The sequence below is a fragment of the Mizuhopecten yessoensis genome, unplaced genomic scaffold, assembly GCF_002113885.1.
Source record: "Mizuhopecten yessoensis strain PY_sf001 unplaced genomic scaffold, ASM211388v2 scaffold9299, whole genome shotgun sequence".
NCBI classification, from domain to species: domain Eukaryota; kingdom Metazoa; phylum Mollusca; class Bivalvia; order Pectinida; family Pectinidae; genus Mizuhopecten; species Mizuhopecten yessoensis.
This window is the reverse complement of record NW_018407978.1, coordinates 303396-415249: the sequence shown is the minus strand read 5'-3', so window position 1 is coordinate 415249 and position 111854 is coordinate 303396. Positions and strand designations below refer to the sequence as shown.

The 111854-nt window shown below is 34.9% G+C and overlaps 4 protein-coding genes across 4 annotated transcripts; 1 reads left to right on the top strand and 3 right to left on the bottom strand.

Moving 5' to 3' along the window:
- The first annotated feature begins 18151 nt into the window (after positions 1–18151).
- Positions 18152–50375, top strand: LOC110457701 (uncharacterized protein DDB_G0271670-like). Its single transcript, XM_021509067.1, has 3 exons — positions 18152–18515; positions 26503–26644; positions 49176–50375. Exon 3 carries the CDS (start codon positions 49178–49180, stop codon positions 50339–50341), a length of 1164 nt encoding a protein of 387 aa, XP_021364742.1. The 5' UTR covers positions 18152–18515; positions 26503–26644; positions 49176–49177; the 3' UTR covers positions 50342–50375.
- A 12977-nt stretch (positions 50376–63352) lies between these two features.
- Positions 63353–70772, bottom strand: LOC110457704. Its single transcript, XM_021509072.1, has 13 exons — positions 70724–70772; positions 70307–70373; positions 68695–68802; positions 68146–68235; positions 67503–67592; positions 67037–67186; positions 66549–66626; positions 66159–66221; positions 65648–65743; positions 65347–65427; positions 64746–65000; positions 64160–64382; positions 63353–63873 (listed from the first exon to the last, which is right to left on the bottom strand). Exons 2-13 carry the CDS (start codon positions 70362–70364, stop codon positions 63717–63719), a joined length of 1449 nt encoding a protein of 482 aa, XP_021364747.1. The 5' UTR covers positions 70365–70373; positions 70724–70772; the 3' UTR covers positions 63353–63716.
- Positions 70773–83521: 12749 nt separating this feature from the next.
- On the bottom strand, positions 83522–92683 carry LOC110457680. Its single transcript, XM_021509040.1, has 13 exons — positions 92641–92683; positions 92223–92289; positions 91136–91243; positions 90570–90659; positions 89915–90004; positions 89452–89601; positions 88978–89055; positions 88588–88650; positions 88092–88187; positions 87792–87872; positions 87193–87441; positions 86620–86842; positions 83522–86336 (listed from the first exon to the last, which is right to left on the bottom strand). Exons 2-13 carry the CDS (start codon positions 92278–92280, stop codon positions 86180–86182), a joined length of 1443 nt encoding a protein of 480 aa, XP_021364715.1. The 5' UTR covers positions 92281–92289; positions 92641–92683; the 3' UTR covers positions 83522–86179.
- Positions 92684–100710: 8027 nt separating this feature from the next.
- Positions 100711–109748, bottom strand: LOC110457679. The gene is made up of 13 exons (XM_021509039.1): positions 109720–109748; positions 109289–109355; positions 108075–108182; positions 107520–107609; positions 106853–106942; positions 106387–106536; positions 105884–105961; positions 105492–105554; positions 104989–105084; positions 104688–104768; positions 104087–104335; positions 103501–103723; positions 100711–103215 (listed from the first exon to the last, which is right to left on the bottom strand). Exons 2-13 carry the CDS (start codon positions 109344–109346, stop codon positions 103059–103061), a joined length of 1443 nt encoding a protein of 480 aa, XP_021364714.1. The 5' UTR covers positions 109347–109355; positions 109720–109748; the 3' UTR covers positions 100711–103058.
- Between the last annotated feature and the right edge of the window lie 2106 nt (positions 109749–111854).

Here is a 111854-nt window from a genome sequence, read left to right as displayed (position 1 = left end):
TCTTGGTCACAGGGTTAAATTCCTTACGGGCTCGGCCAAGTTCGATGACCATTTACAGCGGTCCCTATTTAGCAGAGTTATGGCCCCTTGAATAACTTACAAACTTAGTAACAATGTTCAATGCATTAAGGGCCTGGCCAAGTTTGACAACCACTTTAATGGAACTCCATTTGGCAGAGTAATGGCCCCTTGATTAACGAAAAACGTCATTATTTGCAGTTTCCGCTTTATAACTCTAGTAAATATTAGCCAAATTCCTTCAAACTTGATAACAATGTTTGTGATCCTCTGTCGTTCCACCCATCTCGGGCACTCTTTGGTTTTCGTGTTATAAATGCTGTAGATATTGTTCAGATGTTTCAACCAAATTCCGTATGCACTTTCGACTCATGCCAACCGATGTGATTTGTGCATATTTACGGATAATCAATGAGGTATAGGACTTTTTTTCAAGCTTTACATTATGTTTCAACAGCACGATACTCACATGTTTAAACCTTACCTCAATAATGTTAACCTACAATATGTCCTGCAAGCGGGGGAAATAACTTCCACGAATTTGCTTGTTCTTTTTATTTTATGCCACGGTCACACATTCACGGATCGGATCGCCGGATCCACTACGGATGGCAACTTACGGATGACCCCGGACTGGTCTATCTCCGTGGTCCGCTATGGATGCACTACGGTTTGACCACGGATAGGAGCTAGTTAATAACGGGGAGTGATATGGATTGCTACAGAATGACACGTGTCACGGCGTAGGCATTGTGGATTATCGACGGTTCCCTACGATTTAAGTACGAGTTAGCACGAATTAGAACGGTCTGGCACGGATAAGTACGAACTCGTACGGAGCGCCACGGACCTGCCACGGTACGCAATTCGTATACAAACTCCCGTGCTCGCGTGTTCATTCCACAGCTTAATTTTAATTTAAGCACGGTTTAGTACAAGTTTGTAGTTCACCGTATCTAACTGCACCGATCCTTGAGGCCGTTGATGTACTATAAACAATTACGGATTCTTACGGTTTTTTACGGACTACACCGGATTAGTACGTTGTCACTGATATACAAGTACTACTACGAATGTGTGACCGGGCATTACATGTACTTTTTAAACAATTATGAAACAAAATTGTATCAACCTAAAATTATGAATTACTCCTGTTGGAACCGTGCACGGGGTCATACTGTGGGAACGAATCTGGAGTGTCCGTTGATAACTAACTTGGTCCGGTAGGCCTCGCTTGCACGAAACTACTTAATTCCTAGTTCTCAGTTTTCAATTTTTATACGAAGAAAGTGATAAGCTGAGTTTTTTTAAACGATTTCCTTTCTAAAACACGATCTCTAATATTGTCCAATTTTTAGCCTGAAATCTAACAATTGCGAATTGCGAATTTTATAGAAAGCCAAAAGTTAAGCATATGCTAAAATTTAAGAATAAACTCAAAGTAAAGCATTGGAAACGGAGTTAAGCAGGTACCTTAGTTTTCTTTCGCATCAACGTTAAGTATTGATTACATGTTTACACTGTAGTATATTAGAATTGACAGTATAGATTAAAATTCATATTTAGACAAAATCGTCATTTATATCAAAATATTAAATCGTTCATCCGATTGATCAAAGATATTGTTATCTGGAAGGTTTTGGAATGATTTGTTTGCCATTTTGTAGTTTTTGTAGCGGTTGTCTCCCTTGTATAACCATCAATCGTGAGGACCTGTAAAGCTAATAGGTGACGTGACGTGGTTAGTTTCCACTTTTTGCTCCGAGATTTTGTTTGCTATTTTATTGCTTTTATCTGGTGATAGGCACATGAATCAGGAAACAGATTCTTTGATTACAAAACAATTCACATCAGCTATGGACCACACACACACGTTCTATCAAACTGTTACTTTGGTCATTATATAAAAAATGCACAATTTCAGTAATATGTTGGAAAATGTTTTGTTTTCTGAACCTAAGCTTATATTTTTTCACTACATCTCTTCAGGATGTATTTATCTTTATGTCTGTATAAGATGAAGTATGTTTTCTTAAAGTCGATTTTTTTTCTCTCAAAATTTGAAAGTATAAATGATCGCACATCATAGTTACGAGTATGTATAGATACAGCGCATATGTACTGGCGGGGATGTCCTCGTAAGTCTTGATCATCGTCATTGTCGTGATCTATGAGGAAACAACACCCCAGACTGACGGTTTAGATCCCCTAACATTACCTGGAACATTACCTTCAGTTTAATGTACCACCGGGATATATTGCTCCCCTGGAACATATTTATTTGATGTTATGCAACACACGTTGAACTAACTGGAACTGAAACATTGGTTTCCAAGTGTATTGAAAACATACAAGTAAACATATTAAACACAGTGCGTGTTGTCAAGGACGTATCCATACCCGCCCACAATCAGTTGGAAATTATAAATTATTTAAAACAACTTTTAAACATATTGCTTAACAGTAAATCTGCTTCCAGATACTCATTAACAAATGAAATGTGTATTAACATCCACGACGTGGTAGAACTACTAATAACTGGTGTCCTATCTTCAACACAAGATATCAAAGTATAAGTTCCTGCGTGAAATAAATTGCTCAACCCTTATTATTGCAGCAACCCACCCATGTTCATACTTAAAGTTCGTGTTTTTTTGTCTTGGAAATGATATATGTGTTTGACTTGAACTTGACTACTGTATACCAAAGTATCACGTGTCTGTACTTACATGTACACATTTGCTGTTCCTGCAGCGAAAATTCTACAATTGTGCTACGATACGCTAGTCAAGTGCTACATGTGCTATGCAAATGATACATTCAATTTGGCACATTATACTTATATGGCTCTGTATTGTCTGCCACTTAACAAGGGTATTGTCTTCATTTTATTGATAGCTCGTTATATAAGATGTTCGCCCAGTACCCATATATCCCGCCATCCCGTTTGGAGAGGACACGACGTTATATAGATGTATACATTTTAATCCGCACAAAACACGTGTCTATTGTATTTCTAAATGTTGCAGCGACAGTGTTACAGCGGCAGACAACATGATGTAAAAAGATTCATAATGGACGCCCTAGACAATATCTGACAAAATAGAGTGATATATAGCGCGATGCTTTCAAATTATAGGTTATTAAAACCCTGCATTCAACCGACTACCTTGTGGTAGCAATTGTGTTGGATGACTGGCGTAGACAAAACTGTTGACGTGAGATTTCCAGACTTCCCAGCCCAGAATGCCCAGCCTTTCCGTCTATCATGTCGACCCTCGCCCCTGTCTAGCCGTTGTTTATTCTTTACCGGAAGCCATGCTAACGGTTATCGTTTTAAAAGTGTAGTGAGTTTTCTTTTTCGAATGTTTCGCAATGTATTTTATAGAGGGTCGAGGTGCATGCCGCTCATATGTTGCACGCAATAACTAATTAGAGATTGCTATTAAAAGTGCAGTTTTGGGATCATTATTCATGCAATGCGCTAAGTAAGTGCTAACAATATTGCTTGGTGGCGCAGAGGACCTTTGAGATAACACGCCACAGAACATAGAGATTCAAAAATGATACTTGTTTTCCTGCCTCAATTTCATGAACATAATCTTGATCTTCTTCTAAAACATAAAATATCTAAAAAAAAATCCCATTTAGGGACATTATGTTAGGTTTAATTGAAAATTTACATAATCATCATAATACAAAATAATTCATTGTTTTGCGAGATTGGATACTATTTAAATGCAAGCATACTTTATTTGCAAACTGACTTTTCTGTGCCTATTCGCGAAGAATTTAGGGCTCTATGTCCCACTGCAAGCAAGGCACTAGGAAATTTAAGCTACCTGGTAGTGTTTTGTACATACAATTATCTCCCCTTCATTTCTCGTTTTTTAGTGGCGCCACTGGTCAATGTAGTCAAGTAGGAACATCAGTATAGTAATTTGAGGTTCATGGTTCGAATCCTGGTCTGGCTCAATTGCATTTTTCACATTCAGATCGCTTTTTTCTTTTCATAAATTATGTATCAGGGTTATAGTTATGTCGGCAAAAGTTCTGCTTTGTTTGATCACAGTTTTTGGCAGTGGTATATGCAGGGAGACTCCTAATATCGCGCTAGAATCACCATCTTCGCTAGCCAAGAGTTACGATCTGGTACGATCCGGTCTTCTATGAAGAGTAGGTAGAACATATACCGGATCGTAAGCCTTGGCTAGTGAAGATGTAGAATCACATGGGTATGAGATATTGTGGCTGAAGAGCTTAGACACACGTCTTCTATAAAAAAAAAAGCATCGGAATTCAAAACGAAGGAAATAGCATGGTGTTTTGTATTCATCTTATTCTATTTCAATCCCTTAAAGGGGTGATTCAAATGCGAGTCCTAAGTGCTTGAGAAAATGGAGTGTACAACGGCGGGACCCTGTATAACAATAAAACGGAGAAAGACCACGAAACTATAATTGTACATTTATAACTGCAGTAGGAAGTTAAGATACTGACGACAGTAAGGTATATGGGTAATGGAGACGGACTGGTCAGTGATATTGAATCCTTTTGACGAAGGTATAGGAACAATAAATAGCTGGCAATTTTAAAACCCTGATCAGGGGTTAATAACACCAAGAAAGCATTAAGTTATCGTATTTAAACATCAGAAGTTAGGCTCTTACTAATAGCGCAGGACCTGACCGAGTAGAATGTGTTCGTCATTATCAGACAGGTGAAATGTCACGAACACACCTTTGCTGGTAAAGGTAAATCTTAGGTCTTTTCGCCATCTAGACCGATCTCTATTCTCCTATGTTGTCTCAGCGATGGATCAGATGGAATTCTGTGTCTGTTTTCAAGCGAATTATTGCAGGATATACAGAAATTATAATACGGTACATATATTTAAGCCAATGTACATTTGTGTATATATGGTTAGTAGTAAAACAGTGATTTACAGCGACAGGAGTATTAACGTGCCAGCATCTAGCATGGACGAAATGCATCCTACGAATGGTATTTGCAACAATCAATCAAGTTGTAGGACAGTGGTATTGAACTACACGGAGAATGATTGCTCCCGCTGACTTGTATTGTAAAATTACCGACGTTAATGTATAGGATAGCCATATATGCCTCCGTATTCATGTCTTCGTTTAAATCCCATTGATATTTTGTTTCATTTGAACAGTAAATCATATGTCTACCTGTCTTAGTTGATATGGTTATCAAAAGCTTAATATGAATATCTGAATTTCCGTGATAAATATCAACTGTTCATAGACAAACCTACAACACGAGGTCCTGAGAGATGCAGGTTAATGAGCACTACGAGCCAATTTCATGGACGCCATCCTGATCTCGTTAAGACATGTCCTATTGCTTCGTGTGATATGATGGTCGATGGTTTTTATTATGCTTATTAGCTCGCCTTGTTGTTTTGTTGCACTACTTTGGTTCTAGTGAGCTTGGTTATGACCTAGATTTAAATGGCAGATGTCGTCGGTGAAGCAGAGGACACTCACTTTTCGGAACAAAATGGCCTAATTCTTCGTACTTTCAAAATATCACACACCTATTTATTTTTGTTTTTTTAAATATTTGTTCCTAGTTTTATCGTTTTGTAATTGTAATACGATTTTGCTGATATTTGAGTTTTGTAAATGGTTATATATATAAAATGTATAATTTTTGATATTGCAGAATTGGGTTCGGCAACTCAAGCTATGAAAATTAAAAAAACAACATGTAGTCAAGCTATAGCCAATACAAAAAAGTCCTACATGGAAAAACGGTAGCACAAATGGTCAAAAGAAAAGACAATAGGGTCATACAGGAATACACGGAATCGTTAATGACCCATCAGCACAGAAATGTCGCTCAATCTACAAGACCACACGTTGAAAAATGGCGGAAAGGTAGATACAAGAGAGCTAAAAATAGTAATAAAGCGGATAGAAAAGGTATAAAAACGAAAAAGGTCTAGATTGCCATGGGTTAGAAGAAACGAGAAACCACTGATTCAGTAAAGAACTCATAAACACGCTTCTAGGAAAATTAACAGTCAGATAAAACAAACGCCAAACCTATGAGAACATATTATTTTTGATACTAGTAGGGCATCTTTTGCTTATTACACCTCATTGCACCATATGCGATGATTTATATTGCAATTTTCTTTCGTTCATGCTGTAATCTTTGCAACGTCATTGAGCACGTTTCCGATAGGTCACGCTGTTATCGTACAAAGCCAAGCGTAGCCATCTTATTCGGATCGATTAGGATTCATACGCTTTGGCCCGTTCCGTCAACGATGTCATGAACAAATGTTTGACATAATCTACCAGTTACAGAATGTAATGGCTGCAATCACGCCTTCGTCTTACCTTTATCTTTCAAATTAAAAAGTGATAGACTCTGCTGGTGGATACCTTAGTCCCCTAGGGTTTGATATAACCTCTGCTGATGGATACCTTAGTCCCCTAGGGTTTGATATAACCTCTGCTGGTGGATACCTTAGTCCCCTAGGGTTTGATATAACCTCTGCTGGTGGATACCTTAGCCCCCTAGGGTTTGATATAACCTTAATAGCCAGAGTAATCTCTTTTGCAGTAGTGGCACTGTTCATCATAAACACACTAATCGTTATTAATTCTGCTTTCCTCTTTTTTTTTTTGAAAATTCATATTGACTTGAGGCACCTATATATATGTTTTAACAGTAGTTTATTCCAATTATTAGATTTCCATCCTTTGGGCCCCGGCATCTATGATGAGTTCTGAAAGGACGAAACAGTGCAATCCTTTTTGTATCAAATACCTCTTTTTTATAAGTGTAATTACGTGTGCGTCTTGCATGTACGTTCATGTTACAAAGAATATTTGGCCTGTAAGCCTTTAACGTGTAAGAATGGATCATATTTGACTTATGAATATGTTCTTTGATATTGCCTGTTTGATATATTACATATTTGCTACAGATACGGTCATATATTCAATGATATTTCATTTTACATGCTCGACAGTCACAATGAATAGGGATTTGTTTCTGTCTGACATATATTTGACCTTCTGAAAAATGCTCGGGGAAAAACGCAGAATTGTTCAGAATAAAGGTAATGGGAATTTAATACAAACATTGCCCTTGTTGTAGGGTTATGAGTAAAAGAAAAACATCATTTCGACCCAAACATAATAGTTATCATCCACAATCTGCATTTTTTTTTATTAAGATATCAATATGGCGTCAGATAAGAGTTGGTAATGATACCATATGAGGGGGCGTTAAGTACACTCGATACAACGCCTAACCCTAATCCTAGCATATTTTCATATAATACAGCTAACTATTTTGTCTCTAAAAATGCCACCTTCGAAACCGTTTCCGAATGTGCTTTAAGTCATTAGGAATGTGTCTTTCTTAAATACTTGCCAAACTAGTTCTGATAGCAGTATCCACAACTAAACATCAAACCAGATTGATTTGTTACTTCTAATCAATTAGGCATTTCAATTTTGCAGAAGCGTCATAATATACAACGTTGGAAAATATCGGCTTGTTTATTATATCAGTCGAAAACTAAGATTTCGTTGTTTTCGCAGCAAAAGTACGATCGCTATAAATAGTTCTTTCCTGTCAATCTTCTTATTGATATAAAGAGTGTTTCGTTATGAACCCGGAGAAACCATTTCGTACCGATACAATATTTTTTTTTATACATAAACCGATTTAAATGCATTGTTAATTTACAGCTTTAGACTGTAGTTGTCTTGGATTCCCAATACACGTAAAACCCGATTACGGAGTCAGCCGGTATATAAATGGTGTCTCTTAAGTGCGCGGAGGGTGATTAATGACGCCGGAAATAAGTCACGAAGAAGACGGTTGTTAGAATATCAGCAAAGGAATGATGCTGCAAAGCACGTAACAGAAAACGTCATTTACGTTTGCAAATAACTTTTTTGACTAATTATAGAATGATCACTGCTTTTACAGGAGTTCCAAGACAATTAGTTAGCTCCAGCTGAATCATATTATAAAGGGAAGTGAGTGTCGTATGCTGTTTTGACTCTCTGACTACTTCCCGTACGTCAAGGAACATGAGTATCTGCAATATAGTCTATTTACAGCTCTCTAAACTTCTGTTATGTCAATAATGAACAATAACTTGCTTGGGTAATATACAGGTCTTTAGTCTAACCTGGCTATTTTATTATTATTTATTTAACACTAATTAAGACAAAAGGGATATACGTGTACGGCACAACTTCTTACGAATCCGCATTTCCATTTATATTGTGATGCGTTGAGTGGTCTAGTGATTAATCTGGTTAGATTTGTTAAAGTCTAAGAATATATATGTACACGTGTGGCGCCGACAAATATCCGAAGAGCCATCCCAGAAGCCATATCCCTGACAAACTTAAACGCGAATAATGAGCTAGTTCTAGTCATCGATTCACTGGCAGATCTAACGTTAGAATCCGCGTCAGCATTGCATAACGTGATAAGTCAAAGCAGTTCCAGTTGGTCATGATATGTACATTTCTTTACCTTACACCCTAGTGCTTAAACCAGCCTCGGTTTAGTATATCGTTCGGAGAGACCCGTCATCGTTTTTCTAGTTGTATATTGCAGTGTAATCCATTTTTGGCACAATGTATCAACTACCAAATGTTATAAATACAACGTTATGCGTGTTTCTTACGTTCATTTCTCATGGCACGGTTCATAATATAGGGATTTTGTTCATAATTAATTTGAAATTTATCAGAACTCCTTTGTATTTTGAAATTCATATGATGCAGGGGTTTTAAGGCACCTTCCTTTTAATTAGAACTATATGGCTTTCCAACGTTTTGGCCCTGTGACGAAACAGTGGTATGATGCAGTGTTATTCATACTTGGCATACTGTATCTATAGCCAGGTCGTATAGCTGCAATCATATCGTTCTTATAAATCTGTTAAGACTGTCTCACCTTATGTGACAGGAGGGGGAATATAAAATGACACTATTCAAATTGCGTGTATTGTGTAAAACCTTTCCTTTATTTTATCTAGATGATCACGTTACATAAACGGTATACTTATATTTCTAGTGTTATAACCAACATGTTATACATATAATACACATCCTATCTATATGTTTTATTCTTTAATATTCTTTCATGAACAGTATTTAAGAACACTTGTTGTTATCCATAGAGAATAATACATGCCTTTTTTCATATCACACCCACTATGAACCCGAGACTACCATATCAGCCTGAGGGCCGAAGGCCAGAGGGCTGATATTGGTCAAGGGTTGATACTAGATGTGATATGGAAAAAAAGCATGTTTTATTCTGTGTATTGCATACTTTTTTTTATAAGATACGGATAGATCTTCTATCTTGTGATCTATTTTTGTTCTGAAATTTAAAAAAAAGGAAACATTTCATAAGGGTTCCGAATGACGTTGTTGATGGTAGATGGGGAAAATTTGAAGTGTTCCAAAAGGGGTGTGATATGTGTTTTGCGGGCTGATACGGAGAGGGCTGATACGGGTTTAAGGGTGTGATACGGCGAGGGCTGATATGGGTTAAAGCAATTGTGTAGTATCGCATATAAAAAACACGTATTTTTTAGTAAGTATGCAATAAATTCCTTTACTAGACCCACATTTAAGTTAAACTGGAAAAAAATGAATAATTCAGTATACCGTTAAAAGCGTGTATGGTATCGTATCATCAACGTTGTGTAAAAACTGCTTCAATATATAGAATAACTCTAATACATTTCTACCTCTCTAACAGGGTGTTAAAATCGTGCTGTACATCAATGTGTCATGACGTCTGTTCAATATCACTTTGTCTAGATACACTGTTGATGAACCTGTGCCATATCAGTGTTATTATGGTGTTGTGATACCGGACCTTTATGTTCCTATAAAAGGTTAAACAGATCGATTGGACATGTTGGGACGTGCCGTAAACAAAGACGAATTGTTTTAATGTCGAATTCCTACATGTAGCAATCTCTATCTACCCGAATGCTATTGTTCTACTGTCAAATGTTTAAATGTGACATTCATTTATATGATATCTAAACACTATTCAGCACGGTTGAATTCCTCAAAATACAGACATAAATATTCATCTTTATCCACAGACACGTTTGCAGACTATTTAACTGGCATTTAAATAATGTAGTCGACTTGTTCCAGACATTGTATCCAAGGCAAAATTATACTCATGTTTCAACCACATCAAGTCCGACGCTCGTTATAAATATTATTCTATTATTCTATCAAATTGTCCCATATTTTCATATTTTATCACCCGATGCTCCAATGCATATCTCATGAGTCAGCGACATTTACTGTAATGTTAGAAATCGCGATAATTCAGGCGTGACCTCTGATTTATGTTTTAGGTTTTAAGTGTTGTTGTTCTTTTCGTAGTTCCATGCCATGCGTTCTTGGAAACATCAATATGTATGTTTCATGATATGCTTTCCTGAAACCACACAAACTTATCCTCGTAGATGTATGGTATGTACGCTTTCAACCATAACATAGCACTACAGTCATAGTTTCGTGGTATGCGTTCTTGAAATCAAACTCATGCATGCTCGTAGTGTTGTGACATATATTCTTGGCAACACATTAAATATGTGTAATATGTACTTTCTTTGTTAACATATATTTATATTTACATTTGCTCTGCATTCTTCTATTGCAATGCATTGAGAATGCATATGTTGTTATGAGACTATAACAACATTTGCTATTGCAACGTCATCAATTTCATTTTTGTCAAGACTTAATTTTCTGTTCAAAGAACTGTTCGAAATAACTAAATGAAGCGTAACTACTCTATCAAAATGTAAATATGAATAATGAAAATTTTGGTAAATATTGTTATGGTCCTATAACACACATTTCTATTCCTTACAAACTTACATAAACCCCAGTCGGACTTTATTAAGTTTGTCAGCAATAGCATTGTGTGCTATATGAGCATTCGTTGCTTATTGAAAACACCACATGTTTACTTGTAGTTTCATAGTATACTAACGGAAAAAAGAAACTGTGCATGCGAATAATTGTTATAGAACATGTATTACCAACTGTATATACATGAAAATTCACACACATGACCGAGTATGACACATACACATTATCCGTGTGTCATTGACAGTTTTTCCCGTGCAGTTTGTTCTTAATTGGCGTTGACCAGTTTGCACGTTTTTCTCGTCCAGCCATCCAATTCGAAAATGACAGTTTATTTTTCAACTGTTGGGTCACTCTGTTGAGACCAGTGAACAGTAAAAACACCATTATAACGTTTTAATTTGTGATTAATGCTATGCTGAGGCTCAATGAAAATGACCGCCTCCGGATTATTGGTATGCTTCAAGCTGGTATGGGCCAAACCGTTGTCTCTACACGTTTCTATTTCCATCAAAACACAATCTCGGATTTGTGGGGACGACATCAACAGATTGTCCACGTCGTCGATCGACCACGTACGGGACGTCGACGTGTGACATAACGTCAACAGGACAACCATAATCGGCTTTTCATTTGAGAAATCGCTTCCCAACGGCAAGTTTGACTGCACGGACAATCTCTGGGTTACTACCAATAAGACCGATAACTGTACGAAACCGATTGCGTGAACAAGCTATCCGTCCGCGACGTCCTGCAATCCGTCCAGTTCTTCTGTCACGTCATCGTGTAGTACGCCTGGACTGGTGAAGAAGGCATCTGCGATTTACTCGACGGGATTTGGTAGACATTTGTTTACGGAGGAGTCGCGAGTACACCTGGATAGTAGTGACGGCCGTTCCATAGTGTATCGTCGCGTTGGAGAACGTTTCCGTGACGCGTGTGTGGCACAGCGACGTTCTTTCGGCGGAGGCAGCGTTATGATTTGGGGTGGCTTCACAGCCAACAGGAGAAGGCCTCTGGTTGTCAGGCTTGCATTCAGGCAAACGGTTGACATACGAGGTGTTGACTTTGTGAACTCAGTATTGACCCCTGCTTTGTTTACGTCACTCCTGAGCGGAACTTATTGTTTCCATAACGTGGAAAATGGAACGCAACTGTTAATAGATAACAAATAAATTGTCCATGAAAACCTTGTTGTTCTACGTCATACACATTTATTTGTATAACACATTTTAGGCATGCACAGTTTCTTTTTTCCGCTAGTTTATATTGTCCTTATTAAAACACACATATTAACATGGTAATATAATACGGTATAATACTGTACCTGTAAATATCAAACGTACTACACAAACAGCAATGTGGAATTCAAATAACACTCAAATAAATTTATCTATTGACGTTTGAAGGGGTAAGATGCATTTCTTGACAAGCGATTCTTTAATATAGATTTAACTGAAACTTACTTCCAAATCATTTATCTATCGAATGCTCAGATGCTCTCTTCAGATGCTTTATAGCTTGATATTGACTTACACCGTGCCAATTATGGTAACATTAAAATACACACAAATATATATCATCTCGTCAACATTCTAGTCATTCCTTATAGCCAAGCAAGCGACTGTCATTTTCTATAAAAAATAATCTAGCGACCCTTGGTCTAAGTAGATAACTAAGCGACCATCGCTCTCATTACGAAATCCAGTCACTATCGTTCTCGGTAGAAAATGTTGTCTCAGGAGATAACCCAGCTACCTTCGATTTCATTCACTAAGCTAGTTTATCTTCGTTCTTAATACATCATCCAGTTAATTTTGTCTAAGTAAATAATTAAGCTTCATTTGATCTCAGTAGATAATCTAGCAACCTTAGTTTTCTTTAGAGAAATTATTCACATTTGTTATTAGCAAGGGTGAGTGTACTGTGTAGAGAAACGTGACTATGTTTTATGAAAACATGACTGGATAGCTAGACATCCAGATTAGTGAGAGCTGGATTAACGTGGCTAGATAGAAGGACATCCGCATTAATGATGGCTGGATAAACACGACGAGCCTATACACAAATGAGACAGATTCTTGTATCTGCTTTTGTCAGTTTTAGGGTCATTGTCCCGCTGCTTTGTGGTTCTTCGTTCGTACAGTAAGTTCCGTTTCATTTCGTTATAGATATAAATGGAGCACATTTGGGCCGGGACATTTTGAGCGACAGTATAACAAGTTTAGGTACAGGGTTCGAATCCTGATCTAGCCATGCTAAATGTAAACACTCGTTGACTATTCATTTGTTTATTTCATCTGTGTTCTTTTTATGTTTTATTCTTTAGAATAAATTTATTAAGGCTATAGTCGTACCGGAAAAATAAGTTATGAATACTGACATGTACTTATGGTTTTTGGCAGTGGTACTGGGATCCTAATACACATTAATCCATTTAAAGACCAATATTTGCGGGAAGCAGTTTAACAGTATGTCGTCTTAACGTGCGTAGGTTTCTCAAAACAATAAAAGGTGGTTTTGAACAAGTCGGTGGTCCATAATAATCTGACGTTTATAAGAATATTATGAAGTTTAGCGATTCAATACAAATGTAAATCTGCTTCAGAGTCGATATTTGAAACCAATATATTTTAATATTGCTTTATGATTAGTCAACATGTTATCTCTGAATTATCTTCCTTTCCTTTCAATCAACTGTTTTCCAAACATGAGCAATTCATACCAAGAAATGTTTACTTTACGTCAAAGTCTATGTCCGAACGCTAGCTCTGATTTCAATTCCAATAGTTAAGAATCAACGCAAATTTATGGCAAATGAACGTAACACACACAGGTGATTAAACCTTTAACATTTCGTAATAGATACAGCTTGCCGAAAATGAATTACATTGCGTCACACAGCTGTTTCGTCATTCTAGGACTCCTTGGTGATGCTAGCTATAACGGTCAAAACTTTCGAAATCCAAATTGTCTAAGCTACTGTTGAAACAGAGGGGCGGATGGGTAAAGCCACGTAACTGATTAATTTAAACGTGTTGAGGAGTACTGGTCAACTAAAGAATCTGTTATATGTGTATGTTATGAACTGTGCCACTATAATCAATAGAGACAACTGGAACCAGCAAGGCTACAGCAGACTTTGGGGACTAAACTATCCATGAACAGAGTCTACCACTAAGTATCTTGAAAGATAAACGTAACACACTCACAGGTGATAGAACCTTTAAAACTCGGTTATTGACAAATAAGCCTAAAATGAATTACAGTTGTTTCGTCCTTCTATGACTCATCGGTGATTTAAGGGCCAAAAGGTTGGAAATCCAAATTGTCTAACATACTGATAAAATAGAAGGGCATGTGGATAATCTATTTAATTTAGTTATTTAAGAAGTTAGAGGAATACTGGTTAAATTTTCTGTAAATTGTTTACATGTATTTCATTAAACGAACTTGGTCCGTTAGTGTATTCCTATACTTGAACTATAGTGACGCGTGTCGCATGTTGTAAGAAAACATTTTGACTGCCGATTTGTTGTGTTGGTTTGCTCTGTCATATAGCAATGATGTTTCCTTGTTCTCATTGCTATCTTATTGTTTAGACTTTTGAGCTTGTTTGTCGACGCTATTCAGTCGACGCTATTGTTTACTATTGTTTACTATTTGCTATTTTCTAAGTCTATTTATTTGGGTTCATAAAGCCCCTTCTTTAAATGCACAGCCTTTTTTTCACGATGTGCATACAGGGCATTATAAAATTGTATAACAAAAGTAAAATCAATCTGCCAAGCTCGATATGTAAGCTGTACTGTTTGCCGTGACACTGTATAGTCCCTCTCCCCTGAGTCCACTTGATGTACATTGCTATCGCACTTGGGTGCTGCTATTGATTCAAGCTTTTCATTATTTGTAATAGATTGAAAGGAAGTCGTGTAAATGCCCTGTGGCACGCTAAAGTGACAAGTGTCAAGTGGAAATATTGACGGTATTTGTTTGATAAAGCTAGTTACTAATTACATTGACGGGTGTTGTATGATAACGCTAGGCACTAGTTACACTGTCCAGTGAAAAAAAAAACATTGACGGTATTTGTTTGATAAAGCTAGGTACTAATTACATTGTCTAGTGAAAGGAAATATTGAAGGATGTTGTATGATAAAGCTAGGCACTAGTTACACTGTCCAGTGAAAAGAAACATTGACGGTATTTGTTTGATAAAGCTAGGTACTAATTACATTGTCTAGTAAAAGGAAATATTTACGGGTGTTGTATGATAAAGCTAGTCACTAGTTACACTGTCCAGTAAAAAGAAACATTGACTGTATTTGTTTGATAAAGCTAGGTACTAACTACATTGTCTAGTGAAAGGAAATATTGACGGGTGTTGTATGATAAAGCTAAGCACTAGTTACACTGTCCAGTGAAAAGAAACATTGACGGTATTTGTTTGATAAAGCTAGTTACTAATTACATTGTCTAGTGGAAGGAAATATTGACGAATGTTGTATGATTAAGCTAGGCACTAGTTACACTGTCCAGTGAAAAGATACATTGACGGTATTTGTTTGATAAAGCTAGGTACTAATCACATTATCTAGTGAAAGGAAATATTGACGGGTGTTGTTGTATGATAAAGCTAAGCACTAGTTACACTGTCCAGTGAAAAGAAACATTGACGGTATTTGTTTGATAAAGCTAGGTACTAATTACATTGACTAGGGAAAGGAAATATTGACGGGTGTTGTATGATTAAGTTAGGCACTACTTACTAGTGGAAGTATCCACGGGTTTTGAGTAAAACTATTTAGTGACTTGTTTTATGTATGGTTACCGGAACTTTGGCTGAGCGCTAGTTTTATAAAGCTTGGACTAGTTATTCTGTGTAGTGAGACAGAAAATCGCTGAGTGCTAGTCTTATAAAGATAGCGACTAGTTATTCTGTGTAGTGAGACAGAAAATCGCTGAGTGCTAGTCTTATAAAGCTAGCGACTAGTTATTCTGTGTAGTGAGAGGAACAACCATTGCAGGATAGTTTTTTCCAAATCCCCAAGTGGCGCCAGGGTTTGATCTGTAAACAATTTGTGCACTTCCGGTGCTTCCCCATGCGTGAAAGCCTTCTAGGAAATTGAGGCCGCATACTGTCTACAAAAATATGATGGTAAACCCTACGGTATCGGTATTTATTACAGTCTGCTAGTGAAATCTCATGAATTTTCTATTTGATAAAAACATATCTTTAATCCATTGAAGATGAACAAAACATTAAATCTTCACAAGTAAAAACGTCACTCTTAGTATTGTCTAATCTGAATGGTACATTATATTCTCTGCGTAGATTTTCAGTTTCAAGTTTAGATGAAGTGGCGGCAGACTAAGTGGTTGTGTTGTCTACCTTTGTAGCATACATTATTGTTTTTACATAACGACACAATTGATATCATTTTTGTCTGGACATCTTACCCGATAATACTAGCAAACGGCAAAATTGAAGTGAAAACCCTTTCAAAATGGCGCTCCGTATTGTTGTCAAGCGTGACGTCATTGGAACGTGGCGTCAACAACTACGCTGCACATTCCCACTTTCTGATGCAGCAATATTTGCGCCACGTGACGTGAACAAATGTAAGAAATAGAAAACTTCATGGGTTTTTTTTTTGTAAAAAAACAAATCTGAGTGGAACACTGCTGAGTTTTGTTTTATCAATTTCGTTTCGTAACAGGATTTATGTTCTGGTTTTAATTATATTGTTGCTTTTTAAGGCTTGAGACTGGTTTTATGGTCCATGTTTTGTTTTATAAGAATTTGGATCAGTTAGTCTGTCTTGTGGGTTGAAACATCGTCGAGTGATGTTTTATAATGTTAGCGGCTACATACATTGTTGAGTGAGTCATTTGGGGATTTTAATCCCTCGGGCCTGATACTCACGCGACATGACTCGTTTCTGACGGCGATAAATAACCTCTGTGTGAAATATTGCTATCAAACAAGGATACATGTACTCCTAACGTCCTTGTTTAATCCAAAATGATTGCTTTCTTAGAGTAAACAGATAGTATGCATGCAAGCATGGTTCAAGCTGACATTTTCACAGATCTGATATTGGTGTGTGTATAACACTGACCTGCATCCACAGGGCGAAATGCATTAAAACAAGCCATTCTTCAGCTTCCTATTTTATGCTATAATAAAATTGATAATTGATTTTTGTAGTTTCCAACAAATAATGTCCGATTGCTTGTGTAAAGGTCAACAGTTTGTTATCCGGTATAATTCACCTTTAGTAATTGGTGAAACTATCGGGGTTTTTCCGATTAAATGTATTGCATGTTCGAAAAAAAATCTACGTTTGCCAAGTTAATAAGCCTGGCTGTGTGAGCCTTACCTAGACCTTATGTATACCTCACAGTAAACGATGGACCCCTCAAGACGAAACACGAGATCGATACGGGCGAATATCGATCTTACACGGTGCGAGGGAAGGTGTCTTCTGCCAAATTGGGGAATGATTATGGGTTTGGTTTTTGTTCGGTAACACAGATGTATTTCGCTGACTGTTAGTGTAACACGTCTGACGCAGTTAGGGCGGATGTATACCGAAGACGCGTATCTTGCACATTTACGTCCCGGCCACGCATCACAAGGTCAACGATTGGAAGTAAATTGTCTTATATTATTTGTGTACTGGTAGTATAATACAAGCACATCAATGTCAGTATCAGATGCGTTGTATTTAATATATGACAGATAAATAATATTATTGCTGAACCGGGACGCTGGTTAACACCGCTAGCATGTGAATTTCTTATTGATTATAAGAGGTCGTTAAATAAGTCTTAACACACCTTAACATGAAAAGACTGTAAGCTGGAATACTACGTGTAACCATATACATTACACGAATATAGATACATCGATTGCATATTTCTGTTACAGCGCCTGGATTAATAAGCAATAACACAGAATTGGTACAACATGTGAATCTATCATAGTGACCCCACTGTGATTCTTCCATTACCTTTTATTGGATCGGATATTTGTAGGCCATTGACGACTGAATACTATATATCACCAGGGAAATCATTTACAGACGTAGACATGTGCGTGGAACTGTAAAATCTTCTTACAGTATGATTCAACCTTGTTATTTATATAATGGAGTGGGAATGCACGTACGTGAAAGTGCGCGGGACACCAACGGGTTTTATAGATATAGATAGAGCATTGGGCTGCAGCACATATTTTGAAGGAAGGATTTCATTCGATAAGAATCTGGAATAGAACACCTTCGATAAGTGGAGGGTGGCCCGTGACACAAAGAGATATGATGTAGCCCACCATGTGAACTACGATCGAATACTGCTTTGATTGTTTAGTGTTGTCAATGGAGACGATTAATGAGGCCATTTCGATAAATACGGCTGGCAACTAAACACTGGAACGTGTATGGTGCACGTATCCGTATTCACGTATATGTATCTCTAGAATATATCCTGTGACCACCGTTGATGTCATTTCTGGTGCTAGAACATGTTTATCTACAACGTAAATATACCTCTGGCTGGACAGCACAACTGGTAAGTTTATTAACTATGTTACATTAACCTCGTCTCTTCAGAAGGTGAGTGTACGATATCTATACCTACAGTGTAGGCCGATCTGTTTTGTTACCAGTAAAAATCCAGATGGTTTTGAACGAACAATGTCTTCATATAAGTCATCGTGATGAGTAGAAAATAATAAACTGATGGATGCAAAAATTCCATACTAAAGTGCACACGCACCACCTCTTCATTCATGATCATTCGTTTATTACCACACACAATCACTTTCGAAACTGTTGCTGAATGGCATTGTGCTGGTTTATTTTCCTCTCGTAATCATTTAAGTGTCTACTCTATGTTTCGAAACAATTTTGTTTTGGTGGTATAGCTTCATTACACGATTGTAAATTTCAAAATTTAATATGCTTATACCCTGAATCAACTATACTCCTTTTTACAAGCCTTCATATAGCCAAAACATTTATACAATCAATGACATTGATAACTTATCTATTTATATGTTAAAACAATATCCAAATAGTGTATACCAGACAGTGAGTGTAAGTGGTTACCACTTCCAATTTCTCAGTCACTATCCACTCTGACTAAAGGCATCTCCTCTATGCCTGAGATTAATGGTGATCATCATAATTTCCTTAATTTGTCCTGGACGCATCAGAGGGAACCACTTGTTGCTCAGGAAACGATTGTCATCCCGTATCAACTGGTTCCACCCGGGGGATATTTTCTAGTGGGTGTTGTTTTTCTTCAGTTACTTTTGTTTCTTCTTTGGTTCCTGTCATGGCAGTTTTGTATCAATGTTTAATTCGGATGTTGCGCTATTAGTATTATTACCAAAATATATTTCATTTTAATTATTCATTTCATTTATTATTATTATTATTTTTAATTTTTTTTTCAATCTATATAACTGTAATTCCCGGTACTTTAATATTCAAAGACAACATATCAGCTTTAGCTATACAGTGCAATTACTATATTTCCAATGCACAAAACACATTAATGATGGAATTACAAATGACCAGCCGTCATGTAAAGGCAATTATAGCTTCACACAGTAATATTTCCCTTAAACATAACACATCAATATTACAAATACAAAAACTCATTTTAACATACTTTACATGACGCTGATAAATATTTATATATGTATAACGATAGTGTTACAGACCTCCACGACAACATTTATACAATATATGCCTGTAAACTAATAAAACTGTTACAGAATGATCGTAATTTAAATGAAATTTGGGGCAATATTTATGAAACTGTTCTCATGTTCAAACTCATATTCTGTGCTCAGGCCCAATTTCTTGTTTGAGAAAAGTTTATAAGAATCACATTTTGTCTAAAGTTTTGAAGAATTTTAGAGAGACTTCAAGTCATATTCCATTTTCAATACAAACACTTTGCTTTTTAGTCACATGATTCAAGTGAGTGAAAAGAGAGTTGGCTACCATACTTGAGCATGAGAACGGTTTCATGAATATGGATCTAGGTGTTTCAAGTTGCCACGTTATACATATGCAAAGTTTGGCATTTTTTCTTTGTTTTTTGTTTTTGGTTGCTCGTCGATGAATGAGCCAATACATTGACAGTGACAGGTATTTATACATCTGAGTTACTGGAGCTGTATGATGCTTTAATGATACAGCTATTAGCCACTCTCGCTAACAGGACTTTTCCATTTGTTCGAACAATATTTTTCAAATAGAATAGATCGGCTAATAAGGGCACTGAAAGGGGTTTCTACCTGATGTAAGCGTGTCTTGCTGCATGCATAAACATCAATGTGTAAGTATGATAAATCACTGTTAATCTATTCTAAAATGAATCAGCAAATGTGACAATATAACATGGTAAATAATGAGTTTCGATCAACGCTACTTTACTATTGATTTCTTTAATTGCCCGAATTTGACAAGTCCGTATAAATATTTTATTTGTAGCAATCGCAAGGCATGTAGTTGCCAATATTCTGAATATAACTGTACTTTTAGAGGACTCTATGTACTCTTTTGGTGTTCAGGATATCCAATGATCGATGTGTTTTAGTCACGGCAGCTTGCCTAATCTGTTCATTTTGATTTCACTGGAGAAATTATTTGTGCTCTTCCTGTTTGCAAAATCTAATATCATGTTTGATAATTTTGAAACATTCTGACTCCTGGTGATATTAATAGATTTGTAAACTTCATGCATGCTCTCTTCCTGCTGCTGCTGTTACCATCATCGTAAATACTAATATTTTAACTTCCTCATGACAGGTGCTTGAATTATAATGTATTCTGTTGTTTAGGTATGGGTTATTTCTTTTATAATAAAACAAAACTGTGTAGTAATATCATATATTTACCCTCCCTATTCTGTTCTTAAACATGTGTGATGGAAATATGATTGGGGTCAAGTGAAGTAGCGTTAAAGAACGCTTAGTCATATATTTTAACATATATCTAAATACCAAAAAAAAACATAACTGAGTGTGAAATATACAGGGCTTTCGCAGCCTAGACATCCACTTAACTGGAGAACTTGTTTTAGTCTTCGTGATGTGAATCGTCTCAGAATATACGTCACGCTCCTAGAAAGACATCAGTCTTCAGGCGGATAACCTGGTGTAGTTGTCTCGACTGGTACGATGAAAGGGTTACTCGTCCAACTTGTATTAAGATATATAAAACAAAAACAAATAAAAAAAAAACACCGGGGATAACTACCGACATGGTCATTCCAGTCTATGCTATTCAGTTTAGTAGAGCTAACGCACTGCCAACAGCAAAATGTTACATCACCGTATCAGGCGCTGCACTCATCTTGATTTACTCAGTTTATATTAGCAAAACAATATTATATCGTCAAATAAAGTCTATTTGCAATGCAATTTAGAATCTTGAGATTATTCTCAATCTGTATTGCGTTTTAAAGAAGCTCTAGTGATTCACATAAAAGTCGAATGGAGTATTAACGATTGGAGGTTGTTTTTTCCTGAGTTTCTCCGGAGAATGCATATTTGTTTTTTAATTTTCGCCAGTAAACTAAATAAATAACTCTCTTATTTTGCCTTCATTATCGATTGTCTTTTTGGCGAAACGCAATTGCTCAGAGCGATTTATTACCGATGTGAATCATCTAAAATTGACATAATGGTGTTATTAAGCTTTGTATTTAAGGATTGAATCTTGCTTTGGTCGATTTTATGGGTTAATGAATTGAGTTGGTCTTGAACGAAATTTAATGAACTGCAGTTCATGTTGAGTTTGTTTCAAGACCAAATCAGTTCATTACCTCATGACATCGACCAAAGCAAGATTCAATGCTTATATTTCAAACGATGTGTTTGTTTCCAATAAGTGGAACCTGTGAAGTCCAATCTGATAGTTTGTCCCAGGTTCTGGAGCTGGTGCAAATCTACTTATTGAAAAAACATAGTCCGTCATTGAAGGACCATCATATAACAGGATGGTGCACGTTGATAGTTCAATACGGCCAAATTATGTAGAAACAAATTGCAAAACCATATTTTAAATGTCAGATTTAATATTTGTTGATGAATTCATAAGATATCAATTTTTTTAACGCGTCATCGCGGAAGAATAATTTCTGGACGCGGTGCGCAGACTCAGCTGCGGGTGTATGGCAGCCATAGTTTTACTAGCTCGAAGGTTTCGAGGTTCTACATCTTCTGAAATGTGAAGCTGCAGTAATTGAATGTCGAATGTAAATGTTGATATAGCAGTTGTTTGTTCGACTGAATTTCATATAAAACCACTACCCATGCGACTACGTTGTTTTCGATTTGTACCGGGGGTTGAAAAATAATATTTTGCTGATTATTTGTTTTTGGTTGTTTGAATAATTTCGTGTGTAGCTTCAATACATCTTCTTTGTTTAAACATGTCAATAGTTATCTCCCTTCGCAAAATCATACGCACAGGCAATGCTAATCTAGTCAAATTCATCGGCAAATGACACCGGTTACATTTGATAGTTGCACTGAGTCGAACTTGAGTAGGAATTGAAATATTATGAAATTCACAAATACGTATCAGCCATACATAAAATATTTACAATGCATTGCGGGTAATGTCTCACATTACCTTATCTGTTGTGCATTACCATATCTACAGTTAGATAGACGTTATCATGAGCATGTCCATATTCTACACCGTGTCAACCTGACTGAGATGCCCAGGGGCTGCTATGAAACAGGGTTGATACGGGGAAGGATATGGAAATGGGCTTATGATAACATATGTTTATCATAAACGACACACTAACTAATTTAATACGCAGTAAAATTATCATTGAATAACAGAAGTCGAGAGTAATTGAGCATATTTTTTTTTTAAATGTGTAGAACTGGACGAAAAATTGATATTGCTAATGCAGAACAGGTATGGGGCGTGCTGGAATATGGCCTTTGCAAAGTTGGCAGTATCACATAGGCAAAACAACTTACATCTGGAACAAGTATATGCTAATTAATTTCCCTGTAATACACTGCCATACAAAACATACAATTACCATATCTGTCAAACACTGCGTATTTAACACATCAAGGGTAATATTTAGCCTTACCCTATTTGTGGTAAAAACTTTTTTCAGGGAAAAAAATAATGTAATCTCAGTTGTCATCTTATTCATATTTATTGCAAAGCAGAATAGAAAACCACTATTTCCAGATAAGTATGGAGGCCAGGATGTTCTTCGGTTTGTCAAGGAAATCGATAGCAAACGGGGACGTATTACTTTTGCATCTCTATTCGAAATTCCCTTGTCATTTGTAAACGCATTTTCCAGCCCTGAAGTTTTCACGGGAGAGAGTATATCAGCGTCAGTGAGGTACAGCACACTTGACATTTAAAGACTATTGAGCTTTTTAATAGGCAAAGTGTTCAAATACGTAGAAATGATTCATTCTTGGAGATGTATTTTAATATAATATTGTGTAGAAATATATTGATTTTAGCTTTGCCTGGTTTGGCACAAATGCGACTAGATGTGTTTGTTAATTTATTCTTTTTTTTCTTAAGCCCATTCCGTTTATAGAAGATGAAAAATAAAAATTCTGTGAAGAAAAAAAATATTTAAAAAATTATATCGATTATAGCATCATAATCTCATTTGTGATAGATTGTGTTCGCCACATTTAGCAGTGCTTTAGGAATGGCTAACTTCAGAACCCCTGTTCCACTACACTGCGATCGTCGTATTAATAGTTATCTTCTCTTAATTTTGTTTTGATATAACCGTAGCACAGTAGGGTCAGGACACTTCTATTGCCTAGATATCTCAATCAGTTATTTGGATATTGTAACAAAATGAAGCCCATGGTTAGAATCCTGGTGTAGCTCGGCTAATTATTCTACACTGAGAACATTTACTATTGCTGATTGTATTTTGATGAATTTCATCTTAATGACCTGGTATTTTTCGTAAAAGTTCTACAATGTTTGGTTTTCTTTTTATAAATGATTTATCAAAGCAATAGTCATGCCGAAAAAAAAACAATTTCCAATGCGCATTTACAGTGTGTTGGCAGTGGTAAGGGGGTCCTTATATGTTTATGTTTTACCAAACTAAATGGGAACCGAAAATTATTTGATAAATTTAACGTTAAAAGTACCTTAATATAAAAAATAATTTAATCTTGATAATATGTTTTCATGTTAATGGTTCATATTGAATCATTCTGTGATTGAAGAGAGTCATATTACCATAAAATGGCTAAGCAATGAAAAGCGTTGTTCTGCATACAGTTGTTGACATGAAAACAATTCCAAATAGTGAGCCACACTAGAGAAGTTCGAACAAAAGCTATATTTAATATGGACACGTATGCCAACCTTGAGGCAATGCAAGTGAAATGTTGGATGAATGTGAACGCCAGAAAAAAGCAAAAACTGAAAAACTATAACTAGAATCTGCGGGAACTGCCACAAGTTTGCCCATAAATAACGAAGCATGGTTAAATGTTTAATCCAACAATTTTCTCAGTAATAAACTACGATTTCCTATGGTAATTTGATGGAATAATGAAGGGATTAAGGTGAAACGTAGCACTTGTATAATATAGTACCCGCCTTGGCTTCCGTATTAAACGATTGTATCAGCAATACACACTAGACGTTATAGTATTTCAACGATCATTAACTATAATTAAGTATTTTAAGATTAATGAATGTGGATAATTTAACTAGGTTGTTTTACAGTTTCCTATTACCTGATGGTAACGATTCCAAGGGGAAACGGGTGTGAGTCGCGAACCTAGTGTTGTGTAATGTGTTTTGTTGATCTTTTCTTACATTTATCAGAACTAAGAAGAACTGCACAACGTAAAGGTGCCTACGTTTGACATTATTCTGTTTCAATTTGTTGTGTTAATACACATCCTAATTAAAAGTATAAAAAAATCATTCTTTAAGTGGAAGTTTATTAATTATCAAAATAAAGTGATTTCGAGTAGTGCAGTGTTTGTCGACTTATACTGTGGTGTATATTTTAAAACAAATCATATAATAGCGAATTACGATTAAAGTCTACATTTCAACAACAAAGAGTCAACAAAGAGTCTCTATTTCAAGTGTACAGTTACGTTCCCGTCGAGTTTGAACAAGCAAGGTAATCGACCGTTATAATAGTAACAGCCACAAGGACACCTGAGACATAATGGGACCATACATACTTTATATCTCAAGATCCCAGGAGGCATGATTTATAAATAATCAATAAGCTACCGAATGATTGTGGAATTGATCCGGATTTTCACACCGACGTGAAAGAGAAATGCAAATACTCCAGTGGTTTACCTCCAGTGGCGAGTTGAAACAACACAGTTGAATCGCGTGCACACATAATCGCCATAACAGTTATCTTATATTATTCAAATAGATTATTGAACGGAATTAAAACAGTCATATACAGGTAACGTAAATAAAAAGGAATATGTTCACAGTAGAACGGTGGCTGATTTATACTATTCAATATTTCGTCCATTCACTTCAAAATGACGTGTTTAACACTTCTTCATTTATTTTCTCACCCCCGTTTTGCCCCGAATGGATGAGGAATTGAAATTCTATTTATTTATTCATGCATGCATACATGCAAAAGGACGCGAACATGGTAGTTAATAAACTTCTAAGTTTTCCGTTCTTCATCGTTTGACGAGTTTTGCCTTCCACAATGTTTGCCCCTAGCATCACTTACGAGTCTTAGTATGACAAAACTGTTGTATTGTGTAATACCATTCAAGTTTGGCATACTCTATATATTACCAAGTTTCATAAATGCAATAGATGAATAGATATGACGGATGCCTTTTGCATGGTATTTCATTAAGATAGCACTATAAAGTCGGCTATCGCAAGGAGGCAACTACTCCAATATACCTTGCCCTGGTACACATGCATACATGCATAAGGTACGTCCTTAAATGACCTAAGCTGTTTATAGTACGTTAAACCTGATAAACCAAACCCTACTTTCACGTGACATGTGTCGTCTGGTATTGCTTTCTGGTTAGGGAATTGAAAAGACGAAAATGAAGTAGATACTTAATGCCGTCGTTTTGTGCAAGGAAACGAAAAAAAAGGATTAGATATTGATTACTTAAGGCGAAGGGACAAAGAAGAGAAGTTAAGAAATGTTAAATTTCGTCACTTATCAGTCATTGTAGAGAATAATTATAATACATGTGGAGACAGTATTTGATACATGTACATTCAGGTTTATATCCCCTAAATGAACTCGATGTATATCATATGCGCTATTGGTTTAATCCCGTTAATTCTAATAGCAAATTAGAACTGTGTATTTATATATATTTGACCATCTTTGCACTTAAAGAGTAGAATGTATCGACCTCGCGTGGTAGCCTGCTATTTCCGATTTCCTTTGTTTACATCGGTGATAGCTTCTATGTGGTATATGGTATGGGCAAATTTCAAATGCCTATGTGGTTGTTGACATTATGTTAAAAGGAACACTTTATTTCCAGGTGTGTGTCCTTTTGAAGACAACAAACCAGCAATGATGCATGAATGCAATTCTGGACATTAGCAAGGTCAAACAATGACGCCTCCATCCAATCTGCACCTGGAGGCCCGCAGCTGGTTCGTCAGACACAATAGCTTATCTAGGTACGATTTGCACCTGTGTGAGAGAGTTTAAGGTGGCACGGGTAAACATCATGTGATGTGTTGCATCGATTCACTAAATATTTGATTATGTGTAGGTATAAACTCTTACCACAAAAACCAAGCGTGATTAAAAAGTGTATGCCAAAGGATACTTATTTGAAAGTGCACATATTCCGTCTTTGCGTATTGCAGAGTTATCTTCTCTTGGGAGCAGGTATTGATTGGTACGTCATTGGTTTGTGTGAGAAAATTACGTGTTTTTTTCTCAAAAATTGTTGACGTTACTCTCACAAACAAGTGACGTAACAATCAATACCTGCTCCCAAGAGAAGATAACTCTGCAATACGCAAAGACGGAATATATTTGAGACAATGTACGTGTGCTCATTGTATTAATGCAAACCATCCATTCATTTAATCAATGTCTCTGAAAAGCTTACATATAACGACAAGCGCGTGCATCACAAAACATCAGCATCTGTGTGACAAGTACACACTGCAACATATAAACATCACTATTTGAAAGACCTTATAATGCACAATGCATTTCATTACCCAATCTCTTAAATATATCTTATTTCAGTATGTATACATGTCGTGTTATATATCTTATTATGATGCAAAATATCTTTTAAACTGAATCATGTCGTTTATAGATTTTCAATATGCTACATACATATATCTTAAATAAGACGCATTTTTTTTGTTATATATTATCTTGTTGATATCAAAAATCTCCTCTATACTCTGTTATATCTTCTTGTATAGGTTAAGAATGATTTTAGATGCACAAATTGTCCATGATATTGCTTTTCATCAGAGAAACTATTTATACGATATAGTTGTATATCAATATAAGATAGGGAAGACAACATAGTTAAATTACCATCGTTAACACAGATTTCCTAAAAGGTCTCATTCAGGTAAAATTAACTTTCCCCTTAAAATAGCGTTTTATAATATCCGTAGTATACCATGCACTTTACATACAATGTATAATAATAGTTCTGCGCGTCAACAACCTGCTCAATCAATTATTTATAAATATGTTGCTGAGTCAACTGCCAAGAGGCTACTTTGTTCATCAATGCAAGTTTATTATCTGTAAACAATGTCGTCATGTAAATATAATTATCCGTAGTTGACTAAGTGTTAAGTAGGGTGCTGGGCAGGAAGTGTAGCCGGCCTGTTTTCAATGATTGTTTGAATGGGCTATCTTACAGCAAATACAGCTTATTATCTGGAAATGACTTTATTCTATTAACAAACAAATAGGTGATGATATTGAAGTGTATGTCACACAAAAAACACAATCACTAGAAATAAGAAGAACGAAAGTATCTTTAAAGGGTATAAATCACGTCTATGCAAATATATAAGTCGACGAGCTAACACTTGTACTGCACCATATTACATTTCGTCCTGTTTTAAATCATTAGTGGTAAAATGCTCCGAAAAGTGATGCAATACATCATGGTCGCCTTGTAACACCGTTTAATGTTCATATAGAGCTTATTCATATGGTGTACACTTTTCATGTGAAACATCAACCCTTTTAATCACATCGATCACTTCTTATGGGAGGTAGAAACTTAAGATATAAAGTTTTTATTTTGAATGCTTAAATACATAGGATTTATCATCAGCATATTTTTTAAGCTAAACACAAGGTCGAAGTGAATAGCATTTTTCATGCAAACTTTAAAACTACTGTAAAATCATAAATATTCGTGGGACATTAAATTTCGTTTATGTAGTGGTTAACAAAAATCCACGAAAATAAATCCCCACGAAAACATAAATTTGGTATGCTATAGATAGGGGAAAATAAGAAATTAGCGAAATATTTTGTCCTGGAAACAGGCTAGTATATGAAAACAACGAAATGTTTAACCCCCGAAAATAAATGATTCTACAGAATGTTCTAAGACAAACAGCTAATTCATATTTCATAGCTGCACACAATTTACCATAAAGATAGTACTACTCATCAAAACGTGTTAGCTCGATATTGTCTTGATCTATGAGTCTGAAACCATATAAGACATGGTAAATCAAGTAGTTTTGCTACAGCCTCTGGTTGTTCGTTATTTCCAATAACTTATCTTGCATTATTGACTTTTGTTGAATCTGGTGAATTAAATGCAGACACTAATACATTTGCATTGTCAAAATCTAAATGAACTGGTAAGGTATCCCTTAAAAAAATGTTTTCAACTCATTCTAGCCGTACTAATAGGTGCAGAATCATTTCTAAGGTTAACTTTGCAAAATGATGCGGATTACAAGACGAACCGTTCTGGTCTGCTCTAGGAGGGTTACTTGCTACTTGCTAAGTAATATTGTATGTTAAGCTAGCAGAACTAAGTGGAGCCATCTCGTCTACAAGGCTAGCTGTGCTAATTGGTGAGCTGTAAAAGACTTGCTGTGTAATGTGCTAAGTGGTGCGGTCTACAAAACTAGTCGTACTAAATGGCCCTGGCTACAAGACTGCATATAGCTGTGCTACGTGTTGTTATTAACAAAACTATACTTGCTAAGTGAGGGGAGCTTCAACGCTAGCCGTGCTAAGTGGTCTACAAATGATGCTGACTACAAGACTTCATGAAGCTGTGTTAAGCGTTGCGGTCTACAAAACCATGATATAGGGACTACCACGTCAATTGGTGCGGTCTACAAGGCTAGCCGTGCTATGTTATGCGGTCTGCATGGTTACTCTAGCCCTCGAACACGTACTGATCCCAAGCTTACAAACTAACATGTTTAACAGAAGTAATCTGAGAATTGACAGAAATAAAATGGTTTCAACACTTGACGATATATTTTTAGAAATATTAGGAAGTGCTTACTTGAAACCTGCATCATTCAATCCTGGCGTAACTACATGGGGGTATCCAAACTCTTCACGCACGTGTGAATATTTCAGCCAGTAGTAATGTTCTAGATATGGTTACCCGCACCAAGTTTCATTTAATCACTTCACACATTGTCGATAAGACTCACGTCCATGGTTAAGCTACTGTAAAAATGTAACGATTATATTTCTTTTCAGCCGATAATGGCGCTTTACACAGTAATTTTTCTTGCTATATTTGGTACAAATGACCTTTGAACTTTGTTGTTGTGGTTCAACTCTTGGCTTTTACTTTTGCTGTCGGCTTAGATGAGTACTTGTATAGTCCCCATAGTGCTAATAAATGTGTATTGTGCTCTGATAGTAGTGTTACTAATACAATGTATACCAGTAGAGGTATGTTGACACGGGAATGACGACATAGCATTCATTTTTCAGTGAATTCAAAAAAAAATCGTTTGAATTATGCACTAATTTGAATATACACATCTCTTCTTTTGGAATATTCAGTGAATTTAGCGTTAGCCACAATCACTTTGGCGAGAAACGACAAGAATGAAAAGGTGGTGCCCATTTGTATTATCCGAATTCAGTAACGAGAATACCACCGTTATAATTAGTTACTGCTTGAACTATGCAGTACATAGAGTTTATTGCACAGTTTATTTGCGAAAAGGGGTTATTCATTTACTTTTCACAAATGTCTGTCGCAGAGCGGTTAGAACCTTTGGTAGATGTATTATACATACATGTAAATTGGAATTGGTAATATATTAGTAATGCGCATGTATATATGAACTTATTATAATTCTAAAACTTTGAACAAGATGAAAATTCAAATAATTACATCCTTTATAGTACCTCTTCTCATTCAGTAAGCATGAACATGTTTTTGTGGATTACAAGGACAGTATTGATATTGAAATTGACAGACAGAAATTACAAAACCGAATTTTAATATTTTATAATAACAATGAAATAATTTAACAATAAGTATTTAATTTTGAACATGTATTTAATAAGTCAGCCACATTTATTTCTATTGGGAGGATTTTTATTTCATGCATATCTTTGTTTAAGAGGTGTAAAAGACTTTAAATGATTGAAGCGCATGTTTTAACATATATGCATGTACTTTGATACAGAATAGCTCAACTTGGGGGATAAGTTTGAACGGCAATGTGCTGCCTTACATGATAAACGTTTAAAAAAGATGCGTTTCTATCCTTTGACTTCCAATCGACGAAGATAATTATATTTTTCTGGGTGGCATATTTTAATTAATTTAACCAGTTTTTCGGGGGAACGATGTTGTATTTTCTTAGGTTACAGATTTCGTAGGGCGACGGCTGTCAGTCTGGTTCAATATGGAAATGTTTGTCATATTTGACGTCACACTATAATTTGTTTGATTCCGCGTAAGAATAATTCCTCTATGAAGTTTGGTATTTAATAGCAACCTACAGTACATTTCGTATAAGCTAACGTCAGCTGGTATAGGTCAAACGTTTCGTAGAATGTAAATAATGCATTAAGCAAGCGAAGTTACCGTACCAACCACCTGTCCTTAACTACACGCGCGTCACTTCCTGTTGTTATACTCGCTTTACCCTACTACAATAGCATGTAATTACAAACCAGTTGCAATAATCATGCCTTGGACTATTTCTGACCAAACAGAAATTCGGATCAAGAATGTCGACCTTAACGCACAATAATGACGATATGATATAAAATGGTGTATCAACTAGTCTCTCTAGATTCAGAAATGAGTTAATTAATATTCGATAGGTCTGTTTTTCATGACAACCGTTATCAGGTTATGAATCTAAAAATAAAAGAGGTGTTCATTTAACAAAACTGTCCATGTTTAAATAGCAGAGGTGTTGGTTTAACAAAACTTTCCATCTATAAATAGTAGAGGTGTTGGGTAAACAAAACTTTTTAATCTAAAAAAAACAGAGGTGTTAGCTAAATAAAACTTTCTATTTAAAAATAGTAGAAGCGTTGGGGAAACAAAACTGTCTATCAATAAATAGTAGAGGTGTTGGTTAAACAAAACTTTCCATCTAAAAAAAGAAGAGGTGTTTGTTATAACAAAACTGTCTATCAATAAATAGTAGAGTTGTTGGTTAACCAAAACTTTCCATCTAAAAAAAGGAGAGTTTGTTATAACAAAACTGTCTATCAAAGAAAAGTAGAGCTATTGGTTACACAAAACTTTCCATCTATACATAGTAGAGGTGTTGGTTAAACAAAACCGTCCATCAATAAATAGTAAAGTTATTGTTTAAACAAAATCTTTCATCTATAAATAGTAGAGGTGTTGGTTAAACAAAACTTTCCATCTATAAATAGTAGTGGTTTTGATTAATCAAAACGTTCCTTCTAAAAAAAGGAGAGATGTTGGTTACTCAAAACGTTCCATCTATAAATGGTAGAGGTGTTGGTTAAACAAAACCGCCCATCAATAAATAGTAGAGGTGTTGATTAAACAAAACCTTCCATCTATAAATAGTAGAGTTGTTGGTTAAAGAAAACCGTCCATCAATAAATAGTAGAGGTGTTGGTTAAAGAAAACCGTCCATCAATAAATAGTAGAGGTGTTGGTTAAACAAAACGTTCCATCTATAAATAGTAGAGGTGTTGGTTAAACAAAACCGTCCATCAATAAATAGTACAGTTATTTTTTAAACAAAATCTTTCATCTATAAATAGTAAAGGTGTTGGTTAAACAAAACTTTCCATTTATAAATACTAGAGGTGTTGGTTAAACAAAACCGTCCATCAATAAATAGTAGAGTTGTTGGTTAAACAAAACTGTCCATTTATAAATAATAAAGGTGTTGATTAAACTAAATTTTCCATCTCAAAAGACTTCTTATTCTTTGGTCAAAATACTGACCTATGATCCCGCACTCCAGCGTTTCTCCGTATGACTTAAGCTGTTGCTTAGAAGTTAAACATTCAACAAACCAAAACAATAATTATTTCCCCTAATGTTGGGCTCAAGGCTGTCCTTTTAGTGACGCAGAATTAGGCATTCGTGGTTAATGTCTGCGATACAATGAGGCCCTCTAATATTTCTCAAAAATAACAAATATTTTCACTGCAACTATTTATCATGAAAATATATCGACCGCAAAACATAAAAGAAAAAAAGGATTACTGTAGTAATTCACTTACCATCCTGAACGCCATTTACTGCACCAATGGTGTCATAGTACATAACAGTACTGGTGTGGTATTTGTTTAGCGTGAAGTGTACAGTTTTATATTAAGGATCAATGTCCGAACGCACTGCGATTTTTCTTGTACACAGTAACACTGAGAATCACTTAAGAGCGAAAAAATCAATTCTACGACTTAATCTACCTTATTATACCAGTAAACTTCAATTAGCATTGAATTTTACAAAACACAATCTAAATCATAAATTCATGACCGAACTTAATGACGTACCAGCTAAATAATCTATGCATGGCTAACTTAATGATGTACAATCTAAATCATATTTGCATGGCCCAAATTACGGAAACACTCTCCAAATTAGCGGAGCACCATTTAAATTTAAAAACCATATCCAAGTTGTCGGGACATGGACCAGTTTTCAGGAACAACAACCAATTTTCAGGGACAACAACCAATTTTCAGGAACATAACAATTCAATAAGATTGTGCCTTTGTTCCCGAAAACTGGTCGTTGGCCCCCGAAAATTAAGTCGTTGTCCCGCTCACTCGCACAGCGGTATTCCCTTTGATGTAGCCGCGCTCCGGCGAAGCCCGTACAGGTGAGGCAGTCTATAGTCCCTGCCTTGCTGGCCGTGTTGTCGGTATAGCTATGCAACGACGGTTGCTCTAATTCCGTAATCAAAACGATATAATAACACAGGTCGATAGTACACTTATATTTACTTCGAATGAAATAAATAAAGACCAAGGAAATAATGCTTATTTTGTACTACGGCCAGGGTTAGGATCGAAATGAACGACCATTTGAGAATAATGCATAACTTTTACCGTATTGCTGAACTGGTGCTTTGATACATCACTCCAGGGACACATGAAGCCAGTATATACGTCTCTGATCACTCATATAATAATCAAAGACACAATATGAACTCTCAATATTAACGATATTTAATGACGAATGATAAGTACGTCCCGATGTCGTATACAACTTATATTACGTAAACTATATCCCCCGGCTCCGTTCGGTCCGAGGTAAATGTTCATAAACGAACCACTGTATATATATATATATGTTAAGACAGTTTACGTTCCTATTTTGCTTCATATACCTTTCAATCGTTTTTTATGTTGTTAATAGTTTTGTGATTTATATAATCCTCTTAGTAAGGAGATTCCCGATCACCTGTCCTCTCAGCTTTTAATTTCTATTGTATTTAACATAAATGTATTTTATTCATATTTTGGTGTTTTTTTAATCATTACTGATATAATTTCAATTAAATGGAACTTTATCTTTCCTGTACTGTCGTAAGAATATCCCTTCTGATTTAATGTTTCATGTTATAATATTTAAGGTTGAACTTTCTATTTAGTTTAGGTTATCGGGTGATAAAGAAAAAATAATTTACCCGGGTTCCATTGTAGTTATCACCCGATAACCTAAATTGAATAGAAAGTTAATCCTTATATTTATAGCCTTTTTCTTTACATAAAACGCGTCCATTTATGTCATCAAAGTAAACGTATGTAAATGAACACACAATCCAGCCGTCCTGTCAGTCAACAACGTGACGTCATCGGAATGTATGAATTTCAACAATGTATATTTACATTTCAACAATGTATCTTTTGCATGAATACACTAATGAGTTACACATCTGGTATCCGAGGTACTCCTGTTAACTTCCTAAAACAGCAATGTAAGCTCCCGGGTTGTTGAAACTTCGAGTGATAATGACAATGATCTCCACAAAGGCTTTCATTAGAAAAAATACCATTTAAGTTACGTACACTTATGTGTTTAAAGTGAACGAAATTTTCGAAATATCTTGTTTCTTTATTCATTTAAAGCGAACTTAACCATTTCAGAAAGATAATGTGCATCCGTATGTCAGTTATCAAAACTGTATAAAGTAAAGAGAGAAAAAAAATAGAGCATTATTCTTAACCAGAGACGTTATATTACAATATATACGACTTTGGTGTATAGTCTAAACAGTTGCTCTCGTCTAACGAACCTGTGATTACTAAAATTTAGAACCTATGAAACTTCTTATATAAAAGGCTAAGCGTGATCCGGTTGTTAAATATATGAATTATCAGAATTAATATTGAATATTGTATTACCTGTCTTCAGACAGAGACATATAAAGCCGTAAGTAGTATATACGTTTCCGCTTCAGGTCAACCATGACAATCAGAATAATATATAAACTAAAGGTATTTTGTTTTGGTTTCCTTTATATCATAACCAGAGACCTTCTCTGTATTAACGTAATATGTTAGGTATCAGTACATTTTACTCATAGTTCCAGTAGTATTAGTAATCATTATCATATACATATATAGATAAAATATATTGCCGTGTGAATGATGTAATTGATATACAGTAGGTGTTAAGATAAGTTCTGTGCACTGATCTTACACGAAAATGGCACCGTTTCATTGGTTGATATACCTGTCAATCACGCGCGGTAGAGAGGTGGGCCCTCGCGATGATTGGTTGATGTTCTTGTCGATGCTCCGCTGTTGTTTGATTGACAAGAATATCACGGGCCGTAATTCTCGTCACACTCTGGTGCATGCTGTGTACACAACCGCCAGTCATGTCGTCGTTGAACAGCACTACTACGTGATCTGTTTCTGTGCCGGATTATATATATTGCAAAGTTACTGTACCGCTACGGTCCAAATATACGGAAATGTATCAGTAAAAATATTTACAAAATAACTTCAACGTTGGTGTCTTCTGTGTTTGAATGTCAATAAAACGTATAGCATATTTTCGGTATTACCGTTTAATGACAAATCGACGACACTGTGTCGTCCTTATGTTAGGTCGAAAATTCAAATAAACAACAAAATACCGACAGTTACACATTTGATATTATTCAATACAGTACTTATTGATGTGTAATGCCACGGACTTAGATATAATTAAACATCTTTGTTCAATAATGAAAAGCATCTCGATCCACTCCTTGAGCCGGCTTAGGTGTGAAATTTGCGACAGGTACAAAATACTAAACACACCTGTGTCCAGTGCTTGATTGATAGGTTTTGCGTCCGCTTCACTACCGAGTAGTTCGGTCAATCACTGGTAAGATGTACAGGTGTGAAAACCACGTGATTATGTGGATATCCAATGCAATAACCTGAATTGAATTAATAATGTTTAATAAGATACAATGTATCATAAACAAAATTATAGCGGATACGTACGTATATACTGGTTTTATTCGTCTTTGATTAGAATTATGATAACGGAATATTTTCAGTATATAGGTTGTTTCTATAATTTTGTAGAGGTAGGGGTGCTGCCATGATATAAATGTAAATTAGAAATGTTTTATAATACTTTGGCAGTGCGATCACATTACATTATTACCATGCTGATATGATATTTAAACATTATTAGCTGTATACATGGATAATTACAATGGCACATGTAGTCACAGGTAAAGCATAGTTTCAGGTAGATTCAAGCATATCACACCTGCCGGTTGAAATAACAGACCTGTGCTCTAAGGGGGTTAGAGGTGTGATCAAACACCACACAAGTTCTGTATTACCACTGTCATAATTATGCTGTAATGAGTTAATTGGAGATTCCCAGGTAAGACCCACAGGTAAGAAAACTGTACCTGGTAATCCAATTCAATTCAGTTTATTGCTTTGAAAAGCCACATAATCACGTGGTTTCACACCTGTATATTTTACCTGTGATTATCCAAACTACTCGGTAGTGAAGCGGACGCAAAACCTATCAATCAAGCACTGGACACGGTGTGTTTAGTGTGATGTACCTGTACCCAAATTTTAAAACTAAGCCGGCTAAAGGAGTGGATCGAGTTGCTTTACATTATTGAACCAAGATGTTAAATTATAACTTGTGTATATTACATGTATATGGAGAGAAAAAGTTTAACCTTCATAATTCAATTATATTTTCGAGATAAATATAATCACGGACTCAGATTATCTAAGTCCTCGATATAACTTAGCATCGCATCAATAAGTACTGTATTGTATAATGATATTCAATGTGTAACTGTCGGTATTTTGTTGTTTATTTGAATTGTCGACCTAACATAAGGACGACACAGTGTAGTCAATTTGTCATTAAACGGTAATACCGAAAATATGCTATACGTTTTTTTGACACTCAAACACAGAAGACACCAACGTTGAAGTTATTTGTTAACATTTTTCACTGATACATTTCCGTATATTTGGACTGTAACGGTACAGTAACTTTGCAATATATATAATCCTGCACAGAAACTGGTCACGTAGTAGTGCTGTTCAACGACGACATGATTGGCGTTTGTGTACACAGCATGACAAAAGGTGATTACGTGTTGTCATCCAATTATAGGCTAATGTCGATTGGATGTCTTGTGATATATATTAACCCTTATAATAATAATTTATTTTATTAAAGAGTCACATATCCATTCACAATTTAAAGTTTCTAGTTGAAACAAAATTGATAGAATTAATTATCCGGCCAAGTTGACCTATGAGACACTATTTCAACGTTAAATACAGATTACTGTAAAAGCATAATATTTCGTTGGGGATTTAATTTCGTTTATTTCGTGGTTTAAAGAAAACCATGAAATATAATCCCAACGAAATTTTAATCGCACGAAATAGAAATTAGCGAAAATATGAAATAAACTATTACTTTAATTACAAACCATGCTGTATTTACATTTAGACACAGGTCATGATAAACGGTGTACTTATCGTCACAGACACAGAGTTAAACACTTATAACTATAGCGCGTCAATCAAGCGTTTGTTACATCGCTCTTTGTATGTAAATTATAGAGCATGACGGATTTGACCGATACCCATAGTGTGAGTTTATCTCGCCGGGTCTTACCTGAACCTCGCAAGCAGTACGGTGACCATCGGGCGATGGTCGATCTATTGTTTTCCACTGACTGGGGTGAAGCGAGGTGTGAAAATTTCACCTGGAGTGGATGGGTGATCACCTCGGGCGATGTACGGTAAGTCTTATTGTCCAGGTGTCAAACATAAAATAACTGGGTTTGAAAATATTGATTTCACGAAATATTTTCCCCACGAACTTGTCCCAAATCCAAAACAACGAAATTTAACCACCAACGTAAATATATGCTTTTACAGTATACTATGATTTAAAAATTAAAGTACAAATCAACTTCTCCACGGTCGGTTGCTGGTTACTTAATCAGATAATGAAATAACAAGATTTTTCCTTTGTTAAAGAAATAATTAACTGGGCCAACCTACCTGCAAACATATAAACATGCACACGTATGTACAATCAATCATATCAACATGTTTTTTTCATAACAACCACTTACCTATACATTCAACAACATTTTGCACATACTTGTACAATTATACCCTCTTGTCAAATACAGCTTTTTATACATTACATACCAAGTCAACCCACTTTTTCACTAACATTTTATGCGAGGACCAGGCTGCCTGCGCTAAGTAAAACGAATTCAGTACAAATGTCACTTTAGTATTTGAACATTGTGTTAGCAGGAAAAAAGTATTTCAGTATTAGCAATAGCAAAACAGTCCTATAAATAAATATTTGCTTTTGTCTATTATATTTTAACATGAACACCGATAATTCTCATAATACATTGTCACAGTTCCTTAGTTTAATGATTTTTCCTTGACGCTTACACATAGTGATTACATTTAATTATCCTTCAATGCTTAGTTAGAAAGTTCATACAGACCAACAGCTATATTTATACACCTACAATTTCAACATACATGTCCAATACAATGTACATCCACATGTAAGGTTTCTGTGCACGATTATACATTACAAACAAAGTAAACCTACTTTCTCATAATAAAATTGTATGCATGGGATGCTTGCACCAATTAAAAAAGAATTCAGAACGGAATTCAGAACGAATGTCACTTTCAAGTTTAAATATATTGTACAACAGGAAACAGAAAAAGAAATACCAAATGTCACTGCGACTACATGCACCAGAATGTGACGAGAATTACGGCCCGTGATATTCTTGTCAATGAAACAACAGCGGAGCATCGACAAGAACATCAACCAATCACCGCGAGGGCCCACCTCTCTACCGCGCGTGATTGACAGGTATATCAACCAATGAAACGGTGCCATTTTCGTGTAAGATCAGTGCACAGAACTTATCTTAACACATATTGTATATCAATTACATCATTCACACGGCAATATATTTTATCTTTATATGTATTTGATAATGATTACTAATACTACTGGAACTATGAGTGAAATGTACTGATACCTAATATATTACGTTAATACAGAGAAGGTATCTTGTTATGATAGAAAGGAAACCAAAACAAAATACCTTTAGTTTATATATTATTCTGATTGTCATGGTTGACCTGAAGCGGAAACGTATATACTACTTACGGCTTTATATGTCTCTGTCTGAAGACAGGTAATACAATATTCAATATTAATTCTGATAATTCATATATTTAACAACCGGATCACGCTTTACCTTTTAGATAAGAAGTTTCATAGGTTCTAAATTTTAGTAATCACAGGTTCGTTAGACGAGAGCACCTGTTTAGACTATACACAAAGTCGTATATATTGTAATATAACGTCTCTGGTTAAGAATAACGCTCTATTTTTTTTCTCATTTTATTTTATACAGTTTTGATAACTGACATACGGATGCACATTATCTTTCTGAAATGGTTAAGTTCGCTTTAAATGAATAAAGAAACAAGATATTTCGAAATTTCGTTCACTTTAAACACATAAACGTAACTTAAATGGTATTTTTTCTAATGAAAGCCTTTGTGGAGATCATTGTCATTATCACTCGAAGTTTCAACAACCCGGGAGTTTACATTGCTGTTTTAGGAAGTTAACAAGAGTACCTCGGATACCTAACTCATTAGTGTATTCATGCAAAAAATACATTGTTGAAATGTAAACATACATTGTTGAAATTCATACATTCCGATGACGTCACGTTGTTGACTGACAGGACGGCTGGATTGTGTGTTCATTTATATACGTTTACTTTGATGACATAAATGGACGCGTTTTATGTTAAGAAAAAGGCTATATAAGGATTAACTTTCTATTCAGTTTAGGTTATCGGGTGATAACTACAATGGAACCCGGGTAAATTATTTCTTCTTTATCGGCTTCGCCGATTATTTATCACCCGATAACCTAAACTAAATAGAAAGTTAAACCTTAAATATTATAACATGAAACATGTACTCAGAAGGGATATTCTTACGACAGTACAGGGAAGATAAAGTTCCATTTAATTACAATTATATAAGTTATGATTAAAAAAACCAAATATGAATAAAATACATTTTTGTTAAATACAATAGAAATTAAAAGCTGAGAGGACAGGTGATCGGGAATCTCCTTACTAAGAGGATTATATAAACCACAAAACTATTAACAACATTAAAAACGATTGAAAGGTATATAAAGCAAAATAGGAACGTAAACTGTCTTAACATATATATATATATACAGTGGTTCGTTTATGAACATTTACACAATCGGTTCATCATTTGCACGAGTTTATCAATAAATACTGGACAACTAGTACCTCGGACCGAACGGAGCCGGGGGATATAGTTTACGTAATATAAGTTGTATACGACATCGGGACGTACTTATCGTTCGTCATTAAATATCGTTAATATTGAGAGTTCATATTGTGTCTTTGATTATTATATGAGTGATCAGAGACGTATATACTGGCTTCATGTGTCCCTGGAGTGATGTATCAAAGCACCAGTTCAGCAATACGGTAAAAGTTATGCATTATTCTCAAATGGTCGTTCATTTCGATCCTAACCCTGGCCGTAGTACAAAATAAGCATTATTTCCTTGGTCTTTATTTATTTCATTCGAAGTAAATATAAGTGTACTATCGACCTGTGTTATTATATCGTTTTGATTACGGAATTAGAGCGACCGTCTTTGCATAGCTATACCGACAACACGGCCAGCAAGGCAGGGACTATAGACTGCCTCACCTGTACGGGCTTCGCCGGAGCGCGGCTACATCAAAGGGAATACCGCTGTGCGAGTGAGCGGGACAACGACTTAATTTTCGGGGGCCAACGACCAGTTTTCGGGAACAAAGGCACAATCTTATTGAATTGTTATGTTCCTGAAAATTGGTTGTTGTCCCTGAAAATTGGTTGTTGTTCCTGAAAACTGGTCCATGTCCCGATAACTTGGATATGGTTTTTAAATTTAAATGGTGCTTCGCTAATTTGGAGAGTGTTTCCGTAATTTGGGCAATGCAAATATGATTTAGATTGTACATCATTAAGTTAGCCATTCATAGATTATTTAGCTGGTACGTCATTAAGTTCGGTCATGAATTTATGATTTAGATTGTGTTTTGTAAAATTCAATGCTAATTGAAGTTTACTGGTATAATAAGGTAGATTAAGTCGTAGAATTGATTTTTTCGCTCTTAAGTGATTCTCAGTGTAACCTCCCGTTTATTTCGCTTTTGGCATAACTATATAGCATGTAGAATCAGAATATTTCAATTGACTATGTAGCGCAGTCGGCTATTCCGTCTTTGCAGAGTTATCTTCTCTTGTGAGCAGGTTTTGATTGTTACGTCATTGGTTTGTGTGAGAAAATTACGTCGTTTTCTCAAAATTGATGACGTTACTCTCACAAACAAATGACATAACAATCAATACCTGCTCACAAGTGCAGATAACTCTGCAATACGAAAAGACGAAATAGAGATAATGTAACAATCTGACGTCTAGGGTTTGAATCATTGTCTAGCCCTGCTGGTTATTTTTACCCAGAACACTCTTTTGATTACTTTTCGGTTTTTTCCAAAGGAGTCCCTTAAGGTATGGTTTTCATAAAGAATGTATTAAGGCTATAGTCATGCCGGGAAAAACAAACATTTTTGAGAGTTATTTTTTGTTGTTGAGTTGTACGGGAATTCTTAAATAGTTATGATAATAAACGTATAACCTCCGGATACAAGCATTGTCAATTTTGGTTACTAGCATTGTCAGTTCTGGTTAATATCAATGTCAGTTCTGGTTACTAGCATTGTCACTTCCGGATACTAGCATTGTCAGTTCCGGTAACTACAATGTAGCATTGCCAGTTCCGGCTACAAGCATTGTCACTTCCGGATACTAGCATTGCCAGTTCCGATTACTAGCATTGTCAGTTCCTAATACTACATATGTAGCATTGTCAGTTCCGGTTACTAGCATTGTCAGTTCTGGTTAATATCATTATCAGTTCTGATTACTAGCATTGTCACTTCCGGATACTAGCATATACACTTCCGGTAACTACAATGTAGCATTGCCAGTTCCGGCTACTAGCATTGTCAGTTCCGGCTACTAGCATTGTCAGTTTCGGTTACTAGCATTGTCAGTTCCGAATACTACATATGTAGCATTGTCAGTTCCGGCTACTAACATTGTCAGTTTCGGTTACTAGCATTGTCAGTTCTGGATACTAGCATTGTCACTTCCGGTTACTAGCATTGTCAGTTCTGGAGACTGGCATTGTCAGGTCCGGAAACTAGCATTGTCAATTCTGGCTACTTGCATTGTCAGTTCCGGTGACAGGCATTGTCAGTTCCGAATACTACATATGTAGCATTGACAATTCCGGTGACTGGCATTGTCAGTTCCGGATACTAGCATTGTCAGTTCCGGTTACTAGCATCAGGTCCTATAACTAGCATTGCCAGTTCCGGTTACTGGCATTGTCAGTTCCGGATATTAGCATTGTCAGTTCCGGTTACTAGCATTGTCAGTTCCCGATACTAGCATTGTCAATTTCGGTTACTAGCATTGTCAGTTCCGGTGACTAGCATTGTCAGTTCCGAATACTAGTAATTTAAGTTTCGGTTACTAGCATTGTCAGGTCTGGTAACTGGCAAATTCAGATCTTGATACAAGCATTGTCAGTTCCGGATACTAGCATTGTCAGTTCCGGTTACTAGCATTGTCAGTTCCGGTGACTCGCATTGCCAGTTCCGCATACTAGCATTGTCAGTTCCGATAACTAGTAATTTAAGTTTCGGTTACTAGCATTGTCAGTTCCGGTAACTGGCGAATTCAGTTCCGGAGACTGGCATTGTCAGTTCCGGAAACTAGCATTGTCAATTCCGGCTACTTGCATTGTCAGTTCCGGTGACAGGCATTGTCAGTTCCGAAAACTACATATGTAACATTGTCAGTTCCGGTGACTGGCATTGTCAGTTCCGGATACTAGCATTGTCAGTTACAGTTACAATCATTGTCAGGTCCGGTAACTAGCATTGCCAGTTCCGGTTACTGGCATTGTCAGTTCCGGATATTAGCATTGTTAGTTCCGGTGACTAACATTGCCAGTTCCAGATACTAGCATTGTCAGTTCCGGATACTAACATTGTCAGTTCCGAATACTAGTAATTTAAGTTTCGGTTACTAGCATTGTCAGTTCCGGATAATAGCAATGTCAGTTCCGGTAACTGGCAAATTCAGATCCGGGTGCTAGCATTGTCAGTTCCGGCTATACTACTAGCATTGTCAGTTCCGGGTACTAGTATTGTCAGTTCCGGATACTAGCATTGTCAGTTCTGGGTACTAGGATTATCAGTTCCGGATACTAGCATTGTCAGTTCAGGATGTTAGCATTATCAGTTCCGGTTACTAGCATTGTCAGTTCCGGATACTAGCATTGTCAGTTCCGGCTGCTTGCATTGTCAGTTCCGGTATTTCGGTTTCTAGCATTGTCAGTTCCGGATAATTGCATTGTCAGTTCTGGTAACTGACAAATTCAGATCTTGGTACTAGCATTGTCAGTTCCGGATACTAGCATTGTCAGTTCCGGTTACTAGCATTGTCAGTTCCGGTGACTAGCATTGCCAGTTCCGGATACTAGCTTTGTCAGTTCCGAATACTAGTAATTTAAGTTTCGGTTACTAGCATTGTCAGTTCCGGATACTAGCAATGTCAGTTCCGGTACTGGCGAATTCAGATCCAGGTACTAGCATTGTCAGTTCCGCCTACTAGCATTGTCAGTTCCGGGTATTAGCATTGTCAGTTCCGAATACTAGTAATGTAAGTTTCGGTAACTATCATTGTCAGTTCCGGATACTAGCATTGTCAGTTCCGGTAACTGGCGAATTCAGATCCGGGTACTAGCAATGTCAGTTCCGTATACTAGCATTGTCAGTTCCGGGTACTAGTATTATCATTATGGTATTTAAAACTAAAAATCGGTTTAAAGGATTCAAATAAATCGGCAAGAAGCGTAGAACATCATACTGATACCAAACATATGCATTATACGGTGTTAATGTAACAATCTGAAGTCTAGGGTCTGAATCATTGTCTAGACCTGCTGGGTTTTTTTTTGATACAGAACACTCTTTCTGATTACTTTACGTTTTTTTTCCAAAGTGTTCCCGTAAGGTATGGTTTTAACAGAGACTGTATTAAGGCTATGGTCATACTGGAAAAAAAAAAAACATTTTTGAGAGTTAATTTGTTTTTTTGAGTGGTACGGGAATCCTTAAGTTGTTATGATAATATACGTATAACTTTCGTATACTAGCATTGCCAGTTCTGGTTACTAGCATTGTCAGTTCCGGATACTAGCATTGTCAGTTCCGGTTACTAGCATTGTCAGTTCCGGATACTAGCATTGTCAGTTCCGGTAACTAGCATTGTCAGTTCCGATTACTAGCATTGCCAGTTCCGGATACTAACATTGTCAGTTCCGTATACTAGCATTGTCAGTTCCGGTTACTAGCATTGTCAGTTCCGGATACTAGCATTGTCAGTTCCGGATACTAGTAATTTAAGTTTCGGTTACTACCATTGTCATTTCTGGATACTAGCAATGTCAGTTCCGGATACTAGCATTGTCTGTTCCGGATACTAGCATTGTCAGTTACGGTTACTAGCATTTCAGTTCCGGTGACTAGCATTTCCATTTCCGGATACTAGCATTTTCAGTTCCGAATACTAGTAATTTAAGTTTCGGTTACTAGCATTGTCATTTCTGGATACTAGCAATGTCAGTTCCGGTAACTGGCAAGTTCAGATCCGGTTATTAGCATTGTCAGTTCCGGCTACTAGCATTGTCAGTTCCGGATACTAGCATTGTCAGTTCCGAATACTAGTAATTTAAGTTTCGGTTACTAGCATTGTCAGTTCCGGATAATAGCAATGTCAGTTCCGGTAACTGGCAAATTCAGATCCGGGTATTAGCATTGTCAGTTCCGGCTATACTACTAGCATTGTCAGTTCCGGGTACTAGTATTGTCAGTTCCGGATACTAGCATTGTCAGTTCCGGATACTAGCATTGTCAGTTCCGGATACTAGCATTGTCAGTTCCAGATGCTAGCATTGTCAGTTCCTGGTACTAGTATTATCATTATTGTATTTAAAACTAAAAATTGGTTTAAATGATTCAAATAAATCGGCAAGAAGCGTTGAACATCATACTGATACCAAACATATACATTATATTGTGTTAAGGGATGCTTCAAATGCGTACATACGCAGAACTAGTGGGAATTCAGTATTCTGCAGTAATTAAGTTGTGTGTGTTTTTCTCTTTTGAGATAATTGACCACACATTAATCATTCATTACTGATACGATCAAAAAGATTGTCCGAACGGAAACTGTTAGCATTATCTCGTGCATAGAAAGGGCATAGTCGGGATTTATGTGTTATTTGCGTCTATATAGTGTGAGAGCCTTTTATATATTAAACACTCATTAAGTGCATCCCCGACGAAGTATACGCAGGGTTAAGTATTTTCACGTTCTCGCAAGCTCCAAGTTTCTTAGGAAGATTGGTGCTTAGAGAGACACCACCGGAAGGAAAGAGAAAAGAAGCAAGAAAAGAAAATAATTAGATCCCACGTGTTTCAAAATGAAGTTAGTAAATCAATTTTGGTCTTTTCTATGTTCCTATAAGCAGGAGACAGAAAATATTACCCCCGGTTCCACAGGGATGTGAGGGAGCTTATTAGTTGCCTCTTACGATGGTTTGAAGTAGAATCCTGCAGGCCCTTTTTTCCGAATCCTGCAGGGGTAACCGTAGATAATGTATATGCGATATATACGTTTGTGGTAGCTCGGGAAAGAAAACATCTATTGCAAATTCAACCATGTAGAAAACCATAATTTGAACATAACGACAAACTAGTACACGTTGTGTGAAACGCAAATTAATCTCCCCTCAAAAAGGTGCCGGTACTTAAATCATAAATTATTCATTACCTATAACATAGGCAAACACGTGTTAGTCTGTGACCCGGTAATAAACTGTTCACTCGGTCACTGTGACCTCAGTGCGATTTTCCTGTTGTACCTTTATCTTTGTCAGGTGATGCAGCTCATGCCGACGTTCAGTACAATGCATACAAGTGTACCAGGAATAAAACGGAAACAATATAGATACATTTATCAAAGTTCTAAAATTGAAACGGAATTCAGTTCGCTTGAATTATATCTACACGTATTACGTAACCTATTGTAATATCACTTTCAGACTTTAGATCTATGCCAGTATATAAAGTTGGAAACCAGTCGGATTATTTTTTTACTTCAATCAGAAACTATTCCGGAATTTCTGTCAACGTATGATTTTGACGTAACAACATAACTTACCATATATTTCAAACAACATGACGGTGGAAACCGGGCAGTTTTTGTTAAGAAGAAGCGTTAAATATTCTTCTTTTACAAATAAAACCAATCTCTGCCCTGTCATATTCAAAGCAAAAGGATTGGCGTCCTACTAGAAAATGACGTCACAAAGCATTGTTACATACATGTAACGTCACAATCAGAACATTGACCAATGAATACCGTCCAGGGCATTTCCAACTAGTGGAGAACCATACTATATTTACCAACTCCTAGCAGGTACTGATACACAATGTACCATTCTCTCCGGACATTTATTGATATTCTGCCATACTGGTGATTCAGGGAAAACAATTACCTGCAGAAGAATGAAGCATGAAAATGGAAACTATTTTTCAGTAAAAAAGAAAACGAAACTGTATGAAATTGGAAGGATATTTTAAAACGGTTCAGATGCAGATACAAATAATTGTATATGTCCTTGCGTTTGTTTTGTACCTAACTTATCGCCCTGACTTTCAAGCTCTTCGAAAAATCAATTTCATTTTCCCAATTACAGCACGTTTCAAACATTTTAGAATATCAATTGTATTTTAGTGAAAACTGCTGTTTATAATCTCAATTCAATATAACGGCAATGTCTATAATACTGACTTCATTGCATGCTGATATGACAGCGCGTGGTAGGTTAGGAGACGTCAAGTGTGAAACATTTCAGCTAAATCTATATTAGACTACATTGGTGTCTAAAAGCATATCACATCAGGTGCATTCCGTACTTTAATAATTTAAAACAATTCCATCAAAAAAAAAATCGTGTCGAAATGAAATAACAGAGATGCAATATCCATGTAAAAAACGTGCAAATGTATATAGCTCCCGTCCAATTGTTCAATGTAGTACATAGCATTTTTAGTAGAGGGACATACACACCATGCTAGACACTAGGTATGGTCTATTATCATTCTTCAGCTATATCGAGCATTTCTCTAGAGATTAAGTAATGTATTAGTCATTCCCAGCCTAGACTTTATATCCAAATTTACAATAATAGTGTGTTTTAATGTAATGGTTGCCACTACAGTCCCATCGTGCATTCATGAGATTTAGAATAAAGCAGGAGGCAAATTCGAATGAACATTCGAGGCAGTAAACAAGCACTGAAATAACAGTTCATTTTTTTTTTTAAACAAAATGTGGATATGTGGTTTCCGTAAAGCCCTCCATCCCGTTCTTTTTATTGTTTCTGTGCATATTGATTTTAATATAAAAAAAACACATCATCTATCGCATTGTGGAAGGCAGAGAATATTCCATATAGAACACGTTTTTACTTCCGATTGATTTCTAGTTCCGCTTCCGTTTTAGTTTTTCTGTTCTGCCTCTGTCGTCTGTGCAGTCAAGTTAAATGTAAAAAAGGTCACAAGTTTAAACACAATCACGCTACGCTACTACACAGCCATACTTCTGATATGTTGAATATTAGTATTACTGCACAGTACATCCTTCTGATATGTTGAACATTATTATTACTGCACAGCCATCCTTCTGATATGTTAAATATTATTATTACTGCACAGCCATCCTTCTGATATGTTGAACATTATTATTACTGCACAGCCATTTTTCTGATATGTTGAACATTAATATTACTGCACAGTACATCCTTCTGATATGTTGAACATTAATATTACTGCACAGTACATTCTTCTGATATGTTGAACATTATTATTACTGCACAGCCATCCTTCTGATAAGTTAAATATTATTATTACTGCACAGCCATCCTTCTGATATGTTAAATATTATTATTACTACACAGCCATCCTTCTGATATGTTGAACATTAATATTACTGCACAGTACATCCTTCTGATATGTCATATTTGCAAGCATTCTCGAATACTCCAACATTTTGTAGTTGGGCTTGAAGCTCATTCAGAGTAGTTAATTTGTCTGTAAAGCATTATGTATCATAAAAAGTCTTTGCTTTGTAACTGAATGTTAAACAGTATCAGAGGTATGCTCATCGCTCAAAAAGTAAACTGTAAAAGTTTAAGCGTAGTATCTCACAGAAAATGTTAGAAAAAATTGTAAAATGCTAGAACAGATTTTTTTTTAAATTCTTGATATTTAAAATGTTTCCATAACAGTCAATGCTCAATTAACTTATAGTGTTAGCATTTATGAAGCTGCTCTATTGTAACGTGCAGTCGGGTACCAATCCAGCTACTGACCACACTCGACGTTGCTGAACTATTGAGCGAGCCCCAATTCATACTGCAGCAAAGCAGTATTTTTCCTCATATGCCTTGGCTGTTGCAGTACAAACCTAGCAACAGTAAATGTTGTTTGAAACCAGAAACAACATGAACTAATACAAATTAATATTCGGAGACAGTTTGGGTATTTCCGTCATACTACAAGAGAAAATCGGAATCAATAAATAAAATTCAAACTATGACGGAAAAACCCGAATAGATTCCGATTGACGTTCGTTGCTTGTCGGGATTGGTAATCATAGAAACCACAACCTTGGTCCATTAAATAGGACTGTTCGTTTTCTTTAATAAAACAGTTTGTTTACAATACATCTATAACAGAAAGAAAGTACTCCAAAAGATGAGTTTTTTTTCAACGTAAATAGCAGTATTAAAGCACACGTTGTTAATATTTATCATAAGTTTACCATTCGAATATATTTTCTTAATTTGCGCTACCGTCATGAACTAGGTTTTAATATAACTTTGTAGCAAACCATCATACTGTTTAAAAAATATATTTCAATCCTTGTAATTTCAACGTGTTTTGTATCTTACAGACATGCTTGACAAGTGGATTCAGGTAACACTTATCACTGGTTTCACGGCCGTTGTTGTCACCGTGTGGATCACTGTTGACTTCTGTCTGTATCGGAGGAAGAAGGCCGTTATTAGGGCAGCGAAAGCTGACACATTCTCCCGGAAGCCAGTCGGAGGGAGATGCGCAGAGCCCTACCAACAGAAAAAATCAAAAGACAAAAAAGTACTTCCGACTAAAAAACCAGCTAAGAGAACATTAAGTGTAAGAAAGTTTGTGAATTTTGTCACTGGTAAAAAGGCTAACAAGGGTGCAGATGACAAGGAATCTGTCATCGAAAAGGAAAACGATCCAAATGAATCTGGAACAAACGAAAAAAGATCAATTCCAGGATCTGAATTAGAGGCTGGCGGGAGTAGCAAATTGTCTTCACGAAATCCAGATGATAAGGAAAACAAGGCAAACGGAGTATCAAAGAAGACCAATTGTATTGAAGAGGAAAATATCAAAATTGATAGTAACAATCGCTCGTTACCAAAGGGATCAGTATTGGGCAAGATCCAATCCGCACCCAACATTACTGGAAAGTGGATAAATGATGTTGGTGCGTCGGAAATTCCTACTGGGAAAAAAGCACTCCCCCCTCTGAAAGGTAAAACGTCATCTAAACCAAGTCTGGAAGGAAAATCTTCTTTTTCAGAGGAGCGAATAAAAGAGCAAAGCAACAATGATGTCACACCGTCTAATACAAATATAGAGCTTAATGAAATTAAGGAGGACAAATTGAAATCAAAACCTCCATTTAAGCAAAAAAGGTCGAAAATGAAAATGAAAATGGGAAGTGACGTTTTCTTTACGGCAAGTGAACAAAGTGAGCAAAAAGCAAATTCCAACGAAGTTGCTAAGAGACCGCCGTTAATGAAGCGACTTTCTAGAAACCGTGTGGACTCTTTAAACGACGGTAGCACTTCAAGTGCAGACACGAAAGAAACGTTCGTGGAAGACAGGTCGTCATCAACTTCATCGTCGTGGACGTGTGACGAAAGCAGCAGAAAGCGAACCTGCAGTTTATCAGATTCGACTACGTCATCCGGAAGTATCGAATTAGAGAAAAGAAAATTCCGAATAAAACCTTTGAAACGAAACCAGTCGAACATGAGTGTGACGGACACGACACCACTCACGTAGTTTATAGTAATTGGATTCGTTTCTTTCCAATCCTACCCCAGTCAAAATTGTACTTTAACTGTGATATATTGTGACGTACTTCCAGTCTGTGATTAATGTTCTTGTTTTCTCTGACATAATCATTATCATGTTATTCGCATGTTTGAAATTACATGCAAACATATGCAAAAGTTTTACTTTTGAGTAAATAGTAGAAATTTCTTATTTCGTTTAAAAAATTCTTGATGGTAGTCTCATCAGCATACTCCTGTAGATTATTCAAATGTACACGTATTTCCGTCTTTTCGTATTGCAGAGTTATCTGCTCTTGTGAGCAGGTGTTGATTGTTACATCATTAGTTTGTGTGAGAAAATTGCGTCGTTTTCTCAAAACAATTATGACGTTACTCTCACAAACAAATGACGTAACAATCAATACCTGCTAACAAGAGCAGATAACTCTGCCATAAGAAAATACCGAATAGGGGCTTGCGAAGCATTCCCTCTGTTGCATTATGCAAGACACTTGCGTCAGGCAAAGGGTAAAATTGAAAACATTCACTTAGATTCATTCAAAATGATATCCTCATTTAATAGTAGACCTACCGAAGGTACATCGACTGCTCCTTGAACAGCTTGAAATGCCATTTTGACTAATAATGTTGTGAGTAATTTTGCACCCTTGTCTCAGAAATCGGTTAACAGTTATACAACAAGTGAGCCAAACCTTATAACTGTTGCTAGTGTAGATCGATAGTGACTATGTGAGAGAGAGAGAATTCCTCACACCTTTACCTAGGGCTAACACGGAGAGGGGCAGTGTTGTTTGAGTCAATGAATTATTCACGGAACTTCTCTGGCAGACTTCCCTTGAGATTGCCTTGTTAGAAACTTGCCTTCCGTAGGTTATATGATAGATTTATTTGTTATTTAGATAGCCTTAACGCCAAACATCACGAGATATAAACATCTCTTTAAACTTCATCCCATTCATCACGAAACTGATACAATACATTTCAATGCAAGTAAACGAGTTTCAAAATGTATGTTTTAAATATGAATTGAATAACTTTATATTTTTTTCAAAGTTTTTGAACCTTTAAAAAATTCTAATTTAAGTTGCATATATATTTACAAAACTATGTTATTGAATAGTGAATACAAGCCAGCTACATACCAATAACTGACCTTTCCAAACAACCTTTATTTAAGTCGTGCACCTGGATTAGGAATTCACAATATTTTGTCGTGGGCCTGATCTAGTTCTATAAAATACATTGGATTTTTAAGTGGAGGGATACATGTAAATGGGCGATTAATATTATTATAGCGTTTTTTATAACAAGTATAATAAGTTGAATTTCCTGGGCTGTTTCTTTGTATATAAATAATTCTGTATACGAAATATTTTGTCAATACGGTTGACATGGCTTCAACGAAGGCAGTGATAAAGAAATCCAGCTTAAACAATATAAAAGTCTCGGGGAAATATTCAACATTACCGCAGTTGTTTCCGTGAAATACCCCATTGATTTTAATTTCACATTGTAAATATACGTAGACGTATAAACAATCATTCAATTATTGTTGTATATATACAATCATTAGTTATACTGTAGTATACAATTCATATTTGGGCAAATATATCATTGAGTAATTTCAGCATTTTATCCATGAAATAATATAATACACTATTTCACACATTTTTCAATAGAGCATGTTTTAGATAATAAATGAAAAGGTAAACTGTTGGAATTATTTCACACACGTTTCAAACGACTCAGGAGTAGTATTCGTTTGAATATAAAAGAATATAAACAGACGATGTATAAAAGTACATGACATAGACTCACGATACAGAAAGCTAAGCTTTAATTTTAACTATTCGAAGCCAATCATGACTAAAAACAAATAAATACACCATGTGACTAATATATAAATATAATACCTTTACAACAATTATAAAATAGGTTATCACAACTTATATTAATCACCTTTTTTGGCCCGGATGTTAGTGGGGGGAAACCAGAGTACCCGGAAAAAAACCAACGTGGTCGGGCAGGTCAACCTATACTTTTCACTCCGATCGGCGGATTGAACCCCGGCCGCTTTTGGTGAAAGACGATTGCGTCATCCACTGCGACACCCGACCACCGGAAGGTGGCTAATTCAGAGTCCGTCGAATATATCTCTAGGCGGGTACATTACTTGGACCACCTTCATGGTGTTAACATGTGTGGTCTAAATTTATGAAGCCATGACAACTCCAAACTATCATAAGCTATAAGTATGTTTAACGAAATGAACACAATTAGCAACACCCATTTTCCGTAATTTTGTAAACGAAGGGAGAGCATAATATTCCTATTTAAAACACGTTTCTTTTTCTAAAATCCCAATGAATAACAAACAGTTTTCTATTCATTATGACGCACTTGTCTAATAAACATACCATAACAATAATAAACTGTCTGAAAGATAGCATCAGCATTTCCGCATACAAAGTGCTACAAAAAATATATAATGCTATTTTTTCTTTAAAAGAAAAGAGCAGTATATTTCCGTTTTTGAAACCTTATTCACATTTGACAAGAGGGACTGTCAGGAGGGTTTATTTGTTAACGTATTTTACTAAGATGTGTTAATTTTTGTCTGTAAACTTAATTGATGATCTGTGATATGACAGTTAAATTGGAAGAAGACGAGCTTATCAGACATCTTTACTATAATTTCCATGGGTATACTAACAAGTAAAAATAATTATTCTATAGTTGTTTATTGTTCGAGCGATAACGCTTGTATACATTTTTAAATCAATGTTTGAATCGGAGTTAAATTAGCATCTATTCGTTTGCACAAACTGATATGCATGGTAACTAAAGTCCCATCAACGACACAGCTTTCAAACAGGCTATTTAGTGACAATGCCATGCAAATGTGAATATATACATTAAATGACGTCGCAAGAGTTCATTATAAACGTTGTAAATGTGTACAGATTGTAAATCATTTTTTCAGGTGTGATATAAAAAAATTTTATCTGATATGTTGTTGTATTTTTATATATTTAATTTATTATGACGGTTGTATAAGATGAACGTTTGTATAACATTGGTGTAGAATAATTTGCCACACTACCATGTGGGAATGCAATGCTTTAACGCAATAGAAAGTATCAGTAAAGGATCTCTGTTCCAACGCATACGAAACACTAGAGATAGTAACCTGTGAATGAGGGACCGCGGTGGTGACGTGGTTATGGCGTCTGATAGTCTGCTTCCACTAGCCCTCCACCACTTGGTCGCGGCTTCTAGGCCTACGTGGGGCAGTCGCCAGGTACTGCCCGTAGGTCGGTGTTTTTTTGTCGTGGACTCCGGCTTTCCTCCACCACCAAAACCTGGCACGTCCTTAAATGATCATAGCTGTTAATATGACGTAAACACAAACAAACCAAACGAACCTGATGAATGTATTTGTAACGCAACTGGACCAAGGTACTACCGCTGTCTACGTACGTATCTAGGTTGGTTAGAGCGACAATAAAATGACTGGAGGTTCAATGGTCAATCCCTTGTCTGGCCCCGTTCAATTTTCAAACTTCCAGACCACTGCTATTGTTTCTCATGTGTTCATTTCATCTTTATCAATTCTCTTCTTAAGTTATCCAATGCATGGGTTTCTTTTCATAAACTATTTATAAAAGCAATAGCCATGCAGAGAAAAAAAATCGAATACAATGTTACAGTTTTTGGCAGTGACACAGGGATCCATATCATAACTAACTCATGAATTACCAATAGTTTATCTCAATTATTATCTTATTCATCTTGACTAGCGGAAGATCATAAATTTAAAAAAACAGATACATTTTTTATTTTTTTATTATTCATAAGCTTCAACATTTGAACTTCCAACGCTAAAGACATTTTCGCTTTTATTTTCATACTATGTTATAATCAGGTCAAGTGCTAAAGCTTTGACAACGTTATAAATACTTACAAATTGACACACTACATAAAGCTTCATATAAGAACTAATACATTTACAAACTATACAATACTTGGTTAGAAAGCTCGTGTTATTTTGTTCATCCCTTGAACATTCAACATATGCAAAATATCCTAGCCTGCGAATTTCTACTTTTGCAGTTGTCAATTATTAAGTGTCGACACAGATGACACAGTATTTACGCATTGTGCGTCGTAAATGTTAACGGAAAATGCTGACGCAAGCTCTGTTACAACGTTACCTTTAATGACTGGCCGAATGATGGTTCATCAAATTATTTCAGCACATACTTTGTTTTACAGTAATAAAGGTTCTTCATCATTGTGTTTATTCGTATAAATTGCATTTAGTTTAGTTCGAAGGTACAATTGACCACATAGACACTCTGTGGTATACGTCTGCACTTTTTTGATGACAATATTATTTTATCTAGGTCTATCTTGAACATATGGATTATTGATACGGAAAACTAACCCCTTTTTCCCGTTTGTTATAATTCAACTATTGACAAAACAAAATAACCAAGACAAACATCCATTATTGAAACAAATCATAAGATGAACATGCTTTGTCATCTGAGTTAAATGTTTTGTCCTGTGTGTAGTTCCTCTCAATGACGAGAACTGCTGCATGAACAGTGCTTACAATACTAACGAGTGTGTGCTAATTAAAGAAAACTATCGTAGAGGTTTCCTAAGGTATAAAAGATAGAACATAGCAACGATCTGTAACGATTTTACCATATATATTGCTATTAGATTCCATTACATTGGAGGCACGATAGTCTAGTGGCAGGACGCCGGGCTCGTAACCGAACGGTTGCGGGTTCGAGTCACGTCACGGCACTCGAACAAGATACTTTGCTCCGCTTGTTCCAGTCTACTCAGCTGTAAATGAGTACGCGGTTGGGCAGTGCTAGAATTGCTGAATGCTAGCTGTGAGCGCCGAAATGGCAGCTCCGGCTGTATGCTCCCCAGGGAGTTGAGGAAGTTATTGGCTGGTTGTAAAGGCCCTATAGCCACAGGTAATCTTTTGTGAACCGCTTTGAGACGACCTACGAACTAGGTTGTGATAAATTATTATTACTAACATCATGTTAACATGTGTAATTGCTATAATACACACGAGTCACTGTTATGTGGAAGCACTGCAAGGGAATGATAATTTTGATTTGTCATATAAATACCGTGTTCTGCAGTGTCATACAGCCATCACATACATTATGTTTATGTAACGTGTGTGATATCACTTCGGAAATGACGTCACAATCGAATAGAAACGGACGCAATTTTCATCGTTTCAGAGGCGGCCAAAAATGTGCAAAACATTCGTTTCAGATCACAATTATACGGTTTACTTAGTATCAAATGATAAAAAGAATCTGCCATTCGTTTCCCTTCAAATTAGATTGATGATACCCATTTTGGATTTTTCATATTTGCTCGCCAGATTTAAAAACATGAAAAAATCCAAAACTTGTATCATAAATCTAATATGAAGATCCTCCATATATGTCTTGATTTGATATAAGTGCTATAATTTAGAAATTAAATAAGACTTACCTGTAAGTTGAAATTTGATTATAATTCTGTTTCACTGCTGAGGGTACATTAGGGATCACGTGAGAGGGGCGTGCGCATCTTCTAGCATTATTTGACGAGAGTGGATACTGAATAGGTATTTATTCAATACAATGATAAAGTAAAATGTCTTGTATCTATATATAAGATATTCAAATTTTCTTAAGGGTGGGTTAAAGGGTGGGCACGTGATCCCTAATGTACCCTCAGCAGTGAAACAGAATTATAATCAAATTTCAACTTACAGGTAAGTCTCATTTAATTTCTAAATTCTGTTTCACTACTGAGTGGTACCTAGGGACCACGTGAGATTTCAAAGTCAGTATCCACGACATATTGAGAACATAACCACAACTCAAAATGGAATTTTAATAGTATATTATAATCAACAACTCAATGAAAACCATCAACATATATACAACATAACAGTATATTAAAATCAACACCTCGATGAAAACCATCAACATAAATACAACATAACAATATATAATAATCAACAACTCGATGAAAACCATCAACATATATACAACGTTACCATTAAAATGTATGTAAAAGTAAGTAGCTGGAGCTAAGACTAGAGAGTTATCCTTGATAATTGATATGTTTCAACACATATTATGCTAATTTGGCTATCTTTAACTAGAACATTTAATTTGTAGGAAGCTCAGTTGTCTAATACACATATATTCAAAATAGATATATGTAAGAGGTAAAAGCGTTAGCATAAAGTAGAAAAAAAACGATATTATATATGAGATAAAACTATCTGTTTTAGTTCAGACATTTGAACACATCTAAATTGTCACAATAAACTTGTTCTGGGTATTAGCACTGAAAACTGTTCTTGTGCAACCACATAAATAAGTCAATCAAGTTTCCTGGCGTGATAGCAAAGAATTTTGGAACCCATATTCTTCCTGGATAGGTTTGTTTTAAAACTTGGCAAATGTTTGTGCTGGTGAATTAGTCCAACCTGCTGTATTCAGGATGAGGTGGAAAAAAATTCATGTCAATACCAGCTTTCACTAATGTGACTTTGATCCACCTATATATTGTACTTTTTGTTACAGGGTGGTAGGGTTTATTGAACCTCAAGAACACCTGCTGGTTGTTCCCACGAATGTTGTTAGTAACAGTCAGAATGCAAAGTCCTTCATCAACAGTGTAAGCTTTCAAGTGTATTTCACTCTGCTGAAACCCTGACCGAGATGTTTTAAGAAGGCTGGTGAATCGTAATGATTCATTATCTTCTGTAACACTGAAGTTCTGTATGTCCATCTGGTGAATAGCTTGTGCTCGTTGGCCTGTAAGTACACTCAGTAATGTGACCGCTTTGTAAGTCAGCTGTTTCAGTGAAAGCTCTTTTACTGGGGGCAGTGATTCAAGATATGTCAAAAGTACATTCACATTCCACGTCACATTATTTTTTGGAAAAACTGGTCTTTTGTGAAACACACCTTTCATGAACCGCACAGTTAGTGGATGAGATCCAACTGGGTGCCCATCAATGTGGATAAATGTTGATAGCGCGGATCGTACAGTGTTCATGGCACTATATCCGAGTCACCTTGAATAACACTTTGTTAGAAATTCAATCACATTTTTCAAATTGGATGAAAATGGACTGATATTAGTTTCTCTGAGCCACTGTTTTGTATAAGCACCGTATTGTTTTTGAGTGTTGTTTCTCCATGAGGACATGATGATGTCCTGAGCTGTTTCTGAAAGCTCCACACTTTGGAGGTATCTCCTGACACCAGGCAGGCAATCAAATGTAGTTTGGGCAGATGTTCCTTCCATCTTTTCCGTGGGTGGGTGAGCGTGTGTTGACACCTAGGGAGATAAAAAGGGCAATCAATGAGCATGCGCATTAACCTAGGAAACCAGGCCTGTGTTGTCCAGTATAGAACAATCAGCATCATGTCTGATCTATGATGTTGCACTTTCTTAAGCACTTTAGATATTAATGCAAAAGGAGGGAACGCATATGATGCATCCACAGCTACTGCAAAGGGATCTGGTTTCCATGAAACATAGCATGGAATTTGGTTATTTAGACGAGACGCAAACAAATCAATACTAGGTTCTCCCCAGAGTCTGGACATTTTTTGAAACATGTTGGGGTCTAGATGCCATTCTACATTGTCATGGTCCATTCGACTTTGTCTGTCAGCTTTCTGGTTATCTACCCCTGGTAAGTGTGCAGCTTTAAGCCATAAATCTTGCTCTCTTGCCCATTGCCATATCTGTCTGGATAGGTCATTGAGTGCTTTCTTAGTACCACCCAGATGGTTGATGTAGGCCACAGCTGTAGTATTGTCTATTTGTAATTTTATTGTCTGATTTCTCTTTTCAGAACAGACTACCCGGAGTGAGAACCAAACAGTCAATAATTCTAAATAATTTATATGATTCTCTGCTTCTTCTGCAGTCCAGTGTCCCCTAGTTTGCTTTCTCTTACAGACTCCACCCCACCCTGTGTTTGATGCATCTGATGCAGTAATCATGCTGGGGTCTGCAGTTACAATGGGGTTTGAGACATTGTGGATATTGTCTATCCACCAAGTCAAGTCATCTTTACACGTTTGTGTCAGTGACATGTGTCCATTAAAATTGCCATGATTTAACTTTAACGCCTTAGCTTTGTTGTTATCAATTGACCTATAGTACAACTTGCCATATTGACCCCCCGGAAAACTTGAAACTATCAATCCAACAACAACCGAAACATCATGGATTGTAATTTTCTTGGCTTTTAACAAATTTTGACAAGCAGTCCTGACTTTGGTTGCTTTTTCTGGCGTAAGTGATACAGTCATATCAATCGAACTTAAAATAAACCCGAGATATTGTATTGTTCGAGATGGGGTGAAGATGGACTTGTCTTGGTGTATAACAAACCCCAGGTCTTGTGACATATGTATTGTGTCCTGTAAACCGCGGCTACACTCAATGTACGAGTCCCCAACCACCAATGAATCATCAATATAGGATACTATTTGATGGCCCCTTTTTCGTTACTCCGATAACAACGGTTTTGTTAGTTTTGTGAAAATGCGGGGAGCTGATGCTAGACCATTTGGTAAGGCGGTGAATTCATACAACTGTCCTTCAAATTGGAAACGTATTTTTTTTCATATTCTGAAGCTATTGCCACTTAATAGTATGCATCTTTCCAATCTATTGATGGCATAAAACAGTTTTTTTCTCATGAGATCAATGGCCGTCTGTAAAGTATCCATTTTAAAATGGTTATAATAAACCGATTGATTCAGATTTTTTAAATTTAATATCATCCTGTACGAACCATCTTTTTTGGGTCTCAGAAAAATGTTTGACACATATTAATCAGTACACTGTGTTACGGGTCGGACCCTTTGCTTTCTTTCAAGTTTTGAGACTTCTGTTTGCACGAAATACGTTTCCGCATCCCTAAATTTGTATGGATGTGGTGTAAACTTTTGAAAAGGTTTTTCGGAAAATTCAATGTTATAGCCATTTTCCACGATATCCAGTAAATAGGCATCTGAGGTTATTTCAAACCATGCATTTAAATGCTGTGAAATACACCCAGCCTGAAAATCAGCTGTCAATTCAATACTTTGTGCTTTATTAACATTCACCTCGATTCCCGCTTGCGGATTTGTTATTGACGGGGTTTCCTGTTCTGTAGTCCCCTGCCTCGGCCCCGTGGACTCTGGCTCTGATTCTGGTTTTGATATCCACCTTTGTTGTAAGGGCGGTAACTCGTATATCCGTACTGGTATTTTGGAGGGCCGTGTTGACCTCCACGTTTTTTGAAACGTACTGTCCGTAGCTATTGTACCGGTTGTGGGATGGCCGCTTAGATAAGAGTTTATATCCAAGGCGATTTGTCTCTGAAATGTCTTTGATTGTCTTGGCCAGATCATCCCCGAACAATGACACCGATGGGGTGTTCTGATGTGCACACAGTTGTGCGTATTGTCCGTTTAAGTCAGGTTTGATAAACTCCCGACGACGTTGACTGATCTCTTGTGTAGCACTGGTGATTAAGTGAAAAGAATCAAACAGCAGTTTTACTGCTAACGAAATGTCTATATCTTTCTTCTCACTCTTCTGTTTCAGAAGAGTGTCCACAACCTGGACTAGCGGAATCAGTCCTTTGACTAATCGCTGCTGACTGCGTTGCAGTTTGATGTCTCGACTTCGAGTCAAAGTTCTCAATTTTCCCCAGATTTCGGGGTTCACTTTTTGACACTGTAGTAGTTCAACGTTGGCAGGCCGATTGTATTTATCCAACATTGGCTTTATTTTGTCATCGGTCACATTTTGTGACAAGATATTGTTTACCAGTGTGGCAAGTTTAGGCTCCATGTCCGGCCCAACTGCATCATTATAGGCATATGTTTCGGACAGATCTGCGAGAATATCTACGTCAATGTTATCGTCCGGAACCTCGCAGGCCTGATCATCTGTGTTGTCCAGGGCCGTATGATTAGGCTCTAATAAGTCGTCAATTTGTTGGCAAATGTCGACTGATTCGTCACATTCCATAGCTTGTGTATCAGGCGCACTTAATGAATTTGACGCACTTGGAGTGTTAGGGCCCAGGAGTCCCTTTTTTCTCATGTATTGATCACGGTTTCGACACTCGTCAATTTTGGTGGCCACTTAACCATTAATGAACTGCCGTGATTCCACCTGCATCTGTTTCTGATTTTCCAACATCGTGGATAGCGATGTGGAAATGGCCGATGCAAATTGTAACAGTGGATTGCTATCCACTGCTCTAGTCATTACTGGAGTAGGATTGGCCGTACTACAGGATGGCTGGGGTTTTCCGCTATTTTGAATTTGACCCGTGGTCGTGGGGTGAGTGGTCGAGGGTTTTTTAACTTTCGCCTGTGGCACTTGGTCCATAGTTTTGGAGATTTCTCCAACTAGGTCGAATTTTCCAACTATGCGTTGGTGCTTCCCACTCTTGCCGTCCTGCTTCGACATCATTAGTTTACCCTGGATTTCCTTTGTTCTGGTCTCGCCAATATGGCGGTCACACCGTGGACGGTGGTCAGTGTGTTGCTCAATACTGATTTAAGTCTGTTGTCGGCCTACCGTGCTGTGCACGTCTATAAATGTGTTGACAATCAGTTACTTGTAACTTTTGTCATTGTATAGAAATGTTTAGAGTTCATAAAATATCAAAATTGTTCGATAGATATGAAGTTTTTGTCAGAGCAGAATTGTCCGTCGCTGACCAAGTTAGAAGATCGATCGCTAATGCTAGAAGATACGCACGCACCTCTCACGTGGTCCCTAGGTACCACTCAGTAGTGAAACAGAACTGGTATTGCTGCTGCCACTTTACAAAATTGACCATTAGTGACCAGACCGACTCCATAACGAGGGATACATTAGAACAAATCAATACAGGTGGTGTTGCTTTTTATTGTTATTCACTTATAATCGAATATAATTGTGTACAGGTGTTACATAATAAACAATTTTTAAATATGAACGAAAATGACGGCTTGTTTTTTTCTACAACTAATCTGGTAAACTGGAGAAGGGGAGCTAACTACTGGCAAAAATCTTATTTTAGATCATAATATTTTTTAAGTTAACATAAAATTACTAAACATACATAATTTCTTTATTGTATCCTGTTTATTATCATGATAAATGTGTTATCTACGTGTTTTAATAATGTATGACATTACTTGTGTTGCATATTTTAATTTTTATCAGCTACATCATAAATACATATATATATATATCCCGAATAACGCTGGGTTCTTGCAAACAGACAAATATAGAGACAGAGAGACAGAAGACAAAACAAATACGAATAAAGACGGGTTCCTGGCCATTTGTCAATATTTCGTTCGTTTGAGAGAAAGAGTCCTGACTGTTTCACAATATCGAAACTTCATGAATTTTCCATTTATTCCATCAGTGATATAAAGTTGAAAAGTTAAGCTTTTAAATTGCAAAAATAAAATGCAACTCTTTTAACGGGGATTTGTTCAGTGCAGACTTCAACTGTTATGATACACGTATTTATTTTGAATATGCAATGAATCGATTTAAATTGAAACGTAAACGTTATGTGTTAGAGATAAAGAATTGTATATGTTGATACAAACAACTATCGAAATGATAAAGGTAACAACCCATGGATCTGGAACATCGGTATCCTCAAATATGTCTTACTGTTTGAATTTTAATTTGGAAGTATGCAAATAATATACTACGTGTCCATCCCACCACTAACATAAATATGGACAGGGTGGGATACCATTTAGAGCTGTATTCGGTTGTGAGTTGGAACACCAACGCTTGGAATAAAATACTAAGTGTCCATTTCCTTTACGTGCATAAACCTTGATTAGTTGGAATAATGTATAGAGTTGTATTCGGTTGTGAGTTGGAACACCAACAATTAATATATAATACTAAGTGTCCATTTCCATTACGTGCATAAACCTTGATTAGTTGGAATAATGTTAAGAGTTGTATTCGGTTGTGAGTTGGAACACCAACAATTGGAATAAAATACTAAGTGTCCATTTCCATTACGTACATAAGCCTTGAAAGGTTGGAATAATGTTTAGAGTTATATCCAGTAGCTACAGTAATTGGGAAACCAACTTTTCATTTATTGTCCAAAAAGGACACATCGTGGAAGACCAATATGACGATCATGGTTTATAAAGTTAATCTACGATACAATTAAAAAGAATGGTTGTAAGACCATTAATAAAACTTGCAACTAATATACCTGAGTTTATCAATCAATTGAATTGACATTCAGACTCATCTTGTTCAATGCATGGTTGACGAAATCTTTCATATTATCTATTATGTGTAAAAATTAATAAAATTCAAAACTCAAATATAAGCCTATTGAAATTCAAAACGATTACCTACAGACTGGAAACACCTACCATTTGAGCAGGGAACTAAATCTTTATCAGGTCAGCGCTGTTTTGAAATAGTATTTTCATCTTAAATACTTAATCAGTACATCAGATGAATTGGGTCAATCGCTGTTTTGAGATGTTCAGGGTCATCGTTTTGAAAACATGATGTTACATTTCAATTATTTTCATTTCATCAAATTTCAACCTAGGTCAGTGGTTATAGATTAAAATAACGTCTATTTCAGCACTAATCTTTTAAATTCGAATCACCTTTTTAGACTTAGCTCGAATTCATTCTGAGGGTGTGAAGATTTAAAAATTGAAAATATTTACAATTTGTTTATTGTTTTATCACTTTAACAATATTTTTTGCGTTTATAGAAAATCAGAAGTGATGAAGATATCAGGACTGACCAGTACAATGTAGCAAAACCTCAAGGATTATCTCTTAAACGAGTTTATAAATTCAGGTTTGAGCAATACTTATACAATTTGAACTCATTTTATGTTCTTAGAAAATAAAAATAATAAAGGGGCTAATAAACACTCATAAATATTATTTTATTAATAAATATATCACTTCAAGCAGACATAACATATATCACATGCAAATGAGAAACAACAAGAGACGGGAGTAAGGCCGATTTGAGTTTATTCAGACCTCCTTCCATAGCAATGTCGGAAACAAATAACTACAATGTATAGCGTTGTTTTACACTATTTATAATCCAAAATATTCTTCCTCTGGCTAAGTATATGTTAACAAAGCATTGAAATGTGTAACTTGATATCTGTATCTAGTCGGTTGCGATATATTTATGTTCGCTGGTGTTTCGTTCGACTTCAGATTACGGCTGTTTGACAGGTGCACGGATGTATACGGCATATTTAAGGTAGCTGGCGACTTTACTCGAGGTCGACTTTCCTGCCGTGCCTGCACTTGTGGCGGATATGGTTAAGGAAGGGACTCTTGCTGACTGGGATACGAGTCTCAAACTGCTCGTGCATGACCTGCTGCTCCAACATCTGGTTCCTGGCAGCAAGGACACGGGTCTGGAGACGACTAAAACGGGTAAAGAAGTAGGAATACAGAACACATGGAATAAACCCTTGCAACGGCAGATTCATGGGAGAATAAGTGTAAAGTGATAATAGACTTCTGATTATAACAAAAATGACAAAAATGCTCAAAATTATTAAAAAAAATCGAACGTGATAGCATACTAGAAAAGGAGTAGCGAAATGGTCTACTAAGAAATTTGTTCTCAAAGAACATACGAAATTGTATCATCGCTGATTGTAGGTTAAATTAAGAAAAGTAATTATAGCAGGGTGGTATTGGAACTTACGCGTGCATAAGATCGGAGAGAAGCTCGTGGACGGCCTCCTCGGAAACAGCGCCTTGGGAAATTCCTTGTTGTACAGTCATCACGTGACGGACAACCTCCTCGTCATCACCATAAGCATGCATAAGGGCATCCTCAGCACCTCTCAGGTAGGCAGGGAAGGCATTTGGTGGCCTGTAGGAGTTCTGGCCATCAACGTTGATCTCGAAGTTCATGTTCATGGGCACTGTAATTGAAGAAAATCGTTATAAAAAAGACGGCCACATATCGCTTGACACATCCAAGAGGTTTTTGATGCAACAAAGCTTTTCCGATTTGCAATTATTTTGATTCACGTGTTATTTTGATATTTTAAAAAGAAGGAAAAAGGGGGAAAAAGCAGAAACAAACATGAGTCTTTTTCATTTCTATGCATACATATTATTTTATGCAAACGTTGATAATCTTCCCGTTTCTAATGCATGTGCTTTTAATGTTACTATGCAATATTATAGCATAATCTTTGTTTGGCCAATCTACATGACATATCATCGGATATTTTACATGCTATCCAATATCATGTCATTAACAAACGTCAACGTATCCATACTTGGCCTCCTCTGCATCATCATTTGTCTCTGCATCATCATTTGTCTCTGCTGCTGCTGCTGCATCATCATCATCTGTTCAGGAGACATCTGCATTTGGGGTTGTGGCTGTGCGGTCTCGCCCATCAGCATTTTCATTCCGCCGAGACTGTTGAAGCCCTTGATGAGCATGGGCAGGTACTGCATGGGGTTCTCAAGGATTCCAGAGTTCTTCACTTTGCTCATGACAGCCTCCTTGATCTCGTCGAAAGAAGCATCTGTTGGAAAAGATATTGATTCATTAATTAAATTTCAAATGAAGGTCATGTAGTATGTTACGCATAACATAAACAATGAGACCACTGAAGTGTCAATAAAACCACAATTTGAACTCAAAATTGATAAAACTAGAGTAAACAATGAATAAAGGAAATGTTCACATTCGATACATACTAAAAAAATCAAGATTAATAAGACCAGGTTTTCCGGCAGGTTAAGTGTCTTCTGCTTAACCGAATCAACAATTCTATCATCATATTATTTTAATTACATTTCCGCCAGATTCTTATATTGCATAGAAACAGATCACTAAACCTTATACTCCTAGCTAGGGACCCAACTTACCATCTTTAAATTCAAATCCGTAACCGTTGGCGGTGTTGAGGAACTTCTTCTTGAGCATGTTCATTGCCTTCTCTGGGGTTTCTGTGAAACACAATGACAGTTTTAAGACTTAGATGATAATCGGAGCGATCTTGTTTTAAAACGATTCTTGTGAAATCAAAAACTTTAATTAAAACAAAAGAGAAATATAGTGGATCTTTGAAAGAGAGTAAGAACATGCCGTATTGTATAAGTTAAAATCAACTGCTGACTTAAAGTGGTCGCATTCCTAAATGTTTATTTTGGTTTGAAAGTAGCTTACCCATGTCCTCCTCGGTATATTCGATTCCGAGATCTTCCATGTATTCCCTCATCTTGCCCATGACTCTGGCCCTCATCTCTTCTGGGGAAGCGTCCTCTACAAGAGAAGGAATTATACAATATAATCAATAAATTCTAGAAGAATTGATTAAATCTCAGCAACAAATCTTATAGAGTAATCAACAGTATCAACAGTGGATAGATACCGATTATTAAATATGATCGTATTTATTAACAAAAACCTGCTATATAATTTATGTATATGTAATATAAACTTCACTTATTTAACAATAAGTATGAAACACGTTATTTCAACTTATGTTAATCACTCTTGTTGGCCCTATACATATACATATATATATGTATATGTATTAGTTATGATAGCCTCCAATTTATCGATGAAAGTGTAAAATTATTAAAATAGTACAATAATAATTTATAAAGTATCCTTATTTTAATATACATCAGATCAATAATAAAATTATATCAAGCATTTCGTTTCGCATATTTACCTGGGATTTCGAAATGTTCCAAGAGCATTTTCTCAAGCTGTTTTTTCATACTTTCTGGGTCCTCTGTCAAGTAAGATAACATTAAATAAATAAACGTCATTAATTAGACATTGATGTTAACATAAAACCTCATGATGTAATAAATACGAACTTCACATTAAATACAATATTATATACAATACTGATTTAATATTTTGATGTAATGAGGTGTAAATTGCACCTGTTTTAAATGACTCAAATGTGTAATAGGTTAATTGTATTTATATGGTATTTATACATATCAAAATTAAATGTATATTTGCATTGAAATGTCAGCTACTATGCCTAAATTTCCTTTTTTAATTGTAAACGTGCTATCGTATTGGTAAACATAACAACACACAAACGCACCTGTATTCATTTCAACGCCTTGTTCCTTCAGTTGTTTCTGAATGAATGACATCAGTTTGGGCATGGCAGATTTGATATCTAGATGTGCAGAAAAAAATGTTATAGAATGTTAGAAACCGTTTCCACCTATTACAAATATATTATCCTTTGTATACCCGTGAAAATATGTCTAAGTACATTGTTTTAGAAAGCATGACAAAAATGCATCCGCTTGTGTCAGCACAAAAGTACAAGATCAGTACTCAAGTTAAATTATTCATTAATTTGGAAGGGGACAAAATCAGTGTTTTTCCGTTGTCAATCTAATTTTTTCTTCTAATTTATAATCAAAGTAGCGGATCATCAGTTGCACAAGGTCGCTCTCAAGTTGGATAATAAGTTAATTTGGGAGAAATTGGAAGCAGTTATTTATGTTCAATCATCGATTTTTAATCATTATAAACATTGAATTCATAGCTCAAGTTACGCTTCATCGAGTAGATACTAACCTTGGAAGTCCTCGACGTCAAGACCAAACTCGCTCATTTTTGCCTTTGCTTGGGTTTTCAAAGTACTCATAATGCTTCCCATATCATCCTCTTCCGGCATCTGAAGTCCCATATTCTGGAGCTCAGACTTCATCAGTTTCTGGAGATTTCCTATTAATTAGTAAACACAAATTAACAACTATACAGTGGCGTCAATTAAAGATGTATAAATTAAAATGAGATAGAAATACTTAATGTGGATAAAATAGTGGCTGACAAGTAAAACGTGAGCTTTTGTAAAGAATACTCATTCGGAATTTGATTTCGCGTTTTATAAACAATGTTAGCGTCATTTGTTCTTAAAAAGGAAAAGCCACCCTTTGAATGATAAATAGTAATACATTACGGTTTCAAGGTCATGTAGAATATCATACTAACGTATTATTTATCATATCAACGTTTAACGGCGGAAGTCGAAGCAACCTACCGTTCTGGGCATCGCCGAGCAAACCCTTGATTTCGTCTACGTGCTCTGGCAGGTGAGTGGCGGCTTCACTGATTTCTTCTTTGGAGATTCCTGAAGTAAACCATTAACAACAGTGTAATGCACATCATGACCAACACGTGTATATGCAGCTGTGATTTGTAAACAAAACAGTAAACATGTGACACGATGAATAAAATCAGTAACTGTTATAGTTGTTAAGGTATTGCATATAGGCTCATGTCAGTGTAATTAGTATGAGTTGGGCTCTTAACTTTTCCTCAAAATGAAAATCTCATTCTTGAGATTGAAACAATTTTCTTACCTTTATCTCGATAATAGTGAATACACGGATACTTCAGAAATGTATGTAAAGTTTTTTCATTAATTATAATATTCAATGCAATTTTGCGCCACTCAAATTCTTCATTCAAAAGTGACTTTTCAGAAAAAATCAACAATATTTTCGACAAATAATTTCTGCCATTATTTACATTGTTCTGGACAAATATATACCATGGAACTTCTTTTTCATTTTGAGGAAAAGTTATGAGCCCAATAATTGATGCGCCAGATACTGACAATAACAATTTAAAGGGCGACTTGTACTTGTACCTGGAATAGTACGTAAACAGGCGAGACTTACCCATTCCCTCGACCATCTCCATCATTTGTGGCGGCATGTGGTCGATGATTCCCTTCAGCTCTTCGGGGTCGATGTCTTTAATCATGGAGGCTGAACAAAACGTTTGAATTAGTGAACACTTTGTTATAACTCGAAAAATTAACCTGTTTCATTCCGAACAAAACAATTTCTGGAAAAACTATAAAGATTAATATGTTATTAAGATTATCAATAAATAGTTTAAGAGAATCGCCTCTTTGAATATATAAAATATATATAATGATTACCTGTGAGAAAATGTCGTGCTTGCTAATGATATTTACCATTTCAGGGAAAATCTTATATGAGCCTTTTCGCGATTTAAATATTGCGCCGAATTATAACTTCGCTAATTGAATTTTCTGTATTTTATTTCATCATCAACATATTATGAGCGCGTCGATTTATCAATGCACAATCAGCTAAAATCGAAAAAAGCGCTTAATGTTGTAGTGCGCTAAAAAGGAAATACGTATATAGTACTAAACAGTTTTAGCTTTTAACCCTGTACATTGTCGTCTGTATACTTACAAATGTCGTCCAGGTTGAGTCCTTCCATCATGCTCTTGGCTTGTCCCATCAAGTTGCCGATGTTTCCCATACCGCCGAGACCTCCAAGCATCCCCTGGAGATTCTTCACTGCAAACAAAAACAGAAGTGACGTACATGTTCTTCCAAAAATGGCGTTTTTATTAAAAACGAAAACATTAAATTGTCATATACAGTATGAAAGAAAATTATAGAATAACAGCTGTTTTAAATTGAACAATGCCATTCGATACTGGAGGGGGGTAATTCCGATAAGCCGTCCTTTCTTAACTTTAGTATAACGGTAAATCTTTGGTAGTATATAAAGCTATGTTTCCTTAAGGATGCCAATAACACTAGACTGCAGTCAAAATACCCCTGAAAGATCTGGTCCGTATGTCGACGTCATAATGGTACCGCTTGATACAATTTCTTCCTGCAACTACATTCAATTTGAACTGAATGATTACTTTTAATTTATCTTTTTCTTTTATTTATTATTTTATTTTATGAGATGTAAATACGTATCCAATTTTGTTTATGTACGCCTAAGACTAATGTGTAAAGCATCGTTATTGACTATAACTTTCAACAAGAAGCAATACAATGATTAAATCAAGTACATATAAAACAAACATAGATCTCCTGTAAAATATGTCTAGAATTGTGTATGTGTTTGACCGTAGATAATGACAACATAAATTACTAACAATTAAAGGACATGCGCGATAATCTAATGAGTGATGTTCGAGATTTCTAACAGGTTATTTCTTTGTTTATATATCATTCCAGTAACCCTTAACTCAAAAAAGAGAAGACAATAAAAAAAGCAAAAAATGTGTATGATTGGAAATGTTTTAAAACAACAATATACTTGTTCGTTTTAGTGAGAGAGAAAACAAAATGGTATATTTTAAAAAGCAATATTTATTGTGAATAATGTAAGTTTATTTATTTTTAGATATTTATTATAAATCACATTCAAATGTTGTTACCAATGCCTTAATATCAACTAATGTGTAACCATAAAAACCATAACGAAGCATAGGTTTTTTGTTCCTATTAATTTTTTTATTTATTTTTTATATTTCAGTGAACATTCTTCAAGAAAGTATAATACATTTATGTTTGTAAGAGTCTGGTTGATCATGATTATGCTAATGAGATAAGGTGTGGAGTCACAGTTGATTGATCACACCAGCTGGCGATCAATCACACTGACAACGAGGTGTGACGAACTCACGGAAGTGGGTTAGGTACCCGGAAGTGTCAATAGGTACCGTCTGCAGGCGAGATTAACCTCAACTCCTAAATCCTACCACTACTTTTGCTGCGCAAATTTGTTGTTTCTTAACGAATTTGAACATTATCCATTGAGCCTGTACAAATAGCTTAGAACTGCTCATTTGAATAATCAAATATGATTTTTATATCACAAAATATGCAAGTGAAAAGTACATTTACCATTAATTAACTAATAATTTACCTAGGAATCGATCTTCATTTAAAAACCTTCTGACCATATTACTAGACAAACGGCTTAACGATTACAGAATAGAGTAAGCATTAACAGGCGGAGTTTCCATTATAACAAATATAGGTAAAGGATACTTACAGTCGAATTCCATGCCCATGGCACATGCCACCAAAACGGTCAATATAACAAAACGCATTTTGGATTTCTGTAGGGAAATAAAGACAAAATACATGAAATTTGTATCAATAATGCATGCAAAATAGTTTAAATGGAAATGTGACACGTCTTTTTATAATTGAAAACCTTAAAGCAATGCGTTATGTCAAATAAATCTTATTGCTCAATTACATTCAGTTACAAATTAAGTTCATCGTAAATGCATATAAGATACACGTATAACAAATATTTTTCTTTCGAAATCACCTGCTTATCTTTATATTTGATTAGTTATTTTTCTCTTCAATGTTTTCGTATTGGTATACATATGTTTAAACGTTATTATGTTAGAAATTACAATATTCTTAAAAAAAATCCTTGAATATCTAATGAACTCACGTAGTGTGGACTGCAGAAGTTGCTCCGTAAGTCTGCTGATCGAAAAGAAACTTGCTCGTTTTATAGTCAGTAGGTCACGTGACATATTACCATCCATCACTACCGGGTACCACGGACGGGTATACGTGTCGTTTGCATAGACCCTACTTTGCCGCACGCGGAAGGAGAAGGGTTTGGCGGCCCTCGGGCTGGCTCATGTGATGTTATTTCATACTGCAGTGCAGTAAAGTAGCGCAATATTACGACTGTACGGCGTTTTGTTTATACCCGTGTTCGTGTAAATGTGACATAACTAGTTGAAATACTTCCCGACATGTTTTGGTATTAATGTATTAGGGAACTTTATGACCTGTTATAGGGAACTGCCGTTCTTTGAAACAAATATTGCTGAATTGGCGGACGTGGCCAGACAGAATTATCAATATGTTAGGCGGAAAATATAAGCATTTAAATGTTTAGACACTAGAAAACAGATGTAAGGGAATCAAGACATGTATGTTCTATGTTGTTGTTTTTTGGTTGGAAATATAAGCTTTTTGTCACTGATGTAAATAAACAAATCAGACAATTGGATTCAGTCGGAAACCGTGATGCACATATTTTGATGATGAACATATATTTGACGAAAGAAGTGGAGAACACTATTGTTTTCAAGGGTAATTACATGTACTTGTTTAGGTCTAGTATTTAATGGTACATATAATGTGTTATTACTGTATTTGATCTCTTCATCACAAACTGCAACACAAGATTTTTGCTTTGGGGACAAAGCAGATTATTGTTCTAATGTTCTTAGCTCCGTTATTCATAGCCATATATCTCGTCTTAAATCCGTCCAATTATCATTCCATAAGTACAGGAACAAATATTATTATTCCAGCAAAGTGCTCAAGTCGAAACAGTGATCTTCTAATTGATTATTGTAGTTCACCTTTTTATAGGAAAAAATAGCAATAACAATGTCTATTTCTGAGATCAAAGCATGTTGTCAAAAGAAATTTAGCCACCACTGCTCACAATCCTTAATAACCAAAGTGTAAAAACTTTCATCATAGTCTAAAATACATAGCTTGGAATCGTTCTCAAAATATACATATCTAATGTTCCAGCTATCGCCATTATGACAAGCTAGCTTACTATTCATTTAAGGAGTATGACATGAACCTTAGCATTGAAGCAAATATATCAATTATCTCGTCTACCGGAATATATTAAAATGGAAGATTTTAAACTATGTTGTATTGTTATCTTCTTTTTTCTATATCATTTATACTAATCTGGTGTAGCTGGTTAGCATGACACTGCGTGTACTGATAGTGGATTAGATTATATCAGTTAAAATCACCGGTGTTCTAATTGTAAATGTTTGTAAAGGTTTTAGTTTTCTTCTACTTATCTGAATATATATATCGTACCTTTTATAAACTGTTTATAAAAGGTACGATATATATATATTCATACAAAACATGAACTGCATACACTGTATTTGTATGTGTGTATGTGTTTGTATGAATGCCTTAAATGTAATTTCTACCTTCTGGAAAAGGTCTTTATGCAATTCCGTGCCTAACCAATTGTATCTAAATACAATAAAATCGATTTGAAATGAGAGAAAAAAGGATAAATTCTGAATTACATAAGATTTATAAAACATTTGGTATATTAAAAGATATATCTTATATTCATTATATACATAAACATATGATATATCTTATATGCATTATATACATAAACATATACATATTCATATGAGATATCTTATATGCATTATATACATAAACATATGAGATATCTAAAAAAATGCATATCAGCTTTACAATGTATTTGTATTAAAATCACATCTTTATATATATGATAACATCATATAACATATTAAATAATATATATTGAGATTAAATGAGATAAAGTAGATACTTTATATCTAGCAGTTTTACATACAATTGCCTACAAAATTATGTGACATCTGAAAAGAAAATTTGTTTTATTAAAATGTTAATTCTAGATATATATCATTGCTGTTTATTTCCGATAAAACAAACAATATTTATAAAAACAAAACACAACAGTGCTATCATAGATAAATTACCAATTTATCGAGTATGTAATCGTCTCAGCCATTTTAACCTATACTGAAAATGCGTTCCGAATGTTAAGCTGTGGAATCGATTTCGCATTTTAACACCTCTGTATTTAACATATTAATAATGCTATGTGTATATTAGTCATTTTATATACTGTTTCAGATATTTTACAATAATGAAGCATTCTATCAAAATTCGATATTCAGCTGGATTGTCATGCGGTGTTCTATGTATTTATTTATTTATTCATGTACAATTGCACGTTAAACACGAGGGCTTTTCGTAAGAAATTCGACAGGGATAATGTTTTGTTTTTTTTGTTTTTTTTAAGTATCGTTGGAAAACTTGGGAAGTGCACGGCTATTTAAAATAATGGCAAATGTCAACAGGTAGTACACGGTGACAGATGTCAAAGCCCCAGGACATATATACCCGGCCAAATTATATGCTGAATGTGTGCTACACGGAATAAAACTTCCTTTTACTTATATATAGCTGACATGTATACATCATTGAATAGTCAGCAGTTTTCGTTCCTATGATCAAATTCGATGATATTGGGATCCTTTGATAAATTGATAGAATCGAATTTGACATTCAGAGTGAAATTCGAGTACTTGTTTGATATAAATGGCCAATCAACATATTAAACCATACGGGGTCAAACGGTATAGTCTTAACGATTGTACCATTTCTCCATGTCGTTTGAAAGTAATTGCAATATGAAGACCTGGTTCTTGTTAGAGATATGTTTTATTTACTCGTATTAAACTCGTGATGCCGCATCTCACAACTAGATCTTTGAAAACCTATAAATTGAAGGTGTTACGTTGTGTACTTTAGAGCATATAAGGCAACGCAACTTAAATAACATAATCATTACAGATAGACTTTTCTGAGGCAATCCCTCTTTTTTTATTTCACCACCAAGCTAATACCACAGTAGCTGTCATCATTTCTTGGCAATGCAGTTAGTAGCCACGCTGTGCCTGTTTACGATGAATTAACATGTATGTGGATAGCTTTAGTTGTGTGCTTTCACTCGTGTTCACTCAATCGGCTTAAAGATTATTTCTCCAAAACAATTATCATTGCTTATAGCAGTATAAAACACACAGATATATATGTATGTATCGGTATGTAAGTGAGTATGTTTGATATGCAAATGAGGTACGGTGTTATTTGTTCTACCCAGTTATATACCAACCTATGAAATGGTAATAACAATGTTGACCAGATTATAAAGTAAGAGCATAAAGTTTGAATGTTTTCGAAACGTGAAATATTCGTGGGTAACTCCATACGACAACTGTACTAAACAGCTGAAATGTGTGTGCGCGTTTTTTCTATGTGTGCAACGCTCTATCGCAACCCCCTCACCATGTTTTTAAACGAGCATTCACGCATGTATTCCTCCGCCGAACTTACCATGAAGGTGAAACAGTGTTTGCAAGTATGTGAGGTGTTGATATCGTGTGTCGATATACTGGGGTTTTTTTATCGATGGAGACACATATTTGGTAAACAGCATTACGGCAGTAGGCTATTTTAATATGTTATAAATGAATAAAAATAGTCGTTGCAATGCCAACGTGAAAGGATGTTAGCTAAAATCTTGTTATATTGAAATGTAAGATGTAGTAAATTAACTTATATATTAGCTATAAAATTACTACAACCGATGAACCAGCTATAACAAAAATTAATCAATATAATATTTTATAGCTTGGAATCGTCCTCATTATATGCATTTATAATTCAATATTCTAACTGTAAATTGTAGTAAACCCGCAGTCGTACAGCCATGTAGTGTAGCAGGGATCAAGAAAAAAAAATGTGTGTGAACTTATATGCTTTGAACTACATGTATATCAATTTATGTGTGTATTATCAAAATAGTTAATCGTTGTGAAAAGTATATACGGCCATATACAGAAAAATCAATTCACATCGAAATACATCAAATAAAGATTAGTGTACAGGAAAACTAAAATACAATGAGTTCCAAAATGACGATATTCTTCATTGTAAGAACCTGATCGTAATACAATGTCATCGGGAATAGGGACAGATCCAGGCACGGGGATGTTACAACATTACCACAAAGTCTTTTCTTTTTGAGGGGTTGGGGGGGGGGGGGACATTTATCGAGGAGAAGGCGAAAACATTAGAAGAAATCATCATCAGGAAAAAGATCAACATCCGACAAAAAACGGATTTTTTCCGATTAGGGTTAGGTAAGTCAAAGTGAAAGCAACGTTTGCGCTCTTGAATTTTATCATTTCTATCTTGTAAATCTGATTTTGTAACCCATTTCACAGTGAAATGCTGCCTGTCACCGGCGGTGACTTCCAGGTAGATCGGAAACATTATGAATGAAACTTCGACAGAACGGTATAAGTTATCGGTGGTTACGGAGCGTTCGGGCCTCAAGCCCCGGGGGTACAACAAATGGTCGCTACCCGGAAGTATGTTATATTTCACAGAAAACGTCACGAAATCCGCCACACTTCATTGGTTATAGCCCATGATATTTGATGTACCTATATATACCTGAGAATGCACGGGCCAGTGTATTGAGTTGTTTCCACCAACCATACATGACATACTACGATACAGGTTAAACTAATGACGAGTTATATTTAGTGGATGAATCGCTTCCCTATCACATGTTTACCCACTAAATCTTGCATGGTTTAAAAAATGACATTAATGCACCAACTCGGGTCAAATGATCACGTTAAGGTCTTTGGCGTTTCTGTAAATGTTAGGCCTACTATATTTGTCGTAAATTTAATTTTCTGGTGTGGTATATTATGTGCTTAAACTGGTACAAATATACGTATGGAATCTTTATTTTTCATTTCTTTGTACACATGATATTGAACCTAATTTAATCTTAAGATCTGGACTAAAGTATGCATTTAAGCATGATTCTGGGATATAATACGGTGACTAGATAAATCGACCACATGAACAATCGACAACATCCATCTCCCGGTGAATTATGCTTTTTATAACGATTGTGACAGAAAAACTAAAGCTCCGATTTCTATGGCTGTTACAATCGCGTGTACCCTACTTCAAAATATGCATTTTCAAAATTTCAAATTATTATTTTAAAGTTTTAAGAAGTTTTATAAAAATGAAAAAATAGAGGCCAAGAAGTGGATTGCCTTGCGATATGCACCCTTCCCATCTAAATACCAAAAGGAATGAAGTACTTTGGTCTGACTTTGGTCATTATGATTGGGAAACGGTATGGGGTTACATTCAGCGTATTATAGAGCAGAATTAATATAGCTGTAACTAGCTGCTAATTAATTTGAAAATGAAAGCTGAAGTTTTTCTATTATCAGTTAAATAAAATACCCCATTTTGCCCTTTTTCAAATTAACGACCTCATTTTCCTATGCAGAGAGTGATTGATCCGAAACGAAATGACCGAACCCTATACTTCATTTCTGGGGACAAATCTTATATATTATTACCCACTGCAGTACTCAGGGATCATCCCAGCTCAATTTGATATGGGATTAAAATATTATTTGTAATGGAGAATACATAAATAACTGGAATAAATATTGAACTAGGATTAAGTTTATCTCCCCAGAAAATGCAAGCTATAGTGTAACGGTCTTCGCCCCTGGCTCAACCCTTTACATAGAGAGCAAGATTATTCTAAACTGTCACTAAATGTTTAGAACAAGCCCCAGGAAAGTATATGGTATTTCCAAACCAAGTACCTAATGACTGACTAGATCTAAGTAACTAAAGAAGAACTAGAAAGCATAAGATAAGTTTACGCACACCTTTATGGTTACCGTTTATCAAGGAATACAATATCAAATTATACAGAGACAAATAAAACAAATCTACAGATCTCTCTCCAAATTCTCAAATACATATGATGTACAATTAAAGTAGAATTATGTCTGAACCCTGGATACCAGAGTTATCTTATATATGTAGGGGACAAAACAAGTATATTTATCCCTAATGTAGTTTAGATAATAACAGTAATGAACCAAGTGCATATATAGAAAGTGCAATGTGCAATGAACACATACCAACTATATGAAATATACATATAGTAGGATTAGCAAATGGATAAAAAACGGATCTAGAAATATTCTGATCATTAGGCTCTATGAATGATTAACGGCAAACGCAACTGTCTGAAACAACAAAAGAACCACCAAAAGTAAGCTAAAATAGACAAAATTAAATTATCTTCAATAAATGTAAATATTACTAAAATCCCCCGTCCATCCCCTTATCCTAATCTATGAGTTGCTTCCTTTAACCTATAAACTAAACATGCTGACAACTACACGGTTTTGGAACGATTCAAAGGTGTAGTAGCTGCCAGCAGCTCATAAACCAATCTTACCGTAAGAATGTCCGATCGCAACTGATTTCCCAACGCCCCAAGGAATCCCTACGCTTCTGGTAAGAACGCTAAAATCAACGGGGCAACGCATAAGCTCAACAGGACAACACCGGCTTCCAGGCGGACTCCGAAGAGGTAACGGCGCCACACCCGTTGCTCGCAACGTAGTACCCGTTGAACCCACGTAAATACGACGATCTACATTGACACTTGTATGAAAAATACTTCTCAGATCAACATTAATATACAAGTATTTCATATTATTCACATCTGCGACTCTTTCGTACCGTTATTCACTCTCTGACCCGCAATCCAATACTTCCAACGCATCACATAGTGACCCCGACTGACACAGTTTGGAAGGTCACGAGAGTTCACAAAATGGCGACATTCACACACACTCGCAGCGGTCACGCTCTCTGCAAAATATTACCTTTCTCGCTCTCTCCAGATAGTTGTTACACTGGACTAACGATTAACCAAGATAATAAAGGTATTTACATCTGAATAATAACCATATTGAACATTGGAAAACACTTGAATAAGAGTAAATACCGTTTGAATGGACATTGTGTTTAAATAAGCATTGAACTGTTAGCGCGCATTATGATTTGTTTGCTTGCAAAGCTGTGTCATTCAAATAGATCATAAATACCATACAAAAACAGTTCAATACTTATATTTCCGTTTTCTCTGCCTCTTATGTTCTTTTTTAGCTTACAATTTATATTTTAAATTTAAAATTCCCGCCTTATCGACAGTCCACACAAATTCGTTCAATAGTTGAAACAGCGTGTTGTCGCGTGCTGATTGGCAAACAAAATAGTACTTTGAAATTTTAAAAAACACTTCAGTATCAATACGATTGCGTATGATATGTCTATAGGGGGATTACAGTTTATCAATCGAAAGTTATATTTGAAATTGTTTCGATCTTTCCGCGGAACAAATTTCGCGGATTGATAAAAACAGTGAACACCGTAAATCCGACCTTGCCCTCCACGAGGGAGTTATTTTTGGAAGTTAATTCGAACTTTCTCTTTGCTCATTTTGTGAAGAATCCAGACGTGAATTTATTTGATGATTGTATGGGAATCTGACTACAGTCGGTAGATTCTATAACGACCTCGTTATCTAATATGTCATCAGAAACTGAGGAAACCGTGGCTGCGAGACGCTTGAAACTGATAGCGTTTGAAGTGAGTGATCGTGCGACGGAGCACAGGGGTTCGTTACAAATGTCTGAAATGTGTATGTGTGCTGTGACTCATATAAGTAGGTCTGTAACATATGTGTCAGTAGGTCTATAGAATATGTGTATTCCAGACATTTGTAAAACCCCTGTTGATCAGTGCAGTGTAACAGACGATATTTCTGATAAATTGAATGAGTGTTAAAATTGTTACCATATTGCCGGAATTGGTGATTCCAACCGATGTGCATTTAGTACGATATTGTAGACATTGGTCTTGTTTTTGTTGTAATAACAGTTTTATTTTTATTTTCTTCATAAATTTACAATGACATTGTCAAGTCTCACAATGCCAGCGATATTTCAGCAGCCATCATGTTTATTTACATTGTATATCGTAGTTCCAGTCAATGTTGAATTAATACGCTAGGCATTGTGTCTCGTGCTGCATGGTGATTAAAGTCCCATCAACGACACAGCTTTCAAAGAGGCTATATAGTGACAATGCCATGCAAATGTAAATATAAACATGTGTTTGACTACTCCAAGATATTTACAACATTTAAACTACTGTCACACTGGTGACACTACAGTAAGTGACTATTATTGAACGATTCAGGGAAATATCATACTTGATGACAAACAATCCGGTAAAATACCACAATATCGCGTATAAAGTGATAAAGTTTAAAAAGTATGGATGATTGGTTTGCGAATTGGATAACCGCACTAGTCTTACACCAATGAGACCGGGGTTCGATTCCCTGATTGGGCGTGACAAGGTATGGGTCACCTGCCTTAACACTTTGTTTCGTTCTACGGGTATACCGGTTTTACTCGCGTGTTAAAAACCCGGGCCAACAGAGTGATAACTATGAGTTGAAGTTTCATATTTTTTGTAAAATAGATAAAGTTTATATTGTAAGTATTGATGAAAGGATTTAATAAAGTGGGTTTCTCCTCTTTGGTAAAGAGTATCTATAAACATGAGGAGTTAATGATGTATAATAAGAGGGTGCATCCGTGGAGAATAAGGCGCTGGACTGAAAAAAATATATCTAGAGAATACGGGTTAAGATAATTGAAACTTATAGGCCTATGGAACAGCGTTGTGTTAATACATTGGTTGACCATGATTATGGAGGTAGCGGACTCGTGAGATTTTGAAGGTACTGGATTAATTAGTAGTGGACAGGTTTATTGCATCAAACAGCGAGAAATTTTCAAAATGAGAAAAAGTGCATATATACATCCATGCCTAATTGCATCAACACTCCCCATATACAGTATATTACAATAAATAAAACTAGGAAAAGGTTCAATCAAGAATACAGCGCTTCTGGTCTTACTTCTCTAGCTCCTTCAGAAACAAATACGGTTTTCTGTGGTGTTGTAACGTACAATGTATACATGGAAATGTCACTGGTACAGTATCGACATTGGTACATTATACATTGTGAAAATATTCCGTTAGTAAATGATGTCACATATTTTGAAATTTGTCAAAAGTTCACACTACAAAAGACACCTCAACTAGTGCTAACAATGAACATGTGATGTATTACAAATATTACCCAAATTACAAATAGCATAGATGATCGTGTGAGCAAAATATGTTTTACGACTGATTAATTTGCTCTCATAAAATAATTTCCCCTTATGCGGCAACATTATTACTGCCAGGAAACTTTCCCTTAATTAAATCGAGTTTCTGTTACTAATGTTTTTAACTGGATAATTCTTGTTTTGTAGAATGATGCACTTTCTTCTGTTTCAGTATATAAAAATATGAAAGGAACACTTATTTATCTTAAACGATCACGTTACAAAATGCAATATATGTATAGCGACACTTTGACATTGAGAGTGACCCTTAGTGAAATGTGAATGAATTAATAATTAAATTCATCATATTTTTATATCTAAATATTTGTTTTGAATTTAAATTAAAATGATATAAAATAATAACTGGATGCGTCAGGTTGTTATAGCATTCCGAAAGAAAACTCGGGTGACATTTCAAAGCATTTACATTTCATTTAGCGTGACCAATCGAACTAGTATTGTTTTTATGTAAGTTTATCTGGAAATCATAGAATTTAATATTTATATAATAATCTTTTTTTCAAATTATATCCCACATCAACAACATTCCCCGATTACATGTACCAAAGAGTGACCTTTATCGCCCGTATGTTTCCGGTAATTAGAAAATCAAAAGCACACCATTATTTTAATACATCCTTTAAGGATTAACACACACAGGTTTTTCAAAAATGAATTACACTGCATCATATAGATGTTTTGTCCTTCTATGACTCATCAATGACGCTAGGGCATTAAAGTAAGAAATCCAAAATAAATCAAATCAAGACCATGGTCAGATATAACAATGTAGATTTATTGCATTTCTATATTAATATGAAGGAGACAAAACACAACGGATCACGTGATACACGCACGATTATACAGGTACAGAATGTGTACAATAAGGGACAGCGTTTATCCCATTTCATTAGCTTTCCTACTTGTTGAATAAAGACAAGTACTACAAAGCCAGGATACACAATAATTGCCTTTTTTATCTTCTAGAAAATTGTATGTGACAGTCATATAATATAATACATACGGAGAATAAGACGCTAGAATGTTTTAACAACTACCAGTAGTTATCAAATCAGAAATGTCATTTTCTTCACTTTGATACATGTAAAGAAATCAAATGAAATGTGATACAAACACTTGCCCAGCGTACGACATTGCTTACCTATCAAACAATAACTTAATGTTTACGTACGTGTACAACAAAAAGCATAGCACATTCGCATAACAGGAATAATATGAATACGGCAAATGTAAACATACGTTCATCAGTAAATGGTAAACATACTCACTTTAAATACTATCTAAACAAAATACCCTTTATTCGCGCATGATATACAAAACACAAACATTATATGTTAACTGTTTGATAAGCTTCAGATGTCAAAAGTTATAATTACACCAAGCAAGAAAGAAAAATTGTTTTCAACCAACGTCCGTCTGTTAATATACCGTGAACGTGTGAAACCAGCCCTACTGATATCAGCAATTATAATCCAGACAGTTCCAGACTGTCGAGACAAGTAGGCAATAAAGTTTAAACGAGTGCATTATTACGTACATTTTCTATCGATTGCGACGTGCATGCAGAATATGTGGTTTTATGTATATCTCGTTTCAAACGACTCGAAGATGTCGAGTGGATTTTGATATGTTCCAAAATCAAAGTTCTCGAAGACGCTAATGAATGAATCCTATCACCTGCTATAGACGCATATCTTTTCTGTCGTCCTTTTTAAAAATAAAACTTAAGATTGTAAATAGACAATAAAAAAAAAAACGGAGGCAAAATCATCAATATGTTTCTTGTCCATGTTTTATCATGGAAATTTTCAGGCATCTACGTCAAATATTCAAAAATAGATCACAGTAACCGATTTAAAAATGTCTCTGAATTAAACAAAATCTAAATTAAAATCATTTAACAACATTATCAATATTTCAATCATATTAGCAATCAGGAAGTTACACACTGTTCATGAAAATGGCGACTGTTTTTATTTAACCCCGAGGTAAAGGTAGACCTGAACTATCCAGCTTTCCGATATCGTCAACAAAAAAACATTAGACCCTAAAGACCAGGAAAGGAACCCCGACAGCAAAAAAGGTAAAACTGTACATTAAGGAATTGTAGTCACGGGCTCTTTTTAAAGTAGTACAGTGAAATCAGATATTTTCGTGGGACCCAAAGTTCGTTGTTTCTCGGATAAATTCCACTTCGTGAGTACATGATCTCTTGGATCACAAATACCCACTCAAACGGAGAGTTACTTTATATCAGACTTGTAATTACTTTGTGGACCTATGAATTCGTGGATGAAGATTACCCATGAATCAGCAAAATTTAAAAAAACAAAACGAAAATTAGTGATTTCACAGCATGTTTAACATTTAATATTAATTTGATTTACAGTATCAGTAGTTTGTTTGTACGATATAAAGGTAAATATAGCAGAAGGTATTAACTTTTAGTATCAGTCTGTTCTACATGTCCTTAAAGTTATCATTAATTAACGAAAATAAACTACGTAATAAATAATAATAAACATGTGTATCCTACTATGATTGTTGTAGCACACAATTGATACCAAGCATACATGAATTCGAGTTACCATATGGAGTTAACACTTTATCAGTGGTATATACCTTGTTAAACAAATATACTTACGTGTACAATATGATCATTTAGAACCACTTAGGTTTATTATTCCAACATTCCGCACATTAAAGACGAGATATTGACAGCATTATTTTCTATATATAGATAAGTCCAAATAAGTCATATCTAAATTTAATGTATCCTGCTATATGGAAAACAATTAATGGACTATAATTTCTAATTATAAATGATAAATTCTAATTATAAATGATTTTCAAGTCATATAATATGGAAACATTTCAATCATTATTGGGAATAGGTTAAACTGATATTCTTGTACTCTGTTTGGGCATCGTTTCACGACAACTCATATAGTATGTGTATTATAGGGCAGATCACATACATTTATGTGTATTATGGGACAGTGATAAGTTCTGTTTCCGTAATACACAGATTACTACAGGACTTTATGATATAACTTGTATATATAAGCCCTGAAGCACTACACCCGTATTACCTTTGTAGGTCCAAGTGATACCCTTGTATACCTAAGGCTGACAATTAGTATATAATATATGTACCTGCCCGCAGGCTTGTCACCATGAATCACAGATACAGACTCTTATAAGCTGAACAGGAACTTAACACAAACTACAAATCGTGCATATCGCTTTCCATTGATAGCCGTCCCTTACATTATAAACACTCCCTTTCCCTTTTTCCTGGTCTGAGTCACCGTAAATAGCCAACTGACTTGGGGGAGAAAAGGGTCTATGACTTTTTTTTATAACTTTGGAAGGCGTAACATTCAAAATTCTAAACATTTCCAATCACTAAAATGCCCAGGGCATGTCGAAGGTAAAGTACAGTATGCATATGACAGCGTGAAACACCATCCAAAATTCTAAAAATAATGTAAAAAACGGTAAATTATCCTAACATTCTTGTCCTTAAGGTATGGAAAAAAATCAAAAGTTAACGCTTCTGTAATTGTGCGATTTTCCAGCATTTGGACCCATGAATACAACTTTAATAAAGAATAATCACTATTACACTGGAAATATTATCATCACCTTTTTCACTCGACATGTTATGCCAGTCTCCTATGTATGCTAAATATGTAAAGGGAATACAAATTTAAAACAATCGTCATGTTACAAACATTCTGTGGAGAAATTGCAAAACTAAACAATGACCAATGTATACAAACTAAGTGATCAATCATTAAAAAATATCACCCGATTTCAAAAAATAACAGATTTGACATGAATTTGAACCAATTTAAAAAAATGTTAAAATAAATAAAAGAAGATGATTGCACTGGATATCATGCAAAATCAATTTCATTATGTAGATGAATCAAACAAAAAAAAATCATATTACAGAAAATTGGTGCTGGAAATAAATCACTGTTAGTCTGTAATTAAGTGACCTTACAATTCAATGTATATATGATTTAATCTAAATTGTGTGTAAACAACTATCTCTATAAATTATATATAGATTATTGAACCGTCTTCAATTTATTTTTCTTGGGCAAAGCTGCTTTATGATTGTTTTGGTATTGACCACATCTTTGGAATTGTATATTTCAGACTGAATGCTTTGCTGTCTTGGTATTTTTCATTGGTTCAAAAGAACAGTTTCTACAAAATACAAACTCTGTTTTAAATCGGAAACGAACTATTAACATATCAATTCTGAAACATACAATGTACATCTGATTTGATATGCAATTGGTGCTGGAAATAAATCACTGCTAGTCTGTAATTAAGTTACCTTACAATTCAATGTATATATGATTTAATCTAAATTGTGTGTAAACAACTATCTCTATCAATTATATATAGATTATTGAACCGTCTTCAATTTATTTTTCTTGGGCAAAGCTGCTTCATGATTGTTTTGGTATTGACCACATCTTTGGACTTGTATATTTCAGACTGAATGCTTTGCTGTCTTGGTTTTTTTCATTGGTTCAAAAGAACAGTTTCTACAAAATACAAACTCTGTTTTAAATCGGAAACGAACTATTAACATACCAATTCTGAAACATACAATGTACATCTAATTTGATATGCAATTAGTGCTGGAAATAAATCACTACTTGTCTGTAATTAAGTTACCTTAAAATTCAATGTATATATGATTGAAACGATGTTTCAATATACGTGTTTTGTGAAGGAAACGGAGATAGGCGCTTTCACATTTATATTCATTAATATGAATTTTATAACTGTATTATATTTTGTAAGCAAAACTAATCATGAATGAAATATTGTATATTTGTTAAGTATAATAAATCATATTATAGCTCTCGAGATCTGGACAACTGAATGTGTTCAAAGGTCTTATATTCACTCTACGCGCTCACTCTACATTTCATTCGAATTACACCTACAGTTTAAATGACCAAAATGCATCACAATTATACGCATTGTATAAATATAAATGGAAGGCATTTGATTGTTAGGTGTTTGTTTTATACAAACTAGATTTGTTAACAAAAAATACAATCACTTCTTAACAATAATTGTTTAGCAAAGTATCGTACTATTAATTGTAATATCATGATCATTCTTATTTAGTTCCTTTTAACTTTGCTCTACTACCGATACTTCAATCGGTGGTGGAGCGAAATAAAAAGTCTAAATTTGACAAGATTAATTCTTATTTCTTTCCATATCAAAACTTTTTAAACATTCTCCATATCAGAAACGTTGATAATTAGTTACAAATTTATTCACCGATAATGAAAGATGGAGTTTGGAATACTTTGTTTTAATGTATAAGGAGCGTAAAGCTTTGTATCTGATTATTAGATATATACTATATGTTTCATATTCATTATTTGATTACATCTTTGAATTCATAGCAATATGATAATAAATAAATCATCAATACCACATTCATGCTTCCATCAATAGTGAACAACTAAATAAAACTTGCTTTATAAATGTTGTAAACAAATAAAGTTAATATTATAAAGTTTATAACAGATTACAACTGAAACTATTTTAACACGGAAGAATTATTAGCACGTTCAAAAGTAAATATAACGAAAACCTACTTATCGAATGCACCAGCAAAATACGGTATAAGACCTGGTAATCTTATCATGATGGTCGATATCCTATCACAATAGATCATTCAATAGGCAAACTTATAAGAGTGTAATTTTTAATTTGTGATTGTGGATATAAAGGTATATTTCCCTAGGCCTTGCTTCCCATCATCCCCACTGAAATGAATGACAACTTAATGTGAGGTACTACAATAAAATCATATTTTTTTTTTATGGAATTGTCTTTTCATTTTCCTCCACAGAACAGGTGTATCGCTTTTCTTATTGTCAGAATTTTATCTATAGTTTACCACATCTTGTTTAATTCTATGACATTCAACAGGCATGTATTGTGATAGCCTATGGATAGCTAAGATAACGTAGCTTTCTGACGACGAGAGATTTTTTTTATCAAGATCATTCTACAAGCATATTTTTGGATGCGGACCAATGGGCTGTCAATTAATTCTAAAATCGCCCCGGTGCGATTCACACCGGGCTTGCTCCGTTACTTAGCTGGCGACTTTACTCGTGGTCGACTTTCCTGCCGTGCCTGCACTTGTGGCGAATATGATTAAGGAAGGGACTCTTGCTGACTGGGATACGAGTCTCAAACTGCTCGTGCATGACCTGCTGCTTCAACATCTGGTTCCTGGCAGCAAGGACACGGGTCTGGAGGCGACTAAAACGGGAGAAGAAGTAGGAATACAGAAAATATGGAATAAACACATGCTACGGCAGATTCATGGGAGAATTAGTGTAAAGTGATAATACACTTCTGATCATAATAAAAAGACAAAAATGTTCAAATTAAAAACAAAATCGAACGTGATAACATACTAGAAAAGGAGTAGTGAAATAGTCTACCAAGAAATTTGTTCTCAAAGAACACACGAAATTGTATCATCGCTGTCTGTAAGTTAAATTAAGAAAAGTAATTAAAGCAGGGTGGTATTGGAACTTACGCGTGCATAAGATCGGAGAGAAGCTCGTGGACGGCCTCCTCGGATACAGCGCCTTGGGAAATTCCTTGTTGTACAGTCATCACGTGACGGACAACCTCCTCGTCATCACCATAAGCATGCATAAGGGCATCCTCAGCACCCCTCAGGTAGGCAGGGAAGGCATTTGGCGGCCTGTAGGAGTTCTGTCCATCAACGTTGATCTCGAAGTTCATTTTCATGGGCGCTGCAATTGAAGAAAATCGTTATAAAAAAGACGGCCACATATCGCCTGACATATCCAAGAGGAGTGTTGATGCAACAAAGCTTTTTCCGATTTGCAATTATATTGATTCACGTGTTATTTTGATATTTTAGAATGAAAAAAAAAGTGGAAAAATATGATTCTTTCATTTTTATGCATACATATCATTATATGCAATCGTTGATAGTCTTCCCGTTTCTAATGCATGGACTTTTAATGTTACTATGCATAATTTAGCATAATCTTTGTTTGGCCAATCTACATGACATATCATCGGATATGTTATATGCTACCCCATATCATGTCATTAACAAACGTCAAATTATCCATACTTGGCCTCCTCTGCATCATCATTTGTCTCTGCATCATCATTTGTCTCTGCTGCTGCATCATCATCATATGTTCAGGAGACATCTGCATTTGGGGTTGTGGCTGTTCGGTCTCGCCCATCAGCATTTTCATTCCGCCGAGACTGTTGAAGCCCTTGATGAGCATGGGCAGGTACTGCATGGGGTTCTCGAGAATTCCAGAGTTCTTCACTTTGCTCATGACGGCCTCCTTGATCTCGTCGAAAGAAGCATCTGTTGGACAAATATTGATTCATTAGTTAAATTTCAAATGAAAAACATGTCGTATTTTACGCATAACATAAACCAAGAAAACACTGAAGTGTCGATAAAACAACAATTTGAACTCAAAATTGATAAAACTAGAGTAAACAATGAACAAAGGTAATATTTACATTCGATACATACTAAAAAAATCAAGATTAATAAGACCAGGTTTTCCGGAAGGTTAAGCGTCTTCTGCTTAACCGAATCAGCAATTCGATCATCACATTATTTCAATTACATTTGCGCCAGATTCTTATATTGCATAGAAACGATACAGATCACTATTAATGAAAATGCTAGCTAGGGACCCAACTTACCATCTTTAAATTCAAATCCGTAACCGTTGGCGGTGTTGAGGAACTTCTTCTTGAGCATGTTCATTGCCTTCTCTGGGGTTTCTGTGAAATACAATGACAGTTTTAAGACTTGGTTGTTGATCGGAGCGGTCTTGTTTGATAACCATTCTTGTGAAATCGAAAACTTTAATTTAAACAAAAGAGAAATAAAGTGGATCTTTGAAAGAGAGAAAGAACATACTGTATTGTATAAGTTAATCTCGACTGTTGACTTAAAGTGATCGTATTCCTAAATGTTAATTTGGTGTAAAAGTAGCTTACCCATGTCCTCCTCGGTATATTCGATTCCGAGATCTTCAATGTATTCCCTCATCTTGCCCATGACCCTAGCCCTCATCTCTTCTGGGGAGGCGTCCTCTACAAGAGAAGGAATTATACAATATAATCAATAAATTCTAGAACAATTGATTAAATCTCCACAAAATATCTGATAGAGTAGTCATCAATATTTACATTGGATAGATACTGATTAATAAATATGATCGTATTTATTAACCAAAACCTGCTATATAGGATATGTATATGTAATGTAAACTTATTTTACAACAATTATGAAACAAGTTATTTCAGCTTATGTTAATCACTTGTGTTGGCCCTATACATATACGTACACATATGTATAAGAGAACCTCCAATACATCGATGGGAAGTGCAAAATTATTAAAATAGTACAATAATAATTTATAAAGTATCCTCATTTTAATATACATAAAATCAATAATAAAATGATATAAAGCGTTTCGTTTCGCATGTTTACCTGGGATTTCGAAATGTATCATGAGCATTTTCTCAAGATGGTTTTTCATGCTTTCTGGGTCCTCTGTCAAGTAAGATAACGTTAAGTAAATAAATGTCATTAATGAGACATTGATGTTAACATAAAAACCTCATGATGTAATAAATACGAACTTCACATTAGATGCAATATTATATACAACATTATTAAATATTTTGATGTAATGAGGTGTAAATTGCACCTGTTTTAAATGATTTTAATGTGTAATAGTTTAATTGTATTTATATGATATTTATACATTTCAAAATTAAATGTATATTCACATTGAAATGTCATCTACTATGCCTAAATTTCCTTTTTTAATTGTAAACGTGCTATCGTATTTGTAAATATAACAACACACAAACGCACCTGTATCGATTTCAAGGCCTTGTTCCTTCAGTTGTTTCTGCAGGACGGACATCAGTTTGGGCATAGCAGATTTGATATCTAGATGTGCAGAAAAATATGTTGTATAATGTTAGAAACCGTTTCCACATATTACAAAAAATATATCCTTTGTATACCCGTGAAAATATGTCTAAGTACATTGTTTTAGAAAGCATGACAAAAATTCATCCGCTTGTGTCAGCACAAAAGTACAAGATTATTACTAAGTTAAATTATTCATTAAGTTGGAAGGGGACAAAATCAGTTTTTTCCGTTTAAACTATTTTTTTTCTTTTAATTTACAGTCAAAGTAGCGGATCATCAGTTGCACAAGGTTAGCTCTCAAGTTGGTTAATAAGTTAATTTGGGAGAAATTGTTCAATCATCGATTTTAAATCATTATCAACATTGAATTCATAGCTAAAGTTGTGCATCCATCATCGAGTAGATACTAACCTTGGAAGTCCTCGACGTCAAGACCAAACTCGCTCATTTTTGCCTTAGCTTGGGTTTTCAAAGTACTCATAATGCTTCCCATATCATCCTCTTCCGGTACCTGAAGTCCCATATTCTGGAGCTCAGACTTCACCAGCTTCTGGATATTTCCTGTTAATTAATAAACATTAATCAACAACTATACAGTGGCGTCAATTAAAGATGTATAAATTAAAATGAGATAGAAATACTTAATGTGGATAAAATAGTCGCTGACAAGTAAAACGTGAGCTTTTGTAAAGAATACTCATTCGGAATTTGATTTCGCGTTTTATAAACAATGTTAACGTCATTTGTTCTTAAAATGGAAAAACCAAACTTTTTAGTGATAAATAGTAATACTTTAAGGTTTCAATGTCATGTAGAATATCATACTAACGCATTATTTATCATATCAACGTTTAACGGAGTTGAAGCAACCTACCGTTCTGGGCCTCGCCGATCATACCCTTGATTTCGTCTACGTGCTCTGGCAGGTGAGTGGCGGCTTCACTGATTTCTTCTTTGGAAATTCCTGAAGTAGACCATTAACATCAGTGTAATGTACATCATGACCAACACGTGTATATGCAGCTGTGATTTGTAAACAAAACAGTAAACATGTGACACGATGAATGAGAGTCAGTAAGTACTTGTTAAGGTATTTCATATAGGCACATGTCAGTGTAATAAGAATGTGATGGGCTCATAACTTTTCCTCAAAATGAAAATCTCATTCTAAAGATTTCAACCATTTTCTTACCTTTATTTCGATAATAGTGAATACACGGATACTTCAGGAATGCATACACAAGTTTTTTCATGAATTATGATATTCAATGCAATTTTGCGTCACTCAAATTCTGCATTCAAAAGTGACTTTTCGGACAAAATTGAACAATATTTTCGACAAATAATTCCTGCATAGGTCATTATTTACATTGTTCTGGACAAAGGTATACCAAGCAACTTCCATATTTTGTTTTCATTTTAAGGAAAAGTTTTGAGCCCAATAATTGATGAGCCAAATACTAACAATAAAGATTTAAAGGGCGACGTGTACTTGTACCTGCAATGGTACGTAAACACGCGAGACTTACCCATTCCCTCGACCATCTCCATCATATGTGGGGGCATGTGGTCGATGATTCCCTTCAGCTCTTCGGGGTCGATGTCTTTAATCATGGAGGCTGAACAAAACGTTTGAATTAGTGAACACTTTGTTATAAAAATTAAACTGTTTCATCATTAAGGTTCCGAACAAATCAATTTCCGGAAAAAAAACTATAAAGATGAATATATTATTAAGATTATCAATAAAACGTATAAGAGAATCGCCTCTTTGAATATATAAAATATATATAATGATTACCTGTGAAAATATGTCTAGCCTGCTATTTACAAACTTATAAATCTATAAATGATATTTACAATTTCAGAGAAAATCTTAATTGAGCCTTTTCGATTTAAATATTGCGCTGAATTATAACTTCGCTAATTGAATTTTCTGTATTTTATTTTATAATCAATATATTATGAGCGCGTCGATTTATAAATGTACAATCAGTTAAAATCGATAAAGCGCTTAAATTTGAAGTGCGCTAAAAAGAAATACGTATGCAGTATTAAACAGTTCGAGCTTTTAACCTGTCGCCTGTATACTTACAAATGTCGTCCAGGTTGAGTCCTTCCATCATGTTCTTGGCTTGTCCCATCAAGTTACCGATGTTTCCCATACCGCCGAGACCTCCAAGCATCCCCTGGAGATTCTTCACTGCAAACAAAACAGAAGTGACGTACATGTTCTTCCAAAAATGTCGTTTTTAATAAAAACGAAAACACTAAATTGTTTTATACTGTATGATAAAAATTGTATAATAACAGCTGCTTTAAATTGAGCAATGATATCCTATAATAGAGGGAGGTAATTCCGATAAGTCGTCCTTTCTTAACTTTAGTCTAACGGTAAATCTTTGGTAGTATATAAAGCTATATTTCCTTAAGGATGCCAAAGACACTAGACTGCATTCAAAATACCCCTGAAAGATCTGGTCCGTATGTCGACGTCATAATGGTACCGCTTAATACAATTTCTTCCTGAAACTACATTTAATTTGAACTGAATGATGACTTTAAATTTATCTTTTTCTTTCATTTGTTATTTTATTTTATGAGATGTGAAAACGTATCCAATTTTGTTATTGTACGCCTATGACTAATGTATATAGTATTGTTATTGACTATAACTTTCTACAAGAAACAATACAATGATTAAATCAAGTACATATAAAACAAACACAGATCTCCTTAAAATTTGTCTACAATTGTGAATATCTGTGACCTTAGTTAATGACAACATAAATTACTAACAATTAAAATACATTTGCGATAATCTCTTGAAGGATGTTCGAGTCGACAGAAACTGTTTAAAGATTTCTAATAGGTTATTTCTTTTTTTGTATATTATTCCAGATATTTGCTGTTTCTTAACGAATTTGAACATTATCCATTGAGCCTGTACAAATAGCTTAAAACTGCTCATTTGAATAATCAAATATGATTTTTATATCACCAAATATGCAAGTGAAAAGTACCTTTACCATTAATCAACTTATAGTTGACCTAGGAATCGATCTTCATTTAAAAACCTTTTTGACCATAATACAACCCAACCGGCTTAACGTTTACAGAATAGAGTAAGCATTTAACAGGCGAAGTTTCCATTATAACAAATACAGGTAAAGGATACTTACAGTCGAATTCCATGCCCATGGCACATGCCACCAAAACGGTCAATATAACAAAACGCATTTTGGATTTCTGTAGGGAAATAAAGACAAAATATATGAAATTTGTATCAATAATGCATGAAAAATAGTTTAAATGGAAATGTGACACGTCTTTTTATAATTGAAAACCTTAAAGCAATGTGTTATGATAAATAAATAATATTGCTTACTTAAATTCAGTTACAAAGTAAGTTCATCGTAAATGCATATAAGATACATTATAACAAATATTTTTTTCTTTCGAAAAACACCTGCTTATCTTTATATTTGATTAGTTATTTACTCTGCAATGTTTTCGTATTGGTATACATATGTTAAAACGTTACCATGTAAGAAATCACAATATTCTCAAAATAATTCCTTGAATATCTAATTAACTCACGTAGTGTGGACTGCAGTAGTTTCTCCGTAAGTGTGATGATCGAAAGGGAACTTGCTCGTTTTTTAGTCAGAAAGTCACGTGACATATTACCATCCATCACGACCGGGTACCACGGACGGGTTTACGTGTCGTTTGCATAGACCGTACTTCGCCGCACACGGAAGGAGAAGGGTTTGGCGGCCTTCAGGCTGGCTCATGTGATGTTATTTCATACTGCAATGCAGTAAAGTAGCGCAATATTACGACTGTATGGCGTTTTATTTATACCCGTGTTCGTGTAGATGTGACATAACTAGTTGAAATACTTCCCGACATGTTTGGGTATTAATGTATAAGGGAACTTTATTACATGTTATAGGGAACTGCCGTTCTTTGAAACAAATATTGCTGAATTGGCGGATGTGGCCAGACAGAATTATCAATATGTAAGGCGGAAAATATAAGCATTTAAATGTTCAGACACTAGAAAACAGATGTAAGGGAATCAAGGCATGTAGGTTCTATGTTGTTTTGTTTTTTGGTTGGAAATATTAGCTTTTTGTCACTGATGTAAATAAACAAATCAGACAATTGTATTCAGTCGGAAACCGTGATGCACATATTTTGATGGAGAACATATATTTGACGAAAGAAGTGGAGGACGTTATTGAAATTTTCCAGGGTAATTACATGTACTTGTTTAGGTCTAGTATGTATTGGTTCATATAATGTGTTGTTACCCTATCATCACAAACTGCAACACTAATCCAAACATTTGTCCATTTTAACCTTCATTGTTACAACACTAGGTCAGATTTTTGCTTTGGCGACAAAGCAGATTATTGTTCTAATGTTCTAAGCTCCTTTATTTATAGTTATATATCTCGTCTTAAATCCGTCCAATTATCATCCCTTAAGTACAGGAACAAATATTATTATTCCAGCAAAGTGCTCAAGTCGAAACAGTGATCTTCTAATTGATTATTGTAGTTCACCTTTTTTATAGGAAAAAAAGCAATAACAATGTCTATTTCTGAGATCAAAGCATGTTGTCAAAAGAAATTTAGCCACCATTGCTCACAATCCTTAACAACCAAAGTGTAAAAACTGTCATCATAGTCTAAAATACATAGCTTGGAATCGTTCTCAAAATATACATATCTAATGTTCCACCTATCGCCATTATGACAGGCTAGCTTACTATTCATTTAAAGAGTTTGACATGAACCTTAGCATTGAAGCTAATAAATCAATTCTCTCGTGTACCGGAATATATTGAAATGGAATATTTTTCTATATCATTCGTACTAACCTGTTGTTACTGGTTAGCATGACACTGCGTGTACTGATAGTGGATTTGTGTGCCTCTAAGAAAGCATTAGATTATATCTGTTCTAATTGTAAATGTTCGTGTAGGTTTTAGTTTTCTTCTACATATCTGAATATATATACAATTTATATCAAAGCATGTTGTCATATATACTATATTTATATATGTGTGTATGTGTTGTATGAATGCCTGAAATGTTACCATTTCCTTCTGGTAAAGGCTTTAATACGCAATTCCGTGACTAATCCAATTGTATCTAAATACAAAAAAAATCGATTTGAAATGAAAACAAAATGTATATTCTAAATTACATAAAATTTTGTAAAACATCTGGTATATTCAATTATATATATATATTATACATAAACACATGAAATATTTGATATGCATTATATACATAAACATATATATATTCATATGAGATATCTTCTATGCATTACATACATAAAAATATTCACAAACATATGATATATCTTATATCCATTTTATACATAAACATGAGATATATTATAAGCATTATATACATAAACATATACATAAACATATGAGATATCTTACATGCATTATATACATAAACATATGAGCTATCTAAAACAATGCATATCAGCTTTAAAATGCATTTGTATTAAAATTACATCTATATATATGATTACATCATATAACATATTAAATAACATATATTGAAATAAAATGGGATAATGTAGATACTTTTATATCTAGCAATTTTACACACAATTGCCTACAAAATAATATGTGATATCTGAAAAGAAAGTTTGTTCTATTGAAATGTTATTTCTAGATACATGTTATAGAACTAGATAATTAAACAAACCATTGCTGTTTATTTTCACACGGAATGCGATCTTTAATGTTCGATAAAACAAACAATATTTATAAAAACAAAACACAACAGTGCTATCATAGATAAATGACCAATTTATCAAGTAGGTAACAGTCTCCGCCATTTTAACCTATCCTGAAAGATGCGTTCCTAATATGACACTTTGGTGAGAAACTGATTTGTTTGTCTGTATTCAACATATTGATTATGCTGGGTATTATTATTGTATGTACTGTTATAGATATTTTACATACATCAAGCATTCTATCAAGTATGACAACAGGTATAATGTTTGTTTTTAAAAATCATTGGAAAAATTGGAATTAGATATTCAGTTGGATTGTCATGCTGTGTTCTATGTATTTATCTATTTATTCATGTACAATTACACGTTAAATACGAGCGCTTTTCGTAAGAAATTTTGACAGGGATAACGGGTTTTTTAAGAGTCATTGGAAAATAATTTGGAAAGTGCACGGCTAAATAAAAGAATGGCAAATGTCAACAGGTAGTACACGGCGACAGATCTCAAAGCCCCAGGACATGTATAACCGGCCAAATTATATGCTGAATGTGTGCTACACGGAATAAAACTTCCTTTTACTTATATATAGCTGACATGTATACATCACCGAAAAGTCAGCAGTTTCGTTCCAATGAACAAATTCGAATGATGACCAAAACACCGCTGAGGAGGACTGGTGATATTGGGGTCCTTTGATAAATTGATAATCGAATTTGACATTCAGAGTGAAATTCGAGTACTTGTTTGATATAAATGGCCTATCAGCGCATTAAACCATACGTGGTCAAACGGTATAGTCTCAACGATTATACCATTTCTCCATTTCGTTTGAAAGTAATTGCAATCTGAAGACCTGTTTTTTAGAGATATGTTTTATTTACTCGTATTAAACGCGTGATGCCGAATCTCACAACTAGATCTTTAAAAACCTATAAATTGAAGGTGTTACGTTGTCTACTTTAGAGCATATAAGGCAACACAACTTAGATACATAATAATTACAGCTATGATGTTCTATGTAGTATCTTAGGCGAACCCTCGTTTTTATTTCACCACCAAGCTAATACCACAGCTGCTGTCATAATTTCTTGGCAATGCAGCTAGTAGCCACGCTGTGCCTGTTTACGATGAATTAACATGTATGTGGATAGCTTTAGTTGTGTGCTTTCACTCGACCGTGTTCACTCAATCGGCTTAATGCGTGTTCGTCTAAAACAATTACCATACACCTCAATTGCTTATAGCAGTATAAAACACACAGATATATATGTATATATCGGTATGTAAATGAGTATGCTTGAAATGCAAATGAGGTACGGTGTTATTTTGGGATTTGATCTACCCAGTTAAATACCAACCTATGAAATGGCAATAACTATGTTGACCAGATTATAAAATCAGAGTATAAAGTTATAATGTTTTCGAAACGTGAAATATCGCATATTCCTGGGTACCTCCATACGATATACAGCTGTAGTTATGTGAAGCTATGCACGTTTTTGAAACAGCTAAAATGTGTGTGCGTGTTTTTTCTATGCGTGTGCAACGCTCTATCACAACCGAGCCCTGTTTTTAAACAAACACTTAACAATGTGACTACTTTCCTTTGTATGAGCATACACGTATTTATTCCTTTTCGAAATAACGTCTTTGGATTTGTTTTAATGACAACTTGTGCAAAGTTGATTTTCACTAGCAATATAAAATCCTATTCATGGTTTAGGGTCTTGCTTAAGATGCAACAGGCGAAATAGCCCAACTGCCCACAGCCGCAGAAATGGTAAAGACATGCATCATGTTGTGAAATGAAGACATATGTATGACAAACGTTTGATAAACTGGGGTAATATAGGCGTATGGGCTCTGAGATGGACACGCGATCCATTTCGTTACATCACCATGTGTTTGTATTTGATGGAATGTATAACTCGTAATTCTAAAAGAGAGTTAGAAAATAAATAATTCGAGTCGAAACGGCCTTCGTAAACATTTCTTTCCCAAACGTTTTCTTATGTTAGACATGTACATTTTGTATTTATATATTTCTCTGTAATGAACTCACTTATACTATCAATCTTTATCATTTCTTAAATATAAAACGAGATTGAGAATTATACCAGATATCTAACGAATCTATCATGATTATCCCAACATTTTTGAATCAGGTGTGAGATAGTTTACCATCACATTCAAACATACATGATAACAAATGAAAGTACGATTGAAGGTGCTTTCGTGTTTTCTACTTCAGTGTCTACATGACAACCTGGTATAGGTAATCTAATTATTTATATTATGTTGTTGCTTTAAGAGCGAAATCATTCGTGTCGTGACGCCTTTAGATCGAACTGAGGTCTTTGTGTTTGGAGGTATATGGAAGTGTTTAGATGGAGGGGCTTTGGAAAGCGTGCGTTGTTGGCCAACAATATACGGTTATTAATGAATGAATAGTCGTTGCATCGCAAACGTGAAAGTATGTTCAGCTAAAATCTTGTTATATTGAAATGTAAGATGTAGTAAATTAACATATACATTAGCTATAAAATAACTACAACCGATGAATCAGCTATAACAAAAAATAGTTAATTAATCAAAATAATAGTTCATAGCTTGGAATCGTTCTCATAATATGCATATATAATTCAATAATCCTACTCTGATAATTGTAGTAAACCCGTAGTCGAACAGCCATGTAGTGTAGTAAGGATCACGAAATAAAAATGTGTGTGAACTATGCTTTGAACTACATGTTTATTAAATTATGTGTGTATTATCGAAATAGTTAATCGTTGTGAAGTATATACGGCCATATACAGAAAAATCAATAAAATAAAATGCGTGTTTAAAGATTAATGTACAGGAAAACTAAAATACAATGAGTTCCAAAAAGACGATATTTTTCATTGTAAGAACCTGATCGTAATACAATGTCATCGGGCCTAGAGACAGATCCATACACAGGGACCCGAACATTACCACAAAGTATTTCTTTTGGAGGGGGGGGGGGGGAAACATTTATCAAGAAGAAGACGGACCCATTAGAAGGAAATGTTATCAGGAGAAATATCGACATCCGACCAAAAAAGCCACGACGCATTTCAATTTAAATGGTAAATATTTGTTCCGTTTAGGGTTCCGGTAAGTCCTATTGAGAGCTCTTGAATTTTATCATTTCTATCTTGTTAACTTGATTTTGTAACCTTTTTCACAGTGAAATGCTGTTGTCACCCGCGGTGACTTCCAAGTAGATCGGAAACATTATGAATGAAACAGAAATGTATAAGTTATCGGTGGTTACGGTGCCTCGGGGGTACAACAAGTGGTCGCTACCCGGAAGTATGCTATATTTCACAGAAAACGTCACGAAATCCGCCACACTTCATTGGTTATAACCAATGATATTTGATGTACCTATATATACATGAGAATGCACGGGCCAGTGTATTGAGTTGTTTCTAGCCTGGCACCAACAATTCATGACATACTACGATACAGGTTAACCTACTGACGAGTTATATTTAGTGAATGAATCGCTTCCCTATCACATGTTTACCCACTAAATCATATGCGGTTTAAAAAAAATGGCATCAATGTGCCAACTCGGGTCCAATGATCACGTTAAGGTCTTTGACGTTTCTGTAAATGTTAGGCCTACTATACTTGTCGTAAATTTATTTTTCTCTGTGTGGTATATTATGTGCTTTAACTGGTACAAATATACGTATGGAATCTTTATTTTTCTATTATATTGTACAAATGATATTGAACCTAATTTAATCTTAAGATCTGGACTAAAGTATGCATTTAAGCATGATTCTGAGACATAATACGGTGACTAGATAAATCGACCACATGAACAATCGACAACATCCATCTCCCGGTGAATTATGCTTTTTATTTGGTTAGTGACAGAAAAACTTAAGCTCCGAGTTTCAAAACCCCTTTATGGCTGCTACGACCGCGTGTACCCTACTTAAAAATATGCATTTCAAAATTTTAAATTATCATTGTTACAAAAATAGAAAGGCAAGAAGTGGATCGCCTTACGATATGCAACCTTCCCATCTAAATACCAAAATGAATGAAGTACTCTGGTCTGATTTTGGTCATTATGATTAGGTAACGGTACTTTTACTATGGGGGTAAGCATTAAGCATATCATAAAGCAGAGTTAATATAGCTGTAACTAGCTGCTTATTAATTTGAAAATGAAACCTGAAATTTTTCTATAATCAGTTAAATAAAATACCCCCATTTTGCCCCTTTTCAAATTAACGACCTCATTTTCCTCTGCAGGGAATGATTGATCCGAAACGAAATGACTGAAACCTATACGTCATTTCTGGGGACAAATCTTATCTATTAATTCGTAATTCTTTATTGATCGTAAACTGATACAGTTTATAGATACAACATTTGCATTAGCATAGATGATCGTGTGAACAAAAATATATTTTACGACTGAATAGTTTGCAATCATAAAATAATTTACACTCATGCGGCTACATTATTACTGGCAGAATTCACATTCCATTTATTAAATCGCGATTCTGTTATTGTTGTATGAACTGAATAATTCTTGTTTGTACTATGATGCTTTTTCTTCTGTAAAAAATATATAAGAAACACATATTTATCTAACGATCACGTTTCACAAATGCAATATACGTATAGCGACACTTTAACATCAAGAGTGACCTTTAGTGAAATGTGAATGAATTAATAATTATATTCATCATAGTTTTATATCTAATTATTAATTAACTATGTAGATATTGCTGTAGTATGTAATAAACGGCCCGTGCAATATAATCAACAATCTCAGCCAATATCGGAATTGTTATACAAAGTCGGCCTTTATGGAAAATATTGGCCGACTTTTGACAAACTCGGCCAATATGAGAAAACGCGCGTAATCGAACGCGCCCGGTAAACCGTTCGGAACTCACCGAAAGGTATCCTCCTATCCTAAGGCAAAACCCGCTTTGTTATTATATATCTATTAAAAGCGCAGTCGACTCCGAGTGTTTTCCCTTCTCATTATTTTCTGGCGCCACCATCTCTTGAGGATTTATAGTTATAAACCTTGCCATTCCCGAAAAGAAAAAGGAAGATCTCCCATGATCTGTTTGTGCACCAAACTGAATCGTCGCAATAACAACAACGATAAAAATGTGACAAATGTTCAATTTAAATTTGTTATTGTTTAACAAACATTAAACAAAAGTTATTTTCTGATTAAACATGTAAGAATTACCTGTTTCATTGTTTTTATATCTACATAGTTAATTGATAAAAGGTTCAATAATTAGCTAATTTCATATTGGCCCAGTTATGTTAGGCCTCGGCCAGTCATATTGGCCCTTGTCCTGCGGCCTCGGGCCAATATGACAGACATCGGCCTTATAACTGGGTCAATATGCAATTAGCTAAGTATTAACCCTATAATATTTGTTTTTAATCTAAATTAAAATGATATCAAATAATAACTGGATGCGTCAGGTTGTTATAGCATTCGGAAAGAAAACTCGGGTGACATTTCAAAGCATTCACTTTCCATTTAGTTTGACCAATCGAACTAGTTTCTCTTTTATATCAGTTTATCTGGAAAATTATAGAATTTCATATTTATATATTAATCTTCTTTTTTAATTGTATCCTACATCAACAACATTCCCCGATTACATGTACCAAAGAGTGACCTTTATCGCCAGTATGGTTCCGGTAATTAGAAAATCAAAAGCACACCATTATTTCAATACATCCTTTAAAGATGAACTTAACACACACAATGAATTACGCTCCATCATACAGCTGTTTCGTCCTTCTATGATTCATCAGTGACGCTAGGGCATTAAAGTTAGAAATCCAAAATAAATCAAAATAAGACCATGGTAAGATATAACAATGTAGATTTATTGCATTTCTATAATAATATGTAGGAGACAAAACACAACGGATCACTTGATACACGTACGATTATACAGGTACAGCATGTGTACAATAAGGGACAGCGTGTTCCTGTCCGCAGGCTTGTCACCAGGAACCACAGGTACAGACTCTTGTAAGCTGAACATGAATTTAACACAAACTACAAGTCGTACATATCGCTTTACATTGATAAGCATCCCTTACATTATAAACGCTCCCTTTCCCTTTTTTCTGGTCTGTGTCACTGTAAATATCCAACTGACTTGGGAAGGAAAAGGGTCTACGGATAACTTTGGAAGGCATAACATTCAAAATTCTAAACATTCCCAATCACTAAAATGCCTAGGGCATGTCGTAAGTGAAGTACAGTATGCATTTGACAGCGTGAAATATTGTCTACTTCATGCAACATCCAACATTTCTAAAAAATTATCCAATCAATTATCAATTATCCTTACATTCTTGTTCTTAGTGTATTAAAAAAATCAAACGTTAACACTTCTGTAATTGTGCGATTTTCCAGCATAAATACCACTTTAATAAAGAATAATCACTATTACACTGGAAATATTTTCATCGCCTTTTCACTCGACATGTTGGGCCAGTCCCCTATGTATGCTTAATATGTGAAGGGAATACAAATTTAAAACAATCATCATGTTACAAACATTCTGTGGAGAAATTTCAAATCTAATTTATCACCCGATTTCACAAAATAACAGATTTGACATGAATTTGAACCAATTTTAAAAAATGGTAAAATAAATATAAGAAGATGATTGCACTGGATATCATGTAAAATCAATTTCATTATGTAGACGAATCAAACGGAAATATTACAGATGTAAAATGTATGAATGCAATAAGATCAAAATATCGCCAGAAATCACATGCTGACTTCAAACATGCATTCAACAACATTATTAATGATGGCTGTAATACAGCAAAATGACACCATTGTATTACATTTCTTTTCTAGAACTTCACAAAATCAATTCTTGCATGCCCTTGCATGAGTTTAAAAAACAAAAACGAAAAATTAATATTATTACAGTACGAGTTCAAGTTTTCATATTACAAAAAAAAATGCAAAACAAATAAAAAATTGATTTGATATGCAATTGGTGCTTGAAATAAATCACTGTTAGTCTGTAATTAAGTGACCTTACAATTCAATGTATATATGATTGAAACGATGTTTCAATATACGTGTTTTCTGTAGGAAACGGAGATGGGCGCTTTCATATTTATATTCGTTAATATGAATTTTATAACTGTATTATATTTTGTAAGCAAAATGAATCATGAATGAAATATTATATATTTGTTAAGTATAATAAATTATGAATAACATGTTATAACACTCGAGATCTGGACAACTGAATGTGTTTAACGGTCTTATATTCACTCTACGCCCTCACTCTACATTTCATTCGAAATACACCTACAGTGTATATAACCAAAATGCATCACAATTATACGCAGTGTATTAATAAAAATTGAAGGCATTTGATTTTAAGATAATTGTTTTATAGAGAATTGATTTGTTAAAACAGAATCCAATCACTTTTTAACAATACTTTTTTGGCAAGTATCGTACTAATTATTATCATATCATGATCACTCTTATTCAATTCCTTTTAGTTTTTCTCTACTACCGATTCTTCCATCTTGTTTTATAATTGTTGTAAAATAAATAAAGTTAATATCATAAAGTTTATAACAGATAACAACTGAAACTAATTTAGCACAGAAGAATTATTAGCACGTTCAAAAGTATAACGAAAACCTACTTATCGAATGCACCAGCAAAAAACGGTATAATACCTGGTAATCTTATCATGATGGTCGATATCCTATCACAATAGATCATTCAATAAGCAAACTTATAAAAGTGTAATTTTTAATTTGTGATTGAGGATATAAAGGTATATTTCCTTAGTTCTTGATTCCAATCATCCCCTCTGAAATCAAAAACAACTGAATGTGAGGTGCTACAATAAAATCCTTTCATTTTTTTTATGGATTTGTCTTTTCATTTTCCTCCACAGAACAGGTGTATCGCTTTACTTATGGTCTGAATTTTATCTACTGTTTACCACATCTTGTTTAATTCTATGACACTCAACAGGCAAGTATGATGATACCCTATGGATAGCTAAGATAACGTAGCTTTCTGACGACGAGAGATTTTTTTATCAAGTTCATTCTACAACCATATTTATAGATGCGGACAAATGTGCCGTCAATTAATTCTAAAATCGCCCCAGTGTGATTCACACAGGGCTTGCTCTTCTACTTAGCTGGCGACTTTACTCGAGGTCGACTTTCCTTCCGTGCCTGTACTTGTGGCGGATATGGTTAAGGAAGGGACTCTTGCTGACTGGGATACGAGTCTCAAACTGCTCGTGCATGACCTGCTGCTCCAACATCTGGTTCCTGGCAGCAAGGACACGGGTCTGGAGGCGACTAAAACGGGAGAAGAAGTAGGAATACAGAAAACATGGAATAAACACATACTACGGCAGATTCATGGGAGAATAAGTGCAAAGTGTTAATAGACTTCTGATTATAAAAACAAAAGACAAAAATGCTCAAAATTATTAAAAAATCGATCGTGATAACATACTAGAAAAGGAGTAGTGAAATAGTCTACCAAGAAATTTGTTCTCAAAGAACATACGAAATTGTATCATCGCTGATTGTAGGTTAAATTAAGAAAAGTAATTATAGAAGGGTGGTATTGGAACTTACGCGTGCATAAGATCGGAGAGAAGCTCGTGGACGGCCTCCTCGGAAACAGCGCCTTGGGAAATTCCTTGTTGTACAGTCATCACGTGACGGACAACCTCCTCGTCATCACCATAAGCATGCATAAGGGCATCCTCAGCACCTCTCAGGTAGGCAGGGAAGGCATTTGGTGGCCTGTAGGAGTTCTGGCCATCAACGTTGATCTCGAAGTTCATGTTCATGGGCACTGTAATTGAAGAAAATCGTTATAAAAAAGACGGCCACATATCGCTTGACACATCCAAGAGGTTTTTGATGCAACAAAGCTTTTCCGATTTGCAATTATTTTGATTCACGTGTTATTTTGATATTTTAAAAAGAAGGAAAAAGGGGGAAAAAGCAGAAACAAACATGAGTCTTTTTCATTTCTATGCATACATATTATTTTATGCAAACGTTGATAATCTTCCCGTTTCTAATGCATGGACGTTTAATGTCACTATGCAATATTATATCATAATCTTTGCTTGGCCAATCTACAAGACATATCATCGGATATGTTACATGCTACCCCATATCATGTCATTAACAAACGTCAAAATATCCATACTTGGCCTCCTCTGCATCATCATTTGTCTCTGTATCATCAGTTGTCTCTGCTGCTGCATCATCATCATCTGTTCAGGAGACATCTGCATTTGGGGTTGTGGCTGTTCGGTCTCGCCCATCAGCATTTTCATCCCGCCGATACTGTTGAAACCCTTGATGAGCATGGGCAGGTATTGCATGGGGTTTTCAAGGATTCCAGAGTTTTTCACTTTGCTCATGACAGCCTCCTTGATCTCGTCGAAAGAAGCATCTGTTGGAAAAAATATTGATATATTAATTAAATTTCAAATGAAGGTCATGTAGTATTTTACGCATAACATAAACAAAGAGAACACTGAAGTGTCAATAAAACCACAATTTGAACTCAAAATTGATAAAACTAGAGTAAACAATGAACAAAGGAAATATTTACATTCGATACATACTAAATAAAATCAAGATTAATAAGACCAGGTTTTCCGGAAGGTTAAGCGTCTTCTGCTTAACCGAATCAGCAATTCGGTCATCCCATTATTTTAACTACATTTGCGCCAGATTCTTATATTGCATAGAAACGAAACAGATCACTAAAAATAAAACTCCTAGCTAGGGACCCAACTTACCATCTTTAAATTCAAATCCGTAACCGTTGGCGGTGTTAAGGAACTTCTTCTTGAGCATGTTCATTGCCTTCTCTGGGGTTTCTGTGAAATACAATGACAGTTTTAAGACTTAGATGATAATCGGAGCGATCTTGTTTTAAAACGATTCTTGTGAAATCGAAAACTTTAATTTAAACAAAGAGAAATATAGTGGATCTTTGAAAAAGAAAAAAGAACATACTGTATTGTATAAGTTAAAATCGACTGTTGACTTAAAGTGATCGCAATCCTAAATGTTTATTTTGGTGTAAAAGTAGCTTACCCATGTCCTCCTCGGTATATTCGATTCCGAGATCTGCAATGTATTCCCTCATCTTGCCCATGACTCTGGCCCTCATCTCTTCTGGGGAAGCGTCCTCTACAAGAGAAGGAATTATACAATATAATCAATAAATTCTAGAAGAATTGATTAAATCTCAACAAAAAATCTGATAGAGTAATCATCAGTATTTACATTGGATAGATACCGATTATTAAATATGATCGTATTTATTAACCAAAACCTGCTATATAGTATATGTATATGTAATATAAACTTCATTTATTTTACAACAATTATGAAACAAGTTATTTCAACTTATGCTAATCACTCTTGTTGACCCTATACATATACATATACATAGATATATATGAGAACCTCCAATACATCGATGGGCAGTGCACAATTATTAAAATAGTACAAGAAAAAATTATAAAATATCCTTATTTTAATATTAATCAGATCAATAATAAAAGGATATAAAGTGTTTCATTTCGAATGCTTACCTGGGATTTCGAAATGTACCATTAGCATTTTCTCAAGCTGTTTTTTCATGCCTTCTGGGTTTGCTGACAAGTAAGATAACGTTAAATAAATAAGCGTCATGAATTAGACATTTATGTTAACATAAAAACCTCATGATATAATAAAAACGAACTTCACATTAGATGCAATGTTATATACAATACTGTTTTAATATTTTGATGTAATGAGGTGTAAATTGCACCTGTTTTAAATGACTCAAATGTGTAATAGTTTAATTGTATTTATATGGTATTTATACATGTCAAACTTAAATGTATATTCGCATTGAAATGTCAGCTACTATGCCTAAATTTTCTCTTTTAATAGCAAACGTGCTATCGTATTTTGTAAATATAACAACACACTAACGCACCTGTTTCAATTTCAACGCCTTGTTCCTTCAGTTGTTTCTGCAGGACGGACATCAGTTTGGGCATGGCAGATTTGATATCTAGATGTGCAGGAAAATATGTTATAGAATATTAGAAACCGTTTCCTCTTATTACAAAAAAATATTATCCTTTGTATACCTGTGAAAATAAGTCTAAGTACATGGTTTTAGAAAGCATGATAAAAATACACCCGCTTGTGTCAACACAAAAGCACAAGATCACTACTCAAGTTAAATTATTCATTAATTTGGAAGGGGACAAAATCGGGGGGGAGGGGGGGGGGGTTCCGTTGTCAATCTATTTTTTTCTTTTAATTTATAATCAAAGTTGCGGATCATCAGCTACACAAGGTTAGCTCTCAAGTTGGATAATAAGTTAATTTGGGAGAAAATGGAAGCAGTTACATATGTTCAATCATCATTTTTTAATCATCAAAAACATTGAATTGATAGCTAAAGATGCGCATCATCGAGTAGATACTAACCTTGGAAGTCCTCGACGTCAAGACCAAACTCGCTCATTTTTTCCTTAGCTTGGGTTTTCAAAGTACTCATAATGTTTCCCATATCATCCTCTTCCGGTATCTGAAGTCCCATATTCTGGAGCTCAGACTTCACCAGCTTCTGGATATTTCCTGTTAATTAATAAACACTAATCAACAACTATACAGTGGCGTCAATTAAAGATGCATCAATTAAAATGAGATAGAGATACTTAATTTTGATAAAATAGAGGCTGATATGTAAAACCTGAGCTTTTGTAAAGAATACTCAATCGTTGTTTGATTCCGCACTTTATAAACAATTTTAACATCATTTGTTCTTAAAATGGAAAAGCCATTTTTTTAGTGATAAATAGTAATACATTAAGGTTTCAAGGTCATGTGTAATATCATAGTTACACATTATTTATCATATTAACGTGTAACGGAGTAAGTCGAAGCAACCTACCGTTCTGGGCCTCGCCGATCATACCCTTGACTTCGTCTACGTGCTCTGGCAGGTGAGCGGCGGCTTCGCTGATTTCTTCTTTGGAGATTCCTGAAGTAAACCATTAACATCAGTGTAATGTACATCATGACCAACACGTGTATATGCAGATGTGATTTATAAACAAAACAGTAAACATGTGACACGATGAATGAAAGTCAGTAACTGTTATAGTTGTTAAGGTATTTCAAATAGGCTCATGTCAGTGTAATTAGTATGTGATGGGCTCATAACTTTTCCTCAAAATGAAAATCTCATTCTTGAGATTTAAACCATTTTCTTACCTTTATCTCAATAATAGTGAATACACGGATACTTCAGGATGGCATTTACAAGTTTTTTTCATAAATTATAATATCCAATGCAATTTTGCGCCACTCAAATTCTGCATTCAAAAGTGACTTTTCAGACAAAATCAACAATATTTTCGACAAATAATTTCTGCAAATGTCATTATTTACATTGTTCTGGACAAAGATATACCAAGCAACCTCCATAATTTGTTTTCATTTTAAGGAAGAGTTATGAGCCAAATAATTGATGACTGATGAGCCAAATACTGAAAATAAAGATTTAAAGGGTGACGTGTACTTGTACCTGGAATAGTACGTAAACACGCGAGACTTACCCATTCCCTCGACCATCTCCATCATTTGTGGAGGCATGTGGTCGATGATTCCCTTCAGCTCTTCGGGGTCGATGTCTTTAATCATTGAGGCTGAACAAAACGTTTGAATTAGTGAACACTTTGTTATAACTCGAAAAATTAAACTGTTTTATCATTTAGGTTCCGAACAAACCAATTTCCGAAAAAACTATAAAGATGAATATGTTATTAAGATTATCAATAAAAAGTATAAGAGAATCGCCTCTTTGAATGTATAAAATATATATAATGATTATCTGTGAGAAAATATCTAGCTTGCTAATGATATTTACAATTTCAGAGAAAATCTTAATTGAGCCTTTTCGATTTAAATATTGCGCTGAATTATAACTTCGCTAATTGAATTTTCTGTATGTTATTTTATAATCAATATATTATGAGCGCGTCGAGTTATCAATGCACAATCAGTTAAAATCGATAACGCGCTTAAATTTGAAGTGCGCTAAAAAGGAAATACGTATATAGTACTAAACAGTTTTAGCTTTTAACCCTGTACATTGTCGCCGGTATACTTACAAATGTCGTCCAGGTTGAGTCCTTCCATCATGTTCTTGGCTTGTCCCATCAAGTTGCCGATGTTTCCCATACCGCCGAGACCTCCAAGCATCCCCTGGAGATTCTTCACTGCAAACAAAACAGAAGTGACGTACATGTTCTTCCAAAAATGGCGTTTTTAATAAAAACGAAAACACTAAATTGTTATTTACAGTATGATAGAAAATTGAATAATAACAGCTGCTTTAAATTGAACAATGCCATCCGATACTAGAGGGAGGTAATTCCGATAAGTCGTCCTTTTTAAATTTTAGTCTAACGGTAAATCTTTGGTTGTATATAAAGCTATATTTCCTTAAGGATGCCAAAGACACTAGACTGCTTTAAAAATACCCCTAAAAGATCTGGTCCGTATGTCGACGTCATAATGGTACCGCTTAATACAATTTCTTCCTGAAATTATATTTAATTTGAACTGAATGACGACTTTTAATTGATCTTTTTCTTCTCTTATTTATTATTTTATTTTATGAGATGTAAAAACGTATCCGATTTTGTTAATGTATGCCTAGGACTAATGTTTATAGTATCGTTATTGACTATAACTTTCAACCAGAAGCAATACAATGATTAAATCAAGTACAAACACAGATCTCCTGTAAAATATGTCTATATTTGTGTATCTCTGTGACCGTGGATAATGACAGCATAAATTACTAACATTTAAAGGACATGTGCGATAATCTAACGAGTGATGTTCGAGTCAACATGAACTGTTTACAGATTTCTAATAGGTTATTTCTTTGTTTATATATTATTCCAGTAACCCTAAACTCAAAAAGAGAAGAAAACAATAAAAAAAAACACAAAAAAGTATGATTGGAGGCGTATTAAAACAACAAAATACTTGTTGGTTTAAGTGAGAAAGAAAACAAAATAGTATATTGAAAAAATATCAAATGTGAATAATATAAGTTGATTTTTGTTTTTAGATATTTATTATAAATCACCGTCAAATATTGTTGACAATGCTTAATATCAACTAATATGTAACCATACATTCAACGAAGCATAGAACTTTACCATTAATCAACTAATAGTTTACCTAGGAATCGATCTTCATTCAAAAACCTTTTTGATCATATTACTAGACAAACGGCTTAACGATTACAGAAAAGAGTAAGCATTAACAGGCGGAGTTTCCATTATAACAAATATAGGTAAAGGATACTTACAGTCGAATTCCATGCCCATGGCACATGCCACCAAAACGGTCAATATAACAAAACGCATTTTGGATTTCTGTAGGGAAATAAAGACAAAATATATGAAATTTGTATCAATAATGCATGAAAAATGGTTTAAATGGAAATGTGACACGTTTTTGTAGAATTGAAAACCTTAATGCAGTGTGTTATGTTAAATAAATGATACTGCTTAATTAAATTCAGTGACAAATTAAGTTCATCGTAAATGCATATTCTCTGCAAATTCATGATACACGTATAACAAATATGTTTTCTTTCGAAAAAACCCTGCTTATCTGTATATTTGATAATTTATTTTCTCTGCAATGTTTTCGTATTGGTATACAGATGTTTAAACGTTATTATGTTAGAAATCTAATTATTCTTAAAATAATTCCTTGAGTATCTAATGAACTCACGTAGTGTGGACTTCAGTAGTTGCTCCGTAAGTCTGCAGATCGAAATGAAACTTGCTCGTTTTATAGTCAGTAGGTCACGTGACAGACTGGCTCATGTAATGTTATTTCTTACGGCAGTGCAGTAAAGAAGCGCAATATTACGACGGTCCGGCGTTTTGTTTATACCCGTGTTCGTGTAAATGTGACATAACTAGTTGAAATACTTCCCGACATGTTTGGGTATTGATGTATTAGGGAACTTTATGTCATGTTATAGGGAACCGCCATTCTTTGAAACAAATATTGCTGAATTGGCGGACGTGGCCAGACATAATTATCAATATGTTAGGCGGAAAATATAAGCATTTAAATGTTCAGTCAACTAGAAAACAGAAGTAAGGGAATCATGGCATGTATGTTTTATGTTGTTTTGTTTTTTGGTTGGAAATGTAAGCTTTTTGTCACTGATGCAAATAAACAAATCGGATAATTGGATTCAGTCGGAAACCGTGATGCACATATTTTGATGGTGAACATATATTTGACGAAAGAATTGGAGAACTTTATTGTTTTCAAGCGTAATTACATGTACTTGTTCAGGTCTAGTATTTATTGGTACTTATAATGTGTTATTACTGTATTTGACCTCTTCATCACAAACTGCAACACAAGATTTTTGCTTTGGGGACAAAGCAGATTATTGTTCTAAGCTCTGTTATTTATAGCCATATATCTCATCTTAAATCCGTCCAATTATCATCCCATAAGTACAGGAAACATGATTATATTTTCCAGTAAAGTGCTCAGGTCGAAATAGTGATCTTTGTTATAGGAAAAAAACCAATAACAGTGTTTATTTCTGATATCAAAACATGTTGTCAAAAGAAATTTAGTCACCATTGTTCTAATGTTCTAAGCTTCTTTATTTATAGTTATATATCTCGTCTTAAATCCGTCCAATTATCATCCCATAAGTACAGGAAACATGATTATTATTCCAGCAAAGTGCTCAAGTCGAAACAGTGATCTTCTAATTTATTATTATAGTTCACATTTCTATAGGAAAAAAGCCATTGCTCACAATCCTTAACAACCAAAGTGTAAGAACTGTCATCATAGTCTAAAATACATAGCTTGGAATCGTCCTCAAAATATACATATCTAATGTTCCACCTATCGCCATTATGACAAGCTAGCTTATTATTCATTTAAGGAGTATGACATGAACCTTAGCATTGAAGCAAATAAATCGGTTATCTCGTGTACCGGAGTATATTGAAATGGAAGATTTTAAATTAAGTTGTATTGTAATCATTTTTTTTTTATATATCATTCATACTAATATGGTATAACTGGTTAGCATGACACTGTGTGTACTGATAGTGGAGTTGTGTGCTTCTTAGCAAGAATTAGATTATATCTGTTCTAATTGTAAATGTTTGTGTAGGTTTTATTTTTCTTCTACATATCTGAATATATATACAATTTATCGTATCTTTCATAAACATGAACTGCATATACTATATTTATATATCTGTGTATGTGTTGTATGAATGCCTGAAATGTTACTTTTCCCTTCTGGTAAAGGTTTTAATACTCAATTTCGTGCATAATCCAATTGTATCTATAAACAATAAAATCGATTTAAAAGTGGAAAAAAAGGTAAATTCTAAATTACATAATTTTTTATAGAACATCTGGTATATTAAAATATATATCTTATATGCATTATATACAAAAACATATGATATATCTTATATGCATTATATACATAAATATATACATATTCATATGAGATATCTTATATGCATTATATACATAAACATATTTGTATTAAAATTACATCTATATATGTGATTACATCATATAACATATTAAATAGCATATATTGAGATAAAATGGGATAATGTAGATACTTTATATCCAGCAATTTTACATACAATTGCCTACAAACTAATATGTGATATCTTAAAAAAAATGTTTGTTTTATTGAACTGTTATTTCTAGAAAAATGTTATAGAACTAGATTATTAAACAAACCATTGCTTTTTATTTTCACACGGAATGCGGTCTTTAATGTTCGATAAAAAATACAATATTTATATAAACAAACACAACAGGGCTATCATAGATAAATTACCAATTTATCAAGTAGG

Coding starts and splice junctions, on each gene's coding strand:
- LOC110457701 (XM_021509067.1), top strand. CDS start 49,178: ATGCTTGACAAGTGGATTCAGGTAACACTTATCACTGGTTTCACGGCC.
- LOC110457680 (XM_021509040.1), bottom strand. CDS start 92,280: ATGCGTTTTGTTATATTGACCGTTTTGGTGGCATGTGCCATGGGCATG. Junction 89,602..89,914: donor GATCGGCGAGGCCCAGAACG/GTAGGTTGCTTC, acceptor ATTAATTAACAG/GAAATATCCAGAAGCTGGTG. Junction 88,188..88,587: donor GATACATTTCGAAATCCCAG/GTAAACATGCGA, acceptor CTTCTCTTGTAG/AGGACGCCTCCCCAGAAGAG.
- LOC110457704 (XM_021509072.1), bottom strand. CDS start 70,364: ATGCGTTTTGTTATATTGACCGTTTTGGTGGCATGTGCCATGGGCATG. Junction 67,593..68,145: donor GGAGATGGTCGAGGGAATGG/GTAAGTCTCGCC, acceptor GGTTTACTTCAG/GAATCTCCAAAGAAGAAATC. Junction 65,428..65,647: donor ATATACCGAGGAGGACATGG/GTAAGCTACTTT, acceptor TGTGTTTCACAG/AAACCCCAGAGAAGGCAATG.
- LOC110457679 (XM_021509039.1), bottom strand. CDS start 109,346: ATGCGTTTTGTTATATTGACCGTTTTGGTGGCATGTGCCATGGGCATG. Junction 108,183..109,288: donor CATGGGCATGGAATTCGACT/GTAAGTATCCTT, acceptor TTTTGTTTGCAG/TGAAGAATCTCCAGGGGATG. Junction 104,769..104,988: donor ATATACCGAGGAGGACATGG/GTAAGCTACTTT, acceptor TGTATTTCACAG/AAACCCCAGAGAAGGCAATG.